Raw genomic sequence first — 140,994 nt, 5'->3', positions numbered from 1 at the left:
AGGGAGTTAAGGACTAGAACCTTTAAAAAGTCCACAAAGGAGGAGGGTTGAGACCCATCTTAGTAGGGAGCAGTTTCATGCCTGTGAACAAAACTAGAAAGTGTTTTTGAGGTTTTAAATGGCTGTCTTTGTAGCCCCAAGCTTCAAGGGTCTGGTGGAAGAAAGCTCATTGGTTTGATCAGGTGAATTAGAAGAATCACCTTTGCCTTTCACAGTGCTGGGGTGAGTGGCAGTCCATTGATTTGCCACAGTCAACTAGGGCAGAGGCTGGGGCTCAGAGATGATGAAGTGACTTCTCCCCCCACCCCTTTGTAAGCCTCACTAGGATAATTGACTCCATATCTCCCACTGCCAAGTCTATGCCCCTCTTCCTTGGCTTATCAGTTTTCTGTTGCTGCTGGCAAAACCGGACCCCCCAGCATGTAGGCAGAGCCACATTTTTCACTGTGTCTTGGTGAAATGTCCCTGCACAGCATGCCTGGGGCCTTTTCCTGAGAGAACAGATGGTCATGGGACCCAGAACACCATCACGGCTTCCACTGTCTCTTCTCTAGTCTGTGTTTTCCCGGAGGGTAGCACCCACCCACATATTACCAGAACAGCAGCAGGACCCTGACATGCTTTAGGACAAAAGCTTTCTTTTTTATGTCATTTTTGATAAACCCTACAAAGACTCCTTAGCGAGAAGCTAGCTCTGCTTCATGCTCACAGAATAGACTGTTCTCCGGCGGGTGGCTTTGTTCCTGCGGGTCTGCCACCAGCCACCCAGGAAGAACCTGTTTGAGACCTGTGGGGGCGTGAGAGGAATGGGTAGGCGCTTTGAGATTTCATCTGTAGCAATTAAGGCTTTTAAGCATCTGGGAATAGAATCCGTCTTGAGGGAATATGATGGGCGTGGGGTGGGGTATTGGAAAGATCCTAGGGTCGTCACAGGCAGGAAGCCCACAGACTTCAAGAAGAAGAAATTGTCCTTAGTGCCCCTATTTTTCATCTTTGATTTTCTACCTGGCTGCCTCAGTAGTCTCCTGTTATAGACTTCAGTGTTTCTTCTCCCAAGTACTGAATAATGGAAGTCGCTGCATGCCCACCCACACCCCCCACCCCCATGCTCAGATAGTTTCTCTGTCTCCTTTTGAATATCTCACTCAGATTCCTTGACTGTATGATTCCCATAGTTCTAGCTCCTAGGATGGAGGAATCTGATTGACCAAGGTTCAAGTCAGGGTAACACTCTTAAATCCAGTCCATTCCCATCACGTGTCCACTACTAACTTGGGGGCAGGTCCAAAGAATCAACAGCCCAAATTCCCTCTCAGCCACTAGATAGGCATAGCACGGACTGACTTTCACCACTCAGATGTTTGAAATGCTACTCGTAGCTGCAATAATACCCTTGATGCCATTCACAGTACTTCCTTTGCTGCCTTCTTGAGGCGCACAGCATAAACATGGCCTCATAAAAAGGCCTCTACCATCTCTTTGTGGTGCCAGAAGGGAAAATGAAATTCACTCTCACCAATCAGGCACCTCCTAATAGCATGAGGCGTTGAGGTGGGAGGGCGGAGGTGGAAAGGTAACCTGCCAAGTATGTGCCTTGAGGATCAGGTGTATTCTCACATCTCCCTAGTTGCTGTAGTAGCTTTGTCATCTTTATTATGGAGCTTGTTCTGACACACAGCTAGGCTTGGATCCCTTTTATTCACGTCATCAGGTCATGTACCAGCCGTTGTCAGAGCAACCTCAAGTAGATTGAAGGAATTCTTTTCTTTTTCTTTTTTTTTTAAGATTAATTTATTTATGCATACAAGAGCTGGGGTACAGACCAGAGGTAAATGGGGGGACTGAAAGGAATCACCAGAGACAGAGTGGGGACCAGAACAGGTAGATCAACTGAAATATACTGCTGAGGGGAGCAGCAGGCGAGTCAGGAGAGGTTTGCTGCGCCGTGTGGCTAGCTACCTGGCCGGGGCTCAAACTCGTGCTGCACTGGCTGCCAATAGCTTCATAGGTTGTGTCTTAACCCCTTGAGCCACCAGGGAGGCCCAGGAATTCTTATCCTCTTAAAAAGCAATTGGACATCTTGTCTTTGGGATCGGGTTTAAGTTGTCTGTAGCCTGGCTTCTCATTGAGAAAAACCAAGGATCCCTCGGTCCCATTATTACAGGGTTCCCAGTGGCCGCATTTCTGCAGCTCTCCCTCTGCCTCTTGCTTTTGCTTAGCTTTTTTCTCCCCTCCTCTCTGCCTTTTTCCATTCATTCTCCTCCTGGGTATTTCTTGGCAGATGATCTGATATCTAGAAGAAGGCTCACCCTCAGCAGACTCCTCAGATGGCTATCTCCTACCCCCACCCCATGTGTACAGCCTTCAGGCAGACATGCTGAACTGTTTGGGCAGGGCTGTGACAGGACCCTGTTCTCTTTCCCGTTTATTGAGCAACAGCATCAAGCCAGGTACCAGGGTCATGGCCAGTGAACTAAATAGACAAAAACCTGATCTGGTGAGGCTAACCTTGGGGTGGGGAGACTAATACGAAGGTGTGCCTTGGCACGTGTTGAGAAGTCCTGTGGGGAGTAAAGTCCAGTGAGGTCATGGGAAGTGGCTTTGCTTCTTTTAGTGAGGATTGTTGGAAATGACCTGATAAAATGACACTTTAATACTTACCCAAAGGAAGTTGGGGGGTGAGCAGTGTGACTGTCCTGGGAAAAAGTTTTACAGACAGAGGGAAGAACTGGGCTCTGAGGTGGGGGCCTGCTTGTGTTAGAGGAGTAGCAGGGAGAATGATGTCATCGGAGTGGATTGTGTGAGGGGGAAAGCAGTTGAGATGAGGTGATGGTTGAACCTTTAGGTTGTTCTTTGAACAGTGACTTTCTCTGAACCGGGTGGGAACTGACTTGGGTTTTAACAGGACTCCTCCTTTCTGGCTACAGTGTGGACGTTGGACAGTTGAGGACAAGGATAGAAATGGGGTCCTCATTGTGTCCTGGATGTTGAGAGTGTGCCTACCAAGGCATGTGAACAGTGGTCCCCAGAGAGGATGGTGGTCCTTTGCTAGTTTCAGATTTTGCCTATGCCTTGCTCATTTTAGATTGGGAGTAACAGCTCTTGCGGTGAAAAGTTGGTGGTGTCTGGTGCGTTCAGGAAGGGGGAAAGGATGGCTGTCTCTGTGTCACAGGCACTTAGTAACGTCCCCCACGCCACACCCTCTTCTTTCAGTCAGCACCACCTGTAATGTCTAGAGTAGGAGAAAGGCAGAGTCCTGGTCTGAGTGCTCCAGCTCAAGTGGCCCAAACTTACATGCAGATTAGAATCCTTAGAGTTGGATGTGGCTAAGACTTCATTCTCCTTCTGTTTTACAGATGGGGAAACAGGCACTTAGAAAAGAGAAATGAATCTGAGTGAGGATTTGTCTTAAAACAGGCCCACAAATTGCCAACAGAATATGTTGACTAAGAAAGCTGCAGCTGTTCTATTAAATGTAGGGACCAAGGGAGGTTTTTAGTTTGTTTCTTGGTGGGTATGAGGGGATCAGGGTTAGACTACACTAGTTTGGTTATGAAGAGAGAGCAAGTTATGAGATGGTTATGAGCAAGTTAAGGTGTTAGTTCTTTTTTCTCCCTTAACATAATGGGAGTGAAACATCTTGAAAATATACCTTGCCACAGAAACATTACTTCTGGGATTGTGGTTCCCAAAAACCACAGAGATGCCATCATCTTGTTGGCACAAGAGATGCCATCATCTTGTTCTACAGGTAAGAGTGGAAGAAGGGGCGCTTGTCTTAAATGAACCACAGCCCCCCAGAACATCCTTATGTATGTGCAACTCGTGTTTGTGAAGTTCTTAGACAGAAAAAAAAAATCACAATAGATTCATAAATACCCATATGCCCACCTCCTACATTCCATGCTGGGTGACATTTTGTCGTGTATGCCACTTCTGTTTACCTGTAGAATATGAATGTGTTTATATCATCTTTTTTGGGGGGGGGCTATTTAAGATGCAGATATGATGCTGTAAATACTTGAGCATGAGCTTAGAATTGAGAATATTTATCTTTCTGCTGGTCACATCAGAAAATGTAAATGATTCAGTAGTATCTGAAAACAAATTCATATTGAGACTACTTAGGATGTCAGAGTTCTTTTTAATAGTCTTTTTTTGTAGACTCCAGAATTTGATGTTGATTCATTATGTTGGTTATGTCTTTAGTATCAATATAAATGAGTCCTTGCTAATTTTTTTTAATTATTTATTTATGCAAGCACTGGGTACAGTCAAATGCGGGAAGGTGAGAGAATTCACCAGAGCAGGGAACAGAACAGGCAGAGTGATGAAGTACACTGCTGAGGGGAGCAGCGGGCGGCAGGAGGGGTCTGCGCGCCATGTGGGACCCTCGCCCGGTGGCCGGGGATTGAACCAGCGCTGCAGAGGGTGCGGGCAGCTTCGCAGCCCAGCGCTCAACCACTGCGCCACCAGGGGAGGCCCTAATTTTTTTCTTAATGATCCTGATTTTTCAAAGAGAGCAGGCTTGTTACCTTACAGAATGCCCTGTCTCGTCTTCTCAAGTGGCCCAAGCTTACTTGCAGATTAGAATCCTTAGAGTTGGAATTTGTTCTCTGCCTCCCTTTACTCCGCCTTGATTTCTTGTAACCTGAGAGTTGAGTTTTAAATGTCTGAAGAGTTTCTGGTAAATATCTTAGTGTGAAGATTTCGTACATGATGCTGTGTACTTCATATTCAGCACGCCGTGAGAACATCAGCATTTGTGATGCTAAGTTTGTTCTTTTTTCTGTAAAGTTGCATTTTCCCCTTTGTGGTTAGCACATGCTCTGTGGAGTACTTACTTGGACATCTTGCAGATGCCCTGTTCCTCATTAGCCTTTTACCTACTGGAATTTTCACCAGTTGATAATTCTTACATGAAGTTATTTCATTGGCATTTACAAAGTGGTGATTTCTAAATTCGTTCATTCCACATTTATTAGCTACCATTCTTCTATAAAATATGATTAACTATTTCTTTCCCTTTAATTCCTACTTTAAAGTGAGAAATTGGTGTTATGGTCATCCCCAATGGAGGCAAAGAATTTTTCCCTCTTTTTTATTTTTTAGTGTACTGAGAACTCATATTTTACTCAGGGCCTTAAGACTAGTAATATTCATTATTTTTTTTGATAGACTTTTCCGAATTTGTCAAGTGGAAGCCTCTTCATGGGGCCTCCCTGGTGGTGCAAGGGGTTAAGACGCAACCTATGAAGCTGTCCGCAGCCACTGCAGCAGGAATTCGATCCCAGCCAGCCACGGAGCTACCCACATGGCGCAGCATGTGAGCTACCCACATGACTCACCCGCTGCTCCCCTCAGCAGGGCATTTCAGTCATTCTGCCTGTTCTGCTCCCTACTGGGTCTCTGGTGAATCCTCTCACCCCCCACGCCTCTGGCCTGTACCTCAGTTCTTATATGCATGAATAAATAAATCTTTTTTAAAAAAAAAAAAGAAGGGGCCTCTGCATGCTCCCTTTCTTTCTTAACCATTTACTTAGTTTCACTGGTTTGTCTTGGCATCAGTCATCTTTTCATAGGTCTCCTAGACATGTTTTCATTAACAGTTTTAGTGGATATGATGTATATACCATGAAATACCCATTTACCTGTAGACTTTTTAAACTAGAAATTCTGAGTGGTTAAAAGCTGGTTTTTGTGACGTGCCAGTAAATTCTTTTTATCTACACACTGGGGGCTGTTTGTTTGCCTTAATATTTTCCCTAAAAATATTGTAAATTGCTATTTCCCATGGAAGGGGGCAAGGGCATTACAGGGAACTTGGATATATCGTGTCCAGTTCTCCCTTCAGTGCTCAAGTAATACTTGTTTATTTCTATTCCTCCCCTCCCCCCCATCCTGCCTTTTTGGTTTGTTTATTTCTTTGTGTTTTTTTTTTTTTTTTTTTTATAAACTACCTAAGAACTCAACTGAGTCCTTGGATTCTTTCTCTCAACCTTCTTTAACCCTGGCCAAATAGTTCAAACAGTACAAAAAGTAGGAGTAAAGGGAGGCAGAGAACAGATTCCTGGATGCTGCCATCGCTCCTCTCACTGCCTTCAGTCTTCCCCACCAGGAGCTCAGACCACCCTGGTCTGCATCAGTTCCTCAAACATGCCAAGTCTTTTCCTTCCAGGAAGGCCTCTGTCCTCCTTATGCTTAGGTGCCACCATACTGTCCCTACTGCACCTTAATAACTCTTCCCCTGAGCCTTGGCTAAAGTGGTTCTTCACACATGCACACATACAAGCCTCTGATTCTCTGACATGGTGCCCATCCATTTCCTTCTCAACCTTCCTCACAGTCGGGCTGTGTGTGATTCCATCTACTCTTTCCCCAGCAGACTGTGGGCTCTAGGAGGCCAGGCCCACGTTTGTGGTGTTCTCCAAGGTCCTTCTCTATCTGCACCTGAGGTGGGGTAGATACTCTGTGACTGCTTGAATTCATAGCCAGGATCTGGCATGAGGTACTAGTGGGGGAAGACTACATTCTTGTCACAGTTAGTATAATATTTCTATTTCCTTTTAGAATAAGAAAAAAATACAACATTTTGGACTTTGCCCATTGCCAGTAGATTAATGAAATTTTGACCATGCCTCCTTCTCACACTCCCTGCATACTGCTTAACAGAACCTTTCAGTCATTCAGCAGATGTGTTAGGAACTGGGATGCAGCCTTGCCCTCGAGGTGCTTATCTTGTATAAGGGAAGCGCCATGAGCAGCCCACACCTGGGACTTGATGTTTATGCCTCTTTCAGGCAGGAGGAGAGGGCTTGCCAAGTGAGTGCAAAGGCCTGCATGGGGAGTTGGGGGGCAGATACGCTTCTCAAGTGCTTACTGGTCATCTATTCTGTGCCTTGTTCTTGGTACCAAGATATGAGAGTGAAGGAAACACGTTATAGATCTTATACTGCAGAGGGAAGGACTGTTAATAAATGTGATTAATAAGCAAAATATACTGTGTATTACCCAGTAAGTGCTAAGGAAGGGACAGGAGAAAGTTGAGAGTTTAGACTAACAAAGGCCTCAATGAGAAAGTGACATTTGAACAAAGACCTAATGGAGGAAAGGGGCAATACATGTGACCCTCTGGGTAAAAGCCTTTTAAAGCACAAGGAGCAGTAAGGACAAAAACCCTGGGGGGAGAGTGTCCCAGCGTGAATGGAGAACATAAGGAAAGTGTTCCCTGAGTGAAGTGTGAGTGAGTAATCAGAGATGAGGTCAGAGAGATGGCAGTGTGGGGGGCAACTCTTACAGGGTCTCATACGCCATTTTAAGGACTTTTTTGACTTCTGAGTGAGGAGGGTCATTGGGATCGTTTTCAGGAGAAGAACTATATATACACATACATATGACTATATATAACTATCGGTGAAATAACCCATGTACAAATAATCCTATTATTAGATATGGCCTGCCTTGTATTTTAAAAGACTGTCCCTTTGGCTGCAATGTCAACTTTAGACTCCTAGAGAGCGAGGAAAAAAGCAGGAGAGCCAGGGAGGGAATTACTGTAATTTGGAGTCAAGTTCTAGAGCTCATGCCTTTAGCTCTTAGACCCTGCAACCTCCCTCCTCTCTTCTGGAAAGTAGAAATCCTATGTCATCCCTGCTGTAAATGGAAAGCACTTTATTTTGTTTTGAAACTTTAAGGGCTGGGATTTTCTTTTATGTTGTTGTCATTATTTCGTTTAGGTTTGGGGTTTTTGGTTTTTCTTGTCATAAACTTGCTATTTTTGAACCCTGTAAACGGTAGCATATGAAAGCCACCTGCAGTGATTTATTAGCAGTTGAAAACCACATCATGAGTCATGATCTTTAACTACATACGATAAGTGCTGAAGCTATATATAACTCTATAGGTGCCTTCTTAGTCATCTCTCCTTACTTAGCAGAGGGCATATGGGGAACTCTACCTTCTAGAAAGCAGAATACATTTTAAGTGACTCTGTTTCTATTGGATTATTAGTGAAGTAATAACCCAGTGATCCTCGCAAAACTCCAAATCCTAGCTTTGAATCTTATTTATTTATTTATTTATTTTGGTGTAGAGCTGAGGTGTAGGCCAGAGGTGGGCGGGAGACAGGGTAGGGCAGGGTGGGGAGCAGAACAGGCAGACCTACTGAAATACACTGCTGAGGGGTGCAGCAGGTGAGACAAGAGGGGTCTGCTGTGTCATGTGGGTCAGCTCCCTGGCCAGGGATTGAACTTGGGCCATCGTGGTGGGCCTTCACAGTTGTAGTGCTGAGACATAACCTCTAGGCACCAGGGAGGCCCCTAGCCTTGGATCTTAACCCCTTCTTCTTTTACTTGGGCCGGGTAGCAAGAACATAGCCAAGAGCACTTTGTTGACCCAAAGCTTCCTCTGCTGGTTCCTTCTGAGCAAGAATATTCAGAGTTGAGCAGCAGGAAAGAGCAGGCTACCGTGAGGATATACAAACTCCAGACTCTACCTCATCATCTTTGTGTTTTCTTCCTCCCCCCTGCCCCGCCTCCCCTCTCCCCCCCACGTCCTCCCTCTCAGGAATTTCAGTTTGGTTCTTCCTCAGAACAGCTAAACCACTGGGTGGACACACAGGGGAAAGGGACATAAAACTGCCCTGTAGTCAGAGGTTGCTTTAACAGTCTCTCCTCTCATGAAACCTTAGCTAACTTTCACTCCTTTCATGGTCTTGTGCTGTTAACTGGAGAACTCAAATTTTCACATTTTTCTCATTGATAAGTAATTTAAAGATGCTGAAAGCAAAAACTGCCATTCTGGGATTACCCCTCTGATTCTTCCTACCATATAAGGAAGAACTAAATATGGAGGCCCCATGCTTGTCCTCCCAGTTCTTAAAATTAAGCAAGTGAAGCATATCTGAATGTGCTATGAGTGCCAGCGTTGCAAGTGCCAAGGTTGAACTGAGTGTCACAGGGACAGAACTCCAAGTTCAGTCTGACCTTGAGCTGCATTCATTCAGGATAGACAAGAATTAATTCTTGAAATTGAGGGTACAGAGCTACCCCAGACAGTGTCTGGGTCATGAAATATAGCTCTGTGTGTAGTCAGGAATGAAGTGGTCATTTGTGGAAATAGAAAGTTATGCTGGTAATGGTTTTTGCTAGAAGTGGGCCTTTGAAGTTTAAAGAATCTGAACTATGACCTCAGTTGCCTTCTGTCAGTAGAGTGTGCCTTCTCTAGGAAATTATGCGCTTACTTGGCAGGTGGTTTCACTGTTCAAGGTCTCTGGAGTTGTCCAGAATTACAGTGGGAGCCAAGTGGTGTGACTTGACTTGGTGCCTGCTTCACTTGCTCCCTTCCCAACAAGAGACAGGTTTGCCAGGTTGGGTGTAGGAGGTAACCATATGTAGGCTTTTAGTAAATCTCACTTTTTTCTTTTTTTGTTCCCTAAAAAAATTTTAATTGAGACGTAATTGATATTTCACAAATTACACATATTTAAAGTGTACAACTTCATAAATTTTGATACATTTCTTTGTTCCCCTTTGAAACCTCTCCCACCTTTCCATTTAACTAACCTTACAACCAATATGCTTTCTACCAGCATACATTTGTTTGCGTTGTCAAAAGTTTTATTTAGGGCCTCCCCGGTGACGCAGCGGTTGAGCCCTAGCGCTGGGTTGCGAAGCTGCCTGCAGCCTCTGCAGTGCCAGTTCCATCCCCGGCCGCCGGGCGAGGGTCCCACATGGCGCGCAGACCTCTCCTGCCGCCCGCTGCTCCCCTCAGCAGTGTACTTCGGTCCTTCTGCCTGCTCTGCTCCCCGCTCTGGCTCTGGTGAATTCTCTCACCCTCCCGCGCTTCTGACTGTACCCAGTGCTTGTATAAATAAAAATAAATAAATCTTAAAAAAAAAGTTTTATTTAAATAGAATCAGACAGCAGCATGTACTCTTATGTGACTTCTATCACTTAGCATAATTATTTTGAGAGTCTTTGATGATGTTACCTATATCAATAGCTTGTTCCTTTTTATTGCTTGAATAGTTTTCTGCTGTATGGCGACACTTGGTAGTGCATTCACCAGTTGGCAGGCTCCCTTTTGGGACCATTACAGTTAAGTCTGCTGTGAATGTGAGTATTTGTGTGAATGCAGGCTGTCATTTCTCATGGCTAAATCCAGGATAGGATGCCTAGGTCATGTGAGAGGGAAGTATATGTTTAAATTAATCTGCTATTTTGTAAACTGGTTGTTCCATTTTATCGTCTCTCCAGCGGTATATGAAAATTCTATCAGTAGTTCCTTCATGTCCGCATCCAGCACCTGATCCCTTCCGTCTTTTTAGTTGTACACATGCTAATTGGTACTAGTTATATCTCCTATTTGCTTTTTTATAATGACGAGTAATGTTGAATATCTTTTTGTGGGGTTATTTGCCATGTGTATATACATCTTTTTCAGTGAAGAGATTCTTTATCTGTTACATCTTTTGCCCTTTTAAGTTGGTTGGTTTCTGAGTTTTGAGAGCTCACTATATATACTCAATATGTCTTTTATCAGACATATTTAAAGTGTCTTTTATTCATTTGTATTTATCTTTTTTGTGCCTTTTGACATCATATCTAAGAAATCTTTGCCTAACTCTGTCACAAAAATTATTTTGCTATATTTGCTTCTAGAAATTTGCATTTAGGTCTATTACTCATTTTGAGTTGATCTGCGTATCATGTGAAGTCTGGCTAGATCCAAGTTTTTACTTTTTGCCTGTGGTTGTCAATTTTTTTCCAGCCCAGTGTATTTTCATTGTAGGCATTGTAGTTTGCATCTCTGGAAGTTAATTTGAATTTTATTGTTCTTTACTAATTCTAACAAGTGAATCAATTTTGGGTTGGTTTCAATTGATCGATGGTTAGTCTTCTTACTCATCAGTGGGATGTGTTTTCCTACCTATTTGCATGCTGGTAATCTTTGGATGCTGTACATTGTGAATTTCACCTTTGCAGGTGTTTAGATACTCGTATTCTAATACATTTTCTTGAACTTAGTACTGGGAACCACTTCAGTTACTTAGAAACAGTTTGATCTTCTTGGGTCTTAACTTGATGATTTGTTAGGGAGCACTGAATCTCCACTAATGAGTTGAGATCTTCATGGGCATCCTACCTAGTGTCTTGTGAACCACGAGTTTCTCCAGTCTAGTGGGAGCAAGCACTGGATTCCAGTCTGGTGTGAAATCTGAGCACTATTGTTTTGGCTGGTTATTTTCCTTGCCTTGAGTAGTTTCCTAAAATACGTGTGTTAAATAGTTCTCTACTGAATACCCAAGGGGGATCTGCTGCAAATCTTTGGGGGTCTCTAGTAGTCCTCTTCTTTCTGGTATGTGTCCTATGACCCAAATTGCTTTGTCCTCTATCTCAGTTCCCTTTCCCTGGAAATTCCCTAGGATATAAGCAGGGCAATCATAGGACCCCCCTTGTTTATTCCCATTTCTCAGGGATCAGTCCTTCGTTATGTTGTTCAGTGTCTTAAAAAAACATTGTTTTAGCTACTGTCTAGGTTGTTTCTCTTTTTTTAATATGGTTTTTCGGGGCCTGTTTTTATTGTTTGTTTTTGATTGTTTCCGCTAGGAGGATACATTTGATTTCTCTTGCTCCATTTTGGCCAAAAATACCTGTTTTGACAGTCACAGCTTCTCTTACATTCTGCATTCAACACTCTCCAGCCTAATATCCACTCCAGAAAATGCTGATACACATTCATTCCTGCTTCTTCACATTACTGCTTCTGCATACCATCTCGTTACAGCCAGATAGAAGGTAGTGTTCCTCCCCATTGGCAAAGCCTTCCTAGCACCTCACTTTCCCAGAGGGCTTCCTTAGTAGTGACTAAGTGACTGAGCAAGAAGCCCTGAAATTCTATTCAAGGTCTAAAGAGAGCAGAGCAGGAAGAAACTATGTCTGGTTTTCAGTTTTATTCATGGCTTACAGTCCCCATTGGACTAAACAAAACCTTTTGTTAGAGTTAGTCCCCATTCTCACTGGTTCTTCCTTGGGCAAGTTACTGAACTTTGGAGTTGCTTGCTTTATTTCTATTATAAGCTACCTTGGGCAGGTAGATAGTAAGGCTCCCTTCCTGGCCAGAAAAAGGATTCTAAGGATCCTAGCTGTTCATTGCCTACTTTCACCCTTCACTCTGAGTTCAGTTGGGGTGGGTGCAGTCTGTAAAACAGAACTCAAAATGGGCTACAGGGAATGTCTGCAGTGCTTAATGTGGACAGTAGAGATCTGTACTTTTCCCACTTACTCATTTATAAAAGCTGTTCTAACCCTGCCATTTGTTTTATCAGTACTGGCTGTGTTCTGATATAGGGATGAACTGCCAGTATACCCTATCTTGCTAGGTTTGGAGTGTGAGAGCTCTTGACTCTTCACTGATTTAGGGCTAGGCGGGGTAGATCCCCATATTCCTCTTTCTCTCTCAGACTTTCCCAATTCCAGGCTGTGTCACTGTAAGTGCCCACTCTGTTCCAGGGCCTCTGTCATCCCCCCGTTGCCCCCAGCCTCTCAGCCCCTGTTGTATTAGGACAGCAGTTCCTGCCTCCCCCATTCCCCATTCCCTAGTTTGTCAAAATATAGTCTGGGGACAGTGATAACTCTCTCCATTGATCTCTGCTTCCCTGTTGCATGTATGCATGTGGATGTTGTTTTTTAGGTTAGAATGTTGGAGTTTCCCATCTCTAAAACATACAAACACCAAAATTCTGTGTTTTGCTGGATCTTCTGAATATTGCTTAGACCCACTGCGGGTGTCTGCCCTCAGCTTCCAGTGAGATCAGCTCTGTAGTGATCATATTTCAACAACTTGTTGGCCCCTTCAGTTTGGGATCCTATTAAAAGAGCTTTTAGGACCTCCATCACAACTACTATAGTGGCTGATGCTGGCTTCTGGGGAAACTGATGCTGATGGGTTAATTTCTTTTATCTCGTGGCACTCACCCTCAGGTATTCCCCCTTTTAATGGAGGATGCTATTGTGGTTTGTCTGGAAACAGGTTTAGAGAATGAACATGGTTTATAGTCTAGCTAGACTGTGTTGGCAGGTTACTTCACTTCTCTCTGCCTCAGTTCCTTCATCTGTGAAGAGGGAATAGTGCTTTAAAAGGATTGAATAACCTGATGTAGGGAAGGAAAGTGCTTAACCCCATTCCTGACTCAGTGGAAGCACTACCCACAATTCAGCTAGAGTCAGAGTCATAAGCAGTTCACTGGTGAGAGGATTTTGGTGTCTTTTCCAACACCGCTTTTGAGTCTCTGATACTTCAGCACCAACTGGTATCCTCATTGCATTCATTTCTGCACTACCATGTTTCTGTAAAGGATCATGGGTGAATTTGAGGAAGAAATACTGCTTCTTGCTCTGTATGTGACTTTCAGCTGTTGAGTGCACCCAGAGGGTCCACAATTATCCTTAGTTTGGGAGGAAATCCACAAGGTGCTAGAAATTCAATCCAGAAATGTTTATACTTTCCCATTCTCCAGACCATTCATAGACTGGTAGGCTGGGTCCTTTGTGGTCAATTTACTGCTGTGAGGTGGGGGAAGAGTGTTGACAAGCCTAGTAGAGGGACTACTCCAGCTCCGAAGACGCCCACCAGGATGCAGAATGACCCCTCTGGCCTCCACAATTGCTCCTCAGGCATTGGACACCCTCCCGGGCCATTCAGCCCTGGCATCTGTGATGGGCTCTCTTCTGCAAGTTTCTGACTGCTTCTTGTCATTACTCCTTGTTACTCATGTTACAACTGCCCTTTTTCACAGGGATGCTTGAAGATGGAAAGAAATTTGATTCCTCCCGGGACAGAAACAAGCCCTTTAAGTTTATGCTAGGCAAGCAGGAGGTGATCCGAGGCTGGGAAGAAGGGGTTGCCCAGGTATGCTCTTGTTTGTTTTGTTTTGTTTTGTTTCCTGGTGTTTATCTTTTAAATTATGAGGATGGGTAAGACATTCATGTTCAAGAATGAAATAAGTATATAGATGAAAAACCTGACTCTGATCCCGTTTCTCTAGTCCCCTACAAGTAACTCCTATTGTTAGTGTTTCCTGTTGAGTTTCTCTACGTATAGACAAAACATGCTCTTTTTTGTTTTCTTGTTAGGTACACACATTGTTTTGTACTTTGCTTTTTTCCCTTGATCTATCTTTGATACTTTATAGATTGGGACGTAGAAGAGTAGGAAAGTCTCCTGTGGTCCGTTAGGCGGCCATGCTGTCATTCATCTGACCAGTTCCCTCCTAATGACCATTTGGGTCATTTCCATTTCTCTGCTATTGTAAACAGTGCTGTGGTGACTGATCTTGTATGGACTTTATTTTATATTTGTGCAAGTGTTGTCATAGGCACACTGTCACAAGTAGAGTGAGTGCTTCATTGGCTGGATGCACTGTATTTTGACATACGTTGCCAAGTTGCCATCTGTAGGGATTAAACTAGCAACTGCCACCAGCCTGCTACGAAGGTGCCTATCTTCCCAGTTGCTCCAGCACAGTGTGGTGTTAAACTTTTGGCTTCAGGACAATATGAGTGAAAATGTTATCTTAGTGTAATTTTAATTTGTGTTTGTGCTATTGACCCTGTTGAGTCAGACCACTTCTGAGAGGTCATACTCATGGAGAAAGTCATTTTGTTTGTCTTGAGTCTGTTTCCTCACCTCTCCCCCCAGTTTGTGTAAACAGCTTTTGTTCTGCCAACACCACGGAATTCCCAGTATACAATAGGGTGCCCACAGTTGCCAGAGTTCAGTTAAGATTCTCTCCTTCCATCAAGCCTAGTGATTTTTTTCTTGGCTTTAATCACATAAAGGGATGTTTACAGTGGTCTTGGACCAACGAGACTTTATTTTAGACCCTGCCTGAAGCGTAATTAATCTGTTTCTCTCTTTCCAGAGAGAATTAGAGATTTAACTAAAGTGGAGAGAAAGACTTCTTTCTCTTTTCCAGAATACACATTGCTCCAATTCATCTATAAAATATCACTGATTTATCTCCAAATAAACAGCTTAAGTTTCAGAAACTTTAAGCCATCCCACCCCCAGGTGTCTAGATTTCTGTTCCTGTAGTGCAGAGGGCTGGCAGTACGACGAGGAGAGGATCTTTGTGGTTTACTTCCTTTGGAAACATTGCCAACTGTACCTTTTTGTCCCATCCTGTTGGCCCCACATCCCCATCCCTCCTCTCACCCCCATTTCTGGTCTGCTCTTGGGTCTGTGGCCCATCTCCAGTGCCAGCCATTGTTCATCTTCTGTGACTGTTCCAGCGTTGGAACAATGACTGTGTTGTGTGTTCCAAGAGCCATAGCTGCCACCAAGATAGTGTGATCTGCCTATTTCACAAGGCATGACAGAGTGTTGGGGAAATGTCCAAGCTCCCCCTGGACCCTAGGAACTTTGGGGTCAGTCACAAAGCTCTGTCATTTGGGAGAAGTCTAGGTGAGAAGTCTGAGGCCTACATAGAACATCTTCTAACTCTGGACTATTTCTTTAACAAGTGAGGTAAAACCACAGTAAGGAAGGGATTGTCTTTTGTCCCTTTTTCTTTTTGCTGTTGTTTTGTTTTTGTGTATTTACAGGTATGCAGTATACTATCTGTACTGTTTTAGCAGGATTCTTCCCCCTCCCCCACCAATCACAATGCTGTGTCTTGGGCAGTTTTCCATGTTAATGCCATTTAAGGAACCATTCGATGTCACTGTACTATTTTCAGTAGCTAACCCATGGTCCAAGTGTATCTGTGTATTGGACATTTGAGTTGTTAGCAAAAGATGCTGAAAGTGGTATTGCTGGGTAAAAGGATATAATTATTATTAATTTTATTAGATTTAGCTTATATGCTTTTAGCTGTCGTTACCACCTTGGTCCAGCGTGTCCCAGTTTCTTAAGGGAGCTGTTGGAAATATGGTTTCTGCGTTATATTAGGAGCTTTATGACAGCCTGCAGCTTCCTCTTTACCCACCATCTCTTGAGTTGTCATAGAGAACCAGAAACAAACACATGGAGAACCTGTTCACTGTTCAGATAATAAATATTTAAACTTATTTGTGTATTTGATTAGAAAACAAACAAAAAAAAAAAACGGTATTTTTGAAAGTGATTATTTTCCCCTTTCCCTGGCCTACTGTAGTCTCTTCTCATAGGAAAAACGGTGGCATTTATCTTTCCAAGGGTGTTTTTTGTTTATACAGACAGATATAGATATTGTGTATGTGTGTGTTTCTTTTTCCTCTTTTTAAAGGTTTTTTTTTTTTTTTTTTTTTTTTGTATTTCTGAGAGTGAGTATAAATACAGAAAGTATAGAAAAGTGGACTACACCTAGTATTACTTTCTTTGTGTTTTCTTTTAAAGCACAGTTTTCACTGTGGAGTACTCCTATTTCAAGAGCATAGATGCCATTTAACATATGTTTTAAGAGACAGGCCAGTGAAGGACTAGTGGGTGACACTATGGCCCAGAGTTAGGTCATTAAGACCTGAGCAGAAAGCAGGAGGGCCTTGACTACTCTAGAAGTCAGGGGTTTTTAACCACCACTGGGCACCTTGGAACCAGATACAGAGCTCCTCCAGCTTGCTGCCAACCTCCACCTGCTTGATGCCCAGACAGCTGCAGACTCACTGGACTATCCTAATGACATCAACCTGGGCCAGGGACACCCACACACAGGTAACAGCTCTGCTTCTTTCTTGTGGAAATAGCTGGGGAGTGTGTCCAACTGATTCTTGTTCTTTTCACAGATGAGTGTGGGTCAGAGAGCCAAACTGACTATCTCCCCCGACTACGCCTACGGTTCCACTGGACACCCAGGCATTATCCCACCAAATGCCACTCTCGTCTTTGACGTGGAACTTCTAAAACTGGAATGACAAGAATGGCTGCCTTGTTAGCTCCTGGTCCTTGGGTAAGGAAATTCAATGCTCGAGGGCCTCTAATTGCCTTCGCTCCTCCTGTATTGTACCCAGTGCTTGATGGGTAGCAGAGAGAACAAGAAATACCATTTTTTTTAACCCCCTACTTCTTCCTGTGTTGGGAATCCTTCCAGTTTTAGTTACTGAGGGCCCAGTCATGTCACTTAATGATGAGGGTATGTTCTGAGAAGTGTTTGTTAGGCAGTTTTGTCATTCTATGAACATCATCGGGTATATCTACACAAACCTGGGTAGTATAGCCTCCTGTACAGTGAGGCTGTCCACAGGACACTGCCAATAAATGCATTGTGGTGTAGACTGACATTGCTGTGTGGTGCGTGACTGTGTACTTGGAATGTAGAAGTTGGTCACCCAATGAAAAGGGATGGCATAGCCTCTCAAAGGGATTCCTGGGCAGGGGAAAGCTGATGGTAGCTATTAAAATGAAGTGTTTTTATATGTAACATAAAATAAACTTGAGTTGGGAACTGTGGAAGTACAGGGCAGATTTTTAGTGCCAACATTTTAATTCTTTAGATGTCAGATGCTTTGCTTGCCTGTCGCATTGTATGAGTTACCACCTTGGGCCACCTGCCTCAGGGGGCAAGCCGGGGACACCTGAGGGCAGCAGACCCAACTTTATTATCATTACATTGAAAGGTGAAGCCAAATGATACTTGTGAAGTGTAAATGATGTTCTCAGACAGTCCTGGGGAGGATCTTGGGACTGAGTCAACCTTCCTGTGCAACGGCTGAGGAGACAGACCCAGAGAGACAGACCTTGCTCAGGTCAAGTTCAAGCAGCATTAAGCTAGGACGGGAACTTAATTCCTGTTTCCACTTCCTGGGCTTTTATTCCTTTCCTCTACTCTCATTTCTGGGAAACCACGTTTGTTATTCTAGTGGTGCATGACTTTTCATGTGGGTGATAGACTCATAAAACCTGTGAATGTTGTCATCATCTTTATAGTTGGCCCCAGATCTCTAATTGCTTCCTCCTGCCTCTAGAACCAGAAAGCCCCAGCTAAGGACTAGGTGAGAATGCTTTTTGTTTGAAAGCTGCAACAAATGGCAACCAGATTAATGGTGTAACAGTCTTGTCTCTTGTGTGCTTATTTAGGTAGAGGGGCTTTTTTATTACCAGTTGTTTCCTTTTTCAGTGGTTTGAGCTCTACATACCTGGGTCATACAGGCTGGGTAGGTTTGAAGACTGTAGCTTCTTTGCTGCTTATTCCTGCCAAGAGAGAATCCTAGACATTTTACAAAGTCTCTCTCTACCCAAAGGTTTACACACCTAGTCCCAACCTTCCTTCCCGTTGTTTGGGAGCTGAATCGTTTAAATATAAATGTACTTAAGGCAGTACTTGGATGACACCAAGTACTTTTTTTGATGACATGTAGTTGGGAGTTATGCTGGTGTGGAAATCGACTTTCTGTAAATCTGGTAGGATAGTGAGGGGGAAAGAGGGGATGGTAGGACTGAAGGGCTGTGAATCTCCTCATGCAGTTTCAAAGAACACCTCAGAGCTTCTTGGGAAAAAAAAAAATCTAAGGGCAAACCCAGAAAGGTACATATTTGAATGAAGGAAGGAAGACTGCAGATGTTTTCTAAGTCTATTCATGAGAAATACCACTTAGGTTTGCACACAGTAACATCACCTGGGAAGCTGCTAGGAATCCCTCCCTAAAGCATTAGGATATTTTAAAGCTCCTGAGGGAGCCCTATATGCAGCCATGTTGGGAGAGAGAATGATAGAGGGGAATCATATTGTTATGGCATTGGTGGACTGCCCCTCCTGCTGTTTTCAGCAAAATAAATTCAACCTTAGGTTGAAGGACCACTTTAAGCAGGAACCCAGCCAAGCTGCAAACTCCCCAGTTGGAGCAGAAGTGGCTTGGTCTCAGCAAGACCTCACCTTGACAGGGGGAGGGAAGGGTCTGGGGATGGCAGACAGCCTGTGGCTGGCTGCACCACACACAGAGTACTGAGTTGCTGGAACTCACAAATTTTCTGTCCCCAACAGATGTGCCATGGAGAGACCTGGCGCCTTCAGATGCGTGCACGCGAATCCATATGGAGCTTTTCCTGATGTTCCACTACACTCTTTGTATAAACATCTACCCCGACTGAATGTGTTCTATCACCCAGCTTTGCTCTTCCCCTTCCTCCTTGTATGTGTGTTGACCTAAACTATATGCCATAAACCTCAAGTTACTCATTTATTTTGTTTTCATTTTGGGGTGAAGATTCAGTTTAAGTTTTTTGGATATAGATAGGTTTCCAATTAAGTATTAACAGCACAAGTAATGGGTTAACTTTAGAATAGGAATGAGTGTGTGTGTGAGGGGGGGTTACAAGAATCTTTATTTTATTTTTTTTTTTGGATGAAATTTTTATCTATTATATATTAAACATTCTTGCTGCTGCGCTGCAAAGCCATAGCAGATTTGAGGCGCTGTTGAGGGCCAAATTATTCTCCCAAGTAGAGAGATGTCCTTGGGTTGAATTAAAAGCCCTATTCAAAACTGAAGTGGGGAGGGAGGAGAGAGCCTTAGCCTCCACTGCCCCCCCCCCTTAAATCCTCTGCCTTTTGAAAGCAGATTGTTTTCACTGCGATGGACACTACAGGTATCTGTCCCCAGGCCAGCTGGAACCTCTGAAGCCTTCTTTGTGGCCTGGCCTTCCCACCCACCTCCACCCCCCCATCCTGTGGTTTTTCTAATGGATATTCAGGACTTTTGTAATCTCCTACCTATCCAGACTTCTTCCTAAATTTTAAGAACTTTAATCGAAAGTTTAAATTGAAGGTGCTGTTTGTAGACACTTAACACCCAGTGAAAGCCCAGTCATCATGACAAATCCTTGAGTGTTCTCTTAAGAAAATGATGCTGGTCATCGCAGCTTCAGCATCTCATGTTTTTCGATGCTCAGTTCCCCTAGCTGATCTCAAAATTTCTTGGCATTTCCTTCCCTGCTCTCACCCCTTTGCTGTCCTGTGTAGTGATTTGGTGAGAGAATTTATTGCCGCCTACCCCCCTCCCCAGCCCCTGCACTACATATGAGTTTCAAGTTTTATTATTGCAATAAAAGTGCTTTATGCTGGCTTTTCTCAGTTCTGTGTGATGGTACTTACTTTCAGGGGCCTCCCCTGTCCTTTGGTGCAGGGTGATGGGGTTGGGGGTGTAGCGTCAGAGACCACCGAACATTCTTCTCCATTCTTCCGTGAGGGGCGGGAGAGCAGGGAGCTATAGGTTGTTTGCATCTGCACCCATGTAGATAACTACCTGGAGGTCAAGCTGGGGTTGTCAGGGAGCACATCCTCAAATAGCAGGAAATGTTTTCTAAATATGTGTCCTGGAGAGCACTATGCTGCTTTCTCTGGCGTTACCAGGAAGTGGGAGACAAGAAGTGAGTCACAACCCAGTTGGTGGTGTGCTACCAGCACGTGAATAAAGAATTACCGAGGGAAGACTGGGTTTTAAGTCAGTGTTTCTTGATTCTTTGTCATGTGGACATGCTGGGTGGATACAGTGGCTTCCCTGCCCGCTACCCTGTGCGTGCTGGTGACGCTCCCCTCTTCCGGAGACCATCAGAAATGTGCTCACGCCTCCATGGGCACCTTTCAGAATCACCCTGGTTGAGTCTTTGGTTTTTAATAGAAGTTATTCAGTACTTGTTGGTTCATGATTTTCCAGTTCCATCTCTACCTTTTTATTTGCCCTCTTAATTTGGTCACTGGGTTAATATTTCAGGGTCATAGCTTACTTTCCCCAAACTTCTTTAATAAAAATTGTTAGACAATAAATAAAAGATTTTTACAGTGAACACCTATAGACTTCAATGCTGAACATGTTATACCTTTTTATCACATATTTTCTCTTTTTTTTTTAAAGGAAATCTTTTTTTTTTTTTTTTTTTTTTAAAGATTTATTTATTTATTTATACAAGCACTGGGTACAGTCAGAAGCGCAGGAGGGTGAGAGAATTCACCAGAGCCAGAGCAGGGAGCAGAACAGGCAGAAAGACCAAAGTACACTGCTGAGGGGAGCAGCGGGTGGCAGGAAAGGTCTGCGCACCATGTGGGACCTTCACCCGGTGGCCGGGGATCGAACTGGCGCTGCAGAGGCTACGGGCAGCTTCGCAGCCCAGTGCTCTACCACTGCGGCCACTGGGGAGGCCGTATTTTCTCTCTCTTTTTTTTTTAAGATTTATTTATTTATACAAGCACTGGGGTACAAGCCAGAGGCGCCGGAGGGTGAGAGAATTCACCAGAGGCAGAACAGGCAGAAGGACTGAAATACACTGCTGAGGGAAGCAGCAGGCACGACAGGAGAGGTCTGCCGTGCTGTGTGGGACTCTCCCTGGCCAGCTGGGAATCGAACCAGCGCTGCAGAGGCTGAGGACAAATCCACAGCACTGCGCTCAACCTGCTTCATCACCAGGGATTATCACATATTTTCTACCCTTCTAGTGGTCCTTTATGATGTCAGGTATTACTTCCCTTAAATACATGTTAAAATTCAGTATTTGTTTGCACTTTGTGCCCTAAAACCCCATCAAGATAATAGAATGTCATCACATCTTTTCCAGTCAGTGCTCTTTTCCAGTCAGTACCCATCTCACTCCCATTGCCTCTAATTCAGGGCTGTTTACCACAGTGTTGCATGTTGTAGGCTTTAATTTAAATGGGGTCCTGCAGCAAGTCAGCTTGCACTCAGCACACTGTGGTACTGTTTTTCAGACACATGAGGAGGCTCTCGGTTCTCACTAAGAGAAAACTAAGGTTTGGGAGGAAATCCTCTGGATTTGGGTCTGAGGGTTGGTGACAGGCAGAACCATGGCAGCCAAAGATGCCTACAGCCTAATCCCCAGAAACTGATTATGTTACTTTACATGGCAAAGGGAATTTTGTGACTGTGATTACATTTAGAATATGAGGCAGCTGGGCTTTGGGCTTTGGGATGGGGGCGCAGGGCACGGTTATCATGAATTACATGGTTGGTTCCACTGTGATCACAAAGTCCTTAAAGGGTCAGAGACATGAGGGCAGAGAGACATCTGAAGACATCATGCTGCTGACATTGATGGAGGAAGGAATTACAGGTGGCCTATAGAAGCTGAAAAAGGCAAGGAGACGAATTCTCTCCTAGGACTTCCAGAAGTAACCAGTCCTGCCAACACTCATTTTAGCCCCGTGACACCCCTTTCAGATTGCTGGCCTCCAGACCTGTGATAAATTTGTGTTGCTCCCATATACCGAAAACACATCTCACTTATTAGGACAGAAAATGGGCTGTCACCTCTGTGGTCCTCTAAAAACAAACCTCCCACCCACCCTCATGTTCATTGGCCAGAATTAAGTTTCCAGAGACTTGACTGTCTGGACCAGTGGAGCACTCTTGAGGACCGGGAAGCGCTCAGCCTCTTCTGAGGTCCAGGGCCCCAACATGGAGTCGGGGCTTCCAATAAAGAAGTAGCAACACTGATGGACCTTCTTGAAACTGGTTCATGTTGCTACTGACCATATTTTCACTTATTCTTTTACTTTTTAGAAGCATAATGGTTATGTTTATAGTTCTCGAGTTCTGGACAATTTATTTTTAATTCAGCTTCTAACTTTTGCTAAGGTTTAGGCACCAAATTACCCTTGTTTGAGTGTTTCCATTATTGAATGATCATTTCCAGCCCTAAAATTTTAACCATTTGTAATGTTTTGAAAATGAAAGAAACGTGTTGCCTTGGTAGTAGTCTCTCCAATAATTTCGAGTACATGTTCAGAGCAAAAATAAAAGCATTCCAGTGGCCCCCTACTTGTTGCAGGAAACGGCTGACCACAGAAAATCCTCCTCCCTCGTCCTTTTTTGAGATGTCCCCAAACTGCTGGCTTGCTCCCTTGCAGCTAGCCATCAATCTCTTCCTCACATCTCTAGATCCTAACCTAACCAGTGTTTTCCAATGAGATAGTGTCGGCTCCTTTACTCCCTGACACCTGTGAATGCCCTCTGGCAGAAGGTGATGGTAGAAGGAGTCCCTTGCTTCATGTTTGTGAGTAAACAGCCTTTTAAAATTTTGTCTTGCATTTAGTTTTATCTTTGACATGTAGGATGTCTGTAAGAATTTTATCCTAACTCACACCTGCTTGCTGAATAATGTGGGCTCCCTCGCTTGACAACCTTGGCTTCTTAGGTATCACGAGAAACCATAGCTTAGAGATTCTTGTTCAAACCTCTAATTAAATAAAGTGAATTAATGAGAGACACCTGAGACCAAAAATGGATTAATGCCAAAGGACAAGCATTGCCTTAGCTTCTGCCTAGAGTATGTCTGGTGAGTTTCTTTGAGCTCCCCAAGTTCCATGCGTGCACAGAACAGATTGATTACTGACCCATCAGAGGCTAGGCTTGCCACAGCAGCTGCCCCAGTGGGTACACAGAAAACAGCTGTCAGATTTTATTTGAAAGCTAGAAATGTTTGCCACTGGGTATGCAGAACTGATATGTTATTGCATCTGCCTTAATTACTATTGTAGTTTCTATTAGAATTAGATTGGTGTTTTGGTTTTTTGTTTTTGGGTTTTTTTTTTTTACATTTTTGAAAGCAGTACATGCTCAAGATACAGGAAAATTCAGTTAACCACACTGTACTTATGATATGCCACACTTACGATCAGTACTGTTCCAAGTGTCAGGCGTGAAGACAGGACAGGACAGAGAAAGACACTGCCTGCAAGACCTGGCATTCTACTGGAAGCCTAGAACATTAATAATGTCAGATATCCAAAGTGTGAAAGCAATGAGGACAGTAAGCAACCAAGTGAAGACTTCGAGGAAAACTGTTCTAGAATGGAACAGCAAGTTCCCTTGAGGATACCACGTTAGAGGTACTAGGAAAACAGTGGGACCAGTACAGGGGGAATAGAGGCGAGAGAGACAGAATTGGACAGGAGCCAGGTAAAACGGCATTATATATTACAGGCATAGTTTGCATAATGATGACATCAGTTTTCAGTAGGGGAGTAATGCCTGTTTTGTTTTTAAAAGATTTCTCTGCAAACGAAAATTGACATATGGGAATCATGGTAATTAATCTCCAAAGATGGGCCCCTGTTATTTTTTCCCATTACACTTGTGTCTGGACTACCAGCAGGACTGCTTTAACCATCAGAAGTCAGTGGAGGGGGTATTATGAGACTTCAGCGCCTAGGCCTTAAGGGAATTGCGAGCTTCCATTTCCTTCCTGTAAGAATACTGGCTCTTGGGCCTATGCTGCATGGAGAGGCCACATGAAGGAGAATTGAGGTCTGTGGCCCATGGATCCAGCTGAAGATTTAGCCATCTGCCAGCCTGGTTGAGTGAGTCACCATTCTAACAAGTTGGCCCCCCAGATCTCCACAGCCTCTGGAAATACCACAGAGGACATACTCAGCCCAAGAAAGCCACAGTATTGTGAGAGTTAATAAATTGGTTTTGAAGTAGCTTATTTCACAGTAAACAGTAGATAACTGAAATGGGCAAACTGTAAGCTAGCTGTTGGGGTAATTTAAGCAAGAGATGATGGGAAGCTTGACCAGACTTGTATAAGTAAGGGTAGTAAGTGGTCAGATTCAGGATATACTTTATCATTTAACTCTCATGCTGCAACGTGAGGGTGTCATAATAGAAAACCAGTGGTTCCCTACCTGCCCTCACGTCTCTGCAGAGCACTCCTTAGAGGCAACTATTTTAAACTCTGATAGTTACCACCATATTGTACCAACCAATTCTGTATGCTGTTTTCTTGTGTTATGTATTTTTTTTTATAATAAATTTTATTTTTATATTCCCCATACAATTTCAACCCCCCCATTTTGACCCCAATCCCTCCCCTCCCTCCACCCACCCCCCCCAAAAGTGTCTCTGGTTCATAGATTTTTGTTGATTTTGATTTTCACTGTTATGTATTTTTTTTAAGATTACACCTTTGAATGGAGAGGACCTTCTTAAGAAACAAAACCTCAATGACATAAAGAAAATTTATTGATGGGGCCTCCCCGGTGGCGCAGCAGTTGAGCGCTGGGTTGCGAAGCTGCCCGCAGCCTCTGCAGCGCCGGTTCAATCCCCGGCTGCTCCCCGGCCACCAGAGGAGGGTCCCGCATGGTGCGCAGACCTCTCCTGCCGCCCGCTGCTCCCCTCAGCAGTGTACTTTGGTCCTTCTGCCTGCTCTGCTCCCCGCTCTGGCTCTGGTGAATTCTCTCACCCTCCTGCGCTTCTGACTGTACCCAGTGCTTGTATAAATAAAGAAATAAATCTTTTAAAAAAAAAAAAAAAAAAAACAGGAAATTTTCAAAAAAAAAAAGAAAGAAAATTTATTGATGTTAGCACCTAAAAATGAAATTAAAAGCTTTTGTATCATAAAAGACAGCATAAACAAATAATGAATCATAATGGAGAGAAAATAATTACAAAATGTAAAATTTATACCCTAAATATAAAAACAGCTTTAAAGAAAGACAACCTAATAGATAATAACATTAAGCTGGTCTCAAAATCTTACATTATATTACTGTGGTTTGATATTGCACTTTTATTTATTTTTTCTTATGTATTAAATTTATTTTCTTAGATTGTATTCATTTTTGTGCAATATTTGATTTCTCCTCTCAGGCATAGTCCCCATAAATCTCCCACCACCACATCACTGCTGAACCATCACCGTAGTAGCACTTTTAGACATCTTATGTGTCCTTTCCTTCTCCAGTGGATATGTCCAGTCTTCATAGTATGGTGGTCTCAGATCCAAAAAGATAGAAAACTCACACAGTAACTTTTGCCATGTTCTATTGGTCAAAATAAGTTACAAGACCAGCTCAGACTTGGGAATGAAGAAATAAATTCCTTCTTTCAATGGGAAAAATAACAGAGACATTGCAAAGTGGTGAGACTACAACCAGGGGTGATTGGTTGGGGACCTTCACTATAACACTGTTGTATAACACAGTGTTGTATAACCTTCACTAAGGTGTTGTAACACCTTCACTATAACGCAATGCCTAAAAATGTCTTCTATTCTCACAATTGATAGTTCAGCTGAAAGTTTTACTCTAGATTGGTAATTATTTTCCCTACAGATGAAGACATTCCTGAATTGTCTTGTAGTTTCCACTGTTGAAAGTGTTGGTACCATTTTGATTTCTGTTCCTTGACATGTCCCTTAACATATTCTTCTGAAATCTTTTCAGGATCATGTTTATCAGTGGTATGATGAATTTTCATAATATGACCTTGTATGCATCTCCTCTTTTCTTAGAAATTCTACACCTGTTTTTCATCTACTGTACTGATTTAGAAGGTCATTTTATTTTATTTTATTTTATTTTAAAGATTTATTTATTTATTTATACAAGCACTGGGTACAGTCAGAAGCTCAGGAGGGTGAGAGAATTCACCAGAGCCAGAGCAGGGAACAGAACAGGCAGACTGACGAAATACACTGCTGAAGGGAGCAGCGGGCGCCGCAGGAGAGGTCTGTTGCACCATGTGGGACCCTCGCCTGGCGGCCGGGGATCGAACCGGCGCTGCAGAGGCTGCGGGCAGCTTCGCCAGCCCAGCGCTCAACTGCTGCGCCACCAGGGGAGACCCTAGAAGGTCATTTTAATCTAGACATGTGTGTTCCTCAACTTATTTTTTGATAGCTTTATTTTCCACAAATATGCTTACAAAATATATTAGAAAAGTGGCATTTTACATTTATTGCAAATGTGTGGCTTAATAGACAACAGCTGCATTTTCACATCTACCTCTTTGTTCCATCTGTTGCAATATGTTGTGTTGGTTGAACTATGTGAAGAAATTCTGACTAGCTACATTTTTAAAGGAACTTGTATCTGAGGTAGATAGTACAGAAACTAATATATCTAGAAACTTGTCAACCACCTGTTTATCTAAAGACCTTACCAAATGAAAAATATTGTTGTGTTTTTTGCAAAGACTATATCCAGCCTTGTGTTGGTAGAATGAAACTGGCTTTGTTTCCCCGTATAAAAACTACTTACTTTGTTACTCTCAATGTAGAATTTTGTGAAGAGAACAGTCAGAGAAATCTTGTGTAAATATAAGTAGCCAAAAGAGAAGTATAAAGTCAGATCACCCCCAACCGGTCTGAGGATTGCCATCACACAGTGTTATCAGTGGCTTAAAGTAACGAACTTCTTCCACCAGGGATATGAGTATATGGATTGGGCAGGAAACAAACTTCAGAGATCTGAAGATGTGACTAGGACTGTTTAGTGAAGTACCTAATTCATCACAAGCCACCAGGTGTACAGCATGGAAGGACGCTGATTGTTACGCAGAACTGCAGCAAGTATTTTTTCTTACACAAAATGATAAACATTTCCATACTTATAGGAAATACTCATAGCAACATAAGACCAAGACTACAAACCCCTAAAATTACCCCTGGCTAGAGAATGACTGATTGTCATGTTCTTTGGTCTGAGCAAGGTGATTAGTAAGTATATCATGATACAGATCAATTCAGGTAAGCGTAGAAGAAACCAAGCTTTTACTCTAAATTCTTATCCTACCAATATCTTCAAGTAAGTACTCAGTGCTGCATCAAACTAACTTCCTTGGATTAGAGAAAAGGAGCTTTGAGAGCAGAAACCTCAGCAGTTGTGGTGGCAGAAATAACTGGTTGGTTGGCTCTTGGGCTCTGTAAGGCAGGAGCAGAAGATGGTGACAATCAAATGAAAGAACATACAAAACAATGGAATAATGCTTAGCAATAGGAAGGAATGAACTGATAGACCCAGTGATAGGGAGGAATTTCACATCAGATTAAAACCTGACACTGAATAAAATGAGACAGACTTTTACCAAAGAGTACATTCTATGTTATTTTTCTTTATCTGAACTTCTAGAAAAGACAAGTTTAATCCTTAGTGATAGAAATCAGATCAGGGCTTGTCAGAGGCCTGTGATACTGGGGCCAGGAGGGAGCATTGACTGGGAAGAGCATAAGGAACCTTTTTGGGTGATGGAAATATTTTATGGTTTTGTATTTTGACTGGTTATATGGGTGTGTACACTTGTCAAAATTCATGGCAATGTACATTTTTAAAGGAATATATTGCCTGTATTTCTCAGAAAGTTGATTTAAAAATATATACACAGCCTCAGTTTCCAAACAAGATGGAGTAGGTTGACTTCCACACTATTCTTTCCATCTACTGCAACTAAGATTGAGGGACAAAATACATAAAGCAATCATCAGAAGACTGACGGTGGAAAAAATAAGGTGCACTGACTAGGGAACTTGACCCACAAGGGAGTCCTCAGGGGCATTACTGCTTCCTGTATCCCAGCCTCGGCACTAAAGGAGGCTACGACCTTGGTAAACATTCCTTTTGAGGAATTGTTCTATAGGTTCTTGAATGTGCTGGAAACCTGAGTATGAAAGACTGGTGTAGAAGAACTCAGCCTTTCTATCTGCTCTGGGAGCATCCTACCTTGCCGCTGACCTCAGTGTCCTAATCTATAAAGCAGGGTCATCATCTCGACCTCAGAGGGGAGTTGTGAGAACCAAAATAACCTAAAACTATGTAACACCCATTGGGCGATTTATCTGTGCCAACACAGTTATGAAAGTTTTATTTGATTTTTCTCGTTAATTCTTCACAACTCTGTGGAATTACTAATCTCATTATAGATGTGACAGTTGAGAAATAGAGTGGTGATATTATTTGTTGAAATTCCTCTGTCCTGCTTAGCTCATTGCCTGTCCCACAGGAAATGGTAATTATATCACAGCTAGTTCAGATACACTACCCACCCCTCCCTCACACACACACATCTTAACATTTCTGGAATGAGGATATATCCTAATACAATTAATGTCAAGAACTTGCCAGCCAGCAGGCAGAGAATGAGGAAGGAGTCATCACTGGACTTTCTAGTTGTTGGGTGCCTGAGATTAAGCCTGATCAAATTTTACGACATTGAATCCCTTAGAAATAATTTCTAAAATGATGTCACATGGAAATAAAAGGTTATCAAGTGTACAGATGGCTATCACCAGCCAGGCAACACAATTAGAGGTAAAAATTGCCAAATTCATCTAAAAGTTTAGATTCCAAATGGAAAGTTCTTTGATCAGATCCAAAAAGGAGATTGTGATGTGCAATTTTAAACACTATTGCCAGTTTTTAAAAGGGCACATCTGATAGGTTTCTTCTTTGATCAAAAGCTGTTACGTAGACATACTTTCCGTCAAAGTCATCCTACAGTTGGTGGTATCATAGAATCAAGTAAATCAACGGTCACGATTGTTCTGGCGGTAATAGAAAACCCACTTCAAACTGGCTTAAGTGAAAAAGACATTTTATTGGCTTTTGGACCTGCCTACCCCAATCTGAGACCTTAATCTTACATAAAATGCAATAAGCAGCCCCTGGCCAGCACTTCTGCGCATCACTTCTAGAGGTGCTGGGCCCACCACCACGCTGCAGGCCATCCGCGCTCCTGGCCCCCATCTCCAGCTGACCACGCGCCTGTGTTCAGAGCCTGAACTGTTGGGGCACTAACCCGACAGTCAGGCTGCCTAGAGAAAGTCTCTGGGAGGAGCTTGCACCCAGCAGTCACGTGGGAAGGAGGCTGTCTGCAAGCTTCGTTGTCATAATTGCACCATTTTCTTTAGATGAGGAGCCCTTGGGTGACTGAGGGGTTTCTGATGGAGATGGGGAGGTTAAGCAGCCATCACCCCACCCCTTGGGGCCATGACTGTTATCAACTTAAATACTTTACAAGACAGGGAATAGGGGAAATCCAGGCCTCTCCACGAGTGGGAAAGATGTGTGTAGTGGGGACAGGCCCCTTGGACAAGTTCTTCCTAATAGATCTTACTTTCACCTACTTTCTCTCTGCCGCGATTTCTATGTCTGTAGCGTGGGGCTAAAAGTTGAGGTAGGGTGAGGATCGATTCCTTAAGATCCTCCACCTCAGGCCTTAAACACAGGTCTTGGGCATACAGTAAATGCGCAACCAGTGTTAGTTGTTAATCTTGCTAGTTTCCTGTGCAGGGACCTCCTTCCCACAGTCTTTGTGGGACCAGCATGAGCCGCCCCCGCCCTGTCTCCGGAACCTGGCTACTGCTGCCTATTGTTCCCACCTTCCTGCTCTGCCTGCGCTGGGAATCTGGAATCCTGCGGGAGCAGCTCCAGCTCAGGCTGGGGCCCCTCCCCCCCACACCTTTAAGGGTGCGCCACCAGGCTCTGAAAGTGCACTTTTGGGGATTGCGAGCATTGGATTGTGAGCACTGGGTCCTAAGTCCTAACGGCCTCCATTTCCTCTGGGGGAAAAAAAAAAACAGCGGCGCAGTCCCCAGAGCTACTGTCTCTCTGGGGTCCACTGTCAGAATGCTGTTCCCAGCCAGGGCACAAGAGGAACGACTCAGCCCTATTACCTGGGCCTGAGGAGATTTCTGAGAAGATTGTGCTGCTTCTCTCTACCTGTCTCAGCCTCTTCCCCAACACAAGGCAAAAAGTGGGTGAAAGGGCTGGGCAGCATTCCCAGGTTGGCAGCCAGGAGAGCAGGATTTGGAGTCTGAATCCTGCCTGGGTTACCGCACTGCTGTGTGACCTTGGGCCAGGGCTTCCCCTTCTCTGTGCTCCGTTTCCCTCCTTGAATGGCTGTAGGAAGGCAGGTGTGACCCCTCCCCCTGGCTGTTCCTCTGGCCAGCGGGGTTACTGTGGAAAGGTTTGACCCGCACACCCCCCCAGGGCCACTTGTGTTATCTGCAAAGTGGTGTGCCCACATGAGGGAATGAAGTCACACCTGGTCTGCCACACTCTCCATTTCTCTGCCCAGAAAAGTCACCGTGCCCCCAGACAGGCTGGCTATTGAGGCTTCTGAAGAGTAAACCTACGTCTGAGCAGCAGGTCGCTGTGCCAAGTAGGACCAGGATGGGGCATTTGAGATGCTTTCTCCCCAGTGCTCGCTTCAGCAGCACATATACTAAAATTGAGATGCTTTCTCCCCACCCGCACCCCAGGTGGCGGAGGCCTGTGTCCACAGTTGGCTTTGCCATGTCATGGATAACCCGGGGCAGCATGTCAAGTGTCCATCGCGCAGGGAAGAACCTCCTGTTAACGGAATCAACTCAAGATTTGAGGAGGGAGAAGGAAGTGGCCTCACAGCCTGACCTTATTCCCCAGGGCCCCTCCCCTGCCTTCCTCCTCGGGACTTTCTGTCACCTCTGACCACTGTCTTCCTCCTCCTGCGTCCCTCCTTTTGCTCCCCCATCTCATGGACTGCCGTGAGAACTCCCCAAATCTACTCTCGGGTATATAGAACAGTTAATCTGTTCTTTTATTTTTTTTTTAAGATTTATTTACTTATTTATTTATTTATACAAGCACTGGGTACAGTCAGAAGCGCGGGAGGGTGAGAGAATTCACCAGAGCCAGAGTGGGGAGCAGAGCAGGCAGAAGGACCAAAGTACACTGCTGAGGGGAGCAGCGGGCGGCAGGAGAGGTCTGAGCGCCATGTGGGACCCTCTTCCGGTGGCTGGGGAGCAGCCGGGGATCAAACTGGCGCTGCAGAGGCTGCGGGCAGCTTCGCAACCCAGCGCTCAACCGCTGCGCCACCGGGGAGGCCCTGTTCTTCTTTTCAATGTGGGCAGATGGAAGTATGGATGCCCCCATAATCGCCACCAAATCCCCCAAAACCATCCCAAAGACATATTAAGGATATATTATGCTTCTGTAATCACACATGGTCTTCAAAGAAACCCCTCCAATCTGCCTCCCTCAGGCCCCTCTTTGCCAAGCTCCTGCTCTCAAATTTGCCCGCCCAGGTGGCTGGTAAAGCAGAGGGTCTACCGCCCGAGCATGAGGTCTTCCCTAGAAGGCCGTGGGAGTGCAGTGCACATCCCCCCAGCCCCCCAGTTAATCATCTCTTTCAGTCACCCTTCTCTAAATTCCTCGGTGATTTTCAGTGGTCACTGCGGCACCCGGCTGGACAGGGAGGTGGACACCTGGCCTCAGGGCCCCAGACACCGGAGTGACAGATGTCTGCTTACTCCCAGATGGGTCCAGCTGGGCTCAATGCAGCCTCTTTTTGTACCAGCAGGAAACAGCTGCCCCCCTGCACCCCACCGCCTCCTGGCAGACACCCTAAACAGTGGCCTGAGCTCCTTAATGTCTTTCTCATTACTGCCCCCTCTTCCCCCCAGGCATATGGTGGAGGGCACCTTCAGCTCGGGTGATTGTCCCGAGCCCTGGCCATTGTGTCATTTGTCACCTGACGCTGAACATGTCATCACAGGTGGAAACTCCCTCCGTCCTGGCTTTGAGCTGGTGGCTGCCCCCACCCCCCCACCCCCGACCCTGGGTCCTGCAGCGAGGAGACAACGAGAGCCCGCCAGCCCTCCAGGGATGCTCAGTGCCTGGGAGCGATGACTTCCTGTTGGGAGCTGCTAGGCATTGGGCCTGTTTGCTATTGCACCCTGACCTAGCCTACCTTGACGCGTCTCAATCTCCGGCGACCCAGGTCCTGGAGACAAGAGGCGCCGGAGCCATGTGGAGTAACACCCAGCTGGTCAGGAGGCAGAAGGCAGCTTGGGGAGAATGCTTGGACGGTGGCTTTTGTTGGGGGAAGGGTGTCTCATGAGAATGGAGAGGCAGGGCAGGGTGAAAGTTTAGGACTGGCTCATCTGAATAATTTTGGTGGGCTTGCTAGAGGGGAGGTCTTTAGTTACCTGGTGCCTGGCCCTGGAATTAAGGCAGAAGAGCTGTGCCTCCTGGAGTGCATGGGCCTTGTACAAGGGCGCCCTGGGTCTACAATACCAAATACCTAATCTCGATACCTGAGGTGTCTGAGGCCCGTCAGGAACCAGGATGGCACCAAGCTGATCCTTTGTGGCATCCTAGCATATTTAGTATGAGTAGCTATCCCATACCCATGCTCCCGTAAAAACAGAGGCCCAGTTTCATCTGGTTGCGTCCCCTGCCACAGATTCTATTCCACACCATCCTATATAGCTGTGTGGCCATGGGACTAAATTCTTGCCACCTGACTCAGTATGCTGAAGCCCATCTAGAACTCTGGTGGCTTCCTATGGAGGCCAGCTCAGCTGAAGGAGCTCTTTTTGCTCTTATGCGCTTCCTTCCTGCAGTCGGTTGTGTTTGTCCCGTCTGCAGCCCCAGCAGCCACCTTGGGTGGCACACAGTGAGTGCGAAGATTGCGAAGACTGGAAGATGGTCTCAATTCCTGAGATCTATAAGAGTGAACTTTCAGGGCCTCCCTGGTGGTGTAAGAGGTTAAACACAGCACTGTGAAGCTATCTGCAGCCTCTGCAGCACGAGTTCGATCCCGGCCAGCCAGGGAGCTACTGACATGGCACAGCAGACCTCTCCTGTCTCGCTCGCTGCTCCCCTCAGTGTGTTTCAGTTGATCTGTCTGTTCTGGTCCCCACTCTGTCTCTGGTGAATCCTCTCACCCCCCCACACCTCTGGCCTGTACCCCAGTTCTTGTATGCATAAATAAATAAATCTTTTTTAAAAAATGGACTTTCAGAAGATGTGTCATCAGTCTGCTCTGGTCTTATACCAGTTGGAGAAGCCCTGCTGGGTCAAGTAGGTGACAGAGAAGGGTCTGGAAGGGCACTGGGTGGGCTGAAGAACTGGGGGCAATTTTCCCAGCCCCACAGGAGGGAAACTCTTGGGCAATGCAACTCAGACAAGTGGAGTGGGACTTTGAGCTGACATTCTAGAGTTCTCGACTCCTTTCTCTTACCCAGCCTCTCCACAGCCTCCCCCCAAAGCTGACACTGACCAGCAAAGGTAGGAGGGAGGGGTTTTTCCACCTGTTCTCTCAGCAGTCTTCAGAATGGAGACCAGAACTCCCCAAGATGTGGGGCAGAGAGTAGGTGGGGTGAGAAAGTGGGGAGATCCCAGCCCTACAATGCCTGTTCTGTGACCACACAGCCCCCCTCAGGTTCCCATCCATAAAATGGAGCAATACCACCCTGTCTTCCCCACAGAGGGTCAGGGGGCTTCTTGGGCGAGCAGGTGTGCGGGAGCCACCGTGCAGTCTACTGTGGGCCAGACCCAACCCCAGCAAGTGGAAAGCAGGAAAACCGGTTCTGAGGGGATGGGGCGGAGGAGGTGAGGGCCCACGAGATGGAAAGACAGGCCCTGCGTGTGGGACTGGCTGTTTCTCCATTCTCTGAGTATATGTGGGTGTCATGTGGGCCAGTCACAGTTTCTATTTCCTACTTCTCATTGGTCTTGAAGACACGGCCTCAGGTGGGTCATCACCCTGGTTTCTCCTCACGTTTAGACCCATTCAGTTCAGCCCTGTCTGTGCCCACTCCTCAGCTTCAAGAGCAATGTCTCACAGAAGAGACGCCACGACCAGGGTTCCGGCTGTGACACTGAGAGGCCTTTGCCTTCCACACCACTCGCAGGTGCCACGCGCCGTGGAGATGGCGCCTGAAAGCCCTGGCACCGTCGCTCTGGGGAAGTGCTCCCTTAGTGGCCGCCGCCTTGCATGCTGTTCCTGTGCCGGACTCCAGGCTGTCAGCGCCTCCGGGCCTGGCAGGCCTCCTCCACAGGCGCCTGGTCAGGAGCTCACACCCAAGGTGAAGGCAATTCTGCGAAGGCTCATCACGTGCTGGGTACTGTGTGGGCCTGCCTGGAAGTGAGCAGCTTGATGCTCGCCCCACCCTGGGTGGGTGCCCCGCGTCATCGCCCGGGATTCCCCCACACACGGGTCCCCAGCCCGCCCCAGGCACCAGGTGTTAGGCACCCCTGTCCAGCCAAACTCACCAGGATCTGGACTAAATCCCCCCTTTATACTTTTATAGTATATGATTACTTGGGGGATAGGTAATACATTAAAATTTTTCAAAATTTAAAAGGCACTAAAAAGTGTGCTATAAAAAAAATCCCATCCCACGCCAGCACACAGCCCTTCATTCTTGCTGGAGACAACCAATCTAAAATCCTTTTCAAAATTATTGAACTTGGGGCCTCCCTGGTGGCCTAGGGGTGAAGTCTCAGTGCTACCACCACAATGGCCTGAGTTCAATCCCCTGCCAGGGAGATACCCACATGGCACGGCAGACCTCTCCTCTCTCGCCCGCTGCTCCCCTCAGCAGTGTATTTCAGTAGATCCTCCTGTTCTGCTCCCTACTCTGTCTCTGGTGAATCCTCTTATCCCCTGCACCTCTGGCCTGCACCCCAGTTCTTCTACACAAAAATAAATAAAACCTGAAAAATAAAAACCATACCAGGGCCTCCCCAGTGGCGCAGCGGTTGAGTGCTGGGTTGCAAAGCTGCCCGCAGCCTCAGTAGTGCCAGTTCGATTCCCGGCCACCGGGCGAGGGTCCCACATGGCACGCAGACCTCTCCTGCCGCCCGCTGCTCCCCGCAGCAGTGTACTTCGGTCCTTCTGCCTGCTCTGCTCCCGGCTCTGGCTCTGGTGAATTCTCTCACCCTCCCGCGCTTCTGACTGTACCCAGTGCATGTATAAATAAATAAATCTTTAAAAAAAAAAGGTAATATAAAAAAAAAACACACCAAACTAATTAAAGTGAAGTTGCCCCCACCCCCATACAAGAACTGTAAGTGAAACTTCAAAACAAAACCCCACCACCTAGGGACACAAAAGCAGATCCCTCCAGTCCCCCTCAACACCACCCCCCAGATTTTCCACATTTAATAACTGTCCTCCTGGATTGCACTTCCTAAGAGCGAAAACAAAACACAAGATCGGGAGGAAGCACACTGAAACTCTCCGGCGTCTCGCTGAGTCTCAGCTCTTCTGTGTGGCTTGTCCAGACACAGCTTCATTTTTTAATTTTTTAATTTTTTTTTAAACTTTGCTTGCTTTTTTTTTATTTAAAGATTTATTTATTTATACAAGAACCAGGGTACAGGCCAGATGCACAGGAGGGTGAGAGGGTTCACCAGAGACAGAGCAGGGAACAGAACAGGCAGACTGATGAAATATTCTGCTGAGGGGAGCAGCGGGCGAGAGAGGAGAGGTCTGCTGCACCATGTGGGTTTCTCCCTGGCAGGGATCAAACCCGCGCTGCAGAGGCTGTGGACAGCTTCACAGTGCGGCGCTCAACCACCTGAGCCACCAGGGAGGCCCCGGACAACACCGCTTTAATAGCGTATAAGATGCCAGAGATTCTGACTTCACCCAGACCCTGGCGGTGGGCATTGGGGGGTTCTAGATCCCTAGCATAAGCAACACGTGATGGGTCCTGGGGCCTCACTGCCTCCTTGTTTATTTTCTTTCAACTAACTCCTAGTTGAAAGAAAAGTGGAGTTTCAAGCGACGGCCATATTTGATAGCCTGGATATCCGCCACCCTGCCTCACGGCCGTCGGGCTGGTCTCCCAACCCAAATCAGATTTCCACGGGGCCAAGAAATCTTGACACCCCTCTCGATAGCCGCGTGTCCCCAACCCCACCTCCATATCTAGACTAAGGCTCAAATCCTCTTGGGACCTGTGACCTGCCTTGTTTACCCAGTCACAGGGCCTCACCTGGGCCCATCCCAGTGAGTCAGCTGACAGGGGGCGGGTCCCACCATTCCCAGAGCTGGTAGCTGGCCTGCAGGAACCCAGCTGTGACAAAGGCCACCACCTTCCAGTGAGGGAACAGACACTCTGCGGTGGGTGGAAGACGTGCAGCAACACCTGGCCCACAGGTAAGAGCCGGGGCCCTGCTGGCACCGGGATCAGCCTGGCAGCGCCTACCCTGTCTCCCTCCCTCCTTTCCCCTGCCCTTCTGAGGCGCTGAGGCAGTGTCCTTTCAAGGTGCCTCACTCAGAGCCAAATGTGGACTGGGGTTTCCTCTCCTGATCTTTGGCCCTGGGCCGGGTTTGAGGGCTGAGTGATCACCTTTAACCAGACATCATGAGCGCCCCGGGTCCTTCTGACTGCCCGTGATGATGCTCAAGAGAAGGGTACCCATGCTTTGCTCCCTGAAGTGGGCCCTTGAAAGGCCAGGCCCAGCTGAAACCAGAGGCTGTGGCCAGACAGAGCCCATTTCCATGAGACAGAGTATGGACCTGTTTCTGTCACGTACTTCTCTGCCTCAAGTTGTTTCTGGAAACTGCGGCAGGGGCTGGGATGAGCTCATCAATTCTACCACCACCATCCCCTCGCCCCTGGGCTTCCTACATCTGCCTCCGCCCCTCTAGTCTGTTCTCCAAACCTCACCCAGAGGGACCTGTTAAAATTAATGTCAATGTCACTTTGCTGCTCAAAACTTTCCAGTGGCTTCCATCTCATCCCCACCACCTAACACAGCGTGCACACTTATCCAGCTAGAAATTAACACTCCTCAAGGACAAATTTTCTTTCGCTCAATGCCTAATTACTGGTGCTTACTGCCTAGATACTGGGACTTGCATTCAGTAAATGCACTGAATGAACAATAGCTAACAGTCATGTGCTAGACCGTGCCACATGCTTTCCGTGTCTTCAAAAAAGTCTTTTAATTGCCATGATAACTGTGGTGTATTGTTACCCATGTTACAAAGGAAGAAATGACACCAGGAGGGACTTGTCCATGCTCGCTTGAAAGTCAGAGAGGTTGTCAATCTGAGGCTGGTCCTGTCTGTCTCCAAGGTCCTTGGCAGCTGCCCTGCCTCTCCTGGGCATCTCCATTTCCCTAGGAAGTCCACAGCTTTTCTGGAGCAGGCAGTACAGTCCTGAGGGGTGGGGGGAGAGTACCTGCTGGTGGCCTAGCAACTGCCTCTTCCTTTCCACCCCTCCCTGCCATCTCCCTGGGCTAATTCGGCCTTCTAGGAGCTGCTACTCTGACACTAGCCCACGCTTCCCTCCTGCACACTGTCTTCTGGATGGATGAGCTGTCCACAGGAAGGAGTGGGAGGCCAGTCCTCCCAGCTCTTTGGAACAGTGTTGCTCATTTCAAGTCCAAAGGTGGGGACTGAAGACCCCTTTCAGTCCTGCTGATCTCTAAAGCCCTGAGTGCCGGTTTGTTGTGGGTGTTATGATAATGTCAGCAGCTCAGGGATGAAATTCTGAAAAGTGCAGCAGGAGAGGAAAATTCCTCTGTGTACTTTTCTTTGCAGAGGTGCCAGTTGTGGGAAGCCATGAGCATGAATCTAGCAAACTCATCCCCTGTCAGACTGTAGGAAGCAGCCGTTCAATTGGCCTCATTAGGGCCACATTTTCCCCACCTTTCTGGGCCCACAGTTGTCCTTTAAAGGACTTTTGTTTTCCTTGCCTGTGTCTGCTTTCCACTCCTTTTAAGAAACAGAAACTGGATGCCTACTGTGTGCCAGGCATTGGATTTGGCCCTGAGGATTCGAAGCTAGCTCCCTAACCAGAGAGGGAGACAGGCAAACAAATACAGCACAGTAGAAATCCAACCTAGCAAATGCAGAGGGCCTTGCACACAGTAGGTGTTTAATAAACATTGGTGAATGATGACTAGGTGAGTAATATTGTGATCTGCAGAAGGGAGACTTGCCTAACCATGTGTATGGGGCAGGGGTCGGGGTGGGGGCTGGGGTTGTGCTGGGGGGATTCTGGGGAAAGGTTAGAATTGAAGGGAAAGGAATTCACCAGATGAACAAGAGGAGGGAAAAGGTGTGCTGGGCTTTTAATTCAGAGGAAATAGCGCCTGCAACTGCAGGCAGGCAAGAATTAGCAGGGTGAGCTTTGGGGTCACCCACTAGTCTGGAATGAAATGCATGAGTGAGGTGGACTGGAGTTGGTACCAAGAGTCAGGTTATGGAGACTTGAACCACCTGAAACGTCAAAGTTTTCCTGAGGGCAGGAGCTGAGCATGTCTTCAAGAGGAGGGAAAGACAGATGCTGATTTACTCCCGTGTTTCTGGCTCAGACCATGTGCTGGATTCCCTGGGGCGGCAATGGAGGGGCAGCAGACCTGGAGTGAGTGCATATGAAATAACCTGCAGGAAGGAGTAAAGTTCTGGAAGGCAGAAGGATTCTTAGGCCCGGGCTCGCTATCCATGGAGACACTCCACTGTCAACCTCCTGGACCCGCATCCTTCTGGGTCCAGTCAGGCCGCCTTCCTTTCTCCAGGTCTTCCCTGTTGCTCTACCCTTTTGTCCTGCAACCCACTGGCTCAAAGACCCGCATCCCTTATAAGAACAGTGGGTTCCATTTTACTATGGGGTGATCTGCCCAGCCAAGCACAACCCCCGCCCCGCAGCAGGGGCTCGGGTCACAAGGTGGGGTGCTGGGGCGGGGCGGGGAGGGACACTGTCAGGTCAGTAAGGGTCTGGAATCGGGGCGGCCTGGGCACCCGAGGGGGGAGTGGGAGGCACGGCGACCTCACAACGGGCCGGGCATGAAGGCGCGTCAGAAACCGCGGGGGCCGGGCGGCCTCCTCGTCGGTACCAGCCGCAGGCTGCGGGGAGCGCAGACCAGTGCCTGCCTCCTCCCCTCCCACAGGGGCCAAAGTACAGGCTCCAATCAGTGGGCGCGGGCGGCTCGGCCGCACCCCCCTTCTCGGCAGCCGTCGAGGCGCCTGGGGCACCGCGGCGGGGAGAGGCGAACTCGCGACCGTCCCCTCGGGCGGGACGAGCCCCGCGCAGCCGTGTCGGGGGGCGCAGAGCCCGAGCGAGCCTTCCCAGCCCTTCACCACGAGGTTTCCTGTGGATGGGGCGCCGGGGGAAGCGGCAACCCGCGCGGACTCGAGTAGCCCCCCGGCCACAGCCCCGCGAGGAGGCGGGTCGGCCGGCGCCAGGGACCAGGCACCTGGGAGGCGCCTCGCCGCGCGCGGGCCGGGAGCGCGGGACGCATGCGCGCTGGACGCCGCCGCGCGCCCCGGCGTCTCGTGAGGTCTCTGCGCAGGCGCCGTGGCCCCTGGCAACCGGGGCCGCAGCTCGGGCCGGGCTGGGCGTGGGCAGGGCGCGGGCGCGGCGCGGGCGTGACGCGGGCGTGGGAGTCGTTCCGCGCCGGCAGTGTTGTGACCCGCTGGGAAACCGAGGCCGGGGAGGGCAGGCCCCGGGTCTGGGGGTGGACCTGGCGCCCGGCTACTCCCGGTTCACAAAGTGGAAAGTCTCCCGGGGGAGGCGGGGAAACAGTGTTGCTGGGTCTTTATTGGGGAGGAGGGAGGAGGGAGGTGAGATTAGTTTCCAGCAGGAGAATCCGCGTTCTGTGTAAACCCACAGGCCGCACTGTGCCCGCTCCTGTTCACCTTTGAGGACGTTTAGATTGAATAGGAGACTGTTCAACTGAAGAAGCTCCCAGCAGCCGGTATTTGGCATCCTGAGCTGAATGGTTCTGGGATCTCCATGACAGCCACAGCCAGACGCTTGGCTCTGGTCCTCACCTCTGGTGGACGGGGACTGATTTTCCAAAGCGGTGAATAAGATAAAGTTGTTGAATCTGTGCATCAACCTGCAGTATGCGTTCCTGGACAATGTATTCCATGTATTGCAATACATATAATCATGCGTATTAAAACAGGGAGAAATCTCACTGTGTGTGTATAGAAAACAGATGTCCCGCCAACCGGAAGGTTCTAAACCTTCTGGTTATAAATAGGTTTTCTGCGGGTATGAAGGTTTAGTACAGTGATGCAGGACAGAGGACAGCTTGTAGTGAACCATTATCTGCATTAGAAGAGGCCCAGATTTCTGCTCCCTGCTCCCCCATACCAGTAGTATTCCCTCTGGCTGGTGATATCCCAAAATGCCCACAAAAGTTTCTAGAACTGTTCCTTGGACACTGATTTATCCAGTTAAATAATCATTGCCAGCACCATGCTGGGCACTGTTTTGGAAGACAGCTGTGCTCACCGTTAGACACTCCATCACACTCAGCTGGGGAGTCCAGTTTTGAGGGGGAGGCATAGTGTGGTGAACAGGACTCTGCCCCAGCCCTCATGAAGTGGAATCCAGTATGAGAAAATACCCAGATATAAATCATGTTATGTGATAAATAGCTCGACAACAGAGGCAACACAAGTCAGGGTTAGAAACACACAAGACCCAACCAAATAGCAGGGGGCATCCATAACCAGAAAAAAACAATCAAAGAAATAGCATTTGAGCTAAGCCTTGAAGGAGCGTCTCTCAGAGAAGTGGGGGCGTGGCAGGCAGAGGGGCCAGCAGGACTGAAACAGACCCGGGCCCCTGACACACAGGAGACTCTCACGCGAGAGTGAAAGGTGGGTGGTTGAACAAGACACAGCATATTTGCCAACTGGGAGCCATTCCTGCTGTATCATGCGCTGCTGGAAGGCCAGGGAATGCCTGCCTTGAGCCCCAAACTGAGTTAGGACCAAAGAAAATGGCTGTGGTCCAGAGAGAGAAAGGGTTGTGTGGTCCTGGCCTGCAACTGATTTCCAGGAAGCTGATTTCTGATTCTGCTCTCCCAGGGGCAGCTGCTAAAAATACAAGCACGCTGCTGCTTCAGTGCCAGAAAAGCAGGGCAGGGGTGGCCTCTTATTTTCACATCTGCTGTTCATGCAGGATCTTGGGGCATGTTTTTGGCAGATGGTATCTACTAGGGATTGTCCCAAGATAAAAATCCCCCGGAGTGTGTGCTCAGAGAGAGGGACATGGGCCAGTGGGTCTCTCCCTGAGTGGGCCTCAGGGAGATGGGAGCAGGTTTCCTTCTCCCTTCAGGACGATGCCTGCGATTGTTTCTGCTCCAAAGGCCCGGCTAGGGCAAGGATGTTTGCTTGGGGGGCAAACAGCAATGTAGACCAGCTGGGGAGCTGAGCTGGTTGGGAAGCAGGAAAGCAGGTGCAGGGAGGTGACAGAGACATGCATGCACAATAGCATGCAGATTAGGGGTGAGAGGTGGGAGAGGCGAGATTTGATGGCAGATGAGGAAGTTTGGTGGGGAGAAAGGTCAAGGTTGCCTGGAGGTCCAGGGGAAAGAGAAGGAGCAGTGATTGATGAAGATCCTTTGCCCCTGTGATCACTCAGGGGAGATGCCCAGAGGGTCTGGACCTGGCCGGGGCAGGAGCTGCTGCATCCCTGACGCTCAGTGTGTGGCAACCCCAGGCTTCCCTTTGTTGTGTGCTGGGGACTGTGGGCTCAGAGCGGGGAGTAGGACACCCGTGACCCCAAGCTGGGAAGGCAGACAGGACAGTGGATGAATCCAGGGCAGGAGGCTGGCCCAGAGTTTGTTCCAGAAGAACAACCCTCATCAGAGGATGAGGGCTGAGGTGGGGCGTCCAGGGCTGGCCTGGAGATGTGACAGGCCGCTGGATGAATAGGGAAATGGAAAGAAATCCAAAAAACAAGCTGCTCCTGCCTCACTTCTCTAGGACAGAAATAAACCCTTTGGGTAGGTAATTCCGTTTCATTTCTTCAGTTCCTCGCTCCTAAGTCCTCTCGGTCCTCTGGGACAGGTAGGAGGTGGTTTAGTAAATGTTCAAGGTGCCCCCCAGCCCTCCATTTCGAGCAAAACACTGCTGGGTTTACATCCCCCTGCAGTTCGTGGGCCTGTGTTTAAGAATTTCCATTAGCCTTCTCCGCCAAGGTTGAGAGTCTGCGCCAGGCAGGAAGTGGGTGGGACCCAGGAGCTCGTCGCCCAGAGGAGAAGCGGGCACCCGTGGGAGGGGAGGGCAGTTCTCCAGTGCCTGCCGCCTTTCTGCGGGTCCAGCAAATCCCCGCCCCTGGCACCGGGCTGAACTCTGTGTGGCTGTGGATGTAGACCCCCCACAAGCCAGGCTGCAGCAGCTACTCACCCTGCACCTGCTGGGCTGGATCTGGGTCCTGAGTCACCAGACCTCGTGACCCCTCTGACCTTTGAAACTTGGCGGAAGGCTGCAGCCCCTGGCTGGCTTTTCCTGGCCCGCGTGTCCTGAGGGGGCCCCCAAGCCTGGGTTTGAGAGCCCAGAGTCAGTGGGACCCGGCAGGTGGGGGGTTTTGCAGGGATGTGGACCACAGGCTGGGGGACCAGATGGACTTTGGTTCAAACCCCAGCTCCCCCATCCTAAATGGGGCAAATAATACCTTTCTGGTCTCTTTCTCTTCCTGAGAGTGTGGGGTGGCACACGTGGGCAGGAGATGCAGCTCCACACCTTTTTTTTTTTTAGATTTTTAAAATTTTAAGTTATCATTTTTTACATTTTTTAGACAATATTTGCTTCCCCCACCCCCTCAGAGTGAGTCCCCATAGTACTTCCTTCCCCAATGCACCCGTGCACCATCACCACAGCCCCCTGTGCTCCTCCCTCCCTCCCTCTGATCCCTCTCCCCCCTCCTCCCCTGCAGGATTCTCTGATTTATAATTGTCTGTTTTTGCTTTGTTGTGCTTTGTACTGTTGTTATTATTTTTTTTACACTGATGTCTTATTGGGTTCCCCTCTATTCCTGCTGTAAGTGAAACCATCCGATATTTTTCTTTTTCCTTCTGGCTTATTTCACTGAGCATAATTCCTTCTAGCTCCATCCACGTTGCTGCGAATGGCATGTGTTTATCTTTTTTGATTGCTGAGTAATATTCCATGGTGTGTATGTACCACATCTTCTTGATCCAGTCATCTATTTTTGGGCATTTGGGTTGTTTCTAGGTTTTACCTTTTGTAAATAGTGCTGTGATAAACATAGGTGTACAGGTGCCCTTTTGAATCACTGTTTTTGTGTCCTTTGGGTAGATCCCTAGTAGTGGAATCTTCTGGGCTTTCTATGCAGTTCCATTGGTCTGTGTGACCACACCTCCTTTTAACCCTCACCCCCTCTCTGTGCCCTGCAGGGTGTTCCAAGGAGCAGCCATGTCTGTCCTGTACCCCTCCCTGGAGGATCTGAAAGTGGACCACGCCATCCAGGTAAGTCACCAGGCCGGCGTGAGCCCCCAGGATCACCCCAGGGCCACTTCCTACCCCAGGGAAGCTGGCCTTGGGAGGCACTGGGTGTTGGGGGCCCACTGCTGGCTACACCAGGTAGCTGGAGGTCACAGTGGGAATGGAAAGGGCAGGTCACTCTCTTGCCCACTCTGTCCCAGGGCTTCCTGTCTTGGGGTACCAGTAGACCCCACGACACAGAGCACATCCAGTGGGCATGGGGTTTAACCTGCTCAGTCCCCAGAACCCCTTCCTCCTTCCATCCCGTGTTGAGAACCAGTGGGTTTTGACTCCAACTGCAAACTTGCTTGGGGTTGGGGGTCAGGGTGTGAGTCTCTATATTCTGGCTGCTTCGAGTTATAAAAATTCATGACATTGGTGGTCACGAGCCCTGAAGAACCTCGACCCAGAAACACAGACCCCTGCGGAGGCCACATGTCTGGACCTTGCCTTCAGGCCCAGCAGCATACCTAATGCCTTGACCTCAGCCTTGGGGAGCCCTAGGCTTCTGGGTCCACAGCTACCCAATACCCCCTCCCCAGGCCCAGGCCAGAGCCATGCCCAAGATGCCTGCCCTGCCAGTCCAGGAGACACCCACCTTGCTGGACCAGGGGACAGCTGCCTCCCAGGCTTCAGGTGAGTGGGCCGAGTGGGGTGCTTGGCTGAGAGCGGTGGATGCCCCACCTGTTGTGAGAAGCCATCAGGGCCCTATGGTGGCTCCAGCTGTAGGAGTTGTGGGGACAGTGCCCAGAAGAGCCCCAGAAGGTTTCTCCACGAGGCTCCCACATGCAGGGCTGGGCAGTCCTGGCCCTGCAGACTCATCTGCAGGTTCCCCGCCATTGCCATGGGCTGCCTCTTCCTGCCCCTGTGTGGTGGGTGTCCTCATTCCAGCCTTTCTGGTGCTCTTCAAATGGATGCAGATTAGGGAAGGCCACCCCTGCCCTGATGTGGGGCCCCCCAAGAAGGCGGCACGGGGGACCAGGGTGTGTGGAAGCCCCTGGAGGTGGCCCCCGGCAGTCTTGATTCAGATCCTTGAGCTTTGGCCCAGCTCTTCCTCCCCCTCCTCACTATGCCATTTCCCAGAGCTGCCTCTGCGGCCTGTAGATGGCGTGAGAGCCGGACCAGCCCAGCCCCTGGTGTTGGCCATCTGACCCGCGCCAAATACGGTCAGTGAGCCAAGCACCAAAGTGGGACACAAGGGACTTGGCATCTCCCGTGGCTCCTCTTTGGGGTCCTGTACCTTGCACCTCTGAAGGAGGGGACTCACCTGGCCAACGAGCGCAGCCCCCAGTCCTGCATTGCTGGGCACATGAACATACTTCAGTTCTCGGGAATAAATAAACAGCATATACAGGCGCTCTTGGCACAAACAAGCCACCGTGTGGGAGCCAGGCTGGGGTGGCTAAGCACAGCTCCTGAGTCACACCTTCCTTCTTCCTTCCTCCCTTCCATTAGTTCTGTACCCAAACCTGGCAGAACTGGAAAATTACATGGGTCTTTCCCTCTCCAGTGACGAAGTCCAGCAGAACCTGCCTCGGGTTCCAGAAGGTGCCAGTGTACGTATTTGTGTCTTGCCTGATGTGGGCCCAGAATGTTCTGACTCTTCCTCCTTCTTGGTCTGGCCATTTAAAGAGACTTGAGTCTCCTCCTTCCTCTGCATTCCCTTAACTGTCTCCTTATGGGGCTTTTCATTTTGCTCTTTCATTAGAAGGGCTTTGGGGTTGGAGGTCCTCGGCCTGCCCCTTGACCGCTGACGGCAAGTGGCAGGCCCGAGCCTGTGGCAGGACCATGCAGGACAGAAAACCCAGCCCGAGCTGGGGATTTCTAAACCCTATTACTTTGTAGCTTCAGATAAATGTCTGTGACTGGAGGGCAGCTGCGTGGACAGGTGGACTGACAGCGAAGGAGTCAGTCACCGGCTCTGGTCCCCAAACCAAACGGCCCTCTGTGGCTTGGGGGATGGGGCATAAGAAATAGTAGTGGAGACATAGTGACCACTGGAAATGCATCTCTAAAAATTTTTAGAAGTTGTCAAACTATTTCCAGAGTGGCTGGACCATTTTATTTTCCTGCCAGCAGCACAAGTGCTCCAGCTTCTTTACCTCCTTGCCAGCATGTGGTGGTATCACTCATTTTCATTTGAAGCATTGCTAGGTGTGTGGGGACATCTCCTTATGAGCTGAGTTTGCATTTCCCTGACTGCTCGTGATGCTGAGCATCTTTTTATGTGCTTTTTAAACATGCCATCTGTATTGTTTTGTAAACCATCTTATCTTTTACTCATTTTCTAAATGAACTTTTTGTCGTTTTCAGGGTTCTTTGTCCCAGAGTCCTTTGTCAGTTGTGTGTTTTGTAAATACTTTCTCCTAATATGTAACTTCTCTTTCATCCAATTAAAAGGATCTCTCCTAGAGCAACCCTTTGAAATTTCAATGAGCTCTACCTTATTGATTTTCTTTCTTTTGTGGAACATGCTTAAGTGTGTCCTAACTAAGAAATTTTCACCAAGTCTTAGGTTCTGAAGATGTTCTCATTCATTTTCTTCTAAATCTGTTACATTTTAATGTTTTGATAGAATTTTAGTTAATTTTTTTAAAAGATGTATTTATACAAGAACTGGGGTACAGTGCCTCGCTGGTGGCGCAGTTGGTTGAGCGCTGCACTGTGAAGCTGTCCGCAGCCTCTGCAGGGCGGGTTTAATCCCGGCCGGCGGGCGAGAATCCCACGTGGCACCCAGACCTCTCCTGCCTCGCCTGCTGCTCCCCTCAGCAGTGTTTCGTCAGTCTGCCTGTTCTGCTCCCCGCTCTGTCTCTGGTGAATCCTTTCCCCCTCCCACACATCTGGCCTGTACCCTGGTTCTTGTATAAATAAATAAATCTTAAAAAAAAAAAAGAACCAGGGTACAGACAAGAGGCATGGGAGGGTGAGAGGATTCACCAGACAGAGCAGGGAGCAGAACAAGCAGAAGGACTGAAGTACACTGCTGAGGGGAGCAGCGGGCGAGACAGGAGAGGTCCACCGAGTCATGTGGGTATCTCCCTGGCCGGCTGGGAATTGAACCCACACTGCAGAGGCTGTGGACAGCTTCACAGTGCTGTACTCAACCCGCTGTGCCACCGGGGAGGCCAGAATTTGAATTAAATTTTATATAATGATAAGTTTTATAATTTTACTTATGGATTTTCAATTGTTCCTGAATCATTTGTTGAAAAGACTATCCTTCCGTCATTGAATTTCTGCTGCCCCTGTTAAAAAGCATTTGCCCTATTTGTGTGGAGCTGTTTTGGAATTCTTTGTTCTGCTCCACTGATGAATGTGCCTGTCCTCTGCCAGTGCCACCTTGTCTTAATTACTGTAGCTTTATAATAAGCCTCAAAATGTGGTAGAGTGATTCCTCCCACCTTATTCTTTTGTCAGAATAATTCTAGCTATTCTAGTCCTGTTTTCCCTTCATATAAAGTTTAGCTTAACCTTGCCTTGATCCATAAAACATTTGGTAGGAATTTTGATAGAAACTGTATTAAAACTGACTATCAATTTGGGGACAGTTGACAAATCGATTGTTATTCCAATCCTTGAATGCAGAATCTCTCTCTATTTATTTAGATCTTTTTTGATGTTTTTAATCAATATTTTGTCACTTCCAGGGTACAATTCATATAACTTTTTAAAAGTTTTTAAAATTTTTAATGTTCTAAGATTAGAGTTCTGTGTCAAAAGAGAGTACCTCTCTCTCTCTCTCTCTTTTTTTTTTGAGTCATGTAAGTCAGGTATTGTATTTTTAATTTCAGTCTCCACATGTTGGTTTTTAGTGTAGAAGTACAATTGATTTCTGCTGTGACCTTGCTGAACTCACTTATTAATCCTAGGAGTGTATTTGTGGATTCTTTGGTACTGTCACATCATCTGAAAGGACCGTTTCATTTCTTCTTTTCCCATTTCTATGCCTTTTATTTCTTTTCTTGCCTTATTGCTCTGGCTACTTCTTTCAGTCATGTTTCGTCTTAGCGGTGAGTGTTGCCTTCCTTGCCTTGTTTGGGAACTTAGGGGGAAGCATTCATTCATTTTTAGTTTTTGCTTAATTTCTTCTGGAGGCAAAAATCAAGTTGATCCCCCTTTGCTAACTATTTGCTGTGAGATATTTCTTTTATTTAAAGTGGATATTAAAGGGGTATTTTGATACCATTTTGCTTGGAAATTGAGGGGCCCTTCGCATTTTCCTAGCTTTTTGTCAGGAGTGTGGACTCTGATGCCCCCTAGTGGCTTCATGAAGTCATGGCCCCTCCTGGCCTATGTGGGAAAAGAGCGTGGTCTGGGGATGGGTGGGGCCAGGGACCACTCCTTTCCCCATGCTCAGGAGAACTCCCCGGCCAAGTGAACCCCTTCTCCCTGGTGTCTGCAGATGGTTTTCTCAAGCACCTCAGCGGGCCAGGTGGTGGCACCGGTGTCCGGGAACAACCTGGGGGTGCGGCGTGCAGAGATCAAGCCTGGGGTGCGTGAGATCCACCTGTGCAAGGATGAGCGTGGCAAAACCGGGCTGCGGCTGCGGGCCATTGACCAGGTAGGACGGGCCAGAGAGGAGGTCAGTGCCAAGCTCTCATCGCCCACCAGTCTGAGAAACAGAGGGTCCATGGTAGAAAGACACAGAGCCAGCAAGGGAGTGGAGGACCCCTAATCTCAATCCCAAGCCCTTCCGCTCAGCCTCCCTCCTGCAAGACTGGCTCTGGGTTGCTGCAGAGATCCTCTGCCTGTCTCTCCTGGGCTCCTGTCTTCAGAGCCTCCCGCCCATCCTCACAGGGATCTGACTTCCAGGTGCTGTCTGTAGACAGTGGAGCCAGGGCCTTGGGTGCCACTGGGAGAGGCCGTGCAGTCAGTGCTTGGGGGTGCTGCCCCAGGCAGGGTTGAAATCCTGACTCACCACTTCCTAGGGTGTAGCCTGGAGTGTTTCCTCCGCTGGAAAATGGAGTCTCATTCTCCCTGCCTTGCAGAGCTGTAGACCCTGCAGGCTCCTGGAGGAGCAGAGGAAAATAGCAGCTTGGAGGACAGATGTAGAGGAGTGGGGGGACCGGCAAGGGGGGATGGGGAGCTGACTCTGGCCCTACCTCTCCCAGGGGATCTTTGTACAACTGGTCCAGGCCAACACCCCCGCCTCCCTCGTGGGGCTGCGCTTTGGGGACCAGATCCTGCAGATTGACGGGCGTGACTGTGCCGGGTGGAGCACGGACAAAGCGCACCGGGTGCTGAAGAAAGCCCCGGCCGAGAAGATCACCATGGTCATCCGGGACAGGTGAGAGCGAGGCCCAGCAGCCTCTGTGCCCGGGCGCAGCTGTCCAGGCCCAGCTCACTGTCCCTCCCCACCAGGCCCTTCCAGCGGACCATCACCATGCACAAGGACAGCGCGGGCCACGTCGGCTTCATCATCAAGAAGGGAAAGGTGGCCTCTGTGGTCAAAGGGAGCTCTGCGGCCCGCAACGGGCTCCTTACCAACCACTACTTGTGCGAGGTGAACGGGCAGAACGTCATCGGGCTGAAGGTAGGCGGTGGCTGTGCTCTGCCCCAGGGACTAGGGGCACTGGAGACTGGAGGCACAGGGTGGAGGGAAGGCTGACATTGGGGGGCAGGCCGCTGCTCCCTCCAGCCTCAGTTCCCTCCTCCTAAGACTGCTGATTCAGTGAGACCACATGCAGTTCTGGCACGGCGCCAGGCACACAGGAAGTGCTTCATGAATATTAGCTGTCGCTGCTAACACACAGAGGCCCGGAGAGCCATGTGTGGGGACGCAGGCACCCAGGTGAGGGAGTGCTGGCCTCATGGGGACCCCGAGTCTCTGTGCCCTCTCTGCTCACTTGGTTGCCTTCGGTAATTGGAATGATTTGGAGAATGGCTATTCTGAAATCCATGTTTGACCTTTGTTTATTGTTCAAAGGGGTGCTTGTGGCTAGTTTTATACTTAAGAAACAAGAGGGAGGGAGTGGCCTGGGGTGAGGGCGATGGACTTGGCTGCGGCGCAGGTGGTTCTGTGGAACGGCCGTGGGGGAGGAGGGCCCCTGATTAAGTGGTTTTATTCTGACTGCATGGCCCCTGGACCCACGGTGGTTCTCAAGCCTGGTTGTGTTTAGAGTGAGGTTCCCTTCCCTCCTGCAGCTGGGGCCGCCCCCCACGGCGGTGGCCTGGGTGGCGGCCTCGCAGGCCATGACTGGGAAGCCCTTCCCACCCCTCACAAGGCCCCGCCCAGGCCACTCCTACCACACATCTGCCTCCCGGTGCTTGGCAGGGCCTCCCCACCCTCCCGCCTCCTGGGGGGCTTGTTCAGGTGGCTCCCGAGCACTGATGTCTGTCTAAGGTCCCTCCCCCCGTGCGTCTCCTCTTCCCGGGGACCCCTCACGACAATCCAGAGGGAACCCGCTGATCCCTAAGGTGTCGAGTCCAGGGACACCAATTTTGAGTAGCTGGCGCTTTCAGACTATTGGCGAATCAGCTGCTTTCAAAGCGAGTTCATGGCTCTCTCTGGTCAAACGCGCCCTCGGGCCGCCCAGGGCACGGGAACGCGCTGCTTGCACACCCGCGCCCTGAGGCTGCTGGGGCCCTTGTCCCTTTCCCGGTGACTCCAGAGAGCTGTGCTTCTTGACGTCATTTATCTTGTCACGTTTCTCTTCCCACCCTGTGGCCATCCCTGGCACAGCTCGTTTTCAGGGCGGCTAAGAGGACAGCTGACCAGCTTAGAGGGGTGTGAGGAGTGGAGCTCGCCCACGTGCGGGGCCGAGGCAGCGGCTCCCCTGAGGCCTCCCTTTAGCGTTTGGCACATTTTGCTTTGAAATTTTCGATTCTTGTTCTCCCCTGGTCTGGCCAGCTTCTGCGGCCTCTCTCTTTTGACGGGTCAGCAGGGTGGAAGAGGAAGGGTCCCTGTGAGCTCAGGCTGGCCGACCGACGGGAACCCAGGGCTGGGGGTGCCTGGGTCCTGCCACCTCAGGGTTCTAGCCCAAAAGTGGGTGCTTGTGGCTAGGAAGGGCCACAAGTTAGGCCCAGGAAGAGCAGGTAGGGAGTGTGTGCATGGGAGACTCGGGGAGCTCCTAAGGGGAGGAAGTCACTATCCGAGGACCTGTCCTGTGCCAGGCCCATGTGACTGGCCTCCAGGTGAACTTGACCATGTCTGCCCGGGACCTTACCTGACAGACAGCCGTGCCCCTGCACTTCGGTGTCGGGGCATCCTCTAGCAGGGGCCACACCGACCCTCACAGAGCCCCTGCAGAGTTGCCCCGACCCGCAGGACAACCACTCACTCTCCTGTTCTTCAGGACAAAGACGTCATAGAGATTCTGGCCACAGGCGGGAACGTGATCACCCTGACCGTCATCCCCAGCGTGATCTACGAGCACATGGTCAAGAAGTAAGGTGGCCCTCCCCTGCCCCCAACAGGGCAGCTGCTGGCTGCTGGGATTAGATATGGAGGCCCACGTGGGATGCACAGGTTGGGGGGGGCACAGAGAGGAGGCGCTTCCAGTTTTGGTCACTGTCATTTTGTTTGTGACCAGGTTGTCCCCACTTCTGCTCCACCACACCATGGACCACTCCCTGCCCGATGTCTGAAGCCACAGGAGGATAGCAAGGCCCCGCCCCACAGGACAGGGTGGAGTCGCCATTTGGCAGGCTGCTTTCGGATGCCTTTTCCCCGGGGCAGGTTCTCTGGAGGGGTCCAAGTTTCCAGGGCGGGGTGGGGGGGGCTATGTGGGACCACGTGAGTCTGTCATTCACACACACAGGCCTCCTTGGACTTGGGCACAGTGGGCAGGGCCCACAGGCAGGCAGCTCCCTGGGTCAGTTTAAATGCCGGGCACATCGGTGGGTTGGCCACACACGTCTTCGCGTTATAGCTGGTCCCTTTCAAAATTTTCCCTCTACCGTAAAAAAGTTCCCAGTTTTGAGACAACAGAAATGTATTCTTTATGAGACGTTTTTCTTTTTCCTTTACTTGCTTTTTGTATATAACTAGAACCCTTCACTTCTCTGGAATAAAGATGTGATTTTAAATAAAAGCTCTGCCTTAAAAGCAGTGGAAAAGTCCAGAATCCTCATCGCCGGGGTTGCTTCTCCAAGCAGTGGTGAAACCAAGGCCTGTTTATGCATTGTTCCTGAGAGCAGTGATTTGGCTCTGCCTCCGTCACAGGCTGCCTGCCAGTCGGACACAGGGGTGACCAGAGGAGGGGACAGTGGGACTGTGGAGGGGGCAGGGCTGGAGGAGGGACACTGGCTTTGGTATGTCCCGCTGAGCCACCTCGGCCTGCGGCCTGCTTCCCCAGCTGCAGTTCCACCGTGGAGAGTCACTTGGGTGTGTTGGGATGTGGTGCCCTCATGGGGCTCAGGGGTCTGACCTGGGTGCAGGGGTGGTGAGGGTACAAGGGGTGCTTCGAGAGCCTTTGGCTGATCCTGGCCACCAGAGAGCAGCGATGCCCACAGAGCACGAACTCCCTGCTCCCCTCGACCTCGGCAAAGATCGCGCTCAGCTTTCCAGCGTGAACGTTAACTCCCAGCTGAAGGCAGTGTGAGTTGCTCTCACCCCCTCCCACGGCCAGAAAAAAGACACCATATAAAGAAAACAGGGCGAGGGTCTTGCTGTGTTTTCATGCTTTAATTCAGAGCTGTCTGCTGCGGGTACAACTCTGTTTCAACAAAAGGACAAAGGAGACGAAAGTGAAGACTCCCCCCACCCCGCCGCCCGTCCCCCCTGCAGTGTGGTCGAGGGGGTGGCCTGAATCGAGTGCACTGGGACTCGTGTGCACTGCACCCTGGTCAGAGAAGGGGTCGCGAGTTCACAGGGCAGAGGCCCCAGAACAGTGACATCTGTTCCCCCCACCCCCCAACGAGGCGCTGCCAGATCCCCCTGTGCTCGTGGGGACCGGGAAGGGTGTTCAGAGAAAAGCTAAGTTATCCCCTTGGGAGGTATTTGGCATAAACTCCGCTTGAGGCCAGCTCGCTGTGCAGAGTCCTGGCCCAGCCCGTTCCTGCCTGAGCCTGGACCGGGGGAGGCCAGGCCGGCTCGGCCGCTTCCGGCTGCTGGGTTCCCAGGGACCAGCAGTGGCAGAAGTGGGCTCCTTGGGACCTGGTGAGCTCTGGCCGGAGGCTAGGGAGAGGGAGGCCCCGCAGCTTTCTGCTCTGGAAGCTGAGGGCAGAAGGGAAGAGTCACGGCCAACAGGAGGAGGTGTTAAGCCGGAAGAAAAGGGGCGCTTTGAAGGATGCGCACTCAATGGGAGGCCCTCGCCCCGGCCTCGCCCTCCAGCCCCACAGCCTGCGCCCGCCCCTCGGAGGTGGGGCGTGGAGCCTGAGCCAGCAGGCCGCTGCGCCTCCAGCCGGGGCTGCCCAGGCTGCGCCGCCCCTTTGCATGGACGCGGCCACCAGCCTGCAGGCGCGCACACGCACAGCCGCGCCAACGCCGACCCGGCTCTGTCGCAGGCCGGGGCGGTGAGTCGCCTTTCCCACCGCTAAGAAGAGCCCTGTTGAAGGTCCAACCGGGCCCCCCAAAAGAGAGGACCCTCAACGCTGTGGGCTAGGGCCCGTGACCACACGGGCAGGTGTGGGGACAGAGCAGGAGTGGGGGCGGCAGCGGGCCCCTCGCGCCGTGTCCACTGGCCTGGGGTCCGCGCCCAGGCCCTCCCTGATGAGGGCTTCGTCGGCTGCAGGGGCGGAGTGGACGAGGGCCCCGGCCCTGAGCACAGCCACGCAAACACAAGACACAGGAGGAAGGCCACAGAGAGCACGACGCAGACGAGAGCAGAGGGGCTACGCAGCCTGGCTAAGTTCCGGTGGTGAAAAATAGAGAGATTTTATGTCGTCAAATATAGTCATACATTTATTTTCTCGGCAAAGCTTCGGCTATTCCTAAGGAGACACTCAGCAGCTCTGCGAGGACGCGGCACAGCAGGCTGGGGCCGGGGCTGGTCCCGGCGGCTTTGGGGTGGATTGTCCGCTGCCCCTCCGTGTCGCAGCCCCCGCGTCCGTGGGCAGCCGGCCGGGCCACGCTCGGCTTTGCCGGGCGAGGGGCGCTCCGCAGAGGTTGGCTGGTCGGAGGCCCTGACCGAGCGGGGGGAGCGCTGGAGGCACAAAGCGCTTGGCGGAGGAGGCTCTCACCCCATGGCTGGGCTGGCCGCCCGCTCCCAGGGCATGCAGGTGCCCCCTGAGTGGTGGGCAGAGGGGAAGGGCGGAGCCCACGAGTCAGGCGACAGCTGGCGGAGCAGCGGGCGGGCAAGCAACCTAGCAGGGAACCAGAGTGGTCCTGAGGCCAGAGGGGCAAGTAAGAGGCAGGGGCTCCCCGCCAGTGTGGGACTTCACCCCTGCAGAGTTGGTGGAACCACCCAGTGGGTGCAACCCCCGGGGGGCGGGGGAGAGGAGAGGGTTTACTTTATAAAGTAACCATGGTACTAAAATGTTAACAGCTTTGCTGGGTTCCCGGATGCGGTCCTGGGGAGGGAGGGGGGAGAGTGGACCTTCCCAGGTTGGCTGGGCTTGGGCTGGGAGCAAGGGGAACTCAGGGCACCCCACTTTGGCCTGGATGAGCGTCATGGCTCCAATCCCCTATCTTGCCATCATCCAACCTGCCGGGATCCCCCCTCCCGGAGGCAGAGAGGTCTAAGAGCTAGGAAGCCTCCTTCTAGAAAGCAAGTGGCCCCTGTACTGGGGACCCTGGGTTGGGTGAGAACCAAGCCCCAAAGTGAACATAGTGCAAAGCAAAGTTGGGCCCGAGGCCCCCAGAGAAACTTGGGGTGAGCTCTCCAGGGCCAATCAGGGCCTCTGGCTTTTCAAACAAGCTGAGGATGGCCGAGTTCAGCCCTGCCCCGAGACTGCAGGGCCGCGTCTCAGAAGGCTGGGGAGCCCCTTGAGCTGCCAGCCCCTGCCTCCTCTCCTGGAGCTGGCAGCCTCTCCAGCTGCAGCAGGGGCGCAGGCCAGCTTCCTACTCAGCACGCAGCCCGCCGGTTCAGCTCCGACAGGAGGAACGATCTGACACACCCAGAAGCGCCAAGAGGAAAACAAACCACGGAGAAGGACTGGGCTGAAAGACAGACACAGAACCCACACTGCCCTCTGCCACCTCTTGCCCGTCACCATCTCTCCTCCGGCCTGGGCTGGAGCCTCCCTCTGAATCCCAAGTGGAGAGCCCAGCCCAGGACCAGCCCTTCCGGACACGGCTGGGAACCTGGATCAGCTGCCTGTACTTTGGGCTGCAGCTGCCTCCCTCTGAGGAGATAATACTGGCCCAGAAGCCTGAGCTGGGGGCTGGGGGGTGGGGGGGCAGGGAGAGAAGGCGGGAAGTGAGCGGGGAACCTGACAGGACATGGGGGAGAGAACGGGGGCGCCCATGGGCGCAGCCGCCCCGTATCAACACACCAGAGACTTCCTGAGCAGGGTGTGCCCGTGTGCAGGACCAGGTGGGCAGGGCAGGGGCGGGGGCCTCGCCACCTCCTCTCACTGCAGTTGTCCAGTCAGTGGGCCTCCCTGCGTGGGTCTCTCCTTCTCCTCTGTCGGTGTTTAGGATGCTTCCCTCAACCCCTGCTCCCAGCCCCTGGCACTGCGAACAGCCTGGAACACGCCACTTCCACACCCAAAACTAAATAAATAAGGTGATGCCCCACGGGAATGTGTGAGCGGGAGAACGGCACCCCTACAATCAGTGGTCAGGCCGCCGGGCCGCTGGCCGGGATGGGCCTCCTCAGAGCTGGGAGCTGCCGCCCGCGGCGCTCGGGCCGGGCTGGCTCAGGGAGCGGCAGCTGATCCTGCGGATGGAGTGCAAGGCCACGGTGCAGCAGCCCCGCAGCAGGGAGCTGATGTTGTAAATGGGCTGGCCCTGGCGCCGCTGGGAGCGGCAGAGCCAGGCCACCGTGGGCACGGCCGGCACCACCACGGCCAGCAGATCCACGATGTAGTGGCGGCTCCAGTAGCTCTTGGGCTCCTTCTCGGTGGCGGCCGCCTCCTCCTCCTCTTCCGCGGGGCAGGCCACGCTCACTGACTGGCTGGGGTTGGGGCTGGCACCAGGCCGGAGTGGGGTGGGCCCCTGGGTGATGGGCTCTGGGGCCTCGGGCTCATCACCCACCGTTACCACCACGGCTGAGGTAGGGTCTCTGGGCCCAGGGGGGTGCGGCTCCAGCTCCGGGCACCTGCCCCCTGATTCGGGGACTGTCCCGCAGTCCTGGGCCTTGGTCACTTTCTCCAGGATGGTGCCCAGGTCAGGCTGGTACTGCACGAAGTCCGTCTGGATGGCACGCTCCTGCATGCAGCTGACCTGCACGCCGGCCTCCATGCCACACAGCAGCTTCTCGTAGGTGTTGCTGGCGGGGAAGCGAGGGCCCAGGCTGAAGGAGCCGTGCAGCGAGGCCTCCTCGGGGCCACAGTCCACCCCCGACGACAGCAGGCTGCTGGCCTCCAGCGCATCCGTCCGGCTCAGGGTGTCTTCAGTCGTGGCGAAGCCGCTGTCAGCCCCGTCCTCGTTGGAGGCCCCAGGGTGGTCGCCGGGGGGTCGGTCGCCGCAGACGGCCGGGTCGCTCAGCTTGGTGTAGGTGGAGCTGCGGGTGAGAGAGCGGGCAGGGGACCCGCCGGCCGACTCCCCGGTGCCGTCCTCCTTGGCGGTGCCGTTCTGGGCCACCTCCATGCTGTGCAGCAGCGTCTCCAGCTTCTTGTTCTGGATGTTGATGTCCACGAAGTACTTCTGCAGCCCCTTGTCCTTGTCAATCAGGTTGTTCTTGACGGTGTCGATGACCTGCTTGAGCTGCTTGATCTCCTTTCGGGCCTCCTTCAAGGCCAGCTGGGCCTCCACGCGGTGGCATTCCTCCTCGATCCAGTCCTCCTGCATGCGCGACAGCTGCGTCTTCAGGTCATCGATCTCGGTGTCCCTGCGGGCAGAGGAGACACACATGCTCGCTGCCCGCTCACCTCCACCAAGGGCAGCGAGGAGCGGCTGCTGTGCCGCGGTGCTCAGAGCCACAAACAGAAGGAGTGACTCAGCGCCTCCTGTCTCCTCGTTTCACGGGGCAGTGAGTGGGCAGGACAGGGGCCCAGGGGAAAAGGCAGGGGAGGCTTCCTCGTGGGGGGAAAAAAGGGTGGAGGAGACACCATCACGTCCCCCCGAGGCTGAAATACAGCCAACCATCTACCTTTAAGCCCATTTCCTAGAGAAGAGACCAGACCAGAGCAACTCGTACAGCTGCTACTGCTGAAAAACCGAACATACCCGTGGGCAGATCTTGACATAAAACAACTAAACACTAAACCTAAGATGGCTGCGCTCTAGAAAGGGAGACAGCCCCAACCAAGGTGGCTGTGAATGTTGTCAATGAAGGGATACCAGAGGCCCTGGGGAGAAGGCAGGAGGGGCCGCCTCGTTTCTAGGAAGAAGTGATCCCTTCAGTGTGAGAGATGCCGGTTTTGCAACTTCGCTCAAGTGGAGGGAAAGGAGATGAGGCTGAAGCACAGGCGTGAGGAGACTCTTGGGCCTGCGTTCCCGGCTGTGCCTAATGAAAGGGAAAGCCCAAAAAGATGGACGAAAGGCAGGAAGCACCGCCCAGAGAGAAGACAGAGCAGCAGGCAAGCCGATGGCAGAAGATTCTTGTCCAGAAATTCTCAGGGTGTTAAATCCCTGAGTCAGAGACGAATCCGGGCGCAGGCGAGGGAGGGAAGTTAGGAAAAGTTAGGATATTAGGATATTTTCCTAATATCCCATCGAATGCAGAGGCAAAAGTGGGCAAGCCTGGCCAGGACAGACCAAATGCAGCGAGAAAGGAGGAAACACACCTAAGCCGAGAACCCTGCCCCGAGTTTCCCCTGCACACGCCCAGCTGGAGCCCTGCAGCCCCAAACAGAACCCGCAAACACTTGACCATCACCGTGGGGTCACTGAGCCCAGCAGAGAGACTGTTTCAGGCGATCACCCCACATTTCTCAGTCAGATGGGACATGCAGTCCAGGAAATGTGCCCGGGAATCTCCCCCCACAACATGCTGAAGGGACAGGGGCTCAGGGGTCCACGTGGTCCTGGAAGTCCATGGCGGCATCATCTAGAAAGGCAACGGCAGTGGGATGGCCGTGACCGGATGCTGCTCAGGTGCACCAGGAGGCATGGGAGGTACCTGGTCTTCACGCTCCCGGCCTCAGGTGGAGGGCTCGGGTGGAGGGCTCTCTGTAGGGCAGAGGGCTTGGTAGAGGGAACTGGGCATGCTCAGCTCAGCTGGCTCCTGCTCCTGTCTCTTGCGGCCGGCAGGACCCCAGGGAGCTATACTGCTGGACATTACCTTTGTACTGGGTCTTGAAGGATGAGTTTGCCAAGGAAGCAAGTTGGGAGAAAGGGCATCTCAGAAGCAGGGACCCCGCACACAGAAGCACAGAGGTGTGAAGGCATCTTTGAGGAATAAAGGTAGGCTGCTCGGGATGACGGCATCAGACCAACACAGAGTGGGAGCAGTGTGACAGGACGGCAGGGGGTGGCAGAGGGGCAGCAGGGAGCCCAGAGAGGGTTGTGTCCACAAAAGGGCCTCCTCCCTGAGCCACACAGGGCAGTCTGCTCTGAGCCCCGGGGCTGCCCCAGCAAGGAAGCAGGGAGACTTCTCTGCTTCCTCAGGACATTAGTGCAAATGGCCAGGCAGCCTCAGGGTATCACTGAGACAATGACAGGAAATAAAAATAGAAATCCCAGCTCTGCAGAGGAGGCCCACAGAACACCACCTGTAACGCCACCAGTTCAAAACCACAGCAAATCCAGACTGGGTTGGGGTCTGGCGAGGCTGGTGGTGCAGGGTGCATGCTTCCCATCACATGCAAAGTCCAGAAGAGAAGAATCCAGAGACAGACTAGTGGCTGCCAGGTCCGGGGCAGTAGGGCAGAAGTGGTGCATAATGGCCTCCAGGGATGGAATTTCTTTTGGGGGTGATAAAAATGTTCTAGAATTAAGATACAGGTGATGGTTCCACAATTCTGTGAAGATACTTAAAATCACTGAGCTGTACACTCCAGAGAGGTGAGTCGTAAGGCATGTGAATCACATGTCTATAAAGCTGTTGTGGTTTCAAAAAGAAAAGATGAAGGAAATCTGGGTGATGCTGGACCGTCTTGCCCTCCAGTGCCCCACTGGCCCCTTGTCCAGCTCATGGAGGCTGTGAATTGAATCGACATGGCCCAGGAAGACAGTGAAGATAACACAGAGATCAGAGAGAGCCTAATGCCTTGACCACGGGCGAAGCTGCCAGCCTGGAAAGATCAGGAGTGACGCTCCTGGTCCGGAGAGTGAGCCAGCCTGTGGAGGGCACCTCTCCTGGGAGATCCCTGGGCTGGGCAGGAGCTCAGGCAAAGCCTCCGCGTGACCTGACATCATTTCCAGGTGGTGAGGAGGGCTTCTGGGGCCTGAACTATCGGGCCCTGAGCCTCCCGTGACTTCCTGGGAGGACGTGCAGGGCCATGGGATGTTTCCCTCCCAGAGACAGGTGAGCCAGGAAGAAAGGCACCAGGACACAAGAAGGGGAGGAAAGAAGTTGCCAGCTAAGACTGGGTGGGCATGCCCTGGGCAAGGAGAGCCGCTGCAAGGAGGTCCGGGGGACAGGGCTGGGTGGGGCCTGGAAATGGGTTCCAGAGGGGCTCCCAAGGGGCTTTGCTGGGAAGGGGAGGGCAGCTGGGGACTGGGAAGGGAGCCCCAATCATGCCTTCTCCCCAGAGATGCCTCCCTGGGTCCTCTGAGTGTAGAGCTGGTGCAGTCCCCGGGTGCCCACTCACCGGTCCTGCAGCCGGTCCTGCGTGTCCTTCAGCCGAGCCTTCAGGTGCCGGATGCATACCTCCTTCTGCTGCAGTGGGGTCAGGTACTGCTCCGGGGTGGGGGGCTTGATGCCATGGTTGTCACTGCACAGCATGTACTTCATGGAGCGCCTGTAAGGGGACAGTCACCAGTGGGCGGGGAGGCAGAGCCAGGCAGGGCCCAGGCGCCGTGCCTCCAAGAGCAAAGGGACCCGGCCCAGCTGGTTGTTTTGCTCTTACAGACACCCCTTGACCTTGGCTTAGGCCCAGGCATGGCCACATACAACTTGGCAGAGGCCTCACAACCATCCAGCTCTGCTCCTCTGGGGGTGGGGGCTCCTGCATCTAGGGAGGGGCTGTGGCATTTTACGGGCCTAGAAAAGACGGAAATTGGTGAGGTCTGTCCACTCGAGCAGCCACGACAGCCGCTGTTTTAAAACCGTATAGAAGCCGTCTCTCGCTGACTGAGGAAGAGGCAACTGTAAATTGTGAGCTGTTGGGGAGAAGGTGGTGACAGACGCAGAGAGGAGAAATAATTCTCTTCTCTGCTGACTCACCGTGCGGTCCCTCGGTCTAACTTGGTCTGTCTGGCCAGGGGCCCGGGGCACCCTGTCTGGTGAGCTCTAAGAAACCCCTTTCCCCAGAGAGGCCAGCCAGAATGCTCCTGGGCCCCGGGGCCCACACGAGTCTCGGAGACATCCTGGTACCCCCAGAGACTTTAGCTAGAGGGCACTGACCTGTGCTGAGTGACAAGAGGTTTTATTCCCCCACATGTGGGGGTGAAGGAGCCAGGATTAATTAGAGCGGAAGTCACTATTGTAATTTTTCCATTTGCTGTCATAAGTATTTTTCTCCAATATGTAACATTCTTATTTTACTCATTAGCCCTGTCTTTGTGGGAACAAATAGAGACAGGTAGAAACATAAAATGGAGAAAAAAGATATACTCTAATTCTTGTCTCTCAGTTCCTCATGCCTGGAAATGCCTGGCTATTTGCAGCAAGGCCGTACCCGAGGCCCCCCACTCACACGGGAGCCAGGAGACCCTCCCAGGGAGGCAGCGGTCTGGGCGCAGGGCTGGCACTGCCCCAAGGGTTAGTTCCAACGTGCATTACAAAAAATCTGTTACTAAAAAAAAGTACTAAAGCTGCCAGTTAGGTCTGTGCCCCCTGGTTCTAGGGCAGAGCCAGGGCTAGGACGTGGGGGTCTCCATCCCCAGAACCTGGTGTCTCATGGGGTGTCTGAGAAACGCTGCCTTGGTGGGATCAGGGCACCACCCCACGTGGACGACCCCCTCTCCGCTGGAAGGGGCGAGACAAGCCTCCAGGCGGTGCTCTGGCCACGGAGCTGCGGGCGAGTCTCTGGCCTGCTCACGCGTCCTCTCAAGGCCAAGACCAAAGTCTAACGATGGGTGTTGCCAGGAACAGGCCACCTGTAGCTTACAGTGGGGTGCAGACATCCACTCCTGTCCTCTGAGGTGTCAGCTCCGTTTTACAGATACAGGAGTGGAGACTCAGGCCAAAGGGATCCTAGCCTGGGATCACCCGCAGCCTCTCCCTCCACTTGTACTCCAGCACTCGGAAACAGGATTCCTACAGTTCCTATTTCCTTATCTTAGGGCTCTACAACTCTGCTTTCCTTGTCTCCCCAGCCCCATCCTGTGTTTCCTCTGGTCTGCCTGAGCTGGGCGCATACTTTGTAATGCGGATGCTTTCCATACCAGCTCCCCCTCTGCCACTCTGTGCCCCACGGAGACCTACCTTGAAGCCACTGCCCTCAGTATATGCGACTGGGTCTCATGCCCACCTCATAGGCAGGGCTGAGCCTCAGAGAGAAGGGCCTTGCTCAAGGTCACCCAGCCAGGCTGTGTGCTAGCACTGTCAGGGTGGCGAGGACATCCCCCTGGTCTCCCCCACCCCATGGCACCCAGGTCTCCAGCCGCCGCACCAGGCCAGGCTGGAGGGGAGGGCTGGTTACCTGGGCGTGGGGCTGCTGTCGCTGCCTTTGCAGGAGCCCGAGTTGCTGCTGCTGCTGAGAGAAGAGGTGCCATAGGCATCCCGCACGCTCACAGGTGGGGACGTGCGCCTGGAGGCGGGGAGAAGAGGCAGGTGCTCATTCTGGCTGGTGGGCAGCTGCGGGCACTGGGCGAACACCGCCAGGCCGCTGCGGCCCAAAGGGCCCCCACTTCGGGGTCACCGCCGGGCAGAGAAGCAGAGGGGAGAAGGGGAGGCACAGACAGGGGTGACAGAACAGACAGGGCAAATCAAGATAGAAAAACCGGAAGGATGTCGGTCTACCTGGCACCCCAGGACAAGAATGGAGGCTGGGCAGGGCTGCGGGCCAAGGGTGGGGTCCCATCTGCCCTTACCAAGGGGGTCTCAACTTCCAGGTGCCCCAAGCCCCAAGGAGGAGGGCCCTGCGCAGACTGAGACAGAGGCGGAGAAGAATGAGGGAGGCGGGGCGGGGGGCACACAGGGGTGACAGTCAAGGCGGTCAAGTGAGCCTGGGGGAGACTGCAACACGCCCCCAGGAACGGGAGGATCGAGCAGTAGCACTGGTGATGGCAGGAGTTCGCCGGTTTCACTTCAGACCCACCGTGTCATTCGAGCCCTGAAATAGTTCAGGAGCCGGGGCAGCGCGCATTAGCAACCCCACTTTAAAGATGGAAAAACCGGGGAAACCACTGGCTCCTAGACGCTGCAAGCAGAGGGCAGAGTGGGGACGGAGGCTCTCCCTCCTCCCGCCCTCTGAGGCCACTCTCCTGGGCTAGGGGGACACTCACCTGCGGGATCCGGCGGAGGCCCGTCTGCTGCTCGGCAGGGACATGGCCATGAGGCTGCGGGTCCGGGTGAGGGGCGGGATGGGCGGTGTCCCCGGGGCTGAGGAGAGAGGGCGGGTTGGGGGGGCCGCGGGGAGGGCCGGGCCGGGCCACGTCATCCTTTCGCTGGGGCCGCTGCCCGGCATGGCTTCTCCTCTCGCTCTTCAGCAGGACAGAGCGAGGGCCCGGCTCAGGCCACAGCTGCCTCCACCAGTGAACTCAGGAGGCTCCCGCCACCTGACTAAAATCTCGATCCTCAGAGCCTCAGGAGCAGCCAGAACTCACGGGTCCAACCCCAGCTTCTCCAGATGAGCGAATGGGCCCCAGGAGAGTGAGGGTCTTGCCCAAGGTCACGCAGTCATCAGGGGGAGTTGCCTGGCCCTGGGGCACAGCACTGAGCCCTCTAAGCTACAGGCCGGGCCCCCTGACCCTGACACTCAGACCCCACCCTGCGCCGGTCAATCCTCCCTGCTCGGTGAGGGCTGCAGCTGCAGGACTCCTGGGGCAGGGCCAGGAGCCCCAAGTTAGATGGGCTAGTCTCGACGTCACCTTCCCAGAATGCCAGTTGGTGCGTGGCTCGGGGGGCTTCCCGTCTACAGGGGAGACAAGACAGACCAACATACCAGCACACGTGTAGAAAGACATATGGATATGCACAAACACGGCAAGGTACTCTGTCCCGGCTACTCCAACATGAGCTGCGCAGGGCTCAGCGAACAAGCTCAGGCAGCTGCTCACGACGAAGGACGTGCAGCTGGCCCCTTGCGACCCCCACATGCAGCTGCACAAGGGCATGCCCGCTGCACCCACCCGGGCAAATGTGCATGCTGGTTCTGGCATGCGCTGGGAACTCAGGGCTCAGGCAAAGCAGATGTGGGCTGGGGCAGAAGGCCTCCTTTTGGGGCGTCTCATGTGGGGCCCAGTAGGAAGTAAGCATGCCTGCAGAGGACCCATCTGTGGCCCTCTTGACTAGTGGGTGGGGGGACTCGGGCCCTCTGGCTCCTGTCTGGAGTCTTTAGGCCTCTTTCCTGTATAGAAGTTTGGGCTCCAAGGGCAGGGGTCTCTGGAGGGGAGAAGCCCCAAGCTGGCCTGCGTGTTGGCTGCTATAGAGAGGAGGCCTGCACCGGGCAGCTCAGAGCTCTAGGGCCTGAGGTGGAGGACCAACGTGCTAGTCCTGTGCCAGCTCCAGAAACCCCAGTCCCTTCACACTCAGGCCAGGGACTAAGGACAGTAGCCTGGGTTATAGGAGTCCCAGCTGAGGACATGGCACCCCAGAGCTTCCCCATGCTGGGAGAGAAGCATTCACTGAACCGCGTTCCATGCCAGCCCCATGCCAAGCACATTACGTACATTACGCCTTCGACTCCTCCCAACAACCCTATGAGGAAGTGCTGAGGTTAGTCCCTCTGCAGGTGAGGAATGGAGCCTCTGAGAGGGACGGGACTGCCCGAGTCATCCTCCCGGTATGGGAGCCAGGCCAGCACTTGCTGCTGAGGGCCGGATCTCAGTCCCGGAGTCCCCAGCCCAGAGCACCACCCCTTCCCATGTCGGGAGCTCCCAGGAGCATGGTCAACCTGGCCAGTGGCCGGGCTGCCTCCTGGGCAGACAAAGGCACTGCTCAGGTGGCCTGTTTCCTGGCTGTGACACAGAAGGCAGCCTGTTCCCCTAGAGGGCTCAGACACAGCCAGCATTGTCTGCCCAGAGGTGTCAGGTGCCAGGAGCAGGAGCCACCGACACCACACCTGTTACCTGAGCTGCTCTCCCCAGTGTGGTGACACATTCTACCCACCATGCCCAATCGCCCAGGCAGGGCCTCCTGGAACTGGAGGGCTGGGCCCTAGAGGAGGAACCATGGGACAAGGGTGTTCCCCCACACTTGCCAGTAAGGCCACCAATGGCTCTCTACCTCCCGGGCACTGGGGGCCCTTGACTGGGAACAGCTGTGGGGAGGGGAGATGGTCCAGGGAAGTGGGCGAGGGCTTCAAGGATCACCTGTCCTTCAAGGACCCTCCGGTGGCCAGGTGAGTTCTGAGTGCTTTTACAGGCCTTGTGCCATTATTTCAAATACTAGCAGGATGTGCCATGGCCTTTGGGCTCAGCTGCACAGCTGCAGGTCTGACAAAGCTGGTCTTACATGCTGCCCTCCCCTGCCTTCTTCCCTCCCAGCTGTTGGGGGGATGCAAAGAGGAGGCTGTGCCTTCAAGAGGACTTCAGCAGTGACAGGACAGGAATTAGACCCGGGAGTGGGCCTGGGTGCCAGCTTGGGTGCCTGTTGCTAAGAGCGAGGAAAGTCCGGGTGGAGTTCTCGAGGCCTAGGTCCTGGGAGGCAAGATGCCTGGTGTGCCTGGAGCTACGTGTGGCCTCGGTAAATGAGGGCTTTGTCCCGGCTGTCCCGCTACTACCTTGCTTGGCAACCCCGTGCCTCCCTCCTTTTCAGCTCCCTCTTCCTTCCTCTCTGTGGGGGAGGGGGCCAGTTGATCAGGGTTGGGTTGGCATTTGCCCAGTCTCCTGGGAGGCCAGAGGCAGCCATTCATCCGGGACAAGGTGGAAGTGACATTTCCCCTGCTGGGATGGGACCTTGCAGGCGGGGAGGTGGGGGGCCCTCGTGGGAAGGCAGAAGCCACCCAGGCCCAAAGGAGTCACCTCTCCAGGATCCTAGTCAGAGTCTCGGTGTGCACCCCTGTGCTCTCAGGTCTGCCCTCCCACCAGGCCCCTGAGAGGAGGCAGGTTGCCATGGCATTTGTCACCATGCCGCCTGCTCAGCCTGGAGTCCCACAGGCCTGTCCCTAGGTGGCCAGAGGCTGCCACTTGAAATGGGAGTGGAGAGGAAACAGGTAGCCGTGGGGAGCTGGGCTGACAGTCTCACAGGCTCAGCCCCAGGAAAGTCTGTTGCTCCCTCCTCTGTGTCTGTTGGCCTAACCTGCAGAACACAGGCCCTGCCCTCACACACATCAGACTCTCACCCCTACCCCCCCCCCACGAGTCTCTCCTCCTGCACTTCCCCGACCCTTCCCCGACCACTTAGCAGGCCATGGCTTGATTTGAAACACAGAAAATACCACTGGGGATTCATAAAAAACAAGCACAGCCGAAGCACAACAGCAATGATGGTTTCAGGCACATTTGATAGACCAAGGGTTGGATTACAGGATCTCTAAGACTCTTCTGGAGCCAGTCTCTGATTCTAAAGCTGTTGATAAAATGATGGACTTGTTAGGGGGAAAAGGATGTCCTAAAGCTAATCCCACCCCAGGCCAAAGCCAAAGACACTGGGAACTCCAAATCCCATCCCCACCAAAGGGAAGGTGGCTGGGACCTGAGGGTGGGGTTCAGCAGCCAGGTTGGTATAAAGCCAGACATGTGGGCTTTGGAGGGGTCCCCCATTTTGGTTCCCCGCCAGCTCGCAGCGTGAGGCCAGCTCTGAGAGTGCCTTTGGGTTTCCAGGTTGTGGGATCGGGTAGGACGCATTAAAGACTTTATTTCCCTATTTTCTCCCTGAGTTGTACATTTTCCTTATTTCCTTTTCCCTTGTAAATAAACCTTTTATGAACCTTTTGTGTGTGCCTGCGGTGGAGTATTCATAAGTCCCTTGTAAGCGCACGGGTGAGGACCCACAGCCAGGAACCCGTTCAATATCGGGGCTGCTCTATAACAGACTTGCATCTGATGCTTTTTGCCCTCCAATTGCTAGGACTTCCAGGTTTCAGATACCACAGCTGTAAAAATTAGGAAGCCTTCTTCAAAGAGACATTTTACTCAATTGGCAAATCATGGGGGAGAAACCAGGTCTTTGGGTTAATCTAATATTCTAGGTAAGTGAAAGTCCCTGCATATACTATAAATTATCTCTCTTTTTTTTTGCAGAGAATTAGCCATCGATATAAGAAGAAAGCTATCCTAAACTCAAAGGAACAGAACAATCTGTGCCTGATGACTCAAGCCCCTGACAGCTGTGGAAAGAAGAGCATTGCAACCAACAGAACAGAACTCGGAGGGCTCCTCTCCCCCAAGGCAACACTAGAATGCGGCACCCCACCCAGAACACAGATCCTGAGCTCTTAGAATGCTAATGCAGAGCCGAGTGGGAGGTTCCAGCAGCCATTCTCTGCGCCTCAGAGGATTAGCGCCTTTGGGCTGGCAGGGCGACCCAGGCTGAGGCATTCAGCGAACCTTCCACTGCTTTCACTGCTCAGCCTCGGGGCTCCTCTGGCTGCCCTGGAAAGCCAGGCCTGGACTCGGGCAGGGGCAGCTGCAGCATTTCCCCCACTCACTTCTTGTGCCTGCCCAAGCTGCCCTCAGAGCTGGGGCCATAGATGGAAGCCCCTGCACTCGCTGTTCTCACTGTGGCAACCCCAATGCAGCCACAGGGTAGACCGGCAACTTGGCCAAAGACTGTGAGGGGTTTCCAAGGCTGGGAGGGGTTTCCAAGGCAACCAGCCGGGGACTGAAGGCTGAGGAACTGGGAACTTCTGCTGGTAGACTCTGTTCCAGCTTGGAGGGCATCATGCCAGTGGTCGTCAAGCCCCCCAGAGAACCTGCTTCAGGCACGGCTGGGGGTGGCTCTGGCCTCCCTGTCACCTAGGAAGGCACCTGTTGCGTGTGATCTACACAGGGACGGCCTCAACTGAGGCCACTTTTAAAAAAGGAGCTTTGCAGATTAAAACTCTACATAATACATATATTTTCACAAGATACTACTTCACTTCCACTAGGATAGCTACAAACAAAAAGATGGGCGATAGCAAGGCTAGGCGAGAAGCTGGGGATGAAAAATGATCCCATGTGGAAAAGAGCCTGGCAGTTCCTCAAAAAGTTAAGCACAGGGCCTCCCCTGGTGGCGTAGCGGTTGAGCGCTGGGCTGCGAAGCTACCCGCAGCCTCTATAGTGCTGGTTCGATTCCCAGCCACCGGGGATGGTCCCACATGGCGCGCAGACCTCTCCTGCCATGCCTGCTGCTCCACCCAGCAGTGTACTTCATCAGTCTGCCTGTTCTGCTCCCCGCTCTGGCTCTGGTGAATTCTCTCACCCTCCCGCGCTTCTGACTGTACCCAGTGCTTGTATAAATAAATAAATAAATAAATCTTTAAAAAAAAAAAAAGTTAAGCACAGAATTCCCACATGACCTGGTGATTTTACCAGTAGGCATATACCCCACAGAGTAAAAACAAGCTTTCCAACAAAAACTTGTACAGGAATGTTCACAGACACTATTCCCAACAGGCAAGAGGAAGAAACAGCCCAAATATCCATCAGAGGACAAATGAATAAACCAAATGTGGTCCCTGCATAAAAGGAGTATCGTTTCGTCAGGAAGAGCCGCGGAACACCGATCCGCCTCGGTGGCTCTTGTATATATTTATTATGCTGAATGGAAGAAGCCAGTCAGTCACAAAGGCCACATCACAAAGGCTTCCCAATTGCTGAGATTCTACAGCGGGCAAAGCCACAGACTCAGCCTAGTGGTCGCCACAGGCGGGGGCAGGAGGGCTGGCGAGTGGCTACTCACTGAATGGGATTTCTTTATAGGACGATGAAAAGTGTTCAGAAGTAGATATTCATAACTTCGTGCCTATACTAAGAGCCCTTAAATTGCCTATTTCAAAAGTGTGAATTTTATGGTATGTGAATTATATCTCAGTAGAAAACAAAATATTATAGCTTTGTACATTTTAGTGGACAGATGTAAAAGGACAGGCCAGGTGCACAAAGGGGCTGGGAACTGCCCAGGCTGGTCAGGTAAGTTCCCACAGGAAGGAGAACTGGAGCCAGGCCACCTCCTCCCGCTCCCCGACTTCAGGCAGCCAGGCCAGGCGCTTCCCTGGTGCTCGATTCTGGGTCAACCTGGAGGAGAGGCTGCCTGAAGGTTTTGCATTTCCACAACCACACCAGATCCTCTCAGGTGCCCTGTGGGGGATGCAGGTGCAGACGGATCCACCTGACACATGGGAACCTGAAGCCGTAGAGGCTCCCAGATTACCCACGGTAAGTCCTAGGACTCCAGGTTACGGGCGCCATAACCTGGCGCATTGTGAAGGTCTGCATTTCAACTGCATCGTGAAGGTCTTGTAATAAAATAGACCTGGCACGTGTGTTATTATCCTGCATAAAGAGGGAAAGTCCTGCATAAAGAGGGAAAGTCCCTGCATCCTAGGCTCCTCACGTTGTCATACAAGCAGGATACCACAGAAATAGGAGGTAGGAGGAGCAAGGAAGCAGCTCTTCCTCCACGCCCTTGCTCCCTAGCCAGCGTGCGGTCTCTGCCCTGGCCTCCAAGAACCAGCCTTGTGGTCAGAGAAGAGCCTCACCACAAGAACCACTGTTTTAGGCTCCCCCAGCAGCTGCTGCGTACCATACCAGGGGGCTGTTGGAGTGCCCCATGAGCGATCTTAGCTTCTCTGAGCCACAACACATGCTCCTGTGGGTGACCTTTGGCCCTTGACCTCATGCGTTCAATGGGAACACCCTCCTCACCTTGCCTGTCTCTTCAGGATCCAGCCAAGGTACTCAATGGAGGGAAGGGGGAAGGTCTTAGCTAATGAGGGGACTGTACATTCCTTGCTATTACTACCATGACCTCTTAAAGGAGATCTTTTCCTGGTAGGAAGCAAGTGCAGGTCCAGGGGGGTGACTTCCCAGCACCTGGGGTAGCCTCCAGGGCAATGCTGGGGGAACCCTGGTTTCTACCCCTCCACCATCCCAGCTGCTCCAGGGCTGTCCCTCTGCAGACACCCACAGGGAGGTGTGGGAGACTGAGGGGCCATGGCACTTGCCCCGGCTCGGCAGCCACCTGGCAAGTGACTCCCAGCAGATGGAGGCCCTTCAGCTACCTTGGCCACAGCATATGCTTTCCTGGGTTTCCTGGCTGATAGAGCTGTCAAGCCTCTAGGCCTGGCTCCTCCCCCTGCCCCTTCCTCCTGAGATTCCAGCATTAAGGCAGGTGGAAGGTGGAGCTGATGGGCCTCTGACCTATGGATTCTGTCCTCAAATCTCTGCCTTGGTTCTTAGGATCCTTGAGTCAGTGGCCCCCTCACACCCTCTGCATTTACCCAAAGTACCAGCTGGGGAAAACGCACTCTCAGAATTTGAGAATGGAAAGGATCTGTGGAGACTTGGTCACAGCCCATCATTTTACAGAGAAAAACTGAAGTCCAGAGAGAACATGTGATTTGCCTGAGGTTGCCCAGCATGTGGGGGGCACAGAGCCTGGGCTGGAGCTGGGCTCCTGACTAGTGATGAGGCTTCTGCTCTGCAGCCCCCCTGTCTCATCCCATTTGCATCCAGGCAAAAGTTCTACAGAATAAGAACAAAGGGAAGCTTCTGAATAAAGAAGCCTTGGCAGAAGAGCTTGGGATAAGATAGGAGAGGCTCACCAACGCAAGGACACTCACAAATGCCACGCTGTAGAACACACATTGAAACTGAGGCTCGGGGAAGAAGGGAATGCAGTAGCCTGACCATGAACACAGACACAGCTGCAACAACAAGGCTCAGATTCGACTCCAAGCTGCTTGGCTGTTGAAGCAAAAGAGAAGTTATGTCCAGTCTTCTTGGTCTCACAGGTAAGGGGGAGCGGGCAGCAGACTAATTCTTCAGGAAAAATAAGAGGTCCCTAATACGAATTCTAAAAGAGACATTAGGGGCCTCCCTGGTGGCACAGGGGTTAAAGTCTCAGTACTATGAAGCTATCTGCAGCCACTGCAGCCTGAGTTCAATCCCCAGCCAGGGAGCTACCCACATGGCGCAGCAGACCTCTCCTGTCTCTCCCGCTGCTCCCCTCAGCAGTGTATTTCAGTAGATCCGCCTGCTCTGCTCCCCACTCTGTCTCCGGTGAACCCTCTCACCCCCTGCACCTCTGGCCTACACCCCAGGTCTTGTATGCATAAATAAATACAACACATCTTTAAAAAAATATAAAAGACATGATTGCATGGGGTTTTCTGTAGGGAGAGGACTACCCTTTTGGCCATCTGAAGAAAGGTCTTAAAATAGAGGAAATAAGGTGCCCTCAGAGCTCCCCCAAGCTGCCTCTATGTGCTGTGGGACATAAGGACCAAAGGGCCAAGGGGACTGCTGATGTTATCTCATGGGGTTAGCGACCCCTCCCACCCCCACCTAACCCCTACTGGATCTGAGATCAGACTTCCTGGGAACGCCTAACAGGGAAGCACATCAGCTCATTCTGTCTCATGCACTCCCTCGCTCTCTCTCTTGAGATTTCAGGACAATCTAGTTCAACTGCCACATTTTCTAAGTAGAAAACTGGGGTCTTGCCAAAGGCCACAGTGTGAATTATAGGAGCAGGTGATGGGAGGCAGAAGGTGGGCCAGTTGATTCTAAATCCCATCAACCACTCTGGACATGCTGCTCCTGCAGGAAGCCAAGTCTCATCTATCTCCTTGAAGCTCCCGGGTGCTCAGCATGGAGATACTCCCTCGCTCACCCAACCCTGCCTGTTTTAGCCCAGGAACCTGGTGATCCTGTGTCAGCATCCTTCATCTCTCCTCCCAGATCCTTTCTTTCTCCAGCTGCCAGCCTCCCTGCCATCTGCAGCAGCTGATCCCTGTCCTGATGTTTTCCAGTGTCATTTCCCATTTCAAGGTGAATTCTTTTGCCTTCATGAAGATCCAGGGCCTTCCATGGGGCCCAGTGCTAGCTGAAGCCCCTCTCCCCAAGCCTCCCTTCCCTTAATTAAGCTCAACTGAGCATTAAAAAAGGCTTACCACCTAGGAAGGGCAGACTCTGAGGCCAGCAAACTAGCCTGAGGGCACAGGGCAAGCGGGTGGTCACGCAGAACTGATTCCAGTTGCCTCTCAGAATTTCACCTCCACACTCAGAAAATCCAATCACTGTGTCAGCAACCCCAAATCCCGACACCACCCCCAGAGAAAGATAAAAGATATATAACAACAGCTGGTTCTTATTATTCACAGGTTCTGTGTTTGTGAAACACATACTTGCTAAAATTTACTCGTAACCCCCAAATCAAAACACGCGCTTCTTTCATGGCCATTTGCGACACACACAGACAGCTCTGAGTAGCCCTGAGCTCGTGCCCGGCCAAGGGCAAACTAGGCACCTCTTGGCTCACTTCTCAGACTGTAAACAAGTGTCTTGCCTGATCTATTTAGTGTCACTTTTTGCAAACATCTTTGTGCTTTTAGTTGGAGATGTTGAGATTTAAAATGTCCTCCCAGTGTGATGCTGAATGCTCTGTCCTTCCCATCCAAGAAAGCTGTGCTTGGGGAGGAAATAAGTGCGAGGTGAGCTTCATTCAGGTATGAATTATAGTGCTGTTGGCATGGGTTCGATGTGAGCGGATCAATAATAGATATTAAGGAAGGTGCCTTTAAGCGGAAACGCTCGCAAAACAAGGTTACGTATTGATCGGGCGATGCAAATGCTGTGAGCTGAGGGAGCGACAGTTCACTGTCACAAAAGCCAGCTCGACTATACTAAGCCCCGCTGTCCAGCACAGAGTCGCACAAAGAGGTCTGGTTGTATTTATGCATGAGTGGGCACACGAGATCCCACTCATCTGGGCACGTAGGTGTACAGAGGTGCTCTGCTCCATGTACTAAACACCAGCACCGGTGCCAGAGGACCCTCAGGTCTCCTCCGAGGGACGTAATGACCACATGCAAGAGCTTAGGTGGTCGAGTCAGACCCTTCTGGATTCAAATCCCAGCTTATCGCAAGCTGTGGGCCTCCAGGGCCCATTTCCTTATGCACAAGTGAGTGAATCATTGTCATAACCATAAAATGAGGCTGTGGAGGTGCCTGGCTCACAAGCCACAGCCGGGATAGTTTCCAGCAGGTGGTAGGACGGAGCCTTTTAAGGTCTATTTGCCCAGGGCGTTTAAGAGGACTGAGGAAAGCCACGCTTGCTGCCTCCTCCCCTCTTCCTTAGCAGACTGGCCTTCCTGCTCACACTAGCCCTGGCATCCATCTGCCGCGCTGTCTCCAACAGTGTTTGTAGACCAGGAACCAGCAGCCAGAGCCAGGAGGTGCCCAGAGGCAGGCGGGTGCAGAGCCCTAGACTGGCTGCCCACAGGCCACGTGCTGCTGTAGACTACTTTTCTTTGGCCTGTGTGTGCATTTAATTTCATTTATGAATTGAGATATTTTTAAATCCAGACTCTGGTTTGCCTTAACCAAAAGATCTTGCAGCTCTGTGCCTGGCTGAGGCTGAGAAGCAGCTCCTGTTGCCAGCATTCCTACCAGAATTCTTGCTCCTAAGCCTGCTGTTTCATTGGTAGCTGCCTAGCAGTGGCGTTTGGAACCTCCAGGCCATCAGTCCCATTTTATAGTAGGGGGTCTGAGGGCAGGCTGGGGTGGAAGTTGTCCCAGGTAAATTGGTGGTAGAGTTGGGATTCAAACCTGAGTCTTGCAGCTCTGAATCTGGGGCACTAGGTCACACAAAGAGGGTGGAAACAGAACACAGGATTTGGGCCAAGGGGGGTTAATCCTGTTTTTAAAAGGCTGCTGGGTTGGAGAGGTACAGCAGAGAACACCATCTCCGGCTACCAATAGTAAAGAGCCCAGCCAGCTGGCCTGGCCTATGCTGCCCTCCCTCCCCTGTAAGATAAACTCTGGCAGAGCTCTGTCGACACAGCACACTCAGATATCCCTCCCTCCTGCCTCCCCCCCTCCCCGCCCCATGCAGCAGTGATCTTCACAATCATAGGAGACCCTGGTGTGGATTCACAGAGCATTCTGTGCTGGGCAGAATCCAACTGGAGAACTTAGTTCTTAGCAGAAGATTGGCCATGAGCTTTTGCTTCCTCATCAGCAAAATAGGGTTTCAGCTGCGAAGATTTAAGTAGATAATGCTGAGCCTGCCACACACTGCCCAAGGGACACTAGTTTCTTTCTCGTATTTTATAAGCCAAGGCCCACAGACAAGCAGTTAATTCATCCCAAGAAGGTCATGGGATTAAAACAAGCTCCTTTAGCCCTGACTGGGTAATTTTTAAATGTTAAATATCATTACATTTATGAAGGTAGTTATTACAGTTACACAAGTAGCAGCACACACCTCAAAAAAACTCCAGTTTTGTTGCTCAAAGAGAAGCCACTGATTAATGTGATGGCTACTCCTTCTAGGTTTTTTCTAAGGATAGGAAAAAAGTTTTGGGGGGGATGGTTATGAGAGCTTTATATCTTCTAAAAATTTAACATGATTTAAGAATTGCCCATGATATGATGTATACTTTATATAAACATTTTATGGGCTGTGTAATATTCCATTTCTGGGTCCATCACAGTGAACATCCCTCTGTCGAACATTTAGACTTTCTCACTATCAAAAATGATGTTAGACTAGATGACATTGTGAATAATTATTTTTCTGTATTTATAATTTCCTCAGCGTGATCCCAGTGGTGGGTTTATAGAGTCAATGCATGTGCTGTTCTCGAAGGCTGAGTTGCCACTTGACATCCCCACCCAGAACTCAGGCACGTCAGCTGTGTTTTCCATTCCACAAAACCAGCAGCACTTAATCTGGCTCCTACAAAGCCAGGTGTTCAAGCCCAAACACAAGAACTCTCCAAGCTCTATGTACCCTTGGCCTTGGGGCAGGTATCTTCATGCCATGTGGCAAGGGGTAAAGTGAGCATCCTGGAGAGACTTAGCTCAAAAGTGGCCACCCTTTAAGATTGAAAGCAAGTGCCCAAAGCGTCTGCCTTCCCCTAACCACTGCCCTTCTTATCACATGGTAGCTCTGGCAGGCTTCTGTCAGTATTTACCCAGTGTTTACTGTGTGCTGGGTCGTGGACGTGCCAGGGATTGGTTGGGCAGGGGCAGGAGAGCATCTCTCTGCATATGTCAAGGGGCACCACCCTTGAGGAGGATCCTGAAGGGTGGATACAGAGCTGCCTGTGGAGGAGCATTCCAGAGTCAGCCAGGGGCAGGGGTTAACATTACAGGGCACAGAAAAGCAAGGAAGCTACAGGGGCTGGGCACCGCTAGCCCACGCAGTGTGGGGGCTGCTGGGGAGCAGCGAGGAAGCCTGGTGCTGGGGAGCACCCTTTGATCCTACAGAACAAAGTACTGAGCAAAGGAATGACAGGGCCAGGCTTACGATATAAAAGATAACCCTGGACTAGTTCTGCTGAGAATGGGCTGGGAAGGGCCCAGGAGAGGCAACAGGAGAGCAAGGATGGGAGTAGAGGAGGAAGTGAGAGAAGCAGAGATGGTGTCAAGAGAAATTGAAGATGTAGGGCCTGGATGAAATAGCGGAAGAAATAGGGGAGGGTCGCGATGACACCCAGGCCTCTGGGTAGAATGGACACTAATCAGAGTCTACCCTGTGGTCAGCCCCTGCTTCTCCTTTAAAACAGAACTTTATTTTTGTTCAGGGTTGGCTATAACCCCAGCTGAAAACATACAAATATCTAGAGTGGCTTTTCTGGCCCGTGTGCTGTGAACAGCAACTTCTGGACTTGAGGCTCTGGCTTGTTGTCCAGCATGCGAGGGCCCCAACAGACGTGGGCACGATGCCTTCAGCACCTGGTGTCTGTCCAGGTGCCAGGAATGGGGCTGGGTGTGGAATCAAGCCCCAGCAAAAACGCCTGCTGGAGGGAGTCAGGCAGCCAAACAGGTGACCTAGAAGCCCTGAGAACCCCAGTCAGCCCAGGTGCCAGGAAAGCCTCCGAGAATGCCACTGCCCCTCTCTGTGGGACATGCGTGGGAGAGCACTGGGAGGCAGGATGCTCAGACCCTGTCACTGACTCAGAGGCCTAAAGGGCTTCTCTCTGGACCTCTTGGTACCTAATCCTATAAAATGCTAATGTCACTGGCACCTCACAGAGCTGTGACAGTCTGACCTCTGCCTCCCATGCCAACCTTGCCTCCCATCGCATCTTCCCAGGCATCATCACTGAGCCACCACCCTGCGGTTCCCCATGCTTTGCCTTTGCAGGCCCTCTGCCTAGAGGCCCCTCTAAACTGCTCTTCCATGCTCAGTTCAAGCATGGATGCCTGTGCGCAGTGTCCCAGTAGACAGAGTACACACCCTGTCTCGGTGGCCCCCTACACATGCTCTAGAGCATGTCTTGCACCAGTAGGACACACCATTCACACACCTCTCCACCTGTGGGCCACTATCTCCTGTCATTTGAGGACTTACAGGGTTTCTAAACCTACACACACACACACACGTGGTTTAAGTCAAATGTGTAGTGCCAGTGAGCTGTGAAAGGGCTCTGGCAGAGAGGTAATGAGGCTCACCCAGGTTCTGCCAAGCCCATCTTCCTCCATGAAGACATGGCTCCTCCTCTTCTGCTCCCCAGAGACCTCTGGGTGGTAGCAGGTGCTGTCTACACGCACCTGTGACCCGTGGCCCCTGGAGTTGGGTTAGTCGGCTGTGTGCTCTGCTCCGGCTCCGTACCCACAGAAAGGTACTGCTGTGTCAGCCCCCAGACAAGGTGGGGAGGCTCAGAAAAGCCACCTGGCTCATCGGGGTCACAGGAGTAGCAGGCAGCAAGGCACCCAGCCATGGGCCAGCTTCCTCTCGAGATCAGAGGCCTGAATCTACACAGGACCTCAGGGGTTCAGGCCCCTTTCCCAAAATGAGGCTGCTGGAAGGTATGAGCTTTAAGTACTTCTAGGTCCTCCTGTGATTCTAGATGGCACTGGAGAAGAATTGCATTCAGAAGCAGGAGTCTGTCAGGAAGCCAGTCTATCGGCTTCTCTCTCCCTCACCCACACATGCACATGGGCACACATATGCACGCTGAATGTGAAACTCCCACAAAGCCCTATAGGGCAAGACACAGGCTGGGAGAAAATATCTGCAAAATATATACTTGACAAAGAACAGGTATCCAGAATGTAGAAAGAAATCTTACAACTCAACGATACGATGACCACAAGCAAATGGTTAAATATTTTAAAACAGGCAAAATTTGTCAATAGATACTTCACCAAAGAAAATATATGAATGGCAAATAAGTACACAAGAAGATGTTCAACATCGTTAGTCATTAGGGAAATGCAAATTAAAATCATAGGTGCTATCACTGCACATTTGTTAGAAAAGGCTAAAGTTAAAAGACAAACCATGTCGGTTATCGGTGAGGATGTGAAGGAACTGGGTCTCTCAGACTGTGCTGCTGGGAATGTAAAGTGGTATGCCACTTTGGGAAGCTGTGGGCAGTTTCTCAAAAAGCAAAATATATATATATTTACCAAATGATCACTTCATTCATAGGGATTTACCCACGAGAAAGGGGATATGTAATCATAAAAAGCCTTACATGCAAATGCTCAGGCAGCCTTATTTGTAATAACAAAACCTGGAAAAACACAAATGTCCATTAACAGAAGACTGCATCAACAAATCAACAAATCATGGCTTATCCTTCCATACAATGGAATACTACTCAGCAATGAAAAAGAATAAACAATTTACTACAACATAAATCTCAAAATAATTATGCTTAAAGAAGCCAGACCCTCCCCAAAAGGTACAAACTGTATGATTCCATTTATTGAAAAGTCTAGAAAATGCAAAGTAATCTATTATGATGGAAAGCAGATCAGTGATGGCCTGGAGATGTGGGGATAAGGAAAGTACAAGAGGGAGGAATTCCAAAGGGGCAAGAGGAAACTTGTGGAGATGATGGATATGTTCAGCATCTTAATTGGGGCGATGAGTTCATGGGTTATACATTTTATTAAAATTAGCAAATTGTACATTTTAAATATGTGCTGCTTGCTACACATCGAATATGCTTTGATAAAGCTGAAAGGAGGAGAGGGAGGGGGGTGGGACAGAGAAGCAGGAGGAGCCTTTCTTGGGAGCCAGGCGCACACACATACAATGTGCACAAGACAGGCACGCTGAGCACGGGACACTGAAGCTCCTTGGCACTCCCCAGAGTCCTCACCCCAGATTCCATCCCCTAGGGGAACCCAGGCCTCTTCTCACGTGTGCATTGTTTCCAGAGCACTTCCTGTGCCTGGCTTGGGCTGCACACTAGGATTTCAGAGGTAAATCAAGCACAGTCCTATCAGTAATGCTGCTTCCCCAAATTCAACCTAAACATCTCACCACACGTCCCAACCACCCCAGGCAGGCTGCTTCACAGGATCTGTAAGAGCTCTTATTTCTGGATCTGATTTTGTTCCCAGCCTTGCCACCTCTAGGGAAAAAGCCTTCAAATAGCTCACAACTCCAGCAGAATTCTGTCTTTTATCTCCACTAAACAGACATCCAAGTCGAAGCCCAACTGATTTCTAATAATTGACTAATGAGATCTGAGTGCAGCCTTTAGAGAATCACAGAGATTCAGGGCAGGAAAGAATCTGATGGCTTCAAAGTCCAACATCCATCTGATTGAAGCTCCTTTTCTCAAAAATACATTCTGGTCTGCAGTCACCCAGACACATGTGGTTCCAACACCCCCAGTGAAAGTGCATTCTTTGGAAAACCAAGAAAGTTTTTTTGTTTGTTTTTTGGAGAACAGAACAGGCAGATTTATTAAAATGCACTGTTGAGAGAAGCAGCCGGCAAGACAGGAGAGGTCTGCTATGGGAAAACCAAGCACATTATATGGTTCTTTCCTTGTAAGTGTGGACAGAAGGAAACCTGCATTTATGAAGCACCTACTGGGTGCTAATGCCCCCAGCAGGGGGCCTCCCACATGTGGGATTTCTAATCAAGCTTACTTCTCACACTAGTTTTGTTCCTCTTAGGTCAGGATTACGATTATGATGCCCATGTTTACAACCAAGGAGATGCAGGGTCAGTGCCCAGCATCCACAGTCACAAAGCTCATCCATGGCAGAGGCTGAGATGGCAGCGCAGGCGTGTCCAGCTCCAGGTCCACGTCCTCTGTTCACCACTACTTGGGGGCAGGGAGGGGGCCTGACACTGCCTTGGCTCTGTGCCTGGTCTCCTCCATCTGGCTGGTTGACCTGGGACCCATGTATGACCCACCTCCTGCTGAGGCCCACCCTCTCCCAGGCAGGGTTCTCCGAGTGAGGAGCCCCCTTCTCTGTGGGTGGGAAGGGGCCCTCCAGGAAGTCACGTCATCCTCCAGCCCCAATCCAGGCCCTGGCACCAGCAGTGCAGGCTGGTCTCTGCAGGGCAGGGCTTGGGAGCCAGGTTGGGGCAAGGCGGCCGCCACACTCTGGGAGGGCAGAGCTCAGGGTGGTGACTATGAGCCTCGCCTCTATGAAGGCGCTCTGGGTGTCGGAAGAGGGACCCCAAATGATGGCCTTTGAGCTGGGTCTTGACCCAGCTCTGAGCATGGAAGACAGCAGTGGTGGCAGGAAGGGCATTTTGGGCAGAGGGAACATGGGAGGTAGACAGGGAAGGCCGTGGAGGGAGCACAGCGGCCACGGGTCACTTAGGCAAAGAGGTTCAACATGCCTTTCTCCGGCCCCCAGGCCAGCTCACCCCATCAGGCCCAGCACTAGCAATCTTGTCCTAAGAGCCCAGTGAAGGGCCAAGGAGGGAAGAATGGACATTTGCAGGCCCGAGAGAACAGATGGTAAGAAAGAGAATGAAGGGGCAAAAGGAGAAAAGGGGGTTGGGGAGAAAGTGGGCTCTGGCATGTGGAAGCCTGGTCACGTAGTGGCTGTGAAGCGCGGGGCCCGCTGCTTGCGCTCCCCACTGCTCGATGCTCGATTCCTCCTCTGGATAAATAATGCTCTCCTCAACAGGTCACACGGGCCCACGCCAGGTGCACAGTGCAGCTGTCACCATCAGCCTGGACTGAGGTGGAACCAAGAAGGGCAGAGAAGCAACTGAGGCCAGCAGAGGGGTGCATGTGGGAGCACGTGCTGTAGGCCAGCGCCCTCACGCAGAAGAGCTCAGCAGGTCACATCTCCTTTCAGGCAGGGATGATGGATCCCTCCTTGAGAACAAGGCCCAGGGGCTCAGAAAACATGCCTGAGGTCTCAGGCTAAAGGGTGGCAGAACTGGAGGTGAGCCAGGCCCTGGCTCCAAGGAGGTCCAGGGTGCTTCATAGGTAGGAACTGCCCCCAGCCTCACCCCTCTGCTCTGTGGACCACAATAGAGGGTGGTTGCCTCTGTCAGATGCCTCAGAAGGCTGTCCCGTGATGCTCAGCACACCTTTCAAAGAACAGAAACAGACTGCCTTTTGCTGAAGCTGCCAGACTGGTGGGCTCACTGCCCTCAGACCTGCTGGCTTGACCCATCCTATGCCGCTCTCTTTCCCCAGCCCTTACTCTGCAGCCCTTACACTACTGCTCCAGTTCCTCCTCTTCTCCCTGCCCCTTCTCCTCCAGGAAGCCTTCCCAGATAGCCTCATCCTACACCTACTCTTTTTCCTGGGAACACCAGTGGCACCCACTGCTTGTATTATTTATGACCAGCCTTATACTAGAATCCCAACTCATCTGGCTTGCTGGACTATCAAGCACAGCTATTTCAAACACCATCCCACTGAAGAGCGCTTCTGGAGCATGCACGCCTCTGTGAGCAGCCCAGATGAAGATGAGCTTTCGAAATAGCCTGTTTTGTGGTTAGACCGTGTTTCACGTTAGAATGCTCTTCCTGGCTGGCACTTGTAAGTGCTGCTCAGGAGTCCATCCGGCAGGGAAGCACAGGCTGTCTCCTGTCACTGCACTTTGAGCACCTGCAGACAGTTACCTTGACCCTGAAGACAACTATCTGCCATGACAGTGTGGGAAGCCACGTCCAATATACTCTGTGGCTCTATAATTCTGGCCAGTTGCTTCTCTCCTCAACTCTTATCCCCCTGCACGCCACCATGCCTCTTCTGTAGGAGGTGGTGGCTTTATTATTTTGCTCATTAATCACTTGTTGGTCACTTATTTAGAGAAGGTATAGCTTAGAGAGATGGACATATCCTCTGTGCCTAGCAGGCATTTCGGCACAGGCCCTGCTACCCAGCTGCCGAGCAACTCCACACCAACCGCTCCCTCTCTGAGCTCGAGTCCTCATCTCCAAATGCGGGTAACATATGCTAAGTGGGCCCGAACTGCCTTGGCGTCTTCTTGTTTCCTCTGACCCATCTGTGTTTTGGCCTTTCTTCTGGATCTGCCCGGTTTCCCAGGCCCGTCAATAAAGCAGCTCCCCTTTCCCTGAGCATTGCTGCAGGGCGGGCACAGTGCTGAGTGCTTGTGATGAAGATTCTAGTCCATCCCCGCCTCCCCCTCTACAGCAGGTACGGCTGTGGCTGGCATCTAATACTGGGAATGCACAAGTAGAGCAGAGTGTTCTGTATGCCAGGCCTGTGCACCTTTTCATGGTCTTATAGACTAGCCAGCTCCCTGAGGGTAGGGACACAGTGGCTGCTCCACATATCGGTTGGGTGAGTGCAAGGAAACACGCCTTTGCATTCCCCCACAGTGGCCAGACGAAGCCTTACCACCGCAGGTGCTTGATGAATATTTGATTAACTGGAGCCACAAAAATGTAAGCTGTCAACGAATCCCAGAATGCCCCGACAGCCAGTCACCGGGTCCCTCCTGCTAATGAGGGACTCCTCGGAGGTCCTTCCTGAGAAGGTGCTAGTGTTCCTCCACAAGCAGATCCCAGCCCTCCCCGGTGGGGGCCGCATGGGGCTGTGTGTGGAGAGACGGCTTGCTGTCCAGGCCACCTCAGAGCCAAGTGGCAGCAGGACCTCGCTCACCAGGCCAACAGTGCTGGAAAGAACAGGAACTGCCCCTCCCGCTGAGGAGCTGCCAGAGCCTCTCCTCATGCCTGTCTCTCAAGGGTTCTGTGCCTGGCTTCACAGGCCATCAGCCAAGTTTCCTCTTCTGAGGCTGCCGCCCCAGCTTCCAGAGACCCTGTGGTAGGGAGACCCTGACAGCACCAGCTTCAAGGGGACACAGAGGTGTTTGGAGGCCTCAGTCCCTATAGACTCAGTCTTGAGAGTTACTGCTGGAAAGGGAGGGGTGCAATTAGGGCCTTTGAAGCTGCCCCCGACCCCTCACAGCTGATCACAAGCTGCCAAAGTAAGGCCAAGCTCCTAGCCTTGCAGAGAAGGCATGACCCACCCCAGCTCGAGCCCTTCCAGCCTTGTTGCCCTCCTCTGCCTCATCCTTGGCCTGCATCTACTGAGCACTGTGTGCTCAGCATTTAGAACTTTATATTACAGGACATGGACTGATGGCCTGCCACAGGCACATTTAATACGTGCACCGAAAAATGCTGCCTAGCTTGCCACATTTTAAAGATCAAAAAACAACACAAGCATCCAGATTTCTGTCTTATAAATCAGAAACTCTGACAACCTTGGGTCCACATTTTTACACAGCAAGAATGGGGGGACGGGTTAGCAGCCATCTCTCTCAAGCAAGCCCTTTCCAGTTTGCTACGAATACCCAGCAAGTTGTTTTGTCTCTACAGACAGTCAGGTTTGAGGGCCCTTGCTTTGTGAGTTTTATTATGGCATGTAGCCCTCTAGTGACCTAGTGAGGTGAGTGGAGTCAGTCCCCATTCTACAGATGAGGAGACAAAGGTTCTGAGAGAAAAGGAGACCAGGCCAGGATTGGGATCCACGCAGGCTGACTCTAGGGTCAAACCCAAGGACATAGTCTGCAGGAAAGTGGGCAAGATATGGATAATGCAGTGAGCTTTTAATAAAGCAGAATGTGTTCAACTTGAAGGAATACCTAACCTTTGGGGATAGAGGTGTAACAATGCTCTTCCCTTCACTGTAGTAGCAGTAAACAGAACTCTATTTAAATGTCATTTGAATGTCCTCATGAGGCAAAAGAAAAAGTTGGCCAACCTAGGACAGATTCCCAAATGCCCTGACCCAAGCTAAGAGCCCGAGCTCTGCCACACGTCCCAGGACAGCACACGGCAGGGTCTGTGTGGCCTCATGGGCCAGGCCATCACCTCCCCATACACCTGATTCAAACCAAACCCCAAGCCAAAACCAAACCCAGACACCTCTATCTGCATCTCATCCTCCTTTGACGAGGCAGTGTTTGAATTGGTGCTTTCTCGAGCCTTCTCCCTCCAGCAACCCACAACATTTGTTTGTGCCTTTTGTGAAGTTATCTGGATGCAATCCACTCTGTATCCCCAATGTGATCTAGAACAGAAGAAAGCATTGCTGATCTGTTAGCCAGTCAGAGCCTGCGGAGCCCCCAGAAATCACCACCTCGTCGTGTGGGAAGCCAAGGGCCTGGCCTTGGGCCACCCAGGCAGCTGGCAGCAGAGCTGAAGTGAGGACACGAGCCTCTTGACATCTCGGTGCTGGCTCTTTCCACTGCACCAGGCTGTTCCAGACACTCCCTTTTGGTTGGCTCAGCACCTCAGTTCAGAGGACAGGGCTGAACATGTGACAAACACGTCACAAAAAAAAAAATCTGTTCAAGAAGAGGTGCAAAACAGCCCGGGAACGCAGGCTACCCCTTTTCCAAGGGCCCTCAGCTCTAGCTTCCCATCACAGGCCTCAAACCTCCACTGGGTACGAGCTGCCCATCAAATTAAGGAATGGCCCTCAGGCCTCTGCACATCAAATTAGGAACAGTCCTCAGGCCTCAGTGACTGGGTGCAGAAACCCCATCTGGCTCAGAAATGCCACTTCCATCAGACCAGTGTTATGATGTTGGTCTTTCTGGGTAACCTGAGGGAATGCCTTTACTGTTCTAGGTGCTAGGTGCTCCAGAAAGGTGGACTGCTGAGAACAGAGAGGAGGAAGAGTTCCCTAAGTCTGCTGGATGACTGCAGGGACTAGGCAAGCTTTACCAGAGGAATGTCAGTGTCATGCTTCTAGAAGCTTCTAAGGACAGGAAAGGTTCTGTTCTACCTGGGACAAATGGATAGTTCCAACATAACTGTGCCACAGACTGACTTTGGCCAATTTTTCAGCTGCTGGGGTCAAAAGTCAGTCTTTAGAATTGTTTAGAAAACATCCTAAGCTGAGTGTCATCATTATTATTATATTATTATTATTATTATTATTATTATTATTATTATAATATAAGCACCAGTATTACTAGACATTGATTCAATGTAGAAAAGAAAATGATAATGGTATCATCTCTCTAAAGCCTTCTTGGCCCCCCGAGGAGGAAAGACCAAGCCCTCTCTCTGTCTCTATCACATGCCATGTTACTGTGCATCAAAGCTCCTAGAAGATTTATCATGCCTGTGTGTAGGTATTTGGCTCCCTCTGTTAGACGTGAGCTTCGTGAACTGGAGATAGCCTCTTACTCACTTAGCCCAGGGCCTGGCTAATGTAATAAATACATTTTGATTGATGTTTATCTAGATAAGGAATCCCCTCTGCTCCTACTCTGGGACAAGGTGGCATGTAGGCCTGTCACCGCCAGTAGATGCTTCTAGCCCACCTGTAGGAAGGGAACACCGACTCTCAAAGGAAAGGCTTTCCCCACTGTTACTCCACCAGTGAGAAGGCGCAGACTAAAAGCAGTTCTTCTGTCCCCCAGGGCAGTGTATTTCCAGCAAAGTTTCTCAGATTTTGTAGCACACTGGCCATGGAACTGTGGGTGAGACCCTTGCGTCCCTGGCCCGGCCTTCTCACTTACAAAACGAGTAAAGGTTTAGTGTGACACAGTTCCAATGGGATTGTCTGAAGAGGAAATGAGTGAACCCACGTAAAACAACATATGGAAAGCCTCAAAAAGATGTCTGACACTTTCACCATTCTCTGTGATAAAGGGGCACCCACCACCCATCAGCCAGGCAGAGCCCACAGGGAAAGGAAGCCTTGCCTTGCCTTACACTTCGACCCAGCAAATCCCCTGCAGGAATCACTCTGGGGAAATACCTGCGCTTGTGTCATGAACCTGTCACAGCTCTCCCTTCTCCATGCGTGTGCATGCACGCATGCACGCGCACACACACACATACACACACACACACAAACTTATAGTGACGACAGTATAGGGCATACTGTTTCAGGCCAGATAGCACTTCTGCACTTTTAGCTATAGGATCTCGAGCTAGTGCCTCTCTCTCAGCCCCGGTGTCCTCATCTTTTATATAGGTGCAATTTGTGGGGGTTACCTGAGACAGGTAGTGGGGGTTACCTGAGACAGCATTATAGCTGATGCTGAGAATCAGAAATGACACTGAGAGTAACACGATTTGTCCTATTTTAATTTAATAAAATCCACTTGACAAAGTGTCAAAACCAGAAGGGGCTTTAGGGACCATGTCGTGCAGTCCTCTTATTTTATAGCTATGGACTCTGAAGAGGGTTCTCTTGAGAGGAGATGTGATTGGCCAAGGTCACACACACAGTAGAACGAGGCCTAGGGCCTGGGTGTCCTGGTTTTCTACTGTGTGTCCAGTTAGGCCCATTTCATTCTCCTTATGTGTCCCCTTCTGCCCAGACTCACTCTCTTCTCAGCCCCTCCTGGGCCTTCCCCTTCTCCTGCCCCAGCCAGCACCATCCGCTGCCAATGCCATCACAGCCCCAGGCACACTGAGCCCCTCAGCCTTACCGGCAGTAGCGATCACAACAGGGTAAGGAATAACAACAACAACCAACAGCCTGCACAGTGCCCTATACTTAGAGGTGTTCTCACCTACCCTGTCAATACATTTCCAAAGTTTCTCTCTAATCTCATTGGCTTAGGGACATAACTCCCTCAAAGCTATTTGATGCAACACTTACTGAGCCTCGCCCCGGACTAGAGGTTGGCGACACAGAGAGGGAAAGACAGACACTGGCTGGGAGGAGCTCACAGTCTACTGGGGATTTGGGGTAGATGTGGCCAGAGCTTCTTTTGGTCCAAAAGGTGCAACATCAAAGTGTTCTGTCCCACCCTCTCTCTCCTGCTCTGAAGGAGCCTAATGTAACTGTGGAATAAATTGGAGCAAGAAATGGTGAGTGCTCGGCTGAAAATGACAGCAGGAGGGAAGATAAAGAATAGAAAATAGGGATGCCCAAGACTTGAGTGCTTTGTCTCAGGGAGATTTGGTGAGAGACCCCAGGGGCGCCCGGAAGCAGCAGTGGGACCCGCATGAAGTTCAGAAGCCTCAGTCGCTGCCCTGTGGCAGACACAAGATGTGGCCACTTCTGCCCTTGGATGCCAAGATTTCCCAAACCCAGTGCTGGCCTATATGTCCCTCCTTGGGGCCACCCTTTGCTAGAATGAAGCCACAGCCCTTGCAGTGGAAACATCTGTACCTCTGGGTTGCTTCCCCGGCTTCAGCCCGCAGCCCCACACGCTCCAGCATTCATGCTCCCTTGGCAGGGACACCCTCTGCAGGGGCGTGAAGAGGCAGGCAGGGCGGCAGAGGGGGAGAGGAAGGGACTAGGAGCAGCTACTCCTCCTCTCTTGCCTCCTCTACCTGGCAAGCTGTGTCCCTGAGAATGCACTATGTGCCGGCACAGACTATTTTAGGTGCTTCCACAAACATCGCATTTAATCCTCACGACGATCCTCCGCGGCATGAACCCCACTTCCAGACTGACAAATGAGGAAACTGAAGGGATGTAACGTGACAAAGGTCTCTCCCCAGTGGTGTCGCAGGGATGCCACTCTAGGACTGTGTGATGCCTCCAGTTCCCTGAGGCCCACAAGGTCAATGGTTCCTCAAGAAGAGCAGAGTCTAAAGAGATCAACTAAGAAAATGCCAGTTGTTTCACAGATCTGGGTTAGATTCTGGGTTGCTTTCTTCAAGGGTCCTTCTGACAGGAGAGCTACTTGAGCGGTAGACAAAAATTGTGCAAACCATCTAATCCAACACCTGCATTTAACGGATGAACAGACAGACACCCACGCCTAAAGAATTTAAGATGGCTACTTCTGGCCCACAAGCAAGCTACCGAGACTAGAACCCCAACACCAGGCGCCTCCCTACAACACCCTCCCTGCAGAGATCACCTTTTCCTGAGAAGCTCCTCCAGCAGGTCTCAGTCTACCCCATGGGCAGAGAAGGCAGCCTATGGCCAGGCCCTCCTCAGCCTGAAGGGTTGGGGAAGGGAATGTGGGGTTCCCCAGGCTAGAGGTGTTCCAAACAGCTCAGGTCCCTGCTGAGAAGCTGAAGGATAAAGCATCACAGCCCGAGGAAGCTCCAGGGAGACCAAGAAAGACTGAGCCTTTCCACTCGAGGGGTCATGGATATTTTTTCCAGATCTACTGCAGAGCTTTGCTGCTCCCCAGAAGGGAAAGCCTGAGGAAGCAGTCACAGGCATTGACCTTGGGTTGGGTGTGGAGTTCCATCCTCTTTGCACCCCCAGATACCCTTGTTCCTCCTCCAAGAAGGAAAGAGGCTGAACGTTTGCCAAATGCTGGAGAAAGAGGAGAAGCAGCAGTGGGGTGGTCTCCGCACCCCTGCTAGACGCCCACCTTGGGCATCTTCCTGCTGCAACCAGCATCCTCTAATTAGGGAATTTCACGGGAGAGGGGGCGCTTAGGAAGATGCGGGAATGAAAGGAGGGTAAGATGAGTCACAGTTAACCCCTCCCTGGCCGGGGCCCTCCCAAGGATCCCGCCGCAGCGCGCGGCCGCCCGCTGGCCCCGCCGCCCCGGGGCGCGCAGGGGACCCTCCCGGCCCGGCCGCGGCCTCCTCACCTGAGTCCACGCGCCCTCCGCAGCCCCGCGGGCTCGCGCCGCTCCAGCCCGGTTGGCGCAGCGCCTCTGCAGTGGCCGCCGCAGCTGCCCGGCCCGGTCAGCAACCTGCGGCGGCGGGGGAGAGACGGGGGCGGTGACGGCGGGCGGGGACGCCGGGGACCCCGCGCGGCCGGCCCCGCCGCTGACAGCTGGGCCGCCGCGGCCGGGAGGCCCGGGGAGGCGAATGCCCGCCGCGCGCGGGGGCCGGTCCGCGCGCCCCCCACCCCGCCCTGCGCGCGGCCGGCCGCGGGGGGCGCCGGGCGGGGGCCCCGAAGGCCCCGGGGTCCCTGTCATCACCTGCGGACGCTCCCATGGCCGCGGCTGCCCGGCCGGGCCCGCCGAGCTGCTCCCCGGAGCCCCTGCTGGCGCGCGCCGGTGCTCGCCCGGCGGGCTGCGGAGGGCGGGGCGCGCGCGGGGTGGGGGCCAAGGCCCAGCCCGGCGCGGCTCCCGCAGCTGCGCAGGCGGCCGGCCCCGCCGCCTTAAAGGGACCCTCGGCGTCCGGCTCCGAGCGCGGGGCGCGCGGCGGGAGCGCGCGGGCGGGGCCCGTCCCACCTCCGGGCTGGCCGCGCGGGGCGGCGGGGGCGCGCGCCGGGGACGGGCTGTGTGACCCGGCCGGTCCCTCGGCTCTCTGGGCCTCGGCCTTCGCGCGTGCACTGCGCAGGACGACGCCCAGCTCACTCCCCGCAGAGTCGCATTGCATTAATAGTGACTTTTTTTATTTTGTTGTATTTTACATCATTGTTCCTTTTTTTAAAAACATTTGCTTTTTTTTTTTTAAAGATTTATTTATTTATGCATATGAGAACTGGGGTACAGGCAGGCCAGAAGTGTGGAGCGGGGTGAGAGGATTCACCAGAGACAGAGTGGGGAGCAGAACAGGTGGAGCTACTGAAATACACTGCTGAGGGGAACAGCAGGCGAGACAGGAGAGGTCTGCCGCGCCATGTGGGTAGCCCCCTGGCCGGGGATCCAACTCGTGCTGAAGTGGCTGCACATAGCTTCATAGGTTGCGTCTTAAGTCCTTGCGCCACCAGGGAGGCCCCCAACGTATGCTTTCTTTTCTTAGGTGTAGTTCCCTATAGAATTTCCACCACCAATTCACCCATGCACCATCACCACAGTCCCTTGTGTTCTTCCTGCCCTCGCTGTGGTCTCTCTCCCTCCGGAGCCCCTGCAGAATGTCTCTGATATATAGTTGTCTCTTTATTGCTGTTTTGTTTTGCTGTGTTTTTTTATTGCCTCCCCCCACCCCCTGCCTTTGGTCCCTTATTTGGTTCCCCTACATTCCTCCTATAAGTGAAACCATCGGATATTTTTCTTTTTTTTTTTAGTATTTTATTTTATATATTTTTTTACATCATTTTCCATTTTTGCACAATGTATGCATTTTCATCTTGGCTATATTCCCCATACAATTCCCACCCCCCCTTATTTTGACCCTAATCCCTCCTCCCTTCTCCCCCACTCCCCAGTGTGTCTCTGGTTTACAGTTGCTTGATTTTGATTTTTACTTTATTATAATTAGTCTTTTTCCTGGTCCCTTATTTAGGTTTTCTAAATTCCCGCTATGAGTGAGACCATCCAATATTTTTCTTTTTCTTTCTGGCTTATTTCGCTGAGCATGATCCCTTCCAGCTCCATCCATGTTGCTGCAAATTGCATGAGTTTATCTTTTTTGATTGCTGAGCAATATTCCATGGTGTATATGTACCACATCTTCTTGATCCAGTCATCTATTTTTGGGCATTTGGGTTGTTTCCAGAGCCCATATTTTTCTTTTTCCTTCTGGCTTATTTCACTGAGCATGATCCCTTCTAGTTCCATCCACATTGCTGTGAATGGCATGAGTTTATCTTTTTTGATTGGTGAATAGTATTCCATTGTGTAATGCACCACATCTTCTTGATCCAGTCATCTGTTTTTGGGCATTTGGATTGTTTCCAAGTCTTACTTATTATACATAATTTTTAAATTTTTTTTAAGATTTATTTTTATTTATATAAGAGATAGGGTACAGACCAGAGTTGCAGGAGGGTGGTAGGACTTACCAGAGACAGTGGGGAGCAGAACAGGCAGACAGACCGAAAGCACTGCTGAGGGGAGCAGCATGCGAGACAGGAGAGGTCTGCCTCACTATGTGGATTTCTCCCTGGCCGGCCGGGAATCGAACTGGCACTGCGGAGGCTGCGGACAGCTTCACAGCACTGCGTTTAACCCGCTGTGCTACCGGGGAGGCCCTATAAATAAATTATTAATAGTAATTTTATCTGAATTATTTTAGGAACATTTTTCCATTTTTCAAACTGAGTACCTCTGAGTACCAGGGTTATTTTAAGTGACCAAGCACTTGGTCTGGCTAGGAAAAAAAAAAGAAAGAATCTAAATATTTGAAAACTAAAATGTTTTTCTTTGAAGTATTAAGATGGTTAATCATTGGAAAAATGGAAAGATAATCACAACCTAAAGTTCATTAAATACCTTTCCCCTCCGTCTTTCATCCACACCCACAGGGGAAACAAGGGGGGAAGGGAAGGATCAAGAAAACTGGATTCCTGGCTGGCCCTCCCCTTTACAGCCATGCAACATCAGATCACTCTCTGGGTTGGGGTTCTTAACCCCTCCACGTGTGAGAGCAGGGCCCAGCAGGAAGGCGCTTCCTCTTTCTAAACCACCTCTATCTGACTGGTCATTTCTCTGCTTAAAACCATCCCTCACCCCTAAATCTCTGCTCAAATATCACTGTTTCAAGCCTTCCTTGGCCGTCCTACATAAAATAGCAACTCCCTTCCCACTGATACATTTACTGTTTGTTATCATCACCCCCACTAGAATGTGCATTCCCTGAGGGAAAGGCCTTTGCCTTGTTCCCAGCGATGCCCCCACCAGACCCTTCCCTAACCCATGACAGGTGCTGAGTGGCCACTGACTAAGTGAAAGAGAGAGCAAGTCTGTGCAGGGCCAGGCAGGTCTCCTGTTAGGACACGAGGCCAGCAATCATGGTCCCTTAAGATTCTTAAGACCGTAAGTCTCTGTCTACTCTTGGAAAGGCTGAACTTAGTATGGCTAATCTGCACCCTAAACTGAAAGAACATGTAAAGACTTCACTGACTTTATGATTCTGTGATTCTGGCTGATAAGAAATATTTATGATGTATATAAGGAAATAACTAAGGGACTCCCTGGTGACTTAGGGGTTAAGTCTCAGTACTGTCACAGAGACTTTGATCCCCTGCCAAGGAGGTGACCCACATGGCGCAGCAGACCTCTCTTGTCGCACCCGCTGCTCCCCTCAGCAGTGTATTTCAGTCAGTCTGCCTGTTCTGCTCCCCACTCTGTCTCTGGTGAATCCTCTCATCCCCCGCACCTCTGGCCACACCCCAGTTCTTCCTTGCATAAAGCAATAAATCTCTATTTGAAAAAAAAAGAAGAAATAACTATTTAAATTAACAGCTACTTTTATTTATTTATTTTTTTAAAGATTTATTTATTTATGCATACAAGAACTGGGGTATAGGCCAGAGGTACAGGGGGTGAGAGATTCACCAGAGACAGAGTGGGGAACAGAACAGGCAGATTGACTGAAATACACTGCTGAGGGGAGCAGCAGATGAGACATGAGAGGTCTGCCTCGCCATGTGGGTTTCTCCCTGGCTGGCCCAGGGATCAAACTTGTGCTGCAGAGGCTGGGGATTGCTTCATGGAGTGGTGCTTAACCCCTTGCGCCACCAGGTAGCCCCTAACTGCTACTTTTAAAGGTTAAATCTTATTCTGTAGCTCCGATTTGTGGTAAACTTATCAGTTTATAATAACTATAACCTTGAGGGGGCGGAGCAACATGGCGGCGAGGAGACGCTGCGAGTAAGATCTCCCATTAAAAAAAGTTAATAGGGAGGAAAAGAGGCAGGTCCCAGTGAGAACTGGGACACGGAAGATAAACGGGTGACTCCAGCAAACTACCCGAAGAAGAAAGTGGCCATAAAAGAGGACCAGAAGGGAGGGAAGCGCAGAACCCTGCTCCCCTCCCCCGCCCACAGAGGCGGCACTCTCCGACCGGCAGAGAGGAGGAAATCAACAAACCAAAACGGCCAACAAGAAAAACGGACACAGCAAGCGGGACTGTGAGTGGAAAGGAACTATTGCAGCCACCACACCCGTGAACGGGAGCTGTGGAGAACCCTGCAGGATCCTCCGCGGAGGTGAGCTCCAGGCGCCATTAAAGAGAGACCCCGCCCAGGAGGAGACCAGCACCAGCACACAGCCCCGGCCGCCCGGTAAGCCTGCACGGAAAGCGGCGCGCTGGAAAAGCAGACACGGAGCGGGATTGCGCGGAAAGCAGCGCGGATCGCGCTGAAAAGCAGTGCGGTTGAAAAGCAAACGCGGATCCGGATCGGATCGCAACTGCCCAGGTCCCCACACCTGCGACCTAGGCTTGCGGGGAGACGCGCGGAGGCCCTCCCTGAGTGAGCAGGAACCAGGCGCCCAGGCAGGGGAGCGGGATTCAAAAGGCGCCATTCCCGCGCCACTGATCTGGGCTACAGCCCGCGTCCTGGAACTGAGGGCTTTGGAACTGAGACCCGGGGCACGAAATTAGGGGCGTGGGTTCCCCACGACGGTGGGGCACAAGGCAGACACAGCACCCCAAAGCCGTTGAGGTGTACCCTACCATCCCCGCTCTGCTCCCTGTCCCACGGGGTGAAAAATCAGCTCCCCAAGGGCCCTAGGAGAGATCTCTGGCGCCACCTAGCGACTTGAAGCCAGCACAGGCTCCTGAAGGAGCTAGTGGCCAGCTGGGGAGTTAGCCCACACCGGGCCCCTTCCGAACAAGTAGTCTGAGCCCACAGGGAGAGCGAGCACCCACAGCCGGGGCAGACCAAGCGCGCAGAAGAGTGTGCCTGAGACCGGACGCGCAGGGAGTGTGTCCCACATCACCATTATAGAATAGGGACATTTCTTCAGTAAAGACTACCTGCAGAAGGCTTCCTCAGGAGCCAGAGGTGAGCGGGGGAAGTTCGCCCACGCCAGACCCCCTCTGGCATGCAGTCCAAGCCCAGAGGGGGAGCAGGAACCCACCGCCGGGGCAGACCAGGCGCACAGGGGAGTGTGTCCCCACATCGGCATTTTAGAACAGGGACCTTTCTCCAGTAAAGACTGCTTGAAACTGACAGATGACTCCTGGAGGAACCAGAGGGGAGCAGAGAAGCCCACCCAAGATGCCGGCCAGTCCCAACAACATAGTGTCCCAACGCATACAGCAAATTAGAAAACAGACAGTAGGGAGGAGAAGAACCACACGCAACCTAGCAACTCTCCAGAGAAAAAGCACACCACAAAAAGAAAACCAACCCCCAGATTGCAACGACAGTAACTTGGAAGAACTTCTGAGCCTTCCAGAAAGAGAATTTAAAATTGCCGTGATTAAAAAACTGACAGAAGTCATAAAGGAAAACAATGATAAGGGAAAAATAATCAACGATCAGAAGAATGAAATTGAGTCCCTAAAGAGGGAAGTAAAAGAAATGCAGGAGATCAAAGAATTAATGGAAGAACTAAAGAATTCTGGGAAAAGCAATGAAAGCAGAATTGATGAAATGGAAGAACGAATAAGTACTCTTGAAGACATAGAAATAAAAAGAACCAAAACAGAAAAGGAAAGAGAAGTACGAAGGAAAAAGAATGAAGAAAGACTTCGGGAACTATCTGACTCCATGAGGAAAGGAAATATAAGAGTTATAGGAATACCAGAAGGAGAGGAGAGAGAAGTAGGAACAGAGAAAATATTCAAAGAGATAATTGAAGAGAACTTCCCAAATGTGAAGAAGGAGCTGAACATTGATATACAAGAAGCAAGAAGAACACCAAACTTCCACGACGAAAGGAAAAATACAGCAAGACACATAATAGTAAAGCTCCCAAGAATCCAGGACAAGGAAAAAATAATGAAGCTGGCAAGAGGGAAGAAACAGATAACATTCAAAGGAAAGCCAATCAGGCTGACATCAGACTTCTCCGAAGAAACACTACGGGCAAGGAGAGAGTGGAGGGACATAGTCAACAGACTCCAAGAAAACAGATGCCAACCAAGAATACTCTATCCCGCAAAGCTCTCCTTCCTTTTTGAAGAAAGAATATGGACCTTCCCAGACAAACAGAAACTCCAGAATTTCATTGCAACTAAACCCCCACTCCAAAAAATACTACAAGGAGTCCTAAAGCCAGAACCTCAGAGGGACGAATAACAATGAAAGAAGGCCAAAAAAAAAAAGTTATTAAAAGAATAAATAAATAAAATCAAAGGAAAGACAAACACAATGGCAAATACAGATGTTAACATATCAATATTAACTCTAAATGTAAATGGACTAAACTCTTCAATAAAAAGACACAGAGTTGCAGCCTGGATTAAGAAACAAAACCCAACCTTTTGCTGTCTCCAGGAAACACATTTAGCTACAAAAGATAAAAATAGGCTCAAAGTTAAAGGATGGAAAACAATCCTACAAGCAAATGGACCAAAAAAGAAAGCAGGAACAGCTATACTTATATCAGATAAAACAGATTTCAAACTCAAAAAGATAAAAAGAGATCCCAATGGTTACTACATTATGATCAAGGGGACAATACTTCAAGAAGAAATAACACTCATTAACATATACTCACCAAACGACGGAGCACCAAAATATATCAGACAACTGTTGTCCTCTCTGAAAACAGACATCAGAGAAAACACATACGTAGTGGGAGACTTCAACACACCACTATCAACAATGGATAGAGCAACAAGACAAAAAATAAGTAAAGAAACCAAAGCTCTAAATAAGGACCTAGAGCAATTGGGCTTAACAGACATCTATAGAACACTAAACCCCAAAAAAACGGAGTACACATTTTTCTCAAGCGCACACGGATCATTCTCCAGGATCGATCACATACTGGGGCACAAGACAAACATCAACAGATACACCAAGATTGAAATCATATCAACCATCTTTTCTGACCATGAAGGCATCAAACTAGAAATAAACCATAAAAAGAAGGCAAGGAACTTTCCTACCTCATGGAGATTAAAAACCACACTACTGGAAGACCACTGGACTAATGAGGAGATCAAAGAAGAAATTAAAAAATTTTTTGAATTGAACGACAAGGAGGACACCAATATCCTAAATGTATGGGATGCAGCAAAAGCAGTAATAAGAGGAAAATATATAGCAATAGAAGCTCACATCAAGAAACAAGAAAGAACTCAAAGAAACAACCTAATCTCGAAGCTCAAAGATCTAGAAAAAGAACAACAAAAAAACCCCAAAACCAGTAGAAGAAAAGAAATAATAAAAACCAAAGCAGAAATAAATGAAATTGAAACTAAAAAAACAATCCAAAAGATCAATGAAACCAAGAGCTGGTTCTTTGAAAAAATCAATAAAATAGACAAACCCCTAGCCAGGCTCACAAAGGAAAAAAGGGAGAAAGCACAAATAAACAGGATCATCAATGAAAGAGGAGAAATCACAACGGACACAGCAGAAATCAAAAGAATAATCAGTAACTACTATGAACAGTTATATGGAAACAAGTTTAACAATCTAGAGGAGATGGACAAATTCCTACAACTCTACAATCACCCAAAGCTAGATAAAGAAGAAATAGAGCACCTAAACAGACCAATTACAATTAGCGAAATTGAAATGGTAATCAAAAACCTCCCCAAAAACAAAAGCCCAGGACCTGATGGATTTACAAATGAATTCTACCAAACATTCAGAGACAAATTAGTGCCTATCCTTCACAAACTCTTCCAAAAAATTGAGAAGGAAGGGACAATACCAAACACGTTCTATGAAGCCAACATTACACTAATACCAAAACTGAACAAGGACAACACAAAAAAGGAAAACTACAGGCCAATCTCCCTAATGAACACTGATGCAAAAATCCTCAATAAAATTCTAGCCATCAGAATCCAACAATGTATCCATAAGATAATTCACCACGACCAAGTAGGATTCATTCCAGGGACACAAGGATGGTTTAACATCCGAAAATCAATCAACGTTATCCAACACATCAACAAAAAGAAATATAAAAACCATATGATAATATCAATAGATGCTGAGAAAGCTTTCGACAAAGTGCAACACCCATTCATGATAAAAGACCTTGAAATTCTTGGGATACAAGGAACATACCTTAACATCATAAAGGCCATCTATGACAAGCCAACAGCCAGTATCATTCTCAATGGTGAAAAGCTGAAAGCAATTCCATTAAGATCTGGAACAAGACAAGGATGTCCACTCTCACCATTGCTTTTCAATATAATACTGGAAGTCCTAGCCAGGGCAATAAGACAAGAGAAAGACATCCAAGGAATCCAAATAGGAAAAGAAGAAGTCAAACTATCACTATTTGCAGACGATATGATATTATACATAGAGAACCCCAAAAACTCCACAGAAAAGCTAATTCAACTCATCAATCAGTTCAGTAAAGTGGCAGGATACAAAATCAACACACAAAAGTCAGCAGCCTTCCTATACACAAACAATAAATCTGAAGAAGAAGAAATCAAAAAAACCATCCCTTTCGTTATTGAAACAAAAAAAATCAAATATTTGGGAATAAATCTAACAAAAGAGGTAAAGGACCTATACAAAGAAAACTATAAAACACTGTTAAAAGAAATAGAAGACACAAAGAAATGGAGAGACATCCCCTGCTCATGGATTGGAAGAATAAACATTATTAAAATGGCCATCCTTCCAAAAGCAATATACAGATTCAATGCTATTCCAATCAAAATTTCAATGTCATTCTTCAAAGAAATAGAACAATTATTGATGAAATTCATATGGAATCACAAAAAACCCCGAATAGCCAAAGCTCTCCTGAAAAAAAAAAGAAGGGAATGGAGGCATCACACTCCCAGACTTCAAACTCTACTACAAAGCCATAATCATCAAAACTGCATGGTATTGGAACAAGAACAGACACACAGACCAATGGAATCGAATAGAAAATCCAGAAATAAACCCACAGATTTATGGTCAACTAATCTTTGACAAAGGAGCAAAGACTATGCATTGGAGCAAAGAAAGTTTGTTCAATAAATGGTGCTGGGAAAACTGGGTCGCTACATGAAAAAGAATGAAGCTTGACCACTACCTCACACCATACACAAAAATCAACTCAAAATGGATTAAAGAACTAGACATAAGACCTGAAACCATAAAATATATAGAAGGAAATATAGGCGAAACACTACATGATTTGCACATCAAAGACATCTTTACAGACACATCACCCAAAGCAGTGATAGTGAAGGCGAAGATAAATAGATGGGACTACATCAAATTAAAGAGCTTCTGCACAGCAAAAGAGACAATAACAAAAACAAAGAGAAACCCCACCAACTGGGAGAACATTTTTGCACCCAACACTAATGATAAAGGACTGATCACAAAAATCTGCAAAGAGCTGATGAGACTCAACAACAACAAAGAAAATAATCCAGTCAAAAAATGGGCAGAAGAGCTAAAAAGAAACTTCTCAGAAGAGGAAATGCAAATGGCCAACAGGCATATGAAAAAATGTTCAACATCACTTGTAATCAGGGAAATGCAAATCAAAACTACCATGAGATACCATCTTACACCAGTGAGAATGGCACATATTAAAAAAACTAGCAACAACAAATGTTGGCGAGGGTGTGGAGAAAAAGGAACTCTTCTGCACTGTTGGTGGGAGTGCAAACTGGTCCAACCACTGTGGAAAGCTGTGTGGAGATTTCTGGACCTACTAAACATAGAGCTTCCATATGATCCAGCAATTCCACTCCTAGGTATTTTCCCAAAGGACACAGAAACATCAATTCCAAAGAACACCTGCACCCCTATGTTTATAGCAGCACTGTTTACAATAGCTAAGCTTTGGAAACAACCCAAATGCCCAAAAATAGATGACTGGATCAAGAAGATGTGGTACGTATATACCATGGAATATTACTCAGCATTCAAAAAAGATAAACACATGCAATTTGCAGCAACATGGATGGCGCTGGAAGGGATCATGCTCAGTGAAATAAGCCAAAAAGAAAAAGAAAAATACCGGATGGTCTCACTCATAGCAGGAATCTAGAAAACTTAAATAAGGGACCAGGAAAATGAATAACTATAAGAAAGTGAAAATCAAAATCAGCAAAAAACTATGAACCAGAGACACTTTTAGGGGGGCGGGGGCGGGAGGGGAGGGATTGGGGTCAGAATGGGGGGGCTGCAATTGTATGGGGAATATAACAATAAAATTTATTATCTAATAAAAAAAAATTCCTCTACCCTATGTTCATTGCAACACTATTTACAATAGGTAAAACCTGGAAACAACCCAAATGCCCAAAAATAGATGACTGGATCAAGAAGATGTGGTACACATACACAATGGAATACTGTTCAACAATCAAAAAAGATAAACTCATGCCATTCGCAGCAACATGGATAGAGCTGGAAGGAATTATGCTCAGTGAAATAAGCCAGAAGGCAAAAGAAAAATACTGGATGGTTTCACTTATAGGAGGAATATAGGGGAACCAAATAAGGGGAAAAAAAATAACTATAACCTTGCAATAAATGCCTATATATTATTTTTCTTGTTTATATTTTTCTCTCTATTCAATTAGATTGAATTCTTCTGTCATCATTGGCCATCATTATGCTATGCTTGGTGGAAAACATGGCAGCAGTTGTATAGAAATTATACAGCAGGAATAGAAATTATAGTTGTAAAAATCATGTGAGATAAGGTCTGCTATCTAAAAACCACTAATGCTATACTAGCAAAGTTAATTGAAAGAAATGTTTTTCTGCCCTAAGACCCACCTAAATTATAAGTGACTTCTTTATATTTAAAACAAAACTAAAGAAAGCCATGTAATTAGTAATTACTTTTATCAAGAGATAAATTCTGAGATTTTCATTTAAGAAAGATGTTTTTTGTCTACCCGCCAGGTTTTTGTGCTAGGTACTCAGAAGACTACATTTCCCAGAAACCTCCACAAGGAACTTCTCCGAAAGCAAGAGTCACATTACTCCCATCTGGAATGGCATTTGCTAGTAAAGAATCCTGTCCTGAGTATCATAAAGCATATGATTAAGAGTCAGTGTTTACTTATTCTGTAAATTGCAATAAATGAGGATTTTAAAGCATAAAACAAATTATTTTAAAGAAATTAATTTTGTTTTGTACTAGTGGGGAAATACTTAAAAGTGATTCAGTTTCAGAATCAATTTTGGTTCCAATTCTGGGTAATTCCTCTCACTGAATGCAATAAAACCTAGACAAAACACATGTAGCAGCTCCTTAAGCACTCTGAAAATAAAATACTAGCAGGCAAGTTAGGGAAGGCCAATATCTGACATACCACTGAACTAGCGGTGAGTCTACAATTTTTGTTTCCTCTGGCATCCTCTCGCCTGACCTCAAGGCTGCCCAAAATCTGGAACTGGATATCACATAGGGAAAGATCTCAAGAACCTCCCTTGATTTGACTTAGAGATCAGGAAAGGAGGCATTTAATGATCAGGTTGTAAAGGGGGTGTGGGGGGAGGAAATATGTTTCTTTTTGTTTTAAAATCTTTTCTCCATTGTCTCATGATCTAGCTTCCAGTCACTCCTGCAGTGGTGGCTGTGACAGCAGGGATCCACAGGTGCCTAGAACTCTGAGGGAGGAGAAACTTCTCCAATAGCATAGCTATGGTCCTGAGAAAGGGTGAGTCCCTGCTATTTCTTGTCTCTTTCTGTCCTCCCACCACTTGTCTCTGGATACAGGTATGGTTGTAGGAAGCAGGCAGCAGAATAGAGCAGTAAAGCTCTAGGCTCCAGCTTTCTGGTGAGCTCTAAAGAAGAAAACCAAATAATAATAATGATAATAACAGAAAGATAGTAATACTCAATTACTACTGAAAACAAAGCAAAATCTTGAAAGCAATCAGAAAATAATGCATTAATTATACAGGAATGATGGGAATAACTATAAATTTCTCATCAGAAATCATGGAGGGCAGAAAACAAAGTGAAACAAAATTTTCAAATTGCTGAAAGAAAAGAGCAGTCAATTAACAAAATAATCTATCCTTCAGGAATGAAGGTAAAATAAAGACATTCTCGATGTAGGAAAATTTAAAAGATTTTATTGATCAAGCAATAGCCATTTATGGAATATTCCACCTAACAACTGGAGAATATATTCTTTTCAAGTTCCAGGGAATATCCACCTAGACAGACCCTATACAAGGTCATTAAGCAAACTTTAAAAAAATAAATATCACTTAAAATAGGTTTTCTGATTACAATAAATTAGAGTCATTGAAAGAACAGAAAAATGTCCTTTGGAAATTAACAACATACTTCTGAATAATCCACAGGTCTCAAGAGAAATTAGAAAATTTTACAACTGAATGAAAGTAAAAATACAACAAATTGAAATTTGTGCAGCATGGCTCCAGCAGTAGTTGGAGGGGAACAGAACACATTAAGCACGGATTAGTGGCTGTCAGGGGCTAGGGAGGAGGGCTGTGGGAGAGCCGGCCGGGCTACAATAGGGAAGCACAAATAATCCTCGTGATGGAAATGTTCTGTTTCTTGACTGTGGTGGTTGCCGTGTGAAACTATGTATGTGAAAAAATTGCATAGGAGTGCATGTAAAACTGGTAAGATAGGAATAAGATGAGTATATTTATCGATGTCAATTTCCCATGATATTGTACTATCGCTATACAAGATGTTATCATCGGGAGAAACTGGGTGGCAAGTATATAGGATCCCTCCGTATAATCTTTTACAACTGCATGTAAACCTTCAATTATCTCAAAACAGAGAGTAATGAGAAGTCAACTCTCACACATTGCTAGGTGGAGGGCAAAATGGTACATCCACTCGAGAAAATAATTTGGTAATTTCTTATAAACATGCATTGACCACATGAGCCAGCAATCGCACTTGTATATATTTTCCCTAAAAAATGCAAATCCATATCACACACTGTACACAAATGTATGTAGCAGTTCTATTTATAATTGTCTAACATCTGAGAACAACTTAAATGTTCTTCAGGAGAGAAATAAACTGTGGTATATCCAGACAACAGAACATTACTCCACACTAAGTAGAATGGAACCCCTGATACAGGCAAGCACTTGAACCAATCTCAAAGTCTTTACAACAGTGAAAGAAAGCAGTCTCAAAAGGTTAAATACTGCATGGTTCTACTTGTATGACATTGTCAAAAAGACAAAAGTGCAGCCATGTAGAAGAGCGGTCGCCAAGAGTTAGAGTGGGGGAAACATGTGACTACAAAGCGCAGGGTGCTGTTACTGTCGGGATCCTGTTTGTGGCAGTGGCTACAGGAATCTAGACCTATGTTAAAATTCCTAGAGCTGTGAATCAAAATGAAAAAAGTCAATTTTTCTATATGTTAATTTTAAAAGTAATTTAAAAAGGCAATTTTGACATTTCAATCTTATAGTTAGTACATTCAAGGCCATTTAGAATTTAGCTTATAGCATAATTTCAGATAAAACAGTATCTATAGAAAGTGCCATAGGCTTCATTTTAGAGTATACTATGAAGGTGACAAAGCATAATAATGAATATTTCCTAATCCAAACTAAGAAAAAAGAAAAACAATAGTTTTAATGTCAAAAATGTTAGTAAACACCAAGTAAAAGAATATTTATTTTAGTGTCCTCTACTTGAATTGTAGTTGCAGACATGTTGAAAAGTATCTACTAATTTTTTTTTAACATAAGAAGATTTCAGTTTGATGACACATCAATGGTGGTTATAATTAGTAAATAGAAATAAAAAAGTTAAATGACCTATAAATAGACTGAAAGACACTCAGGTAATTTAGAACAAAGATGGATTTTTCAGTTCTTCAGTTAAGATGTTAATTTAAAAATATGCCACTAGGTGAAATCAGGGATGATATGCATTAAAATCAAACAGATTAATGTCTGTGGGAAAACAAACAAGAAAGTATTATTAATCAATCCTAAAATTTAACTAAACAATCCAATATAAAGCAGCTTTTTAAAAACATCCTTGCAAGTTTCTTGAAGGCAAGTAGTGTTTAAAATATGTATTCTAAATGCAACATTTAAGTCAGGGAAATGGTAAATGCAATATACTCAAGTCAGCTAAGTTGAAAAAAAAATTACTTAGCTGTAATTAGGTGCTTCTATGAACATACAGGTTTCCTATTCTGGCTATGATTTTTCTGAATTTACAAAGGAGAAATAAAATCAACCTAGCTATGAAATGGGTCAAACATTCAGTTGCCTCCAGCTTCTTTAGTAGATTAACCGATCTACGCAGAACTTTCACTGATGACATAAATCTACATGTTCCAGATTTCTTTCAAAGATCATAAAACATTGGTCCCACTGTAGCTATAATATCTGCATAGGGAACACTCTGGTTCAGCTCAATCACCCGCTGTTTTTTTAGGACAAGAAAACTATAAAATTTGGCAGCTGCTTGTTTTCGGTCACTGTGTCTGCAGAACTTCATCAGACTAAAGTACTGCATTCCCATCCTGTTAGATTCCTGGGGAAATAATTGGAAAAGAGGAAAGGAAAGGAAACGAGATCATTAAAAAATAGAACAGGCCATGGGTGCATAATGAACAACAAAATATCAGTAAATTTGATAAGTAACTATGAAATCCTTAAAAGGAGAAATGTAAATGGCTTGTTAAGCAAACTTAAAAAAAACATTGTGGTTCACTGAGCACGAGCTTGGTTCATTGAGGAAATGCATGCAAAGGAACTCTGAGGTGTTATATAAATTTCTAATGTGTTATAAAAATATTGTCTTTTTAAAAATCAATGTTAACATAAATGGCTCCTCTGGGAAGTACAAGTTGTTTAGACTGGTGGGGAGAAAAAATATCCATGGGATTCTTTGGAGGCTTCAAATACAATGAAAAATTACCAGCGTTTCAGGTGTCTTTTCCTTAACAGTAGTATAAATGACTCTAGTGATAAATGTGAAAGTGTATTTGTGGATCTCAATGGCAGGGAAGATCATTGTATAAACATCTCCCAGTTTCTATGCACAAACTAAAAAGATGTTGGTTGAATATATCATACGGTACTTGTAAATCTACTAGGAAAAACAGAGGTACTATAAAGTATTAAATTATGAAGGATGATAATTTCCTCTATAAAGACTGAGACTCTGACTCAGATACCTAGAATGGAGGTTTTTTTCAAGAAGTAGTTGAAATCCTGGCCATTGTCCCTTTGAGCACTATGCCCCTTGGATAGCTGCATAGAATTTTTAGAAATACCACACGCAAGTTTCTTACTAGTCCAGAGGACTCAAGAAATGAACAAGTTAAACACTTTATCATCTTTTATCTCAACCAAAAGAGTGGGCCAGAGTCAGCAAACTTCCAGGGATGGCATGCCAAGCCTCCCTTTATTCCCTCTCTTGAGAAGAGATCCTGATTGGGTGGCTTTTTTCCCTCCCCCCTGGGAGAACTTTTTAAAGTTTAAGAATCCTTTAGAAAAATTCCCAGAGGAGACAAATATACAAGACTGAACAGATGTGCTCATTCTGTTTCTTCCAGAAACCCCTTGAAAGTGAAGGTACAGGAATAAAAGCCAACAAGGGAAAGAGATAAACGCAAAGAAAGTGGAAGACTGACTTAGCAGAGTAGAGAAGGCCAAAACCTACAGAGCCAACAGCAAGAAAGCCAGTGAGAAGCAAGCCAATTTGTGCTACAGAACCTTGGAAAAGCTCAGGAGGTAAAGGGGACAGAATGCGATAAGCTGGACATGAGAAATTGAAAATGAGAATTCCTTGAAAGTCTACTTGGGAGCAATGAACCCCTCAGGTCTGCTTCACCGCCTTTCAAAACCAGAAAAGCACTCCTCTTATACCTGCGCAGGGGGCAGAAAGTTGCCTTTCTGGAGATTGGGACACCAGGTACTGGGATTTGTGTCATAACACAACCTGGGTAATTAAATCTCTACTCAATAAGAAAAAGTCTTTCCTTGACCCTTTTTTGGTTCCTGAACTACATTATTTCCTAGCAACAAAAATGAAGAGTAAGCTAGGATAACTGGCCATTCTGAGAGGGGAAAAAGTCCTCTAGACAAACGATAACTGTATGGGGGGCAGGATGTGGTGGAGGGACAGGTGGGTTAACACTACCCAAATATCTTACTATAAAGACCCAAGTCTATAAGCCTCGTTCATGCTTCTGATCAGCTTTTTGGTGTCTGACTCACAGTAAACATCTGAGTAAAGTATCTAACATGAAAAAAAAAAAAAAAAGAAAAGAAAAGAAAGCTTTCAAGAGAATCACTAAGCAGAGACAATGCAGGGAGCAGAAGAAAACCATAACCTCTGAAAGTTAATAGAAGACACTATTCCATAAAAAGTCATTAGGATGATATCAAGAGAAAGAAGATCAGTGGTTGCTTGGGGATGGAGAAGGGGGACCTCCTGGGAGGGACGGAACTAGGGATTATCAAGAGGCACAAAGGAACTTTTAGGGATTGTAGACATGTTCACTATCTTGATTGTGCATATGGTTTCACAGTATAGACATGTGTCAAAACCTACCTAACTCTATACTTTAAATAGGTGCAGTTTATTATATATCAATCATGCCTCAATAAAATTGTTAAAAATAAATTTAAAAATTCAGATGCTACAAAACCAAAGAATAATAACTGAGAAAAAAACTACTGGAAAACAAAAAGGTGAAGGCAGAAATAAAAATGCAGTAAGGATGCAAAATAAAGTTGAAGAAATTTTCTACAGAGTAGAAAAATAAAGGAAATTAATGTAAGGGACAAAAGATGTTTTTAAAACTAAAGATGTAATTCAGGAGATCCAATATCTGCCCAATAAGCAATCCAGAAAGAGAGAACAGATAAATAAGGAGGAAATCTTTTTAAGCCACAGATTTTTTTTTGGCTCTCTGTCATAATCAAGCTTACATCACAATTAGAACATAAATCCTGTGCTAAAAATATACTGAGGGGATGGAAAGAGATATAACTAAGTTAACTTCATTTTCTGTTGAAAGACAAAGATAAAATTTGAAGCTGAAATATCAATAAAGTAAAATACATGTAATTAGAAATATAGATATAACTACTAAAGGAAATAGCTTAATACAGTTGTTTCTGTTGACTAGGACTCTGATAAGGAGCAGGACAAAGGATTCCTGTGTTTCCTTTCAGTCTAATTGTGTAGCACTCTGAACACCAAATACATGTGTTATTTTGATAAAATATAAGTAAAAATTTTAAATTATCTGAGTTTCACTCTGAAACCTCCATACACTTAGTTCCATATTAAGAATTAGTTGATAGCCTGCTAAACACAAAATGGGCAAGAAGTATGGGCAAGAAGTTGATTAGAACATCCGGGCACCAAAACCAAACTCCCACATTCAGCCCTGCATATAGTGCTTGAAATTTGCTTATGATTTTGGCCTCAATGAAAAGAGTTTTATTCTTATTAATACCTAGAAGATTGAAGTCAAATTTTTTTTATTTTTAAATATAAATAGAGGGTTGGCAAACCCTACTATCTTACCCGTAATCTATTTAACATCTGAAGTATTCTTCGATTCCATCTTTCTGCTTCAATGCTTTGTTCACTCCCCAATGATTCCTATTTGAATAATTGATGAAATATTTCATTTAAGGACATTTTGCTAAATATTTACTAGTTTTTAAGCACAGTGTTAGCTGCTACAAGAAATTTTAACTGTAACACTGGGTCCTGCTAAATAGGAACTGATAGTCACATAAACATATAAAATATAGCTCAACCTTTGCAGCTATACTCCCTAGGCCATCTTCTGATAAGAACTCCGGAGTAGGAGGTTTGGCAGTCTTATTGGTAATGCATCCCAGGGCACTGGGTTCTTACATCCAGAAATAAAGTCAGCAGGAAAACACTTGGCTAGCACCATCCCAGCTCTGGTTAATCAGAACTCAGTTGACAGGAATACACATAAAATTATAGAAAAACTGCCTAGTCAACTGCCTTTATCTGAATTTACCTGGTAATACAGAAGTTCTAACAATAACTGATGTTTGGTAGATTGTGTACACCTAGATTATAAACCTTTCAGATTTCAAGGATGCCTTGGACAAAAAAGATGAACCCACTGCCCATCATGTTTTATGAAGAGAGACTTCTTTTCAATTTTTAAAACATAGCCACCTTCAGAAATACCTCAGTGTCTGAAATCCTTTCACAGGAACTCATTCTAAGCCTTTACCAAATAACACTTTATGAGTTGAGAAGAGAAACTGGGCACAGGAAAGGTGCTGATGAGTCTGGTAAAGTGCAGGCCTACAGAGGGTTGGGGGAAGGAAAGTGGCACAAATCTGACCTACTTTATAATTTTTCCAAGGCTAGCTCTAACTATGCCCAATAGCATCTGTGTCATCATTATCACAGGACCATTGTCAAGCCTTTATGCTTAACTCTAGAGTCCAGATACTTCCTTAAAATGTTTTCAATTTCATGGGCTTTGGGATGAACTCAGAAAGTTCCAGAATAATCTATATGACATTTTAAATCATTTAAGGCTAGGAGGGCTACTGAGGCCTCATTTTTACCAGTGACCCTAGTTTCCAGAACCTGCCTATGCTATATCCCTTTTCACACTCCAAAAAGATGATCTGAAAATAAGGTCACTTTATTCTGAAGAATTTTCTATATCCTTCAAGCCACAATTTATGTTTATTCCTTTCTAGCCTGTCCTGAGATAAATGAGCCCTTTCAACCATTAATATTTACTTTATTGTTAAATACACATTGCTATTTTTCAAACTTAAAAAGCAGAGGTCCAACTCTTTGTTAACAATCCATTAGACTCAGCACCGCCTATAATGCACAGTTAAATCAGCCAGGAAAAGCCTCTGAAGAAATTATATGTGCAATTTGCTGAAGCCTGTCCACTTGATTTATCTGGACACGGTACGGCAGAATTAATTGTGTGCAAAGCTCAGGGGATCATTAAAACAGCTGATCTTGTGCTGTGTCATGATTTGCTTGACCATGTATAAAAATAACCGGTGTCTACACAAGCAAAGAGATAGTTGAAAAAGCATCAATCTGGCTCAGTTGTTTGGATGTTTCAGGTAAAAAGTTCTGGTATTTATTTTCTCCAGAGAATTCAGGATGTTTTCCAGTATGAAAAAACAATCCAATAGTCTTGAAACTCATTATAAAGAAAATTTATTGAAAGACAAGTTAACGTCGAGTATTAATTGGCACTTTGATATTATTTACTAACAGAAGTTTTTGCTAGAACTCATTACAATCTTTAAAAATGCCTTTAGTCCTGAAAGACAGGGACCAGAGAAATAAGACAGTGATCTATGTAGAGCCAGGTGAGTCACATGTTACTTCTGGCTTTGCCATTACTTGTGGCCCTTTGAGCAAACCATTTTCCTTCTCTGATTTTTAGAAGTCTTGTACAGATATAAGCCTTGTGATGTATGTTTTTTGGGGAAAAAGGCATACATTTTAGGGAAAAAGGCAAAAAAGAATTTCAAAAGTGCTAGGCTATACCCCATAAAGCTCTATTTCTTTAGAGATGCTATAAACTTAAAACAGTGATTCTCAACATTTTAAACCAGTGACTACCTCACACCTTTTGTTAAAATTATTTGAAGTTTCCAGATAGAGATAGGGAAAAAAGATAAAAGCAATTCTGAATATGTTTTATCAAACTACTCATACACATCTTTGTTGAGATCGTTAAATTATAATTTTAGAAAGTAACATGATAACTCTAAAACCCAGTTTTTAGGTAAAGAAGTTGTTAAACATTTAGACACAGGGTTTTTTTTGTTTGTTTGTTTAATTTTTTTTAAACAATATTTTCTTCCCCCCACCCCCTCAGGTTGAGTCCCCAGAGAATTTCCTTCCCCAAGGCACCCGTGCACCATCACCAGTCTCCTGTGCTCCTCCCTCCCTCCCTCCCTTTGATCCCTCTCCCTCCTCCTCCCCTGCAGTATGTCTCTGATTTGTAATTGTCTGTTTTTGCTTTGTTGTGTTTTATACTGTTATTATTATTTTTTTTTAGACACAAGGTTTTTTAAGAACATTCCCAAGACTTTACATATATTTACCGATTCAACTGGACAATTTTCAATTTCTTGTGACAAGATGCCATTTATAAGAGAGGATTCCTCAGCAGCTGAAGAAATCATTTCAACAATATCCAGCTAAAGTAAATTAGAGAAAGAGATGTCATCAGTAGTAGTAGGGCCACAGAACAATCTCATTTTGTTAAATGCTTTAATCACATAAATGTACATTTATAAAACTAATTTAAAATACAGGCTACATTCGCAAAACATTATTTCTGCAAAATCCAAGATAGGGTGCCACTGAATTAAATATTTCTATTTAATTCATGCCTCCTACATGAATAACTTGCATGTCCCGGTCCTCCTTATCCGTTTTCCCCTCCTATTTCCCAGACAGCATCAAAAGTCTCGCTACTGTATGGCTGAGACCACCTTCTTTTGAGTATTTTGTCTAATCTCAGTCCCCTGCCTCTATTCTCACGCCAGGACCAAGTGGCAGAGGCAGGCGATCTGCAGCAAAAGGTGTGAGAATGAGGGAAGGGATATTAATATCTCTACCTAGGGCCAAGACTGAATTGTTGCCACTGCTGCTGGAGCTGTTACAGGCAAAAGGAAAGAAAAACTGCCCTCTGGAAAGTAAGTGAATAGAAATATGAAAGAAAGGAAAATGAGGAAGCCAGAAATTCTCTTTTCCTATTAACTCCCTTTTTCATTGCTGTAGAAGCTGTTGGCCCCCTTTTCATCTTCAACCTATCTCCAAATTTCTCTGCCCAGCTGTCATCTGTGATCTTGATTAAGTTACAAGCTTCCCACAACACAGTTTACTTGATTTTTCACTTCAGCTTTTTAAAATTTTGCATTTTATGCTTTAATATACATGTTTGGGGAAACTACTTGTGTTTTCTTGCCTTTAATTTCTATAAAAGTTCTACATTCGAGAGATGCTGCATTTTGCAGTTACTTTACTGAAACTTTTATTTTATAAAGATCTGAAAATGTTTAATTGGAATCAATATTTGTCTCTTCACACTGTACTCCCATTCCTGGCTATATTTCACATCTGTTCACCATTTTGGGAAGCAGAATAAGAATGGCATTAAATGGTTAAAGTATAAGTATAGGGTAAAGTAGTAGTAAAAGGTTCAAAAGAAATGGTGCATCAATCTCCTTCATCTCAAGCACGTGGGAAAATCTACTTTATTAATATGCAAAAAAAGTCATAAACTAAACAAAGTTGCCTAATACCTCTCATAATTTCCAGTAGGTTCACCCTAAGAAATGCCCATGTCCAAGTAAGGATAGGAGATGCTGGTAACTTAGTATCTCAACATCTAGTATATTATCAAATACTTAGCAAAAAGCATTCTGTTTTAATTAATTATAAAACTGTCTTTCCTGCCAAAGGGCATTCAGTTTCATTGTGGATTGATCTTAAATTCCCTGGGAGGTTATCAAAATACAGTGATAATGGAATAGAACAGAAAAGTACTACCATATTTTTACCTGGTATGGTTATAATATTTACATTTATATAATCAATGAAGTAACAACTGGGGAAATGCTTTAAAGCATATTGTTTCTAACTATGTTTTCTCATAACTATGTTTTACAAATAAAAACTATGTCTTCAAATAAAAATTTTTAAATTTTGTTTTGGTCATAGATCTTTAGGCACTTTCAGATCCAAGACTTAAGTAATTTGGTGGGTCTAAAACATATTATTCTCAGAGGCCAGAGGATCAATTTATTATCAGAAACAAAACATAGATTTATTATCTAGCGTTCTAACATTTTCCATGGCACACTGAACGTGGGGGTGAGGGGAAGTCTTGCAGGATTTTCAGCATAGAGTCAAATTCAAGCACAGGCAATTATTTAAGGCATTAGGTAAAATAAGGCAAAATGCCATTTCAGTACAAAACTACTTATCTTGTGACTTACTATCTTAAAATTCTAGAAAATACTGTTTGCAGATGAAAATTAAGTTTTACCCTATAGTACTGCTACTTAATAAAAAAATAGGATAATGTAAGATGAAATATAAACTATGAACGTAAAACAAGATAGCAGAATCTCAATGTTCCTTTACTTGTGTCAGAAAAATGGTATTTCAATGGATTCTCTGGTGAACTTACCTCAGAGTTAATATTTTTGATGGCATCTTCATGAGAGTTACACTTAGATCCATTAATCACACCCTTCCAAATTTGGGCTTGACTTAACTCTTTCTGGAAATTTGGCTCTTCCATCAGAGAGGTTTCTAAATTATTAAGCAAGTAAAGAATATTTCACCAAAATATCTTTCAAATTTAAACTGGTATGTAGTTGTTATAAAAGTAAACTTCTGACAGACATCTTCAAGAATTTAAGCAGAAAGTGCATGCATTTTCTTATGGCTTCCTAATTTTCACAGTCTGTCTTCCCTTTCCTCTTCCCTGACTTTTTATCATCATGCTCTACCAACTATCTCCTCCACACTCACTTCCATACATTCCTTCACAAGACAACACGGATAGCTCAAGATCATCTTTGTATATTGTTCAGTGGATTTTAATGTCTTTGTGAAGAGTGATCAGGAAGTGAAGATTCACTTATCACATAATTTGGGTTCATGATTACATTATAATTGTCACAATATCACCAGCAAGTATTATTCCAAATATTCTATTGGTGGATAGAAATATCTGTCTCAAGTAAATTGTGTTGTTTAAATGCTATTCTTATTACTAGGTGATTTTTTTCATGTTAGTTGTATTAAAGCAAAATATTATTCTACTAGATATAAAAAATAATGTCTTTGTTGAAGGTTTGAAGACAGGAAAAGCAAGAAAGAGTGAGATTAAGAATAGTCCACATAATATAATACTTCATCTATTTTGTAGCCTACTGGACAAAAACTAATCCACAAAGCAGATAAAAGAAATGCTAACAACACAATTTATGTTCAAATATTTTTCTAGCAATAACACTTATACCTGGAAATCAGGACTTTGATTCCATCTTCATCTTGAAATGTAAAGTGATTTTTTTCTACAACATTCCCTCAAAACCAGCAGTTAGGATGCCTTACCTACTATGTTTTCCTTTCCATTTTCTTCCCTGACTGTCTCCTTCTGTATCAATTTTCTTGCAAGTTTAAAGCCAGAGGACAGAAAGCACTTTGTAAATAACTGTAAAAATAAACATTTTTGATTTTGGTTTTTGTACAAAAAAGACAATGCAATAAAATACAAGCACATGCCCTAAAAAGTAAAAACAATAATTCCTGCACAGACATTCAACAAATTAATTCAAAAGTAAGGGGTATTTTTTCACAAGTTTAAATTCTGTTGTATATATGAATGTAAATATACATTTATTTAATTATAATCAAACATTGCACCCATGAAAAAAAGATGGAAATTATTACCAATTTTAGTTCAGCATGAGTCAAATCCTGGGCAGCAGTTGACAGAAGTGTATCCACTCCCCCTTTCTTCTTCCACATCATCAGTCTTTGGGTAGGAGGTGCAAGTTCCAGAACCATGAGTGTGTCAGTAAAGGAAGTAAGCTGTCTATGCATAATTTTGCTACTGATCTCCTTGATTGGATCTATGAGCAATTTTCTCTTTTTGCCTTTCCTTTTATCAGCAATGTCTAAATATAAGAAACAGGCACAATGTGACTGGTTGTACTTGATAAGACGATACTGTATATCTAAGAGATGTCTGCCACAATACAGCCTACAGAGTTGCCTTGGGAAGAAAATACTCTTCTCTCTACTGAAACTTATGCTTCACAAGGTTTTTGTACACATAGAGTGCTTGAGCAGCCAATAGTTGACACATTTTGGCAAGTTGTTCAAAGATACTTAGAAGAAAGGATTCTCTTGACCTACTAAACAGGCAATTGAAGAAATGTGGAGCAGAGGGTATAATGTCAGGGAAGTCACTCAATTTTGAGGTTCCCTGGGATAGCTACATAACAGGACAACTTTTTGAAACATTAATTTGTATTTGTATAGTATGTTTTTCTCTCCCCCACTGAAATACACACACAAATTCCAAATTGGTGATTAAGCCCAGATGATTTCACTTCTTTCACTTATTTTACCAGGTAGAAAGCAGAAGACAAACTTTTCCTTGGGAAAGAGGCAAAAGGGGAGGGAAGGTTAGGTCTCCCCAGGATGGCTGAGGATCCCAGATCATATGGAGCCAGACGAACAGAAACCTGCTTAATGGTGGACTCAGTAAAATCCTGGGAATATGCCAAGATCCCATAAGAGCAGGCTGTGTAATGACCCCAGAATCTGTAGTCTGGGACAGGGAGCACCAAAAACTGGTGTGGCTGATGACCAGACAGTTCCCTGCTCCCTTTCTCCCCCAAGTTTTGATACTTCATGGCTTAGGGCAAATAGAAGGTATAAGGTAAATGGTTTTCAGGCTTTTCTGCCCTCCCACCATTAGGATTGCCCTGCCTGTTGCAGCACTTGCAGTTGTTACATTGTTGTAAGCTGTTTTGTTTACTTCTGTGGACCATGACTGCAGTATTGAGATGCTCACTGAGAGAAGAGGCAGGAGAAAGAAGGGGAGAAAGAAGGCCCGAGAAACCCAGAGTGAAGACTTGCTAGGTGCTTGGAGGCCTCTTGGCCTCCTGGCCCCCAGCAGCCCTGCCTGCTATGTGCCTGTTTGCTACACTACATGTAAAAGCTCAATAAAAGCCTGAGAAAGCCACGGAGGGTCTCAGGACTCCTCCTTTACCCGCCGGTCTGCTCTGATCCTAGATATCCTGCTCAGTGCCATCCTGCCCCTACAGAAGGGCTATGCACATAGAAATTCTTGACAGACCAGAGGGATAGAGGTTGAGAATTGAATTTAGTAAAGAAATAAACTTGAATGCTTCATTCCTGACATGCTTAAGTTTATAATCTTAAGTTTCTAATCAATTATACTATTTAAAACTAAGATGTCCTTAAAAGGTCTAGTTATTTTTATGTATTGTTTATTCCTAAAAACATGTTTGAGGTCAAACATTAGAGGGCATAATACCTCTCTCTCAATCCTGTCATTCTGTCTTATTTTACATTCATTTGTATGTTTATTATGTTCCTAATCAGATTCTAAATCTTCTTTAGAGCAGAAACTATGCCTTCTTTTCTGTGCCAAACACAGAGTAATGGCTCAATAACTACTGGAATTGAACTCATTTTTAAAAGTTTTAGTTTCTCAACCCAAATATACAGTTTTACCAGGCTGAAATATAAAAAAGGACTATCTCAAATATTCTTCATACTCTTCCTCTATTATAAATATTATTACTAGATTTATTGTTCTCTATACTAGTTTATAAATCATTCAGACATCTCAGTAAATAAGATAGAAGTGTATCAAAAATAAAAATAAAAACATGAATAATTGACCTGCAGCATCAACTGGGTCAAGGGTGAATCCTTCCTCTTCATTTGATATTGTGGTTTCATTCATTTTTTCATTTTCAGGTAGGCATATATTCTCTGCATTATCTGGTTCTACAAATCAACATTGCCATAAAAGGAATTATTTTTTTCAATGCTATGTTGCAAGATAGAGGACTATATGAAAACTAAAGTGATAATTATTAACCGCAGTCACATCTGAATTCTTAGACTCCTTCATTTAATAAGAGTTGAAGGGCCCCAGAGATTATGACCTGGGACCCACGGTGTCTTTTGTACATGTGAAATCTAAGCTGGGCTACCATAATAAATCACTGATGTAAATTTGACTATCTGTCTGTTAAAAAAAATTTTGCTTTTTATTATTTATTTTGTAAAATCATTTATTTGTTAACCCATGAAGAACTGTAACTAAATTTTTATTGCAAATCTCTCTTCACATTTTTAATTTCTACTATTGTACAATATTAGAAAGAAAATGTAACACCAAAAAGAATAAAAAATCAAAATAGGCTAATGGTATTTTTAATTCTTAAGAAAAATCACACTAAAAAACCTCAAATCACCTGAAGTATTTCACATGAATTTTAAGTAGAAAATATCCCCACATTTTAAATTTCTCTCAAGCTGTATGTAATTGGCAAGTCCTATTAATATTAACATGGCATTAATATTGTTAATATCAAAAATAACCATACTGATGTTAAATATTAATTATGCTTTTACCATGTGACCTGTTATTTTAATGATTCAAAAGCACAGAATGTGGCAGAGTGTTTAAGGGTGCTTTTTATACCAAATAAACCTAATCCTAGTTAAATACCTATCATTGCCCCTTTCAGGATCTATTTTTTGATTCTATATTGTCCAGAATCAGATAATGAGAGACAACATTCTTTGTTGTCTTTCACTATACTGTACTGCTATTTAAACTCACAAGTTCTGAGGCTTAATTTGAATATTAGTATCTGATCACTTTCTACACAAAGAAAATTTTCAACATACCCACTAATGTATCAGGAGGCTCAGGAGGCAGGGAGATTTCTCTGTCCAATGATATGTCTTCTAACAGGATATTCTGATCATCTTGCAAGAGGTTGTCTTGATAAATACAATAAATACTTTGATCATATAGAGTTGAATGTGTCATTTGTTTACTAAACATTTATTGGCCTGATTATATGCAAGGGATTGTGAAAGGATACAAAATTGAATGAGCCTTGCTTAGATCTGATTGGTTACACACCACATTTCATGTAGGGTAACACAGAACTTCATATATTTAATTTCCTTTCCTTTATTAAAAATCTGCTCTCAGATGTTTAGTTTCAGCAAATATTTATTAAACAAACACCAAGAGAGTAGCACTGTTCCAAAGTCATATTTAGCTTTCAAATCAAGAAAAAAGGAGTATCAAACTATTCGGTGGAGATCTAAGGTAGAGTCACTTTTTTTTTAAGTTCTAAAATTTCAAAATGTTTACCATAACCAGACTTATACTATGAACTAGAGGGTTTTCAAAAATGTTGGCATATAATAAATAGTCAATATCATTAAAATATGTGCATTTGGATTTCCCAGTTTTTATATACCTTACTTCTATGATTACTTCATATCACAAAATAAAAATGAAATAATTCAAAATGCTAGACAGAGCCTTTAGAATAGCTGTCCCATAATTTCTGTTAACAAAAATCAATGTTTTCTAGTATATCACCTGATATATTTTGGAAAGAATATACTAACCTTACTCCTTTCCTCTAAAAATTAGGAATTTGTAAGATTTTTTTAAAGTGGTATTTTAAACCAATATGGATTAGATATTAAAACAGATGGCCACTGACTTAGGCCTAATCTAAATGTTTAAATGTACCAAAAAATACATGTAAAATGTATTGACATTGAAGTATATCTAAATTGTTAGTTTGAGCTAATAAGTATAACAAATTGTAAAAATTTGATTAAAATACATATACAATTGCTATATGACCAGACAGCATACCAATCATTTCTCCTGCAGCCCCTTCATCTCCAAATCCATCTCCACTGTCATAGAACACACATTTATCACCAGGGAGGCTTCCAGAACTATGTTCAACTAAAGGACCACTGGAATTCAGTAAGATGTTGTCATCAAAGAAGCTATTTCTTCTGAGAACTTCAGATTCCTCCCCTACATATGTAATTAATATGAGTTAGTAACAGCAATTCAGATATTCTTATAAGCAGATATCTTGCAGAAGAAGATAATGAGAACTATAAAACTTATTTGAAATTAGTAAAATAAAGTCACTCAGTTATTCAATGGAGACCAGAATTCTAGTCTAATGCTGTTTCTAATACAATAGTGGGGGGAAGCAAAAACATTAGAATAGAGCTTTTAGTTGTGGTATAGTTTAATAATTTCCTAGAAGTTTACTATTGGTAGTGGAATAATCTCTTCTACTTCAGGTAGGTCATGCCCGACCTGATCAAGTACTCTTTCCAGGGCAATTGCTTATGTTGCTTATCCATAATGGAGGTTTGGAAAATAAGAATAATAGCCTTCTTAGAAATTGAAAGGCAGGTAAAATATTAAAGAATGGGCCTCTAATATTCATTCAACAAATATTTATTGAATAAATGAGTAATAGGGGTTGGAGATACAACAATAAAAAAGATAAAACTTGGTCAGCTAAAGTTAACTGTGTTTATTATGTGCATTATACTACGTAATAGAAGATATTATTATTATCCTGTATAGATAAGGAAATATGCACACCAGAAGGTGCACAGTCATACCCTAATAAATGATAGAGCCAAGAACTGAACCTAGCAGAGACAGTGATAATATCAGTGTCAGAATTCTGACTGGCAAACTATTTTGCAAAAAGGAGATTAATGAGAGAAAACCCTAAGCACCTGATGGCAGCAGATATAATGAACTCCCTGCCTCAAATGACCCGGCTCCAGACTGGCTCTGAGTACATGCATATTCTTTTGCTTCTTTGGGTCTGAATCTAGGTCTCGGAGGCTGACACCCCGTAAGTCAGAGGTTGGATTCTTCTTCCCTTTCTCTAACAACCCACATTAGTGCCAGTCAAGAAAGACAAATATTACATTTCACTCGTGTTGGAAATTCTAGAGTCCTGGGGGGGCTTCCCTGGGGGCGCAAGGGGTTAAGTCTCAGCACCAGGGAGCTACCCACATGGTGCAGCAGACCTCTCCTGCCTCGCCCACTGCTCCCCTCAGCAGTGTATTTCAGTCAATCTGCCTGTTTTGCTCCCCGCTCTGTCTCTGATGAATCCTCTCACCATCCCCCACATACCTCTGGCCTGTACCCCAGTTCTTGTATATGCATAAATAAAATAAATCTTAAAAAAAAATTCTATAGTCCTAGAAAGGACTAGTGGAAAGGAAAAGCGGAAAAAAGCAACTTTCATTGCCCTGAACTGTAAAGACCTGCTCAATTGAAAAGATCAACTAGTTCAAAAGAACTAAAAAGACATACACATCTTCCAGATGTTATGTGATATTAAAGATCAGATTCAAACTGAGGTATTACAGTCTATTAAGAAAAGATTTTTCTTGGTTTTTTTTTGAATTGTGGAAGAATTAGAACTGAGAACCACTAAATTGTATTGATTGACTGGTAAAGACATTTGCTTGACTATAGTAAAATGTCTGTATTAAGAGTAAAACAAATAAAGCTAACAGAATAGCTATTAGTAAATCATAGAGTTGAGGCACTTAGAAGAAGAATGTAACATGAAAAAATGGAATTTAAGAATAAGCTATTTTGCAAAAATGTATAACACATGGGAAGAGATGGGAAGAAGATATGCTAAAGGTATTGCAATGCTCTAGGCCGTTAGAATTGGTGAAATATATGGGTGGCTAGGGAAACTAAAAGAAGACCTAAGAGACATTTCAGATTTTTTTTTAATCTGCCTTATTATGAAATTTATAGAAAGTAAAATTAAAAGTGATCCTAAAGTTTTAGGCCTGAAGGGTAGTAGCATTTACAGGGAAACATATAAACACTATCTTGAGTAGCAGGAGACGCGATGAACTCTGTCAAAGTTTGGGGGTTACAGCCAGATTAAGACCCATACCATTCAAAGTAGGGTTGGTGGACTAGTGCTGCTCAAGGACACGGTAAATACGCAAATTACAGGGAATGGTTTAGAAAGCTTTTTTGTTTTGCTTTGTATAGAACTGGGGTGTAGGCCAGAGGTGTATGGGGGAAGGGGTGAGAGGATTTATCAGAGACAGAGTGGGGAGCAGAACTGGTAGATTTACTGAATGAAGCACACTGCCAAGGGCAATAGTCGGAGAGACAAGAGAGGTCTGCGGAGCCATATGTGGGTCAGCTCCCTGGCAGGGGATGGAACATAGGCTGCAGCAGTGATAGTGCTGAGACAACTCCTAGGCCACCAGGGAGACCCAAGTGTTTGGAAAGATTTATAACAACTTCACAGAGTAATTTTATTTTCATTGAATCTAGTTACAAGACTTGAGTCTCATATTTTAATTTCTACATTTTTGTAGTAAATAATATTTATTTTATTTTACAAATGTATGATTCCATGTCAGATGGGAAACTGACAAAAATTATAAAATTACCCTTAACCTCAGATGATTTCAGAAATACAGCCATAGATGATAGAGTTATGGAAGGAGAGTAAGGATGAGTAGAGGTCAGAGATGTAGCTCAAGCATCACCTCCTACTTCCTTTACCACTTTGCTTCCTTTACTAAATCCAAGACAGATTTATTCAGGCCATCTTTCTCCTATACTCACTGCTTGGGTACTATAAAAAATTCAAAGATGAATTATGATAAATATCTCATCCTCATGGAACTTTCAGACCAATAGAGGAGGTTAAGTGTGATAAAAGACAGAAAGGTAGTTTCAATTGTAGTTTCAATTTTAAAACACACTCAACAGTTCTTATGCCATAATCAATGTGTATTTAGTGTATAGACTTTCCTTCTTCTCACTACTAAGCTATTTTTTAACTTAGGATTTTATGATTGATATCATCATATATTAGAGAACACACCATATTTTAAAGGCATTGTATGCAGCACACATGTAAAGCCTCGTATATGTTAACTACAGCAACTGCTTATTTACATGTCTCTTTCCCAGTCTGAAGCTCTTTGTGGGCAGGAAATGCATCTTTAAAGTTTATACCACTAATGTCTATAATAAAGGCAAGGAAAAACTTGTTGGGAGCTACATTTATACATCAAAAGATTCATTCCAAAAATATTTCTACTACCATAAAAATAGCTACTTCTATTGGCATTGTTTCAATACAAAAATGTAAATAAAGTTGATTTTTATAATTTTAATTTCTCGAATATTCTCACCAAAGCTCCCAGCTTGGAAAAGTAGATCATTGCTATAATCTTCTCTAAGTGTGATTTCTTCAGGTTTGCTTTGGTTCTGAGTGAAGTGTTCTGAAACATCAATAGTACTATGGAGAAATGTAAGCATGAGGAAAATATGTGAACAGGACACAATGATTTGTAGTACACTACAAAAACCTAAAACAAAAAACAAGTTGTATTATAAAAATAAAGATTGTTATTTTCTCAATAGTATTATTCTTATCTTACTTACCCTAACCAGCAGCAATTGAAATAAATATTCACTTCCTTCCTCATAGAACACGTTCTTCTCTTGGCCTTTGGGTTACTACCTTCTCTTGGTTTTCTTCCTACCTCATTGGCTGCTCCTTTTCTTTCTCCTTTATTACTTCTTCTTTATTTCCCAGAATATTAACTACTGGGAATGACTCAATACTCAGTCGTCAGATCTCTCTCTCTTTTTATAATCTACATGCACTCCCTTGGGAACCTATCATGATTCATAGTCTATCCATATTCTCACAACACCCCAATTTACCTATACAGTCTAGTCCAGACCACTCTCCTGAATTTCAAACCCAGCTATTCAATTGCTTATCGACCCCCTTGGATGTGTACAGTCATCTCAAAATTTATGTCCAAAACCTAATTTCCAGCTATCACCCTTCTTGAACCTGGTATTCCCAAGTGATACTAATTCTTATTAATGGCAACTCCATTCTCATGTCAAAAACCATAGTCATGTGTCACTTCTCTCTTTCTCTTAAAGTCATACCCAGTCCTTCACCAAATCCTATAGGCTCTGCCCTTCAAAATATGCTCTAATACATGCACCATCAGCCTGCACCTGGATTTCTTACTGCAATAATTTTTTTCCACAGGCTCTCTGCTGCTTCTCTTTCCCTGTTGCAATAAGTAGCCAGAGGAAGCATGTTAAAATCAAGTCAGATCCTATCACTCTTCCATTCAAAACTTTATTGTAGGGCCTCCCCTGGCGGCGCAGCGGTTGAGCGCTGGGCTGTGAGGCTGCCAGCCTCTGCAGCGCTGGTTCATTCCCTGGCTACCAGCGAGGGTCCCACCAAAAAATAAATAAATAAAAGTCTTTATTGTAGCCTACAACATCCTATATCACCTGCACCCCCAGTTACCTCTCTGACCTTATCTTCTACCACTTAACCACACTTGTGCCTCCTTGTATTCCTTGAAAATGTCCAATGTGTTCTGCCTTAGGGCCCTTCCATCTGCTTGACCTGGAACATTCTTCTCTACATTACTGAATAATCTGTCCCTTCATCTCCTTTGAGTTTCTGTTCTGACCTTATTAGAAAACACTTTCTTAATCATCCTTCTATTTAGTTTTTCTATTTCTCCTTATAATATTGGTCATGTCCTGGCATATTGTATATTTACTTATTTTCTGTCTATTCTAGCTAAAATGTTAAGATTTACAAGACCATAAACTGTCTTTTATCCATTGCTATCTCTTCAGAGCCTGAAACAAATACCTGGCTTATAGAAAGCAACCAATAAGCAACCAATAAATATTTATTGAATGAGTGAACAAGTCATTATTGCATACCACATTCCACAAATAAAATTATACATTTCTAGTTTTGAAGTTTGAAATTTCACATTAAATTTGAGTCTGCATATATATGTCAGTTATTAAGTACATTCCATGTGTGTTCGTGAAATCCAAAGATGAAAATAGTAGAGAAAATAAAACTGAAGGGGAATAATAAAATAATTTACTTCACATTCTGGGTGTCAAAATCATGAAATTCTTCTGGCAATGTGATAGCATTGTAAGCTGCTTCAAAATTCTCTTTTGGAAGGTCAACTAGTCCTGAAAAGAATCAAAAAACCACATTCCATAAGCAATGACGTTGTATAAATAAGACAGCCCTAATTAAACTCCACTTTCTCTCACTGGACTACTTCTTAGTGTCCTAACTGGTTTCCCAAATCCATTCCTAGCTCTCTTTAGTATATTCTCTACAAAGAACTTGAGTGATATTTAAAAATGCACTCAGATCAGGTCACTCCCATGCTTGAAATCATTCAGTGACTTCCCAGTGCATTGAAATAAAATACAAATTTCTAATCAGGGCCTTTGCAGCCTTACAAATCTATCAGCATCATCTGATGACACTCTTTCCCTCTCTCAGTAAGCTCCAGCCATACTGGCCTTTTTGTTCCCTCAACAAATCAAGCACTTTCCACCTCAAGACCTTTGCTCTTGCAGTTCCCTCTGCCCAGAATGCTATTCCCTCAGGACTTTTTACATGGCTGGGTACTTTTCATTCTTCAAGGCTGAGCTTAAATTTTATCCCCTCAGAAAGGCTTTTCCCAAATAGTCTAACTAAAGTAGATTCCTCTTATTTTCCATGGCAATACTCTTCAAATTTCTTCATAGCACAAATCAACTTACTGTAGTAATTTAATAAACTTTTGCATTATCTGATTTCCTCACCAGACTGAAAGGAACCGTGTTACCTTGCTATTCTTGTTTGGTCTTGTATCGCAGAGCCTAACATGTTGTTTGGCACAAGTTATGGGATCAATAAATATTTGTAAGAATGTATAAATGAAATAATGAACAAATGAACTATATTTGATGTGAGTCTAACTCCAACAAGAGCTTCTACAAGTATTTTAAATAAAGAAAAAAAAACTGACAATCTTGATTCAACAAATATTAATTGAGGCAATAGTATGTGGAAAGCACTACACAATTCTGTAAGAGATTCAGAAATTGAGTAGGACAAAAACGTTCCCTTGGAAGAGCTTGTAGACTAGCGAGAGGCAAATCCTGTACCTAAATAACCATAATATAAAGGGGAAAATGGTGAATATCTAAAAGTGGAACAGATGTTATGTAAGTTAAATTTTGGAAGTAGTATATTTATGACACATGTAAATCTCTAGCACTTTGGAATGCCTAGAGTTTTTTTTAAAATAATATTTCATAAATAACATGCTACTTACAAGTCTTCAGAATTCTGAAAACTGATAATTACTGATATCTAGATTTTGTCAATCACACTATTTCTAATATCGCTCATAAAGACAAAAAGAAAAAGGCAAGCTGAATGACCCATTAAAACCTGGATATCTGAATTTCTTACACAAGCATTGTAGTTTTAAGTATATTTCTTATGAAAATATGGAGGAACATTACAAATTTTTGAAAGCTAACTTTTCCCTGCAACAAAGGAAGAGCAAAGGAAAGAATCTGATTGTCCTTAACCATGCAGACTTAGATTCAGTGAAAATGATTGAGTCACTAAACTCACTCTGGAATTATAGAGTGCTGCCAATTAAAAGAACTAACTCAAAATGAAAATGCTAAAGTGAACCAAGACAAGTGAGATAAATCAATATAACATGTATACCTGGGCGAAATGTCATCTTCATTTTAAGAAATGCTTCACTGCAATCTGCCAAAAGATATTTTGCCTTCCTATTATAGATTCGAACAACTCCCAAAAGAAGGTGTCCTGAAGTTCGAAGTGCAATTTTCACCTTTCAATAATTTTTAAAGTATTAGAATATTAAAAATTAGATTCAACACCCTGTTCTTTGAAAATTACAAAGTCACAGGAATCTTTTCTAAGTAAAAAGTAGACTTTTTAGATTAATACTATATAAAGTAAAACACTTAACTCTTACTCACTTTGTGAAAGATTGGCTTTTTTTCTTACTCTATGAAGATGTTCTAATGTGGCATTTAAGTAAAGAAAGCCATTATTGGTTCCATAGGAAACTATAAACTCTGCAGTCATACACACCTGGGTTCAAGTCTTGGCTCAGTTGCTGAGTCTAAATTATTTAACCTTCCTGAACTTCAATTTATTAATAATGGCTACAGTTTATTATATACTTATTTTGTAATCCAGGAATTGTTCTAAGAGCTTTTCATACATTTATTTCATTTTGACAGCAACCTCTACAGAAGAAAAACCTCAGATAGGTTAAGTAGCAAACCCAAAGTACCATAACTATTAAATTACTGAGCAGTAATTAAATTTAAATTTCACCAATTCAAAAGTTCATGTTGTATACCACACATCACGAAGCTGAAAGAAGTCCATCTCATAGGGCTGTTGTGAAGATTAAGTAAACTAACAAAAGTCTTGTCCAGTGCCTGACACCTGGCAGGCTTTCAATTATAATTCATCCTTCTCTCAAGCAGAAAAATACTTAACCTATAATAATATTAAAATAATAATATAATGTAAATTCTAATAGCTTATCATAGTGTTTCATAATGAACTTAATATTGTTTATGAAGTGTTCTTATACATATTCTGATTTCTTTCTATGCAGTCCTCTCTCTACTCTCCCTAGTCTTCACTCATTTTCTAAAAAATACTACTTGGCACCCACAATATTTCGTTAAGAAGCAAGGATTACACAAGATGGTCTCTATCCTTTAGGGCCTAATTTATAATAAGCATATGAAACAATTACCAGCATAAATATTTATGCTTAGATAATAAATGGGATTAAAAGAGAGATCATTTAAGAAATAAAATTTCCCTGGAAATGAATTTCATGATGTAAATGTAATTTAATTCCTTCTTCTTCACAAGTCATAGCATACATATACTGTAATTTTAATCAAAAACATACCTTAGGTGAAAGAATTTTTTCAATGGTCATCTCCAGATTACATTCAAATACATGGGCCTTTGTGAGTTTCTTCTCCCAATGAGCTGCAAGCCAAATTTTGGCCAACGGCCCTCGTTTGCTCATAAGCACTTGAGTGTAGAACATGTTGCCTGTATTCCTTAGTGATATTTAATGAATTAAAGGAAACAATAAAAAATATTTTTAAATTGATTATAAAAATCTTTCAGTATTAATTTAAGCACGCAAACACATTATTCATAATTCTACAAAATAATCCCAGTTTATCTTCTAACACAATGTGTTATTCAATTCAATTTCCTTTCTAATTAAGAAAACTTTATTTAAACTAATTCTTTTCTAATTAAAAAGGCGCTTTATTTAAACCACAAAATTTGACTAATGACCACTCTATTAGATTATAAACCCCACCTAGTTTAATGTACTTTGATCACTAATCTTACAATTTACTTATTTTATCCTACAAAGAACTGATTATTAACATGGTCAAATAAATAAAGTAGGAAGGCTAGAAAAAAAACAGGATATGGAAATCAGGAGAAAACAATAGTGTAGGAAAAGGTGTACCAAATTAAGAAAAATGAACACAGGTTGTTACTCTTTTTAAACTTAAGAGTTTGATAAGTGTTGGATTTATATCCAGGAGTTAAATTTCTTTACTTTTTGATCGTTTGGTTTATTCAATAATTAACTTTTTTTTTTAAAGATTTATTTATTTTTATACAAGAGCTGGGGTACAGGCCAGAGGCACAGGAGGGTGAGAGGCTACACTAGAGACAGAGCGGGGAGAACAGGCAGACGACCAAAGACACTGCTGAGTGGAGCAGCGGGCAAGGCAGGAGAGGTCTGCCGTGCCATGTGGGTATCTCCCTGGCCGGCGGGAATCGAACCCGCGCTGAGGAGGCTGCTGACAGCTTCACAACGCTGCGCTCAACCCGCTGCGCCACTGGGGAGGCCCTCAATAATTAACTTTTGAAGTAAAAATAATGGAATTTCAAAGGACTGGAAAGTGGAAAAAATCAAGAAAATAAACTACAAGAAAGAAATCAGAAGGAAAGAAAGGAAACAAGGACCAAATTTAAAATGTTTTGAACCAAGAATGGCAAAAATATTATGCACATTACTGCAAATTGTCCTATTTTCAATAAACTCTCATAGATCTATTGGTCAGCAAAGGAATGTTGTAACACTGGTTGACTTGGGGAGAAGAATCAAGTTGTTTACATAAAAGTAGTCATACTGCTAAGACAGAAGCGGTTTCCTACTTCATCACTTAAAGTCCCGATAAAAGAGAAAATGGAGCCTAAATAAAGGCAAAAACCAACGTCAGCCACGAATTCAAAACCTAGAACTTTGATCCCTGCCCATTTCCGTCCCAAGAGTGGAACCCGTCACCCACACCCCCGGGGCAGCTGGAGGTCTCACTGCCAGTGCGCTCCCTGGGCTCTGCTTTGGTCCCACTTTCTTCCTGTCCAGTCCGTGCGTTTGGTATCTTGGAATAAATTCCCAATTTGTCTTTTAAATTGCTCTCAGGTATACGATGATTAACGTACTTTAAGGGGGGGGGGGCAGCTCCAACCTGTGACTTAATATTACCGAGAACGATTTTCCCGAGCACACATCACCCGCCCCCCTCAACCCCCAGAGGGGCTACGGGGTATTTCTAGACGGAATTGACATGGTGCGAAGTGAAGCTCACGATCAATACAGCGCCCTGGAACTCAGAACGTCTGAACTAACACAATACAATTAATTAATAATAGGAGCCCGGGCGGGCGGGCGCGAGGCAGAGGCTCCAGGGGGCCAGGGGGAGGCTGAGGGGGGGCGGTGAGGAGAAAGGCGAGAACTGAGGGGGCCGAGCTCCTCGGGGTGCAGGGGGGCGAGGGGAGAGGGCAGGCGAGGCGCCGGGCGGCGGGAGTGGGGCTCGTCCCGGACTGCGAGGAGACGCCGAGGTCGCCCCCGCGGACGACTCCTCAGAGTTCCGGGCCCGGCGCTCCGGGAGGGACACTGAGGCCGGAGGGGTGACCACGAGCACCGTTTTGCCCGCCGCGTGGCAGAGGAGAAGCCGGACCGCGGCCCCCGCCCAGGGAGGCAGCGCGGGTGGTTTTTCCCTCAGGCGGGCGCTCGGCGATCGCGCCTGACAGAAGCCGGCCGGGCGCGTGTGGGGCTGCCGACGACGCAGCCCCCATCCCCGAGCCCCTGCGGCCCCCCGGTGCCGCCCGGCCTGCCTCAGGCTGCGCCCTACTTTCAGAGCTCGATCTCGAGGAGGCGCGCGGGAGCCGGGGCCGGAGGAGGGGCGCGGGAGCCGCGCTTCGGGCGCGCGGCGCTTCTCTCCTCAACCCGCCCGGCGTCAGGAGCGCGCGGCGAGGCGAGGGGCGGGGCGGGGAGGGGGCGGGACGTGGGCGGGCGAGGGGGCGTGACGACAGAGAACGGGCTTGGAGAGGGGCGGGGCCACGGGCCACGGTGGGGGAGGTGGGCGGGGTTATAGGCAGGGGCGGGGCTAAGGGCGGGGGCTATAGGCAGTGGATGGGGCTGGACCAAGGCTCGGTATCGGGTCTGGGCGGGGCTCTCCAAGCCTAGCTCGCACTCTGTCTCGGTACTTGCACTCCCGGAGCTCTGACCCGGGACCTCATCTGTGCTGGAGTATGACAGGGCCTGAAACCGGGCCCTGTAGGCCAAGTGTGACAGGTGGCATTGTCTGACCCCTCCTCCTGGTCTCTGAACATCCCTAGGGTGGAGTCGTTTAGCTAAGGGCTACTTGAAGAAGTAATTTAATCCCTTGAACCTGTTTTTCTCACCTGTAATGAGAAATGGCCAGATAACAGCAGTAGTAATTCATTAAGAAGAATAGATACCTTGCAAATAAAAATAATGAATAGGCTCTTGGAATGTTTGATAACTCAGTTAATAGGAGTGAATTATATAATAGATTTAACTTTATCACTTATTTGACATGAAATATTGATATGACTGAAGATCACATAGAACTCATACATACTATGCCACTACCTGGGGATGTTACCTACAAAAGTAGTTAATGGGTTGTCAACTTAGTTCACCTTATAGCTCATGTATGAAAGAAACTTAGAAGTTTTCCCAGATTTGACAACAATCCTAACATTTTTGTGGTATTAAGCTTTACAACTTAAGGAAAATTTCTGAAATTATCCACTCCAAAAAGTTAATCTTGTCAAGACCAAATTATCTTTTTTATATTTTTGAGGGAAGACAACAAAATTATTGTTTTATGAATAGTCAAAGACTGTATAGTAAAAAGTAGAAAGAAAAAATTATAATAGATCCATATCATGCAGGTAATTAATAAAAAATGTTGTTTCTAGATTTTATGAGGTTTGTTATATTGTCAGCTTTTAAAATGTCATTCTAAAAAAGAATATTCCCTTTCTTTTTTAAAATTAAAAAAATTTAATTTTGTTTCACGTTCTAAACTAGTTCTGCATTTATGACTGTTCTTTTTCTTTAAGAAAACAATAATCTAGGGGCCTCCCCAGTGGCGCAGCGGTTGAGTGCTGGGCTGCGAAGCACGAAGACCTCTCCGGCCGACTGCTGCTCCCCTCAGCAGTGTATTTTGTCAGGTCTGCCTGTTCTGTTCCCTGCTCTGGCTCTGGTGAATTCTCTCACCCTCCCGCACTTCTGACTGTACCCAGTGCTTGTATAAATAAATAAATAAATCTAAAAAAAAAAGAAAACAATCTAAATTATGTAAGCTTCAGGCCTCACAAAATCTGGTCTTGTCCCTGCTAAACCTGTCCCCCTGGTTCCCTGTGCTCCAGCCACATTGGATTCCTTCTATGCTCATTGCCTGGCAAAAAGTAGTACCAGAAAACTATTTGTGCATGAATGGATGAATGACTCAGAAACTGGACTGACAGAGCGGACTACATGAAAACATGAATTTTGTCTTTGTCGTTGCTGTCATTACTACATTCCCACATCCGGAACAGTGCCTGGCAAATACATATGGTTTTTGTTTGTTTGTTTTATTGAATCCAGGTGTGTCCAGCTGTGGACCATGCTTCTTTCCATTGCTTCCAGTTATTCCCTTTACAAAGCACTTTCCCAAGATTTTCTCCACAGCTCCGACAGGTGTCACTTTCAGGTAGTTAAATGGAGGATCAAAGGCGGAGATGACTTGCCCCAGGTTACTCAGTCAGTGATAGAATTGAAATTCAAACCCAGATATCAAGGACTAGAAAAATTTCATCTCCCATGGCCCTAGAAATAAGATGCCCCATAATAGGGGAGCAGATAGTGAAGATGTCAGTCCTACAACCCAGAGCCAGGATGTTCCTGGGAGAATTACTTCTCATGGACACCAGGTGGCGCCCATGCACAGAGTATGTAGTTTATCTTGGTTTGCTAGCAATTGGTAAAGAATACAAAAAAATGTCAGAAGTCAAAACATTGAATTGTCAGTTTCATTTCCTTTCAACTGTCCTGCTTTTGCTTCTGTGACCATTGCTCTTTGGGCATCTATTTTCTCCTCTTTCAAATGGGAATATTAATGCGTACTTCCGAGCCAGGTGACACCTTATGTGTCTGGGGATAGTAAATGTTCAACAAGCATGTCGCCTCCTTCTTCCAGCAGGCCCCACAGAAAGTCTCCAGTTATTCAAAATTCTTCTTAACCCTGCACATTAGCCAGAGAACGATATCCAGAAGGAATAAAGGGGCATTATTTTCTGTTAATCACCTACTATGGTAGGCTGGAAGAAGGCCCCTATATCCTGATCCCTGGAAATTGTAAACATTATAGGGCCTCCCTGGTGTTGCAGGGGTTAAAGTCTCAGCACTATGAAGCTATCAGCAGCCACTGCAGCACATATCCCTGGCCAGAGAGCTGACCCACATGGCAAGACAGACTCTCCTGTCTTGCCCTCTGCTCCCCTCAGCAGCGTACTTCAGTAGATCTGCCTGTTCTGCTCCCCACTCTGTCTCTGGTGAATCCTCTCACCCGCCGCCCCCTCCACCGCACCTCTGTCCTATACCCCAGATCTTGTATGCACAAATAAATGAAATAATAAATCTTTTTAAAAACCCACAAAACATTACTTTATAAAAGGTGGGAGGGATCTTTGCAGATGTCACTAAGGCTCCTGAGCTGGGGAGATTATCCAGGATTATCCACTGGCAGTCACGGTACTCCTCAGGGTGAGGAATGAGAGGGAGATCCTACAGAGGAGGCATGTGAAGCAGAAGGCAGAGGCAGGGTCACCTGACCTGGTCAAGAATGCAGCAGCCTCCAGGAGCTCCATGAGGCCAGGAGCAGATTCTCCCTTTGGGCTTTCAGAGGGAGTGCAGCCTGCCCACACCTTGATTGTGGCCCATGAAACTGACTTTGACCAATGAAAGAAGAGTAAGATGAGACCTTTCTAATAACTGGGGCTTCTCAGGAGTTGGGAAAGACTGAGGTGGACCCACTCTAACAGCAAGCGGTAGCTGGTCTTTTGAGAAAGAAGGGAACATGTGTCTGACCAGACCCTCCATCTGCTCCCCATATGTCCCTGCCCTCTGCTGGGACTGACCACATGACTAATTCCCGCCAAAGGCTCTGGGCAGAAGGGGCAGATAACACTTCCCGGCTCAAGGTAGAAGAGCTAATGTGTAGTGCCCTAGAATGAGCATCTAGAGTGCAATTCCACAGAAAGGTTGTGATTGGCTTTGCTAGGTCACATGTCCAACCACCGGGCCAATCATGTTGTTAGAGTGACTGTGAATTATGATTGGCCAGTCCTGGTCACATGCCCATCCCAATGGCAAGCACCTGTTGCTTCCAGATAAAGGGGAATAAGCGGGCATGCTGGGTCTCCTCGGTGGCGCAGCAGTTGAGCACTGGGTTGTGAAGCTGTCTGCAGCCTCTGCAGCGCTGGTTCAATGCCCGGCGAGCTGGGCGACGGTCCCACATGGTGCGCAGACCTCTCCTGCCGCCTGCTGCTCCCCTCAACACTGTGCTTCGTCAGTCTGCCTGTTCTGTTCCCCGCTCTGGTGAATTCTCTCACCCTCCCATGCTTCTGACTGTACCCAGTGCTTGTATAAATAAATAAATCTTTTAAAAATTTAATAAAAAAAAAAAGAAGGCCTGCTGGGAAGACAACAACCCACAAGTCACTGCACTTGAGAACTGGGGTAGTCCTGTCCTTTACCATGGCAACATGGCAGTACTAGCTAAACACCCTCACACATGGAGCTCTTTCTTTGTTTTAACAATCACCATATGCAAAACCCCCAAGAGTAATACCACCAACGTCTTGCCAGAAGCCATATAACATATTTGTATTTTCAAAGCCAGTTTGCACCTAATAGCTTATTTGCACTTCACCAAAATCCCTGATAGGTGACAGAAAAGGAACTAGTGACACCGAGTTGATTGACGGGTTCAGAGACACACAGTGTTTGAGGACAGAGGAGAAGCAGAGCCCTGGCTTCCCGGCTCGCATTCTACCATTCTCCTCTACAACATCACAATCAGAATTGAGGCTCTATGTGGAAGGGGCATCCCTGGCTGGTTAAGGGAGGGAGCTTCGTCTGCTGTCTACCCCCAGCAGGAGCTGGGTCAGCCACCTGGAGGACACGGGCTGGCGGCCCCTGCCTTCAGAGCCTGCCCGAGCTCTGACGGGGGACGTCCCTCCGCTGGACCTGGCGTCCTCCCAGCGGGTACTGTCAGCACGCAGCTCCTCCAGGATGCTGTGAAGATGCCTCAGCGTGAGCAGGAGTCTCTGGTCTTGGATCTGCATCTCAGCCTGGGGGAGAGAAAGAGCATGTGAGGGGGCCCTGCAGGGCACTGGATGTGCCCCAGAAAGCTTGTGCCCATCACTTCTCATCAGGGCGAGCCCATATTCGCAGAAGCTGTGTCCTTTTGCTTCTTTGTCTACAAAATGGAAAGCAAGTGACTACCTTTTGAGACGCTTAAGACTGAAAGAATAAGTCAACCCACACTCTAGAACATGACAGGCTGAACCACCAAGCCGTGTAATTATCTCCATCATCGTCATCATCATCATCATCATCATCATCATCAATATTAAATATTATTCTTAGAGCCCCACTACTCCTTTAGTCCTCACTCTAACAAACAAATCATTTTGTAGGGAGTAAGGTGATAGTGGGTTCATATAACAGCCAAGTGGAGTCAGGCAGGACCCGCTCTTACCACTGTGGACTTGCATGTCCAAGTAAAATGTTAGCACCCCAGTCTTGTGCCATCCTGGGCTTTGCAGAGGGCTCAGGCTGAGACAGAGGATGCTCTCCCTATGTGCCTGGTCAGGATTGTAATAGCCTTAGATAAGCCGAACAGGTCTTTGTGAGTATTACCATCTCTCTGAATTCTTATAATAATGCCTGTCATGCCAGTACTATTGTCATCCCTATTTGATGACAAGAAAACTGAGGCTCAAAGAGGTGGCAGCTAGCTAGCAGTCACACAGCAGCCACGCTGGGCGCACGCCCAGGACTCAGCATAATGCTAACACAGTCTGGCAAGCACCACAGCGAGGACGCTATATAGGCCACGACCTACTTCTTCCAGCACAGATATGGCGACACATGCTATGTCCCTGGCCCCAGAGGGGTGCCTGTAGTGCCGCCCCCCAGCCAAGGGGCAAGGGAAGGGGGACCAGGAAACCTTGGAAGATATGGGGTGGAGGTGTCACATCAAAAGAAACGCAAAGCCTTACCAGCTCTCTTCTCAGCCACTCCAGGGTCTGCCCAAGATCCGGGGTTGGGGCTTCTGCTGTCTTCATCTCAATGTCCTTGGGGGAGACCTTGACTCCCAGCTGGTGATGGGACCTTTGGCTTGCACAGTATCCCCCTTGCTTCAGGCTGAGCACAGGGTCTCGCCGAGTCACGGCGGATGGAGTTAATGAGAGCAGAAAGTGGCTCACACTGGAAATCGTAGGTTTTGTTTTCTTTAAATGTTTCAGTGCTCTGAACAGAATAAGGAGGAAGGGAGACCCTTGGGGTGTGGGTACCTCAGTGCCTGTAAATCCCAGAATTCAAATTGGATGCCAACAGGATCATGGCTGTAAAGCTCCCAATGGTACCAGCAATAATTGTTGTGAGAACAGGTGCCCCCCTTTCTGCGGGCTTGCTTTACTCCAAGAGCTTTGCATATGTCTGCGATCTCTTGTGGGACACCCTTCTATTTTTGGAGTTGGAAAAAAGTGGCTGTGTCTGAGTCCCCCAATCCCCTTCTCCCTTCCTCACCTATTTATAGTCTGGATAAAGGGAAATGTTCCCTTTCCTTGTCCCCTGCTTCTGGGCTACCCGAACAGCCCTTTTCTAGAAAGTGAGATCGAAGCAGAAATTTGCTATTAGACTTCCAGGAAAACTTTTACCCACCTGATAAAAGAAAACGTGAATGATGCTCCCTCTTCACTCCCACTTTCTTCCCCTTGAATGTAAATGCAGCACCTGGAGCTACCACCTAGCAGCCCCAAGAAAATGGTTAGTGCAATCACCACGGCATCTGCAAGTCACGTGACCTGATTAATGCCATTTTTAATTGGGTCAACACAGTCCCCACCGACACACAGTTTGCTCTTCATTACACATTTGAGGTGGGTGTTCCTTAGTTCTTTCAGCAAATATGTATGTAGTGCCTACTGTGCCCTCCACGTTCCGCTCTGTGCTCTGGGGAGGGAGCCCCAAATCAGAGAGACACAAGTCCTGCTTTCCTGGAATCTATACCCTAGTGGATGGAAATAAAAATAATCAAAGTAGTGCCATGATTAATAAGTAGACTTTATTCTCATGTAGGTGTTTTTAGTGTTTTTTTTTTTTTTATAGAGGCATGTTTTGTTTTTTTTTTTATTTGTTTGTTTGTTTTTGTTTATACAAGCACTGGGCACAGTCAGAAGCGCGGGAGGGTGAGAGAATTCACCAGAGCCAGAGCGGGGAGCAGAGCAGGCAGAAGGACCGAAGTACACTGCTGAGGGGAGCAGCGGGCGGCAGGAGAGGTCTGCGCGCCATGTGGGACCCTCCTCCGGTGACCGGGGAGCAGCCGGGTATCGAACCGGCGCCGCAGAGGCTGCGGGCAGCTTCGCAACCCAGCGCTCAACCGCTGCGCCACCGGGGAGGCCCTTTTTAGTGTTTTTTTTTAAAATGTATTCTAGCCACATGAACTAGGAACCCCACACTAAGAATTAATGTAGTGATGCCACATAAAGGGCTGAAACAAACTCAGCCCATTTTGGATGGACTTGCCCTTAACCAGGCTACAAAAGCTGTGGCAGATAAAGCTCCCTGAGGGGGGACGCATCATGCACAATGACAAAACACAAGGAAACCACCCACCAGAAGGGAGAGCTGGCAGACACCAGCAACAGCAGGACCAACTCTCCCTCCCCAAGAACTTCAGAGGCAGATAGCAAAAAAAATATTTTGAAAAGAATTAAAGTCATTTAAGAAGGAATGAAAAGCAAGGGTGGGAGGGGGGTGTAGCTACTATTTAAAAAAGCAGATTTGAAAAAGAACTGGAATTTATAGAAGTAAAAATGATAGTAAATGTTTAATTTATATCAAGGAATTAATTTAAAGAAAAGAGAATGTGTAGTTAAGGTAGCACTAGAACAGCGAATGAGGACCCAGGGCACAGGACCCAGGGAGGCAGGTTTGGACTCGGGAGGAAAGTGTGGCCTAGGAGTCTCCCGGCAGAGGGCACTCTGGAGTCTGGCATCACGGCCCAGGTGATCCTGGAGGCTGGACTCAGGGATCCAGTGCTGGGGCAGGGCCTGGGACTCCTTCCAAGAATGACAGGGACAGGGCAGGTTCCTGGGTTCTGACCTCTGCTCTACCAAACTTTTCTTATCCTTTCAGCGATACACATGATGAGGCTTAAAATAATTATGAAAATGAGTTGTAAGAAACATCACATTTCTTGTAGCCCGGGGTTTACAGCCGAAGGTGCATTCTGACTGCTGCATGCAGATAGCATTTTATGTGCAACTTCTCCCAGTCCAGCTGTCTCTCTTTAGAACCAGAGAGGATCCGAGAAACTCACCTGCAACCTCACACCCTTCTGAACACAGGGGCCAGAAGTGACTTCTTCCAGGCAGGTCATCAGGCTTTATGTCCCAATGATCCTGTCATGGGTCATTGTGGATCAGAGGCAGGTATCAACACCTGAGGCAGCCATTTGCAGAAAGAACAGGAGGGGGGTCCTGAGAGGGGGGGAATTGGGGTGAAAGGAGGCATGCTCTGGATGGTGGCTGAAGGTGAAGTCAAACCTTCAGGACAACTTAAATGATCAAATTCAAAGAGAAAGAAACAGAGACACACCGGGTTTTCACAAGGATACTATGTAACGACCCTCTCTGAAACTCCTGATAGTGGCAACAGATGATCATTTATTGTTACTCTTGAGCTTGAGGGTGGCAGGGAGGTCAGCATCAGGGGGTGGATCTGCAGATCTGAGCCTGCTCCTGCCTCTGGTCTCTTGTCCTCCTGGACTCACCTGGTACCTTGGGGCACCTCCCCAGACCTGTGTGTGTATGTGGGGGGGTGTGGGCAGTCTTGTCGGTTGTCTTATAGAAGAGGGTGGCCAAGCATGGGCTCAGACTGACCCCCGCAGAGGTGTTGGTCAAAGCACCTGGCGGCTGGCGTCTAGAGCGCTGTCCTGCTCTCTAGTGCTGATGTCTAATTACCCTGAAAGCCATTTCTTGTGGTTAACTTGTTTTGATGCACTTTCATTTATTTTTAATCCCGCTCTTAGGATTCTGGCTCAGAGCACATTTTACTTTACAAGCTGAGAAAGGCTTGGCACATGGGGATCAGGGAAGGTGGAGCCAGGGGACTTGGAACAGGGAAGATCTTAAACCCCTGAGTGAGGAAAAATATCCTCCCCAATCAGAAAAGCCAGAATGAACACCCATTCATCATCCATGGACAGCGAATAATAGGCCTTCCTGTGCCAGCCCCTGCACTAGATGCCGGCAGCATAGCATTGAGCAAGAAAGAACTCACTCCTGACCTCACGGGGCCTAGGGGGTAGCTAGTGAGAGGGACCATTAGCAAGCAAGTGGCTCAAAAATTGTACTTTATTCCTGGCACATATATATGTAGAATGAGTCGTGAATGGTTAGATGAGTGAGAGGACTTGCAGATGAAGAAACTATGGCTCAGACAGAGACGTAGGTGACTCAAGCAAGTCAGCAGCTAGTGGAAAAATTGCAGGTTGTCCCTCCTCCCAGTCACACATGGTGAAAGATGACATTCCAAATGCCTTTGCAGATAAGTACAGTCACATGATTAAATCCTGGTCAATGGGAGAGGAATGGAGGTAATATGTGGCTCCTGCCCTTACAAGGACGGAGGAAGGTTCCTGCTGCTTTTCTTTGTCTTCCCTCTGCTGCCTGGAATGTGGTCCTAAGGGCTAGAGACCAGCATCCACCTTGGACCACAAGGTGGAGGATGGCAGATAGAAGGACCCGGGTCTTTTGCAATGGGTAAGTCTATCATGTCAGCCTCAACTGTCACGTATACTGTGACAGAGGTTAAGTTTAAGGTTAAGAGAGAATTAAGTTATTTGATTGAAGACACTATTATTTTGTGTCTCTGTAATAAGAGTCAAGCCAGTGTCCTAAAAATATAGCCACAGTGCTATCAGCAGGAGCCAGCTCCCTGCACTTCCCCACTCAGGCCCTTTCCATAATCATCACTCTCCCTCCCCTTGGTATTAAGTGATTTAAGTGTTTTATGCTCTTATAAGGGTTTCCTTGTTCATGACCTGACCTGCTTCTCACAGCAGCTCTGTGAAGTTCATAACAGAGAGAGGACTTCGGTGGTGCTTGCTGGGCAAACAGGGAACTTGAGATGCCAGAACAGCAAGGTGACCTGCCCTGCGCAGGGGCAGAGTCATCACCATTTCCTGGATGGCACAAGTGGGCTCTGAGATGTCATTTGGCTCCTCCTCCTTGTCTAGGGCCCTACCCACCCTTGGAGGCTGTCTCCTTCCCAATTGTGGGCACTTGAGGCTTCATCCCCACTTCATAAAATACAAATGAGTGAATGTTTAGCCAAGAGAAACTTTTGCATCACGTGAGCCCTCAAGTGCTCCCAGCCACATGAGTACATGCCAGCCCAGGAACCAGAGAACGTGGGGATGGAGCCAAGTCGGCTGGGGGAGTCCCAACACCACAACTGTTGTGGCTGCTGATTCCCTTCCTGAAAGCCCTCCCTACAATCATTTGTTTTCTGCTGGTGCCCTGGCTGTGTGCACTCATGGGTCCTGAACACGTGCCCTGCAGCCCTGAGACCCTAAGCAAGTGCTGTCAGGGCTCCACCCATATCCCCTGGATACTCACCTTCTCCATATGTGCCCAAGGCTGCCCAGCAAGCACAACTGACTCTGCTTAAGGAATGCCTGCCATCTGGGCAGAGGACAAGCTGGCAGCATTGAGAGAGACCCCCTCAAAACCCCCCAATGATGACAACAGGTGCTGGGGGTAAACACCTCCCTTCTCTCCACTCTCAGGTGGGACAATATTCCATCTAGCAGGGTTGAGCCCCAATTGCCCACAGCAGTCACATGGTCACCTCTGCAGCTGCAGGGCTCTGGAGGTCTTCCCTTTCCTGTCTCACTTCCTTCTCCACTGTGCTTCCTGGGACCAACTCCCAGGTAAGACACTTGTTCTAAAATTCTTGTTTTGGGTCTATGTCTGGGGAATCTTAACCTCTGAAGTGGCCCTCCACGTGTGCCTGCACACGTGTGCCCTACTCACATCTTTCTATGCACACCCGTATGGACATATGCCCCAAACACAGGCATTCTAGTCCTTCTGCTCTGCATACAGGTGCCCTGTGTACCTATGTCCTACACACCTGTGTCCCATGCCCAGGTACCCAGGACAGAGTTCTACGTCCTCATGGCAGGAAAGAGCAGCCCCTGACCCTGAGGAGTTGGTGGAGAGTGAAGCAGAATGAGACAGTGGGAAGCAGTCCCTTGGCCTCAGCTAGCCTTGGGTATGACTCTGAGGCAGGCTTCCTGTAAAATCTGAGCCCCAGTTATCTCCCCTGATGAATGACCTTTAAGTCACCAAACAGTCAGAGTGTAGGGAGGGCAGGTGAGACAACCTAGGTGAGGCCAGCACAAGCCTCTGTATTGCATCAAGGTTGCTCCAGCTCCTCTCTCCCTGGGCCCACCTTGTCCCAAGGGAGTGGCTTTTAATACATCTAACCCAGTGCCTCTGGCGCACCAGGCCCTGTGCTGACCTGGGAGAGGGCCCATGAAGGAGAGATGGCAAGGCCCTGCTCCCCTGCAGCTGCTGGGCAGAGGTGTTCCCTCTTGCAGAGGCTGGGAATGTGGGTCTCAATTTCCCTCATTCTCTTCCTAGGGAAGGAAGAGCCAGCCGCCAGGTTTTTCATTTCTCAAGGCTGGAAGCTGCAGACAGACCAGGTGGAGAGGAAGCAATGCCAGCTGGACTGGCTGAAGCTGTGCATGGGCGTGGGCGTGGGCGTGTGTGTGGACACACCCTCCAAGGCCTGGAGCTTGGCCACCAATTCATTTCCTCTAATTCCTGAACCATATCCCATTACCACAACATCAGAGCCACTCCATGAAAGCATCCAGGAAAACCAGATGAGCCAGGATGGTGCCAGAGGATAAATATAAAGCAAGTAAAAGAACTTAAACACCTGAACTCAGCAAGACGCTGGCAGATGATGAAACTGGTTGGGGTAGGGGAGGGAGTGCCCGTGGCTCATCAGCCCTGGCCCTTTAGGTCTGTCTGAGGGCCCCAGATCCATCTGGGAGTCAGAGGCCCTTGGTTCCTATTTCACTTCCACTAACCTTCAGTGTGACCAATCCCTTCTCTCACAGACACTCAGTTTTCCCAAATGTCAAGTGGAGATAATATTCACAACCCTCAGGAATTTTGCATGTGCTTTGAAAATTACGATGGGCTCAGCATTCAGCAACATGAATCCATACTGATATCTCCAAGACTAATTCATCATCCCATACATCACATCCTACCACAGAGTTGGACTGTTGATCTTGCCCTTGATGACCTGCCTGAGGGTCTGCTAGCTTTCCCCACTGCAAATTCTCCTCCCTATCCCTCCTAGACTGTACTCTCTGAAAGTCACTATGCTCAGCCTGCATTTAAGAACTGGTTCCCCCTCCTGGAAGAGTTTCTACAGATTTGGAATTCTGCATGGGAGATTGATCTTTTCTCCTTTTTCCCCATTTACCATATTTTGTGTTACAATCCCATGTTCATTTTGTTGATCACTTTTTCTAGCTTTGGCCAGTGGGAACTTTTAGTCATCCCGTCTGTTCTTTGACGTACCCCCCAGCCCCCCATCACAGTATGTATGTGTGTTGACTTTTTTATTTGTTTGTTTAAGCACCTCCTTACTTCCTGGCACTACAAGATGCTCCGTGCTCATTATATTTCCTGCCCAGTACTAGATTTAGCTATTTTGCCTGGTTCCTTTCACTGGAATATGGTTTTGGAAAGAAAGACTCGGGCACTAGGTATATCTCATTGCTATGCAATGCCATTGCTTCTAGACTGTCTCAGCTAACAGGATAGGAAATATATGCATGTATACTAGCCTGTGTGTATACACATCTATAAATATTTCTAGATGTAATCATCTGAATCTATATTAAGCAAACATGAATTTATACCGATATCTCCAATTCTAATCCACTGTCACATAGATCATTCTAGTCTCCTCCTCAAGGGTCATTTTTTATCATAGCAATGTTGCCTGGTAACATGGTGGACATATATTTATCAGTTTCCAAGGAAACAGAGCTACACAGTTAACCAAAGGTCAAATTCTCACGCAAAAGAGGAAAAGGTTTTGTTAACCCTTTAGTGGCATTGATCAGTGGCTCCCACTGGAGGAAACAAACTCCTTCCTACAAGGACGTGCAGTGACTGGTCTGCCCACAGTCTGCCCCTTCTGCTGCTGTGCTCCTTACAGAGCCCTCCATAGCAACCTCCTGGTCTCCATCAACGCTTACAGTCACCATAGTCCCTTCTGCCCCAGGGCCTTGGCCCATGCCGGCCCCTCCTCCTTGCCCTCCTTACCTGGCTGCCTCCTCCTCATCCTTCTCATCTCAGCTTAGTCTTTGCTGCTTCAGGGGCGCATCCCCCTGTTCCCAGCCTAGGGTAGCCCCTTGTTCCCGGTTCACACAGTCCTGTGTCGCTTAGCTTCTTGAGAGTAGGGTTGAAGTCTACCAAGTTGACCAATAGCTACCAGATGCTCAGTAAAACTTTTTGCTCATTTTCTCCATTCTTTAGTCCATAAATGTTTATCAAGGGGCTCCTAAATGTCGGCCCCTTTTCTAGTATTTGGGAATATAGCAGGGAGGGAAACGGCATTTGACCTCCTGGCATTCTTTTCAGTTGGGGTAACAGAAGTATGTTAATGACAGGAGTTGACAAATGATTTGGAGAAAAATTCAGAGTTAAGGAGGAAAGGGAGCTGGGGACTGTTATTTTTAAAGGGCTGGTTTGAAAAGGCATCTTTGAGAAGGTGACATTTGACAAAGACTTTAAGAAAGTGAGGGGATGAGCTCTGGGGGTATCAGGAAGGAGAGTGCCCCAGCAGAAGGCACAGCAAAGGCACAGGCTCTATCCACAACTCAGGACTCAGAGAGGAACTGTGAGCTCTTCAGGGAGCATCACATCCATTCCCATCACCTCACTAAGTCTGTTTGACAGAGGAGGAAACAGGTCCCAGTGGGGTCTTCTGCACCAGGGCACACAGCTAGGGGTAGTGGGGCTGGGATCCACGGTGGAGACTGTTGCCACAGCAAGCGTCCCTTAGAAACCCTTAACAACCGGTCAGGCCTCTGGAAGGCAGCAAGAGACTGAAGAATTCCCATCCCTGAGGTCCTGGCCAGGTCTCTTCCTCAAAGACCCCAATACCTGGTTTCCAGGTGACCACCTCCCTCCTGGTTGGCAAGGACTCTGGAGCAGGTGAGGTCAAGTTCTCCCAAAAGGTGGGTGAGGACCCAGGAGAGGGCATCTTCATTTGCCTTTCCTTCCAGATGGCTGACCTCTGCTGGCATTCCCTGCAGCCCCTGTAGTCATTATCCCTCCACAGAGGCCAACGCTGAGGCTCAGAGAGGCCAGAGGCCTTACCTGAGGCCACACTGGTGTACCCAGTCTTTCCAGCAACCCCATGATCTTCATGTGGGGGTCTAGACACCCACAGAGGGAGAGTCTCCTTAGCTTTCCTGCTCTGGGCTTGATTAACTTGATTCACCTTAACGTGGTCTCTATAAAGGAGACCGAGTCAAAGTCACTCCTCCTCAGCGCCTGGTCAGCCACACTTAAGGTGCTGGACTCTGGGGGATCAGACTAGGGCCCCGTCTTCTAGGAGCTGCCGGTCTGGTAAGAAGCTGGCACTGGAACAGAAAAGCCCAACTCTCAGAGATGAGGGCAATGATGCAGACAAAGAGAGGGCCCAGGGGGCGCAGCCCCAGGGGAGAGGGCGTGTGTGCATGAGGTAAGCGACTTTCCCAGGGGAGAAGACATGGCCGTTGCCGATGTCCCTAGGAACACCCTTCTTGGCCAGGGTACCCCACTGTCCCACGCAGAAAGAGCAGGAAAAAGGGGGCAGGGGCGCTCGGCGAAGGCTTTCTCTCAGCCTTCAGGTGGCGCCCTCGAGCCACGGAGCCGCACGCGCCGGGCGAGAGTGTCTCGACCCAAAGACCTTAGCGAGCACTTGGGTCCTGCCGGGGGGCTGCGCGTGCCAGGGTGGCGGGTGGGTGGAGACGGAGGGCAGGGGAGGAGGAATCTGAGCTTGGCGCAGTGGGGGCTTCCCCGAGGAGGGGAGCGGAGCGGCGGGGGAGGGGTCTTTTCCAGCATCCACCCCCGCGCCCCGCCCCTGTGCCGGGCACCGCGGGCTCCAAGCTGCAGTTTCCTAGACCCCGGCGCCGGCGCTACGGATCTGCCCTAGGGGAGGAGGAGCGGGTGGAGCTGTCTCCCCCTCCGCACCCCCCCATTACTCCGGGCTATTACCCGCCTCCCCGGCCCTCCCAGGGCTAACTCTCCGGGCGCCCTCGCCGGCCGCGGGCGGAGCGCGAGCCTCTGTGCACGGCGATCCCGGCTCCCGCCCCTTCCCCGGTCCCTTCCTCCCCAGATCCCCCCGCCCCCGCCCCCCCCCCCGGTCTCGGCGCGAGCAGGTACGTGCGCCCTGGCGGCGGCTCCGGGCTGGGCCGGGCAGGGGGCGGGAGCCGGGCGGGCGAGGCGGAGTGGCCGGGCCCGCGCCCTCCCGGGCTGCGCCGCAGCAGACACCGGCGGGCGGGCGCCGGCTGCGGGCGGGCGGGTGGGCGCCCGGGGAGGACGCGTCCTCGCCCGCCAGCTCCTTGCGCGCTCGCCTCCCGCGGGGAGGTGGGGAGGGAGGCCCGGCACAGGTACGCGCGCGGGGAGGGAACCTTGGGGGCGGCGGGAGGGGGAGGGCCGTGGGGGGGGGGTGGCGAAGGAGAGCGAGCCTGACCTCGCCGCCCGGCCGAAGGACACGCGGCTCGCGGGGACCCGGGGGCGCGGGTCCTCGCGCAGCCCGGCCTCCCGGGGCTGCCCGGACGCCCTGCGACTGGCGCCACCCGGCCCAACCCGGCCCGGCCTGGCCCGGCCCGGCAGCGTTTCTGGCCAAGGGCAGGAGCAGGGGGTGTGAGCCGCGGGCGGCCGGGCGCGCGGATGCGGCGGGTGGCCGGGAGGCTGAGGCTCTCTGCGTGGAACTTTGGGTAGAACAGCGCGGACCTGCGTGTGCGTGTGTGCGCGCCCTGAGGCTTTGTGTACAACTCGTGCGTGTGTCTGTCGACTGGGTTTTGTGGAGCTTCACCCACGTCCGCTGTGCGTCAGTCTCTCCGCGTGCTAGTGCGCACGGGTGGGTGGGGAGCTGGGCCTGGCGGTCTTGGCGGATCTGGCTTACATCTTAGCAGCCCTGGGTACTGATTCACGCGTGTGTGTGTGTGTGTGTGTGCAGCCTCTCTGCCCCCTCATGGGTGTGTATATCAGTGTGGCTCCTCATGTCTGCGAGTCTTGCTTATGGCCAAGTTCCTGGGGTAGTGCGTGTGGAACTGATGACATTGGGTGCGCTAGTACAGTTGTGGGGGGGTGTGTATTGAGCATTAGCTTCTGTGTCAGATTGTTTCCTTTTGGGGGGTAGTTGACTCGGCCTGCCCTTGTGCCATGGGTATTTTGAACCTGGGTGAGCAACATCATAATTCTGGTGAAAGGGAGCCTCCTTTTCATGCACCCTCTTCCTAACTCTGGGGTCCTAAGGAAAAGTTTCGGGTTCCTGCAGGTTGAAGGAGGACCCTACTCCCAGAATTTGGGTGCCCTGGGTTTCCTCTGGGATATGGAGGCAGCAATATGCTAGTATGGGAAAGGGTCCCTGGGGGCACATCTGGACACCCACTGGGCAGACATGGTCACCACCAGTCCCTGTTTGTGACGGGGCACTCAGGAAAATACTTTTGGTGCCAAGAGCGAAAAGCCAAACCAGCACTCCCCTCCTGTAGAACATGGAGGTGGTGTGGGCAGGGCCTGGTCCCCTGCAGTTACCTCCACCTGGTGGGCACTGCCTGGGCAGACTGCCAGGCCA

The 140,994-nt window shown here is 47.7% G+C and overlaps 5 protein-coding genes and 2 long non-coding RNA genes across 14 annotated transcripts in view; 4 read left to right on the top strand and 3 right to left on the bottom strand.

Annotated features, from left to right (window-relative positions):
- The window catches only part of FKBP1A (FKBP prolyl isomerase 1A), a 21,505-nt gene extending 1,433 nt beyond the window's left edge, over positions 1-20,072 (top strand). The window contains exons 3-5 of the mRNA XM_037497734.2: positions 13,799-13,911; positions 16,764-16,927; positions 18,959-20,072. Coding sequence (XP_037353631.1) covers positions 13,799-13,911; positions 16,764-16,892 — 242 coding nt within the window. The 3' untranslated portion in view covers positions 16,893-16,927; positions 18,959-20,072. The remainder of the gene's footprint in view (positions 1-13,798; positions 13,912-16,763; positions 16,928-18,958) is intronic.
- Positions 20,073-40,058: 19,986 nt separating this feature from the next.
- Positions 40,059-51,432, top strand: SDCBP2 (syndecan binding protein 2). The gene is made up of 9 exons (XM_037521270.2): positions 40,059-40,294; positions 43,646-43,718; positions 44,276-44,369; positions 45,189-45,289; positions 48,136-48,294; positions 48,845-49,020; positions 49,095-49,266; positions 51,029-51,120; positions 51,266-51,432. The coding sequence occupies exons 2-9, from the start codon at positions 43,665-43,667 to the stop codon at positions 51,318-51,320; spliced, it is 903 nt and encodes a 300-aa protein (XP_037377167.1). The 5' UTR covers positions 40,059-40,294; positions 43,646-43,664; the 3' UTR covers positions 51,321-51,432.
- A 2,329-nt stretch (positions 51,433-53,761) lies between these two features.
- On the bottom strand, positions 53,762-86,852 carry SNPH (syntaphilin). Of its 7 annotated transcripts, none has more exons than XM_054697326.1 (5): positions 86,815-86,852; positions 62,275-63,688; positions 61,470-61,577; positions 59,475-59,624; positions 53,762-56,608 (listed from the first exon to the last, which is right to left on the bottom strand). In XM_054697326.1, the coding sequence occupies exons 2-5, from the start codon at positions 62,454-62,456 to the stop codon at positions 55,432-55,434; spliced, it is 1,617 nt and encodes a 538-aa protein (XP_054553301.1). In that variant the 5' UTR covers positions 62,457-63,688; positions 86,815-86,852; the 3' UTR covers positions 53,762-55,431. The 7 variants fall into 7 exon arrangements, with proteins under 7 accessions (XP_054553301.1, XP_037353590.1, XP_037353588.1 ...); XM_037497693.2 differs by lacking the exon at positions 86,815-86,852 and adding an exon at positions 71,031-72,302 and having other exon boundaries at positions 62,275-62,903; XM_037497691.2 differs by lacking the exon at positions 86,815-86,852 and having other exon boundaries at positions 62,275-62,903; positions 63,661-65,163.
- On the top strand, positions 68,663-102,888 carry LOC119234676 (uncharacterized). The gene is made up of 4 exons (XR_005122666.2): positions 68,663-68,810; positions 69,592-69,869; positions 98,506-98,614; positions 102,479-102,888. It is a non-coding gene; the product is annotated as an uncharacterized LOC119234676 (long non-coding RNA).
- On the top strand, positions 77,946-80,608 carry LOC119234684 (uncharacterized). 2 transcript variants are annotated; one of them, XR_005122667.2, is made up of 3 exons: positions 77,946-78,137; positions 78,706-78,809; positions 78,982-80,608. It is a non-coding gene; the product is annotated as an uncharacterized LOC119234684 (long non-coding RNA). The 2 variants fall into 2 exon arrangements; XR_005122668.2 differs by having other exon boundaries at positions 77,946-78,242.
- Positions 99,024-124,729, bottom strand: RAD21L1 (RAD21 cohesin complex component like 1). The gene is made up of 14 exons (XM_037497682.2): positions 124,652-124,729; positions 122,389-122,545; positions 121,149-121,278; positions 119,506-119,599; positions 117,754-117,860; positions 114,398-114,568; positions 113,401-113,496; positions 112,381-112,488; positions 110,392-110,618; positions 110,053-110,152; positions 109,118-109,242; positions 107,022-107,117; positions 104,464-104,541; positions 99,024-101,451 (listed from the first exon to the last, which is right to left on the bottom strand). Exons 2-14 carry the CDS (start codon positions 122,530-122,532, stop codon positions 101,263-101,265), a joined length of 1,665 nt encoding a protein of 554 aa, XP_037353579.1. The 5' UTR covers positions 122,533-122,545; positions 124,652-124,729; the 3' UTR covers positions 99,024-101,262.
- Positions 124,730-128,933: 4,204 nt separating this feature from the next.
- On the bottom strand, positions 128,934-130,208 carry CUNH20orf202 (chromosome unknown C20orf202 homolog). Its single transcript, XM_037501616.2, has 2 exons — positions 130,101-130,208; positions 128,934-129,167 (listed from the first exon to the last, which is right to left on the bottom strand). The coding sequence occupies exons 1-2, from the start codon at positions 130,164-130,166 to the stop codon at positions 128,934-128,936; spliced, it is 300 nt and encodes a 99-aa protein (XP_037357513.2). The 5' UTR covers positions 130,167-130,208.
- Positions 130,209-140,994: the final 10,786 nt, after the last annotated feature.

The sequence above is a fragment of the Talpa occidentalis genome, unplaced genomic scaffold (assembly GCF_014898055.3).
Source record: "Talpa occidentalis isolate TD23 unplaced genomic scaffold, MPIMG_talOcc4v2.1 talOcc4.10, whole genome shotgun sequence".
NCBI lineage: Eukaryota > Metazoa > Chordata > Mammalia > Eulipotyphla > Talpidae > Talpa > Talpa occidentalis.
The sequence above is the reverse complement of the archived record's forward strand: the minus strand, read 5'-3'. Positions and strand labels throughout refer to the sequence as shown.

What these genes read in the sequence shown, in the direction of transcription:
- SNPH (XM_054697326.1), bottom strand. Translation starts at nt 62,456, where the DNA reads ATGCCGGGCAGCGGCCCCAGCGAAAGGATGACGTGGCCCGGCCCGGCC. An exon ending in GCCTCCGCCGGATCCCGCAG is followed by an intron (nt 61,578 to 62,274) that starts GTGAGTGTCCCC and finishes CCCCGCCTCCAG; the next exon opens with GCGCACGTCCCCACCTGTGA. An exon ending in CAGGACCGGCTGCAGGACCG is followed by an intron (nt 56,609 to 59,474) that starts GTGAGTGGGCAC and finishes CTCTGCCCGCAG; the next exon opens with GGACACCGAGATCGATGACC.
- RAD21L1 (XM_037497682.2), bottom strand. Translation starts at nt 122,532, where the DNA reads ATGTTCTACACTCAAGTGCTTATGAGCAAACGAGGGCCGTTGGCCAAA. An exon ending in GGCTGCAGGAGAAATGATTG is followed by an intron (nt 113,497 to 114,397) that starts GTATGCTGTCTG and finishes GTATTTATCAAG; the next exon opens with ACAACCTCTTGCAAGATGAT. An exon ending in CTCATGCTGAACTAAAATTG is followed by an intron (nt 110,153 to 110,391) that starts GTAATAATTTCC and finishes TTATTTTTACAG; the next exon opens with TTATTTACAAAGTGCTTTCT.
- SDCBP2 (XM_037521270.2), top strand. Translation starts at nt 43,665, where the DNA reads ATGTCTGTCCTGTACCCCTCCCTGGAGGATCTGAAAGTGGACCACGCC. An exon ending in AAGTGGACCACGCCATCCAG is followed by an intron (nt 43,719 to 44,275) that starts GTAAGTCACCAG and finishes CCCCCTCCCCAG; the next exon opens with GCCCAGGCCAGAGCCATGCC. An exon ending in ACCATGGTCATCCGGGACAG is followed by an intron (nt 49,021 to 49,094) that starts GTGAGAGCGAGG and finishes CCTCCCCACCAG; the next exon opens with GCCCTTCCAGCGGACCATCA.
- CUNH20orf202 (XM_037501616.2), bottom strand. Translation starts at nt 130,166, where the DNA reads ATGAAGACAGCAGAAGCCCCAACCCCGGATCTTGGGCAGACCCTGGAG. An exon ending in AGTGGCTGAGAAGAGAGCTG is followed by an intron (nt 129,168 to 130,100) that starts GTAAGGCTTTGC and finishes TCTCTCCCCCAG; the next exon opens with GCTGAGATGCAGATCCAAGA.